Genomic DNA, 144,179 nt, shown 5'->3' on the forward strand with positions numbered 1-144,179 from the left:
CAATGTCAAGGATTCAATCAATCCCGTATACAATTCCATTTGTTTGTCGGTATAAAACTTGCCCAAGATTCGATCGTCGGTATACCTATACCTTGTTCAATCTCGTTACCGGTAAGTCTCTTTACTTGCTCCGTAGCACATCATACTATGACTAACTCCTTAGTCATATTGATCTCATGATGATGTTCTACCGAGTGGGCCTAGAGATACTTCTCCGTCACACGGAGTGACAAATCCCGATCTCGATTCTTACCAACCCAACACACACTTTCGGAGGTACCCGTAGTGCACCTTTATAGTCACCCAGTTACGTTATGACGTTTGATACACCCAAAGCACTCCTACGGTGTCCGGGAGTTGCACAATCTCACGGTCGAAGGAAAAGACACTTGACATTAGAAACTCTATAGCATACGAACAATACGATCTAGTGCTATACTTAGGATTGGGTCTTGTCCATCACATCATTCTCCCAATGATGTGATCCCGTTATCAATGACATCTAATGTCCATGATCAGGAAACCATGATCATCTATTGATTAGCGAGCTAGCCAACTAGAGGCTTGCTAGGGACACATTGAAATCTATTTATTCACACATGTATTATTGTTTCCTGTTAATACAATTATAGCATGAACAATAGACGATTATCATGAACAAGGAAATATGATAATAACCATTTTATTATTGCCTCTATGGCATATTTCCAACACACCGATACATCGATGATGGTGCCGCTACGGTTAGGGATGGGCATATAAACCGAAGACCGAATTACCGAACCGAAATAACCGGCACCGAAACCGAATTCACTGAAACGGAGAAACTCAATCATAATTTCGGTTCTCACTTTTAAAAAATCGATTTTTCGTTGAGAATTTCGGCCCTATGCCATGGCTAACCGAACAAACTGAAAGAGTGAATACGAACAAAAGGCCGAAAATTAATGAGTAGCCCAGATGGCCCAGGTAGCAATACGTTCAGTCACATTACATGCAAGGTGGTGATTGATGATATCAAGGACAAGCTGCCTACAACATACGGTGCTATTTTACATGAAGTCTTAGAAGACAAATCGTCTTTTCAGTCATGCAATGTTGTGCATGAATATAGGAGCTCGAATGTCGAGGCTCACAATCTAGCGAAATATGTTTTGAGGTTAGGGGAAGGCCGACCTGTATGGTGAGGTTGGGCGCTCGCCCTACCTTGATTTCCTGCTAAACGCTATACATATGTATATACGCATAGGCCGGATGGGTCGCTATTTTTTAAGGGAACTAAGTTGCATCGCAAGAAAGGAAAAATGGCGAAGGCCTTTTGATCTATCTGTTGTTGGGCCAGAAAGCTAGCAAGGGCTCACGCACAATCGAGTGGTTGCATTTGTTCGTTGGTCTGCACGCACATTCACACTACACTATGTCATCACTTCCGAACCCTACAACAGCTAGTGGCGTTCAGCGCCCGCGGGTCAATGTGAGAGACACTCGCTCTGTCGCTAGCTGCTAACACGAGCAGTCAGTAGCAGCGGCCACAACCAATCAGACGACGGCGGCCAGCAATGGGCAAGACTTGGCGCATGATGCTACGGCGTTGTCGACTTGCTAGTAAAAATGGATAGACAACTTCCATTGCCAAGTTTTCTATATCACAATAGCTTTATTATGGATATGTTTGAAGGTTGTTTCTATCGAAATATGTTCCAATATTCATTATATTGGGTTATTATTTCTAGGATCAAATGAAAGGATTTGTGCATTGATAGTTGTAAGGGCTATTTTTATCGGGCATGACATTTTGTTATGTGCTTCATAATCCGCCCCACCTTAAAAAAGATTCGTCCTCCGCAACTCCTAGGCACCCCGGGAGATTTATCATTTGTACCTTTGAACATCTATCAATAAAGTTTCGCGAGATTGTCTCGAAAAAATTACATCTCCTCTCGTACCGCTCAAAAAAGGTGCAAGCCCTCTCGTGCCAAATAAACTCCCAACCCAACATGCCCCAACGACCTCACAAAATTCCTCATTGAACTCATCCAGTTCCCAAGCACCAACGCTATCCACCGGTGCACTTGTGCATGTTTTCGACCTCGACAGACAAGTAGCCAAGAAGAACTGTCACTCCGTCCCTGTTTAGTAAACAAATCGGGTCCTGCTCGGTCCTACTGAGGACCGAACCAAAGTTATGGTGCACCGAAGCCTCGGTTAACGTTTTCTCAAAAGACCAATCGGTCATTAATATTAGTAAACCAAATTTCTTACAAAAAACCAAACCGAATTGTTCAGTCTAACCGAATGCCCACGCCTAGCTACGGTCGACCGTTCGGGTATCAAACGGACTCCGATTGCGATGAAATTTGGCAGGCGGCCTACCTACAACATATAAAGACCGCACGCCAAGTTTCAACCCAATTCGAGGATATTTTCCAGCTAACTTTTAAAACAATATTCTATCGATGTCGCGGGCGCGTGCGTGTGTGGTTGGTCTCAAAACGGTCTACGACGAGAATGGAGAGAACCGACAACTAATAACGGATGGACGTTTTTAAAACTGGCGACAACGGAGTGCCGATGCAATGCAGATGATGCGAATGATGCGATGATGGATGCGACAAACAATCTAATCACACGACAACAACGAAATAAAAGGGGAATCTTCTGGAGCGTCGGTCTCGGGCTGTCAGAAATACTCTACCCTCAAAAACTATTGTGATGCCATATACTTGTGGGTTATCAACGATCGAAGGTTTGCTGAACATTTTCATTGTCGAGTCTTTTGAAGCAGTTGAAGAGATTGCGAAAAACATCAACTCGGGAGTCATGTTGAGTTGAAACCCCTTCGTTGACTTTGGACAACATGTCCCACATGAGTTTCGCAGTTTCCAAAGTAGTCACTCTGCCATACTGTCCTTTGCTCAAGAGGCCACAAATGATATTCATCGCTTGGGAGTCGAGTTGTTTGAATCTCTTCACATCAGCAACGTTGATTGTGGCGGTAACTGATGGAATACCAATTTCCATAACATACCAGAGATTGTTGTCAATTGCCTCAAGATGCATACACATCTTGTTCTTGAAGTAGGGGTAGTTCGGCCCGTCAAAGGTAGGACTACCAAAAGAGACCTTGATCATACCCGCAGTCGACATAACTAAAACTCCAGGTGGTTAAACCAAATCCACATAGAACAAGGGAGTACCTTGCTCTCATACCAATTGAAAGTGTGTTATATAGACCAGAGGGGGTGATTGGGTGATTCTTACAAATTTTCCATTGAGGAATTATTAGTTGAGGAATTATCAGAGTGACGAAATACAAGCAACGGATAAAGTACTCATGTGCATGCGTAACATGGCAGTAGAAAAGTTGTCATGATGAAATGAAGCATATGCAAAGCACAAGTAGCAAGTACTCATGATAAGGAGGAGGAAGACAAGGTGACTGAAGAATTTGGATTGAGGAAATTGAGAAATTCTTCAGTCAGAGTCTTCAAACAGTAAGGATCAATTTCATCAACAAGTAAAGGAGGAAATGAAATGGTCGAGGAAATAGAACCTGATGCTCGTTGAAGACAATGATTTGGTCTACGAGTTCTAACAATTGTGATAGTCGTACGTCTCGTTTGGAGGGGCTTGGTATTTGAACCAAAGGACACATGGTCCTTACCGTACTCTCCTTGAGCTAGAGTCACACATATGCCGTCCAATCACTCGTGGTAAGTCTTCAAGGTAGACCTCCAAACCTTTACAAACTCGATCGCCCGACGATCCACAATTTCCTATTGGAAGCTTTAGACCATGATGCCTAACCGTCTCGACGATACACAATCTTCAAAGGTAAAAACGTTGGTTCACACAAGACAATCTCTTTAGTCATGCTCAATCACTTTTGGATTCAGGTGTTTGGGTTTGGTATTTTTTCTCACTTATGATTCTCTCAAAGTCATCCAAGGAAGGGTTGCTCTAAATAACACTTGTCAATCTCTCTCGGAGTAGACAACCAGCTAGTTGTTATGGGGGACGACTATTTTATAGCCAGGGTGCAATCCGACATGATAAGACATAAATGCCCCTAATGATATGACCGTTGTGAGGATAAGATCCTCCGAACAGTTGGAGCTAAGCACAACAACGGTGAGAATTTCGAACTCTCAAAATCCTCAAGGCTATCAATTTCCTCATGGTAGGAAATTCTCATTTGCCAAATCCTAACTCCTTAGTAAGTACAATTTCCTTAGAGACCAGAAGAACTTTGTCTCTGTCACTCAAGATTTTTACTACATTGTAAGAGAATTTTGAAGGATTCACTCGAAGGATTGGGAATGTGTGTTTTGAGATGAGCATCACTTGGAAACTTTTCTGAGTACTACCTCGTCCGCCTTGAAAAGTAAGAATTTTCCTATTACTCAAAAGGAGGAAAAGAAATTACGAAAACAAAGTCTTCAAGCTTCAAAGTCCCCGCTTCATTATCCTCAGAGTCACACCAAAATCCTCATTTCAATTTCCTCAAGAAGAACATCAAAGTCTTCACTTGAAAAAATACATTTTCAGGGGTCGTCTTCCGTCGGTTAAAACAAACTCCTCGGGGATTGTATCACCTGTGTACACTCACAAACACACTAGTTTCTTAACCCATTTGTTTTCAATACTCCAAAACCATCAAGGGGGGACTAGATGCACTTACACATATCAATGGCAGTCAATGCTTTGTTTGCTAACTATACTATGGTGAGTGATGCAAAGGCGACGATCAAACGACATGGCTAGGAAAGACCATTGAGCAACTATGTGAAGCTAAACATGGATGGTGCTTTTGACCCAGACTTACTCAAGGGCTCGTATGGTGCTCCCATGAGAGACTCGATTGGCAGATTTGTCGCGACAAGAAACAAGGAAATTGATTGGTGCGAAGATGCACTTATGGTCGAGAGACCACCCATACGCTTTAGTCTCAACATGCCAGTTACAGTCGGTGTAATCGCAGAGAGGTGAACTCCAACAACGTCGAGGTGATAGAGATAATGAATAATTGAGGACTCTCTTTCGGTCTATCAACATCAATTTTTGACGATATATATCACCTTGCGTGTGATTTTTTGCATATTATTTTTGAGCATTTTCCGAGAGAGACTAGTTGTGCTGCTCGTGATTTAGCTAAATTAGTTAGAAGTAAGGTGCGTGTGAGATTCTTGATATTCTTGATGATCACTAGACAATAAAGAGTACTTTCATGCCAAATAAAAATGTTTTTTTGGTTGTTACTCAGCTATGTGGTGGACTCAACCAGGAATAAGTTTACTATTGAACTTGTGTTTCCTAACAAGGTTGTTTATTGCATTTTCAAATTGTAATAAGTTTACTATTGAACTTGTGTTTCCTAACAAGACCGTTGATTGCGCTTTTAAATTGTCTATTCTCTTGTAGGAGTGAAAATCTTTCACTAAGGACGATGAAAAGGTGGTTGTGAAGTTTTTGATCTTTCGCGTGCGGGCTATGACAAAATCCATCCTGAATAAAGATCAAGCCAGCCAACAATAGTTGGGGCTTATTGTCATCGATCTCTCTCTAGCTATCTTCATTAGTCTAGCGTGCGTGCCTGATTTTTATCCCCGGTTATGGCAGTCTATTTTGTTTTGTGAACTTCTGGACTAGGTTGGTATGTTTGTTGGAATGCGTGTGCGATGCTTGATGGCTTTATTAATTGGACGTGGCTACCGAGCGGAGCAGAGCCCGCTCGCGGTAGCGGGTGCACCTGAGGACAACCAACCATGTGCATTTATTAACGTTTCAAAAAATTGAAAAAATCATATCTTTTGAACCGAGCGTTAGAATAACGATTCGTTTTCACGGTTGTGTTTCTTACCACGACCTCTTCAAAACTAGATCCCATATGGATAGGTTTCGACGAACTTTTTTTTAGCAACTTTGTGTGCTAGATGAGGCAACTTTAGTGTTATAGGCAAGTAAGTCCCCCTTAGTATGACTATCTATCATAGAATAATTCTTCTAAGTTGGTTACCACGACTGACAGTTAACTAGATTCACCTCTAAAAACTTTACATAATTAAACAATGATGATCAGTTGCCTATGATTGATGCTTAGTTGCCTACAAATACTGTGAAATTGCTCAATTTTGATGCTTAGATGCCTACAAAATACTATGAAATTGCTCAATTTTGATGTTCAGTTGCCTATTACTGATGGTCAATTGCCTACGATTGATGTTCAGTTGCGTGCCATTAATGCTCAGTTGCCTGGTATTTGTGAATAGTTGTCATAATTGCACTCGAGTATCACAAAAAAGTTAGAAACTTTTTAGTGTGCTTTTGCTCAACTCCAGTGCATTCAACAAGCAACTCATGTGTATACACATGATGCAATTCATCTAGCATCAAAGTTTCTTCTATTTAGCACTAAAGTTGTGTAACGCCCAAGATGCGACTCTATCCTTATTTTGGCACGAGGGCCTCGACAAGGATAGAGGCGCATCTCATCATTTCGCAAGAATGGATATTGTTACAAGTACATGTACTGAAAAGATGAGATATATGAAATTGGCTTACACTCGCCACAAGCTACATCAGAGTCACGTCAGTACAATACATAAACATCACGAAGAAGAGCAGGGTCCGACTACGGACGAAAACAAACGAGAAAAGAACGACGTCCATCCTTGCTATCCCAGGCTGCCGGCCTGGAACCCATCCTAGATCGACGAAGAGGAAGAAGAAGAAACTCCAAATGAACAATCATCGCGCTCACGTCTTAATATCCTTACCTGTACTTGCAACTGGTGTTGTAGAAATCTGTGAGCCACGGGGGACTCAGCAATCTCATTTCCAAAGGTATCAAGACTAGCAAAGCTTAATAGGTGAGCTATGGTTAAGTGGTGAGGCTGCAGGAGGTGACTAAGCATATATTTAGTGGCTAACTTACGAGTACAAGAATAAAGAGGGGGAAGATCTATGCATAGCAGACGTGAGCTACTGATGATCAAATGAATGATCCTGAACACCTACTTACGTCAGACATAACCCACCGTGTCCTCGATCGGAGAAGGAGGTCACGAAAGAGACAGTCACGGTTACGCACACAGTTGGCAATTTTTAGTTAAGTTAACTTTAAGTTGTCTAGAACCAGTGTTAAACAAAGTTTCCACGTTGCCACATAACCGTGGGCACGGCTTTCCGAAAGATTTAACCCTGCAGGGGTGCTCCAACTAGTCCATCACAAACTACCACACGCTGCGACGGAATGACCTCGATGAGGGAAACCCGTGATCTCCTCGGATCCCTATTGGAAAACCTCAACTTCGAGTTAGCTCAAAGCATCCTCGGAATCCCTCACACAAGACGCTCGATAAAGGTAAAACAAGTCCAGGAAGGCCGCCCGGCGTGTCGACGATCCCGATAGGAGCCGCGTATCTCGTTCTCAGGACACGACGGATAAGTGAAGCGTACGGTGGCCTCATAGACATCACCCGAGTTGCCCCGGGTTGGCCCCGCACGGTGCTCTGTTTTGGACCAGCACCATCAACACTGGCCCTCCCTGTATTATGTTGAATTACTCCTCGGATAGCGCTAACTCCCTATGCTTTCAGTATTAACAGAATTATTATGTTGGGCAAATATAGTACCAATGTTGGGCCTTGCCAGACGAGCTTTATCCCTAAACAAGAATCTAGGGGGTCCCCATAACAACCCCAAGCATGTTAGGAGCGCTCATTTATGGAACATAACATCGGTAGCCGAAACTAAGGGAGCAAAGGTGGAACAAAACACCAGGCTAGAAAGGCCGAGCCTTCCACCTTTTACCAAGTATATAGGTGCATTAAATTAATTAGCAATTAAATAGGGTGATATAACAAGGAACCCATGTTATCACATGGATACAACTGCACCTACAACTAGCAACACTAACACATGGTTAAGCAAGCGGTAACATAGCCAATCAGTGGCTTGCTAGGTTGTGAACAGGTTGAAGGTTTTCATGGCAATGTTGAGAGGCTGATATTGAACATGTGGTAGGCAACGAGACATAGCAATAGAAACGAAACAACTAGCATGGCAATGATGGTAATGGTATCTGGGGAAATGGTCATCTTGCCTGAGATCCCGCTTGGAAGAAGAATGACTCCGTGAAGCAGACGAACCGACGTAGTCGAACGGGTCCTCACTTTCCGACACGCTTGTCGAACTCTATCGAGACGAAGCAAACCGGAAACAAGAATAAACACACGATATTCACCACGCGATGCACAACAAAAATGATGCACGAGCGGTTTCATTTATGCACGACATGACATGGCAATTCACACAATCAAACACTACACATTAAGTGAAGTTCAATATGCAACGAGTTGCATATCGACGAAACTCCACATTTAATTATTTAGTTCACTTCCGATTATTTACACGGCAATATTAAATGTGGTTAAACATGGCAAGAGGTAAAGCGTAATTAAACTACCTATCTAGGCATTTTAAATGAGGTCGGAAACGACATATAACATCTCCGAACTGACCTCATACGTTAATTTATAATTCTGTCCAGATCTGAACTAACACGTTTAAATATTTGCTAAACAGACAAATAAATAGGTTCACATGATTCTACGTGTTGTTCTAGTCCATTTACACATAGAGAACATCTCCAACGGAGCTACGGTTTAAAAGATATGATCACCGCAAGATATGATGCCATGAATGCAATATGTATGAAAATGGCAGCCACAACATCCTAAAACATACAAACAACAAGATAATATGAACCTACACGAGATTCTAAGCAAGTTTCATATAGTAGATGATCAAAACGGAGCAATGGTTCAATAAATACAAGCTACGCAAGAAATAGTCATAATCTGCCGAAAATAGCAACATGGCATTTTCTACACCCCAAAACAACAAGCTACATAAATCTAAAATGCTCAAACGAGACATGAGGCGATAGTGATCAAGATGCACTACAGCATACCACTAATAACATCTAGCATGGCAACATGGATCACTAGGAAAATAACTCACAAAATGGTATCTCACACACAGTTTCAGACTTAGTGAAAATATCAGTTTTGACAGTGCAGTTTTCGATTTGAAGGCATATTCACAGCAGTAAAACTATATGCTACAGGGCTCCAAATGGCATGAAAACTCACAACATGCTAGATAATCTTAAGGACTACAACTAACTCCATTGCACGAACCTCAAAAGAGTTATATATCACTAGCAAAACTCATGGCAAGACATCAACAAAATATAACAGATTTCAGACTTAGAAATATGTGAGCATCTTCAAATCAGCACTATTTTCTAGCATGTTGACAACAAGCAAACAACACCTAGACATGGACTTCTAAGGCAACCAAAAATACCAGGGGCTAGCCTTCACATCCAAGAGCATATCTCTAGTTGACAACTCATTAATACCATGCACGGAATAAATCCCACAAAATAGACAAGAGGGCAACATGGCAAAATATCACGCGCACTAACTTACTCGAAATACAAAACTAAATGCACAGTTATATCCTATGAATTTTTCTACCCCGAAAACATATATAATATATGGGGTTCGAAAAATAAAACTAGGGACACACTTATATGCGTGAATATGTCCTAAACACGACATAGCAAACTAATGACGAAACCTACACAAAAAATACAAGCAACTACTCTAAAATACATGGCAAAGGGTCCCGAACAACATAAACATTTTATCTATGGGATCTGAACAATCCGGACACGCGCAAAAATAAATACGGGATGTCTAACATCTTAGGACATCACACAAATCTAGGCAAATGGCGAGTCAAACTACTCCAAACATGCCTACAAGTTGTAAAATCATAATATACGTAAAATTCTACACGAGTTACATATATAATACGTCGTGATCCGATGCACGGTTAAAAAGTTATGGACGTTAGAAATATACTCTATAATTCCTGAAATACTAAATGGGCCGAAAGTGAGGGCGCAGGATACTATATTGCGCCACGGGCGACGAGTAGAGGGGCAGGGGAGGCTGCTCACCATGGTGGGCTTCGGCCCACGAGGCTTGGAGAGAGGGTGGACCGGCCTGCAGGGGCAAATCTCGGCCGGCGGCGGAGGAGAGGGCGCCGGGCCTGGCGCGGCCCAGGAGCGGGTGAAGGCCACGCTGTGACAGCCCGAGACCGACGTTCCAGAAGCTTCCCCTTTTCTTTCTGTTTTCGTCGTGTGGGTATTTTCAGTTGCCGCATCATCATCGCATCATGCGCATCATCTGCATTGCATCGGCATCTCCGTTGCCGCCAGTTTTCAAAACTTGCATTCGTTAGTAGTCGCCGGTTCTCGTCGTTGTCCGATCCGAGCTCAAACGCACACGCACACGCACGCGCCCGCGGCACCGTCGAAACCCTGTTTTTAAAGCGCGTTTAAAACTCTCTCTGATCGAGGTGAAGCTTGGCACGCGGTCGCGATTAGTTGTAGCGAGGCCGCCCGTCGAATTTCGTCGCGATTGGAGATCGTCTGGTACCCGAAAGGTCGTCCGTAGCGGCACCGTCTTCGGTTACCGTCGGACGTGTGTCAGTGTTTTAAATCGCGTTGCCGCGCCGCCCGTTTTCCCCCTCGTCTCTGGTAAACCCCTCTACACGGCCGCGTACCCTTACCCGCGTTCGGAATCGCCCGAATCCGACCCCGCGGTTGGATCCGGATCGCGATTCCGGTTAACCGAGCCCCCCATTTGTCTATAAATACCCCCCCATGCCATTAATTAGACAACCCCTCTTTCCTGCCTCGTTTTCCGCGCCCCTCCTACCAAACCCTAACCCTAGCCGCAGCAGCCTCTCCCCACCAGCGCCGCCGGCCCGCCCGAGCCCGCGCGCGGCCCGCCGAGGCCCACCCGGCCGCCGCCGAGAGCCCGAGCCCCTGCAACCCCGAGCCTCCCCCATGGCTCCCTGCTCCCGTCGCCGAGCTCTGCCGCCCGCACCTCACCGGCGCCGCCTCTCCCCGCGCCTCGCGCCGCGCCGCCTTCCGCCGCTGCGCCTCGGGAGACGCCGGCCAGCCCCGTCGCCGGACGGCCGCGCCACCCCTGCTGGTCACCGGAGCTCCCCCAGGTCTCGAACGCCATGGAGGCGAGCTCGCAGCATGGGGCTTCGCCCTCGCCGAGGAGGGATGGATCCAGCGCCGCCGAGCCAGATCGGCTCGTTCTCCCTCGGATCACGCCGTCGGGCTCGCTCGCCGGAGCCCCGAGGGACCGCCGCCGCCGGCCTCCACGTCGCAGCACAGCTCGGAGCCAGCGCTCGTGCAAGCACGCTGCTCGCGTCGTGCCAGTGGGCCGCGCCTTGCGCCTGGGCCAGCGCTGCGCCTCGACTGGGCCGGCTTTCCCAGCAGCCCGAGGCGGCCCAGCTCGCCGCTCCAGGCCGGCCTCCTCCCGCCGGCCCAAGCCTCCACCAGGCCGGCCTGATTCGGCCCGAGGTGAGTTTATCCCTCGCCCCGGGCGTGTGTTAGCTATGTTGCGCCTCCATTTCGGCCCGATAGACATTTAGTTATTTTTTTTCTTTTCGGTTTAGTTATTTTCAGGTTTAGCTAATTATTTTAGACGCCCGTATCTTTAGTTCCGTTAGTCGGATCGAAGTGATCTTTATATCGATTTGGTGTAGAATTTCACGTAGAACATGATTTTGAAACTTGCATATTTATTTAACGCCGTTTAGGGTGCCTGATGCTTTGTATTGCGTGCTGTCTCCATAAGTAGGTGCCCGCATTTATTTTCCTCGCGTGTTTGTTTTGCTCGTGCGTCGTAGATAAAATGTCCATGCTCTAGGGAGTTATTTTCCATGTCGTTTAGAGCGGTCAAGGGTATTTTTGCGTGTAGGGATCGCCCGTTAGATTATTTTTCGTGTCTAGGTTTAATTCTCCCGCATTATTGTGTGGCGTTATTTTGTGTTGCAAACCCCACATGTTTTATATGTTTTCGGGGTAGAAAAATCCCGTGGATTTTTCTGTGCAATTAGTTTTAGCTTTCGAGGAAGTTAGTTCGCGAGATATTTTGTCGTGAAGCCCTTTTGTTTAATCCGTAGGTTTTATTCCGAGCCCCGTTCGAATTAGTTGTCAACTAGAGAGTTGATCTCGGATGTTTTGTTTAGTCCCTGGTATTTTTGGTTGCAATAGAAATGCATGTTTAGGTGTTGTTTGACTGCCCTCAAGTTGCTTGAATAGTGCTGTTTCAGAGGAGCTGAAATATTTCTAAGTCTGGAATCTGCTATTATTTTGTTGCTGTCTTGTCGTGCTTGTAGCTTGTGATCTGTAGCTCTTTTGAGGTTGGCCCAATGGGGTTAGTTGTACCCCTTATGTTTCTCTAGCATGCTGTTAAATTTCATGCCATTTGGAGTCCTGTAGCTATACGTTTTGCTGCTGTCAATATGCCTTCAGGCTGAAAACTGCACTTTCATGAGGTGTAATTTTCACAAAGTCTGAAATAGTGCGTAAGATGCCATTTTGTGTCTTCTTTTCCTAGTGCTCCGTGCTGCCATGTTAGTTGTTGTTAGTAGTTTGTAGTAGTGCTTCTTGCCCTCTTTCGTGCCATGCCTTGCTTGAGCTTATCGGAGTTGGGTAGCCGAAGTTGTGAGGCGTTGAATATGCTATGTGGCTGTTTTTGGCAGATTGTAGTGATTTCTTGTTTTGCTCGTAGTTTTCGAACCGTAGCTCCGATTTGATCGTGTCCTACACGAGACTTCCTTAGAATCTCGTGTAGTTTCATTTTCTCGTGCGGTTTGTATGTGATGAAGTGCTCGTAGCCGCCGTTGCACATATTTTGCATTCATGCCATCATATCTTGCGGTGCTTGTATCTTTTGAACCGTAGCTCCGTTGGAGATGTTCTTTACGTGTAGGTTGCTTGCCTTGACGCGTAGAATCACGTGAACCTATTTGTTTTGCTGTTTAACAACCAATTAAAGGTGTTAATTCAGATCTGGACAGAATTGTAAATTAACGTGTGAGGTCGTTTCGGAGGTGCTATATGTCATTTCCGACCTCACTTAAAATGCCTAGATAGGTAGTTTAATTTCCGCTTCACCTCTTGCATGTTTAACCACATTAATATTGCGTGTAGATAACCGGGAGTGAACTAAATAATTAACGTGAAGTTTCGTCAATATGCAACTCGTTGCATATTGAACTTCACTTAATGTGTAGTGTTTGATTGTGTGTTTTGTCTTGCCGCGACCTGCATGTATTCAGTGGCTCATGCATCATATGTGTTGAGCATCGTGTGGTGAATATCGTGGGTTGATGCTTGTTTCCGGTTTCCCCGTCTCGATAGAGTTCCGCACGCGTGCCGGAATGTGAGGACCCGTTCGACTACGTCGGTTCATCTGCTTCACGGAGGCATTCTTCTTCCAAGCGGGATCTCAGGCAAGATGATCATTTCCCCAGATACCATTACTATCATCGGCATGCTAGGTTTATCGCTTCTATCGTTTACGTCTCGTTGCCTACCACCTGTTAAATTTCAGCCTCTCAACAATGCCATGATTACCTTCAACCTGTTCGACCTAGCAAACCACTGATTGGCTATGTTACTGCTTGCTTAACCCTGTTGTTAGCGTTGCTAGTTGCAGGTGCAGATGCTTCCATGTGATAGCATGGGTTCCTTGTTATATCACCATATTAATGCTATTTAATTTAATGGACCTATATACTTGGTAAAAGGTGGAAGGCTCGGCCTTTCTAGCCTGGTGTTTTGTTCCACCTTTGCCCCCTTAGTTTCGGCTACCGGTGTTATGTTCCATATTTGAGCGCTCCTAACACGATCGGGGTTGTTATGGGGACCCCCTTGATAATTCGTTTTAGATTAAGACTGGTCTGGCAAGGCCCAACTTTGGTACTACGTTTGCCTAAACATCTAATAAAATTGCATAGGGACTTTCCGGACCCCGAGGATAATTTAATCAACCCCCGGGCCAGTGCTCCTCATGAATGTTGGTCCAAATTGGCAGACTACGGGGCCACCGCGGGGCAACCCGAGGTTTGGTACTCCTAGTGTGACCCATCCGTCGTGTCCTGAGAACGAGGTACGCGACTCCTATCGGGATCGTCGACACGTCGGGCGGCCTTGCTGGATTAGTTTTACCTTTGACGAGATATCTTGTGCATCGGGATTCCGGTGATGCTTTGGGTAATCTCAGAGTTGAGGTTTTCCACTAGGGAATCCGACGAGATCGCGAGCTTCGTGATTGAGGATTTCTATGCGGCTTGTGGTAATTTGTGATGGACTAGTTGGAGCACCCCTGCAGGGTTAAATCTTTCGGAAAGCCGTGCCCGCGGTTATGTGGCAACGTGGAAGCTTTGTTTAACACTGGTTCTAGATAACTTGAAGTTAACGTAATTAAAATTGGCCAACTGTGTGCGTAACCGCAGCCAACCCAGGCGCGCAGGCACCCTGTCCGGCTCGCCGCCTTGAGACTACCCGGGGGTCATCCCCTCGACAGTAGCCTTGAGCCTTCGGGTGACTCGAGGAATCGGGCGGAGGGTTTTGCCGTTGTCGTATTAAATGGTAGCGCCGAGGGCCTCGGTAGTAGCCGGCCGCAGGCTTGTGGTCGGCACAGCTGCCTTTCCAGTGGGGGCACGCAGCGCACCCACTGGGTGTAGCCTCCGAGCCTACGGGTGATTCGAAGCGAAGAGTCGGGCGGAGGGTCTTCGCTGTTGTCGTTGTAGAAGTCGTAGACGGCGGACGGCCGTTGGACACAGCCAATGCAACTTTCTTTCGGTGGGGGCGCGCCAACGCACCCACTGGGTGTAGCCTCCGAGCCCCCGGGCGACTCAAAGCGAAGAGTCGGGTGGAGGGTCTTCGCTGTTGTCGTTGTAGAGGTTGTGGACGGCGGAGGGCTGCGGGCCGTAGTCAGCGCAGCTTTCTTTCGATGGGGGCGCGCCAGCGCACCCACTAGGTGTAGTCTCCGAGCCTTCGAGCGACTCGAAAGTCGGGCAGAGGGTCTTCGTTGTTGTAGCAGAGGGTGACGTCGAGGATCCCGGTGGCTACCGGCCGCGAGCCTGTAGCCGGCGCGGCGCGCCAGCGCACTCACTCGGTGTAGCCTCCGAGCCTCGGGCGACTCGAAGCGAAGAGTCGGGCGGAGGGTCTTCGCTGTTGTTGTTGTTGTAGAGGGCGGCGTCGAGGATCCCGGTGGCTGTCGACCGCGGGCCTGTAGCCGGCGCGATGCTTTCCCAGCGGGGCGCGCCGACGCACCCATTTGGTGTAGCCTCCGAGCCTCCGTATGATGTGGGGTTCCCCGCGAAAATGATCGTGCAAAAGACAAAGTTAGTCAGCGCAGATTTATCAAATATTTAGCTTTAGCCGCCATTTTTTACGCAGGGGAATGTCGACTCGGTTTCGTCCGAGCCCCTTGGGTCATTTCATGCCCCCTCGGCTCTTTTGCTTTTGTTCTTGCTAGCCGAACAACTGGGAGATGGTCTGTAGCTGGGATGAAGAGTGGGCCGCAGAGGGGAGCATACAATGCTCGGACTCTGAGGAGCGGATTCGATCGGGTAAAAATTTACGAAGGAAACGGCTGGGTCGCCCAAGCCGTTTTCTTCCCGGACGTTTTGCGGGGTGACCTCCAGCTTTTGCTCTTGCTAGCCGGACAACCGGGATGCGGTCTATAGCTGAGACGAAGAGTGGGCCTTCGGTACTTTAGATGCTACCAATCCGTCTGCGGGAAAGAATGTATCGGGCCAACCGGCCAGCCCCGGACCGAGACCAGCTGACCTTGGGCCGAACAGCAAAGCAGTTGAAAAAAGCGGGGTCAACCCTTGAGGATCGCTCGGGGTTATCCGTTTTTGTGCGCGGTACGAGGATGTGTGGACGGGATCGCACATTGCTTTCGCGCAGACGAGGCAGGGGTGCACCTCGGCGGGGGCCTCGAGCCTCCAGGCAGTCGTGGGGCACACCGTCCGGCTGGGCCGAGCCGGCCAAGCAGCGGCGCGGGGGACAGTCAAGCCGACTCTCCAGCCAGCCTGACGTCGGTGTGGGCAGGCAGGCCAGCCGGTCAGAGGGCGTCGTGGGCAGGCGGGCCTTTTTTTTGCAGCCGGCCCGATGTCGGAGCGGGCGGGCAAGCCAACCGGTCAGGCGGTGACACGGGCAGGCGGGCCTTTTTTTTTGCAGTCCGCCATTTTTTTAGCCGGCTCCTCACTTCCTTTCTCTCCCGAAGCCGACCTCTGTTATTTTTATTCTCCAGCTGGCCCAAGAGTGCTCGTGGGCGCAGTCGGCCGAAGCCGCGAAGCGTAGTCGACCGAAGCCACGAGGCGCAGCCGGCCTTGGCGAGCCCGAGCGGGGGAGGCGGCCCGCTGCAGCACCCGGAGCGGGAGCGGGCCGCAGTGCAACGGCGCGGGCGGGCGGCCGTGCCGCGCGACACGGACGTGCCGTCGGGGGGTTGGGGAGGGCGGCGAGGGAGGCCGGGCCGCCGCTGCCGCAGGACTCATTGAGGGAACCAGCGAGGTGGAGCGGCTCCGCAGCTTTGAGTCGAGGAGGGCGCCATGGCGAAAACGCAGCCGCACCACGAGCAGGCGCGACGAGAGCGAGGGGTGGATAAGGGCACCACGATGGAGGCGCAACCGCACCACAAGCAGGCGCGTCGGGTGAGAGGCCACGCGATGCGGTAGGAGCCTTCGGCGGCGATGCAATGGCCGCGGGGCGGAGGGCCGGTGCGCGGCGGTGGGGCCGCGCGCGGGGAGGCTGGGGCAGAGGCATGTAGAGGCGCAGCCACGACGGTGGAGGGCAGCGACGGGGCGACGACCTAGGGCAGGAGGGCGCGTGGGCACCGTGGGTGCCGCCTGTGGGGTGCAACAGCGGCGGCGGCACCATGGACGTGGGGAGCGGAGCTCGAGCACGAGCCCTCCCCTATGAGCTGCATGTGTTGGGAGAGAAGAAAATGGCGATCCAGAGGGAAAACGATAGATCCAGAGCCTCCAGTTGATGCTTGTTTCCGGTTTCCCCGTCTCGATAGAGTTCCGCACGCGTGCCGGAATGTGAGGACCCGTTCGACTACGTCGGTTCATCTGCTTCACGGAGGCATTCTTCTTCCAAGCGGGATCTCAGGCAAGATGATCATTTCCCCAGATACCATTACTATCATCGGCATGCTAGGTTTATCGCTTCTATCGTTTACGTCTCGTTGCCTACCACCTGTTAAATTTCAGCCTCTCAACAATGCCATGATTACCTTCAACCTGTTCGACCTAGCAAACCACTGATTGGCTATGTTACTGCTTGCTTAACCCTGTTGTTAGCGTTGCTAGTTGCAGGTGCAGATGCTTCCATGTGATAGCATGGGTTCCTTGTTATATCACCATATTAATGCTATTTAATTTAATGGACCTATATACTTGGTAAAAGGTGGAAGGCTCGGCCTTTCTAGCCTGGTGTTTTGTTCCACCTTTGCCCCCTTAGTTTCGGCTACCGGTGTTATGTTCCATATTTGAGCGCTCCTAACACGATCGGGGTTGTTATGGGGACCCCCTTGATAATTCGTTTTAGATTAAGACTGGTCTGGCAAGGCCCAACTTTGGTACTACGTTTGCCTAAACATCTAATAAAATTGCATAGGGACTTTCCGGACCCCGAGGATAATTTAATCAACCCCCGGGCCAGTGCTCCTCATGAATGTTGGTCCAAATTGGCAGACTACGGGGCCACCGCGGGGCAACCCGAGGTTTGGTACTCCTAGTGTGACCCATCCGTCGTGTCCTGAGAACGAGGTACGCGACTCCTATCGGGATCGTCGACACGTCGGGCGGCCTTGCTGGATTAGTTTTACCTTTGACGAGATATCTTGTGCATCGGGATTCCGGTGATGCTTTGGGTAATCTCAGAGTTGAGGTTTTCCACTAGGGAATCCGACGAGATCGCGAGCTTCGTGATTGAGGATTTCTATGCGGCTTGTGGTAATTTGTGATGGACTAGTTGGAGCACCCCTGCAGGGTTAAATCTTTCGGAAAGCCGTGCCCGCGGTTATGTGGCAACGTGGAAGCTTTGTTTAACACTGGTTCTAGATAACTTGAAGTTAACGTAATTAAGTTGGCCAACTGTGTGCGTAACCGTGACTGTCTCTTTCGTGAGTTCCTTCTCCGATTGAGGACACGGTGGGGTTATGTCTGACGTAGGTAGGTGTTCAGGATCATTCATTTGATCATCAGTAGTTCACGTCCTCTATGCGTAGATCTTCCCCCTCTTATTTCTGGTACTCGTGAGTTAGCCACCATATATATGCTTAGCCGCTGCTGCAACCTCACCACTTAACCATACCTCACCCATTAAGCTTTGCTAGTCTTGATACCTTTGGAAATGAGATTGCTGAGTCCCCCGTGGCTCACAGATTACTACAACACCAGTTGCAGGTACACGTAAAGGTTACTTGACGCGAGCGCGTTGACTGTTCATTTGGAGTTGCTTCTTCTTCTTCTTCTTCTTCTTCTTCTTCATCGATCTAGGATGGGTTCCAGGCCGGCAGCCTGGGATAGCAAGGATGGACGTCGTTCTTCTTTTGTCGTTTGTTTTCGTCCGTAGTCGGACCCTGCTCTTACTCTTGATGATTATGTAATGTACTGATGTGACTCTGATGTAGCTTGTGGCGAGTGTAAGCCAACTCTTTATATATCTCTTCCTTTCAGTACATGTACTTGTAACGATATCCATTCTTGCGACACGACAAGATGCGCTTCTATCCCTGACGAGGCCCTCGTGCCAAATTGAGGATAGGGTCGCATCTTGGGCGTGACACACGCGCACCCAACGCGGGGTCAACGCGCAGCAGGGGCTCGATCCCCGCGATCTCCCTGGAGCGCACGAAGGAGCCGACGGTGCGCAGATGAACTCCGGCAGGGCAGCGCACCGGACTTTGATGAGGTCGGGATCGGTGCAGGGGCACGACGGCTCTCGCGCCATGGACGCAGAGCGATGTGGGGACGAGGGCGCGACCTGCGCGGGGCAGAAGGCGGCGGCGCGATCTGGTCCGACCGGCGGGGCTGAGGCACCGCAGGTGCACGACTGCGTGACGCGAGGGCACGAGGTCGCTCGGCTGGCGTGGAGGAGCAGGGGCGATACGCAGGCGAGGCAGGGCGCGCAGGCGAGCTAGGGTAGCTCGGCTGCTGCTCCCCTCGGGGCTGGCGGCGGCTTCGGGCCCGGGCGGGCCTCAGATGGGCTCGGCGGGCACGCGGGGCTGGAGGTGGAAGGAGAGAGAGGCAGTGGCGTCTAGGGTTTCGGGGTGGTGCAGAAAACGAGGGGGATTAGGGGATTTACTGTCTATTTATAGACACGGGGCTAGGGTTATCCGAATCCGGCACCGTTTTTGACCACGGGATCGCGATCGGACGGCCACGGACGCGGGAATGGCTAGGTGGGCTGTGTAGAGTGGCTAGAGGGAATGAGAGGGAAATAGTGCGGTGCGGCAACACAATTTAAAATACCGAAAACGTGTACTCCGTTTGCGACGAAAAATGGCAGGCAGCCTACCTATATTAAAATAAGACCGCACACCAAGTTTCAACCCAATGAGAGGAAGTTTTATGCACACTTTTAAAAATAAGGTTTGACGATGTCGCGGGCGCGTGCGTGTGTGGTCGGGCTCAAAACGGGCAACGACGAGAACGGAGAGAACCAGTAACTAATAACGGATGCAAGTTTGAAAACTGGCGACAACGGAGTGCCGATGCAATGCGGATGATGCGCATGATGCGATGATGATGCGACAAATAAAAAAATAAACACACGCCAGCAACGAAAAAGAGGGGAATCTTCTGGAGCGTCGGTCTTGGGCTGTCACAACTTGCCTCATATAGCATCGAAGTTGCTTTTGAAAAAAATTCTACAAAACATATTCATATGGGATCTCGTTTTGAAGAGTTCGTCACGAGAAACCCAATAGTGAAAACATATCATAATTTCGACACATGGTTTGATAGTTATAGCTTTTTGAATTTTTTCATACAGGAATTAATGGACATCCAACGCATGCGGAGCCGAGCATGCACATCCCACACATGATTTAACCATTTCAATTTAGGAATAGGTGACCACATTTGCCATGTGGTTGCTAAAGGGTGAACTGACTTGTTGCCATTGAAGGATGAAGTTTAAAAAACAAAACGAAATAAAATGAAATGACTTACTGTACACTTCCATGTGAGGGTGCGCTCGTTTCAATCAAATAGTACAGTTGCATTTTTTAGTATTTGTATTATTAGTTTATAAAATCACGCGAAATCCTTATTTTTTTGAAAGTTTTTCAGAATATAGAAAAGCGAGACTAGCAAGAGAGATTTTTTTTAAGATATGCCATTTAAATGGGAGGGAGGGAGTATGGGCCAATTGTTTTGCTGGCTTCTAAAATAAGCTGGAATAATCTACCCGTACCTAGCTTATTATGGAAGCCCAATCAAATTTATTTTTTTAAAAATCTATTAATTAAGACTTGACTAGCAGACTTCTAAAAATACCCCTCCATCACGGTTTAGAAGACGTGTTTGAAAAATCTCTAGAACCTAGGTAGTTATCGATTGACTGTGAGATGTGCTGAAAAATAACATTAACTATACTCATGCACCTAATGAGGTGAGAAATTAACACGACACATGCATACAAGAGTAGTACTGATTAATATGAGTAATTGTGTTGACGTCTTAAATCTTATATATTGTGAAAACACATGTAAATTTAACTGTATGCTACGCATCTATCGGTGGATATTTATTAAGCATCCACCGCCTCGACAACCGTTAGATCTCGCGCGTAGCGTCCGATTCGCTTCGTCCGATCCGCTCATGTACTTAATTCCTGAAACAACGCTCGAGTTGCAGAAACTTTCCCTTTGTTGCAAGAAATAAACTTTGGATCCGTTAATTCCTGAAACAACGGTCGAGTTTCAGAAACAATTTGCTTGTTGCAGAATTTTTTTTCTTCGTCTTTCTATAACACGGAAGAATTTTTTGGAACAACGGTCGAGTTTCAGAAAATTTTGCAACGAAAGTCATGTTGCAGAAGCAGGGGCGGCGGGGCGGCGACGGAGGGGCACGCGAGGCCTTGGGCAGGCTGGCGGTGCCGCGCGCAGGCCGACGGCGGAGTGCGGCGGGGCCACATGCAGGCCGGCAGCGCCGCCGATCAGGGGTGGCGGGCCTTGTGGCAGGCCGGCGGGGCCGCGGGCGGGCGACGAGCAGGGGCGGCGACGGAGGGCACGCGAGGCCGCGGGCAGGCTGACGCCGGAGGCCGACGGCGGAGGGCGGCGAGCCGTAGCAGGCCGGCGGCGGCGAGGTTGTCGGGGCGGAGGCGGAGGCGGAGACATGGATTGGGTAGTTTTCCGAAACAACGCTCGAGTTGCGAAAACAACGATCCAGTTTCAGAAACAATTGCGATGGTGGGATCGAACGGACGAGCAGGTGATGGATGGACCGCGTAGATCCGCCGGTTGAAGGATAGGCTTTTCCTTAAAACAACGTGGATAGGAGGCAACTATTGTAGAAGCTCAAAAAAGCCAAATATACCATCGATAAGGTTTTTTCTTTCTTCCCCTTCTTTGCTTCCCCCCACCTGCTCTCGTCGCCATCACCGTCTTTCTGTCTCTCCAAGGAGGCCAATGGCGGACGCCGACGCGAAGGCCCCTGCAAAATCGAACCTCGGTGCAGACCTAATCGCCTCGATCTCCCCCTCCTCCACTTCATCCGGTGCTGGGAATGCCGCGGCGATCGAGAGCCAGTTCACAGACCTTGCAATCTCTGACGAGCTACCCAAGCCGTCGGGATGGGACGATGATGACGTCCTCGGAATCGCCGGAAGCGATGAGACCACCGGAGAGATCACTGGTGGAAAAGTGCAGCCGGTCGAGACAGCGGATTCGAGGCCTCGGTTTCCGCAACGTCACGCGGAGCCGGATTGTACTTACTACTTGAAGTTCGGAACTTGCCGCTTCGGGATGAAGTGCAAGTTCAACCATCCGGCGCGAAAGAAGAAAAATAAGGTGGGTATTTTGGGGCTGAGTTAGTATTAAGCTTCTCGTTATTATTATCTTTTTTTTTTTGGCTTTTTGGGGGATTTTTCGTGTGCTCTCGATCTGGTTTTTGTGATGTTGATGGGGGTTTGGCAGTTCGTGGATGGGTTAAAGGGAGGCAATTTTTCCTTATGTTGTTTTTGTGCGTGCATGCGTGTGTTTGTATGCAGGTGAAAGCGAGTGGGAGTAGCGGCAGCGGGAGCAACGACATCAGTAATAAAGCTTTTCCGCCGGACGACGATCAGGTGATTTGACCTTTTTAAGCTTCTTCTGCATGTGTGTGGTTTTTCATGGACATGCATGTCTGTCTTAATTTGGCACATTGCTAAGCTTGTAGAAGAGATTAGGTTTTGAGACTGTCGAAGTGGTTGGCTGGAGCAAGGGATGCCTTCTATATTTTAGAGCTTATTTTGGTTGACATCAATATTGTGGACGATGTGGGTAAATGCAGATCAGATTGAGAAAGAGTAGGAATTATTTATGTCTTCACACTTGTTTGTGACATATATTGAGCGATTTGGAAGCGCATAAGATTTGTAAGCTGTGAAATTGTAGTTACTAGATGATACCCCATACGATGTTGCCGGAATTGTTTGCTATATATATTCTGAAATAAGTTGGAACATGAATATTTTGATTATTTTATAGATGTATAAGATATTTATGGAATATAAAGAGCGGATTGGATCTTTTCCCATGCATGGTTGCATGTTGAGGTTGCCACTTTCCCGTGCATTGTTGCATGTTGAGGCGACATAGTTGCATGTTGAGATAAACAGAAGTAGTGGGAATCACTCTCTTAGGTATATAGGATATATGATTGGAGATCACATGTTAACTTCCACACGCCGTGTCTGCAATTATATATGCCTCTATCAATATAAACTAAATGCTCTTTAGACGTTCACCTATTAACTCAATGTTCATGTGGTTTAGTCATATGGTTATTCCTTTAATGTTCATGGTGTATCAATTACTTTGTTTTGTTTGCAAGCACCTAAATAGGATATATCTGGTCTTCATACGAAACTGCACCTAGGTTGTTAATTGGAGACATTGTGTTATGGTATCACATTTCAGTGTATTTGCTAGTGTAAATTCGTCACATTCCAATTTGACTGTTTCTATAAGGTTGAAGTGAGTCTCTTCACATTTCAGTGTATTTGCTAGTGTAAATTCGTCACATTCCAATTTGACTGTTTCTATAAGGTTGAAGTGAGTCTCTTCATAATTTGTTGCTTTTTTAGCAAATACACAACCAGACGTATTCAGCTCTTTGATGACCAGTCCTGTGAAAGTTGCAAATATACAAGTAACTGACTTTGTCAATTGCAATTGCCCTATTGTTATATGAGATTTATAATTAAATATGATGTAAGATGATATTTGGATGTAATTTTGACGATACACTTGCAGTACTGTCGTGGTATTTCCGCGGCAGAAGCCAGGGGTTGCTTAGATCGTGGTTTGGGGCTGACGGGCGCCGGCGGCGTCTGGAAACGGGTGAAGGCGCGAGACACATGACGTAGATCTACCTAGTTTCAGGGCCCTCCGATGGAGGTAAAACCCCTAGTCCTGCTGGAGTGACTATGAGTGGTCACAATATAGAGTGTTCCTCGACCTGTTTGTGAGGAGGAAGATGGAGCTCTCACTACCAACCTTGCTGCCTCTATGGTGTGTGGTATATGGTGTGTGTCAAGTGTTCGCTAGCCAGCTAGCCAACCCCTCTCTTTGGGGGCTCCTGGGAGGTCTTATAGCCTGATCTCCCAGGGTACAATGGTAAATCTAAGTGAGGCGGGAACGAGCGTATGCGAACCTGCTGAGGCGTGGAGCCCCCTGGGACACCTTATATAGATCAGCGCCCAGGGGACAAGGGGGAACTGTAGGTGATGATGTGCACTGTAATCACACAGGTATTGTAGATGACGCGACATTGTTGATGACGACGCGACACTGTTGATGATGATGCATGACACACGCGCAGGGCATGGCCGTTGCATCCGCGCGGTCTGATGTGATGCTGCAGTTGACTTCGGGCAGCCAGCTGGTCGGAGTAGCCGACCGCGGGTGTGAGCCGGAGCAGCCATCGGGCAGCCAGCTGGTCGGAGTAGCCGACCGCGGGTGTGAGCCGGAGCAGCCAACCCAGGCGCGCAGGCACCCTGTCCGGCTCGCCGCCTTGAGACTACCCGGGGGTCATCCCCTCGACAGTAGCCTTGAGCCTTCGGGTGACTCGAGGAATCGGGCGGAGGGTTTTGCCGTTGTCGTATTAAATGGTAGCGCCGAGGGCCTCGGTAGTAGCCGGCCGCATGCTTGTGGTCGGCACAGCTGCCTTTCCAGTGGGGGCACGCAGCGCACCCACTGGGTGTAGCCTCCGAGCCTACGGGTGACTCGAAGCGAAGAGTCGGGCGGAGGGTCTTCGCTGTTGTCGTTGTAGAAGTCGTAGACGGCGGACGGCCGTTGGACACAGCCAATGCAACTTTCTTTCGGTGGGGGCGCGCCAACGCACCCACTGGGTGTAGCCTCCGAGCCCCCGGGCGACTCAAAGCGAAGAGTCGGGCGGAGGGTCTTCGCTGTTGTCGTTGTAGAGGTTGTGGACGGCGGAGGGCTGCGGGCCGTAGTCAGCGCAGCTTTCTTTCGATGGGGGCGCGCCAGCGCACCCACTAGGTGTAGTCTCCGAGCCTTCGGGCGACTCGAAAGTCGGGCAGAGGGTCTTCGTTGTTGTAGCAGAGGGTGACGTCGAGGATCCCGGTGGCTACCGGCCGCGGGCCTGTAGCCGGCGCGGCGCGCCAGCGCACTCACTCGGTGTAGCCTCCGAGCCTCGGGCGACTCGAAGCGAAGAGTCGGGCGGAGGGTCTTCGCTGTTGTTGTTGTTGTAGAGGGCGGCGTCGAGGATCCCGGTGGCTGTCGACCGCGGGCCTGTAGCCGGCGCGATGCTTTCCCAGCGGGGCGCGCCGACGCACCCATTTGGTGTAGCCTCCGAGCCTCCGTATGATGTGGGGTTCCCCGCGAAAATGATCGTGCAAAAGACAAAGTTAGTCAGCGCAGATTTATCAAATATTTAGCTTTAGCCGCCATGTTTTACGCAGGGGAATGTTGACTCGGTTTCGTCCGAGCCCCTTGGGTCATTTCATGCCCCCTCGGCTCTTTTGCTTTTGTTCTTGCTAGCTGAACAACTGGGAGATGGTCTGTAGCTGGGATGAAGAGTGGGCCGCAGAGGGGAGCATACAATGCTCGGACTCTGAGGAGCGGATTCGATCGGGTAAAAATTTACGAAGGAAACGGCTGGGTCGCCCAAGCCGTTTTCTTCCCGGACGTTTTGCGGGGTGACCTCCAGCTTTTGCTCTTGCTAGCCGGACAACCGGGATGCGGTCTATAGCTGAGACGAAGAGTGGGCCTTCGGTACTGTAGATGCTACCAATCCGTCTGCGGGAAAGAATGTATCGGGCCAACCGGCCAGCCCCGGACCGAGACCAGCTGACCTTGGGCCGAACAGCAAAGCAGTTGAAAAAAGCGGGGTCAACCCTTGAGGATCGCTCGGGGTTATCCGTTTTTGTGCGCGGTACGAGGATGTGTGGACGGGATCGCACATTGCTTTCGCGCAGACGAGGCAGGGGTGCACCTCGGCGGGGGCCTCGAGCCTCCAGGCAGTCGTGGGGCACACCGTCCGGCTGGGCCGAGCCGGCCAAGCAGCGGCGCGGGGGACAGTCAAGCCGACTCTCCAGCCTGACGTCGGTGCGGGCAGGCAGGCCAGCCGGTCAGAGGGCGTCGTGGGCAGGCGGGCCTTTTTTTTGCAGCCGGCCCGATGTCGGAGCGGGCGGGCAAGCCAACCGGTCAGGCGGTGACACGGGCAGGCGGGCCTTTTTTTTTGCAGTCCGCCATTTTTTTAGCCGGCTCCTCACTTCCTTTCTCTCCCGAAGCCGACCTCTGTTATTTTTCTTCTCCAGCTGGCCCAAGAGTGCTCGTGGGCGCAGTCGGCCGAAGCCGCGAAGCGTAGTCGACCGAAGCCACGAGGCGCAGCCGGCCTTGGCGAGCCCGAGCGGGGGAGGCGGCCCGCTGCAGCACCCGGAGCGGGAGCGGGCCGCAGTGCAACGGCGCGGGCGGGCGGCCGTGCCGCGCGACACGGACGTGCCGTCGGGGGGTTGGGGAGGGCGGCGAGGGAGGCCGGGCCGCCACCGCTGCAGGACTCATTGAGGAACCAGCGAGGTGGAGCGGCTCCGCAGCTTTGAGTCGAGGAGGGCGCCATGGCGAAAACGCAGCCGCACCACGAGCAGGCGCGACGAGAGCGAGGGATGGATAAGGGCACCACGATGGAGGCGCAACCGCACCACAAGCAGGCGCGTCGGGTGAGAGGCCACGCGATGCGGTAGGAGCCTTCGGCGGCGATGCAATGGCCGCGGGGCGGAGGGCCGGTGCGCGGCGGTGGGGCCGCGCGCGGGGAGGCTGGGGCAGAGGCATGTAGAGGCGCAGCCACGACGGTGGAGGGCAGCGACGGGGCGACGACCTAGGGCAGGAGGGCGCGTGGGCGCCGTGGGTGCCGCCTGTGGGGTGCAACAGCGGCGGCGGCACCATGGACGTGGGGCGCGGAGCTCGAGCACGAGCCCTCCCCTATGAGCTGCATGTGTTGGGAGAGAAGAAAATGGCGATCCAGGGGGAAAACGATAGATCCAGAGCCTCCGGGGCGCGGCCATGGAGGTGTACGCGGGCGGCCATGCCATCGGCACACCCACTGGGTGTTTTCTTTGGCTCTGGGAGTTTGGCTGTGAGGGAGAGAGGTGGAGAACGAGCGTATGCGAGCGTGCTGAGATGAGGAGCCCCTGGGACACCTTATAGGTCAGTGCCCAGGGGACAAGGGGGAACTGTAGGTGATGATGTGCACCGTAGATGACGCGGGCACTGTAGGCGATGCGGCATTGTAGATGACGCGGGCACTGTTGATGATGATGCGGCATTGTAGATGATGCGGGCACTGTTGATGACGACGCGACATTGTTGATGATGATGCATGACACGTGCACAGGGCATGGCCGCGTCCGCGCGGTCCGATGTGATGCTGCAGTTGACTTTGGGCAGCCAGTTGGTCGGAGCAGCCATCCGCGCGGTCCGATGTGATGCTGCAGTTGACTTTGGGCAGCCAGTTGGTCGGAGCAGCCGTCCGCGGGTGCGAGCTAGAGCACCCAACCCAGGCGGGCAGGCACCCTGTCCGGCTCGGCGTCTTGGGACTACTCGGGGGTCATCCCCCTGACAAGTACCCCCCCGCGGTAGTATGTCTTAATTGGGATTGTATCCTTCTTGGTTGATACATGTAATAAAAACTTTGGAACAACACCTTCCTAGCGCCTGAATGAATGGTTCTACTAGCTTATTATTCTTCATGAAGGCTTTGGCCTTCATTTCTTGCACATGATGCTTTTTGTTTCTAAAATTAAATAGATATGTGTTCGGAAAGCAACTTATCTCTATTGAAGGCCCAAGGGACATATATATATTTACACATGACTTGAGGTGCAAGGAAAGTAAACATAGACTAATCTTTACCTAATAATAATAAAACAAATAGTGCTTCTGGTCGTCCGTTATAAGATTACCCCGGAAGTTGTGATTATTTACCCACCATGCCACCGGTAAGTCAGAAAACGGTTCGTATTTCGCATAGCCTATTGTGAATGGTTAAGAGGTGGCAGTTCTCCAATTTATTCCAATTGCATTGTTGTCCTACTGGTTGGACCAGTGCTCTCCTATCCAGGCGGCCTGAGTTTGATTCCCACCCCCTTCCCTTTTTCTTTCTCAAGTTTTGATGCCAGTATATGTGTGCTTACCTAATGGGTTGTATTTATTGGCCCAGCTAATCGGTTTTATTTTTTTATTTTCGTTTTTACTTGTAGATTTTAAATAGTTTTGAAATATTCATATCTTTTTAAAGCCCAAAATTCAAATCTAACATATTATATATGAAAGTGCATTTTCTGGTCCAGCTAATCTGTTTTATCTTTTTATTTTCGTTTTTACGTGCAGATTTAAAATAGTTTCGAAATATTCATATATTTTTAAACCCCAAATTCAAATCTAACATATTATATATGAAAGTGCCACAGAGAAAAATATGTAGATTTTAAATATACAATTATCTTGCACATTAATTATTTTTAAAATTACGCTTTGGTTGCGAACTTAATTAATAGTTTAATACCTAAATTATATGGGGTAATTTGAAAATGTCTATTGTATATGCTTCCTACTCATTTAAATGGAGTAAATATGATTATTTGATGCTCTCATAAAAGCTATTATTGGCACTATATGAGATGTTGATTCCTATTAGATACTATATGTTGAAGGTTACAATACGTACATAATCATCATCTCTATTTAGGTTACAATATGTACATAATCATCATCTCTATTTTCGTACAGTGCATACTAATCATCCTATGTATGATGATGTACATGAAACTGCTGATACAACTCGTAGAGTGCATACTAATCATCCTATGTATGATGATGTACATGAAATTGTTGATACAAGCTTTATATAAACCAATGGCTTAACGTTAATTTCTATATTGTTTGAAATTGTACCCATATTTCTTTTAAGAATATCAATGTTGATATGCAACCTTAAACATTTGGTACCCATGTCCTTACAGATTGATTGTTTTCGATGGAGGTGTCTAATATGTTTGCAACCAAATTAAGTCTTGACTTGGATTAAAGTTGTAAACACATATATCAATAAAACAGAAATAATGCTCTTATGCACATGTTATATCATTGAATACTAAAATATACTTATTATTTTCGTTATAATGAAATATTTGTTGGGCATCACTGAGGAAATACGACAACAAAGATCGTAAACATATGCCGGCAAGGCGGCATCTAGGTAGATATTTGTGTTGCCCAATGAATTGGAAACACCTTGAGTATACTTCAAAAAGCACCCTACCTTTATGTTTTTGCACATCATCAGTTATCATTTTGTTTGTGGTATAGTATAATGGAAAATGTCAAGAGATTTGCTAATGTTCGAGGGGTGATTTTTTTCTCCCGTTGCAACGCACGGGTATGTTTCCTAGTAAGGACTCCCGCGGGATTGGGGGACGCGGGAGAAGATCGATCGGTACTTCGGAGATCGATCGGCAACAGCAACCACGCAACCAGCCCGACTGGATCCTGGGCCAGGAGGAGTGACGCTACCAGGCGACTCCGGTCCAGGGCGTCCGGCTCGATCGGGAGTACTGTAGCGACGCGAAGCGGATCGGGACGAGGTGGAGTGGTCGGGATAGTTGGGAAGTAGGCAAGCAGCGGCGACGAGCAGAGGATCAAGCACGGGTTGCGCGTGCTAAAAAACCCTAAGCTCTAATACCATGGTAGGAAAACAACTTCTCTATTGAAGGCCCAAGGGGCATATCTATATTACACATGACTTGAGGTGCACGAAATGTAAACATATACTAATGACTCCTAGACCAATACTAATACTTCCTAACAATAGGCACATCATAATATGACTTTATGATATTCCTATGAAAGATCTTGTTGAAGTTCATTGTATTATCTTGAATCTTGAATCTCTCTTTACCTACTCCTCCCATGTCAAGTTTGGTCTGCCCCAACCTCTTTTGACATTATCAGCACGCTTGGCTTTGTGTTTCTCCAAGGCCCACCACATGATATTCCGTGGTATCTTATCATACACCATATGATATTCCATGGTCGGCTTCCCAGGCATGAAACCAATCTAATTTTTGGTCATGCTTGTCATTCTTCTTAAGTGGTGCTCAAATGACTCTCCCATAGCTTCATTTCATCAGCTTAATTCCACGGTAATTAGTACAACTCCGAACATCCCCTTGTTCTTGAAGATTTGTAATAATATACTCTGTCTCCATTCTTTCGGCATCTTGTTTGCCCGAAAAATGAGGTTGAAAAGCTTGGTTAGCCGTACTATCACTATGTCCCGAGGCCTCTCCACACCTCAATGGGGATACAATCATGGCCCATCACCTTGCCTCCTTTCTGTTAGGAATAAGCAACTTGTATTCCCATGAGGCCATAGGCCGGTATATATACATGTACAGGTGGTGGACTATATGCAGGAAACCCCTTATATATTGGGATAAATACAAAAGGGTACATGACTTATATTATAACTCTAACACCCCCCTCAAACTCATGGTGGATGAACAACACTGAGTTTGCAGAGATAAAAGCCATGTTGTGCTCTAGTCTGGGCCTTCGTTAGGAAATCCGCCAACTGTAACTCGGAAGGCACATACTGAAGAGCAATAACCTGATCCTGCACAGCAGCACGCACATAGAAAGCATCAACACCAATATGCTTGGTGAGCTCATGCTTCACAGGATAGAGCGCAATGCTAATAGCACCTATACTGTCAGATAAGAGCAGAGTCGGTGTAGTGACAGAAACACCAAAATCCTGAAGTAACCACCATAACCAAGTCACCTCTGTCGTCAAAAGAGCCATCGCTCGCAACTCAGCCTCTGCACTCGAACGGGAAACTGCAATCTGTTTCTCCGTCTTCCAGGCAATGAGAGAACCACTAAGAAAAACACAGTAAGCAGAAAGTGAACGGCGATCTGAAGGATCAGTAGCCCACGTAGCATCCGAATAGGTCTGAAGCTGTAAAGAACTGGAGCGAGGAAAGAATAGACGGTGAGAGATCGTGCCCCGAAGATATCGGAGAACACGGAGATGACCATAGTGAACCGATGTGGGAGCAGAAACGAATTGACTCAGAATATGAACAGGATAAGAGATATCCGGACGAGTGACAGCTAGATAAACAAGACTGCCAACAAGATGACGATAACGCGTCGGGTCAGGCAGGGGATCACCATCAGTAGCACAGAGGTGAACATTGAGCTCCATAGGAGTCTCAACAATGCGCTCATCAGTAAGAGCAGCACGAGCAAGAAGATCCTGGATATACTTTTCCTGAGATATGAAAAAGCCATCAGAGGTAGAAGAGACTTCAATCCCAAGAAAGTAGCAAAGAGGTCCAAGATCAGACATAAGGAACTGCTCACTAAGACGGGCCTTGACAAAGGCACTGTACTCGGGGTCATCCCCAGTGATGACCATGTCATCAACATAGAGAAGAAGAGTCCGACCACGAGGAGAAAGGTGAATAAACAATGCTGGATCATGAGCACTGGCTGAAAAACCAGCGACAGTCACCACAGAGGCAAAACGCTCAAACCAGGCGCGGGGGGCTTGCTTAAGGCCATAGAGAGAGTGACGAAGACGACATACCATGCCATAAGGAACAGAATACCCAGGTGGTGGCTGCATGTACACCTCACGCAGCTCACCATTAAGAAAAACATTCTTAACATCAAGTTGAGAGATAGACCAGTGGCGTGTAGAGGCCACGGTAATAAGTGTACGACAGTGGTCATATGAGCCACAGGAGCAAAAGTCTCGTCATAATCACGACCATGCTCCTGCTGAAAACCACGGGCCACAAGACGAGCTTTGTGACGCTCAAGAGAACCATCGGAGCGAGTCTTAACCTTGTAGACCCACTTACAAGTGATGGGACGGACTCCGGGAGGAAGGGAAACAAGATCCCACGTACCAGTGCGTTCAAGAGCAGCAATCTCCTCTGCAATCGCAAACTGCCATTCAGGATGAACAACAACCTGAAGATAAGTAGTCGGCTCAAGAATAGCAGCACCAGCGGTGGAAAATCCAAAGCGATCAACATGCGGACGAGGACGAGAACGCAAGCCATAAGTAGGCTGAGACGAGGATGACGAGACATCCACAGAACGTGAACGACGATTGTAACACTGAGGAAAAGATGGAACAGTGGAAGGAGGAATCACCAAGGTAGAATCGGGGAGTGGCGACGAAGAAGTCACCGGAGATAAAGGTGTAGAATCCGGTGACATGCTAGGTGAGGAGACCGTGGAAAGATGGTGGCGACAAATCGATTGGAGGTGGAGAAGCAGAGGGAGCGGAACGAATAGGCAAAGGCTCGACGGGTGTGTTAGGTGCGTCAGGAAAAGTGAGGAAAGAGATATCCTGCACTGAAAAGGTCGAGGAAGATGGGCGTGGGTAGAAGGGACGAGACTCATCGAAAGTCACATCCCGAGAGATACGCATCCGACGACCGATAGGATCCCAACAACGATAGCCCTTATGCTCATCACTATAGTCTAAAAAGACACACTCAACACACTGAGCAGTCAGTTTGGTGCGTTCGCGGGGGGCAAGAAGAACATAGCAAACACAACCAAACAAGCGAAACATCGAATAATCGGTAGAACGATCAAAAAGACGCTTGAAAGGAACACCACCCTTTAGAGCAGCGGAAGGCTGGAGATTGATGAGATAGGTGGAGGTGGAGACGGCCTCAGCCCAAAAATGAGGCGGGAGAGAGGCAACAATCATCATTCACGAGCCGTCTCAAGAAGATGACGATGCTTGCGCTCAACCACGCCATTCTGAGCGTGAGCACCAGGACAAGAGAATTGAGAGAGAGTCCCTTGCTCAGCAAGAACACCACACAACATCTTAGAGATATACTCGCCAACGGAGTCAGCACGAAACACACAAATGGGAGAAGAGAACCGAGTATGAACCATGGCATCAAAACGCTTATAAATGGACAACACCTCACTATGAGAAGTCATGAAATAAAGCCATGTGTAACGAGAGAAGTCAGCTATGAAAATAATATAGTATTTATGACCCCCTTTCGAAGCGAAGGGAGCCGGACCCCATACATCGGAATGAACTAAATCAAAAGGACGCTTAGACACTGACTCACTATGTGCATATGGTAACTGAATCTGCTTGCCAAGACGACAACCCTGACACTCTAAAGAGGCATCTCCTGAGACAGACCCCAGAAGACCTCGACGAACTAACGTCGACAAACGAGAACCACACAGATGACCAAGTCGATGATGCCACTGATGGAAGGAACCAATAGCCGAGGCGACCAAAGCGGAAGAACTGGCGATAGAGTGGGCAACGGAAGGAACATGAAGCCAGTCCAACTCCCAAAGACCCTCAGAATCACGGCGGCGAGGACCAGCCCCAACGAGTGTGCGTGCGACGGTCCTGGACAGAACAAGAGTCAAGGTCAAGGATGACGCGACAACCAGAATCAGCAAGTTGACCAGCGGAAAACAGATTCATGGTAAGTCGAGGAACATGAGCAACATCAGGAACAAAATAAGGAGTGGTAAGATTGCCTCTACTAACGACAGAAAGGGGAGTACCATCAGCGGTGAGGACATGAACAGGAGAATCAAGCGAGCGAAGAGAGGACAGACTGGAAGAATTAGAAGGCATATGAAAGGAAGCTCCAGGGTCCAGAACCCATGGGGATGTACCTGACTGTGTAGAAGGTGGTTGCTCAGTGCGGGAAGCCTCAGTCACAGAACCAGCAGTACCCGTCGAGGAAGAACCTGAAGCAGCGAGCAGACGCTTAAGTCTCAGAATATCCTGCTCAGTCAAAGTGATGGCTGAAGCTGTCGAGGTAGATGACGAGGTCTCTGTAGATGATGATCGTGCCTTGCGCAAGTGTTTCTTCGTGTAGCAGTGGGACTCAATATGACTATCATTGTTGCAGTAGCCACAATGTGGACGGGGGCGACCTGAGCCTCCAGAAGGAGTGGGCAAGAGCAGCGGAGCACTCGAGCGAGAAGGGGTCGGTGCAGCAGGTGGCGTAGAAGTAGCCCGAGTAGCGAGCACCGAGGGAACCTCCAGCAAACCAGCACCACGTAAGCGAGTCTCCTCAGCACGAATCTCGGAAAGCGCCTCCATGAGAGAAATACGGCCACGAGCAAACAACTGAGCACGCCGGGGCTCAAACTCCTTACGGAGCCGAGATAGGAACTCGTAGACGCGATGAAACTCCAAATCGGCCTGGACAGCCTGGCAACAGGGGCAAGTACGACAACCAGCACTGCGGAGAGAATCAAGCTGGCGCCAGATAGCAGAACTTTGTGCATAGAAGTCATCAACAGTAGAGTCACCCTGCTGAAGAGCATGGTCTTGACGGACCACAGAGAGGTATAAGGCATCACCAGAGGGCTCATAGCGCTGACAAAGGCGAGCCCACATCTCAAAGACAGTAGGAAGGCCCAGAAACTCAGAGGCAAACTGAGGCAGAACACTAGCAGTGAGAACAGCTGCAGCACGAGCATCATCATCAAGCCACTGGGTGTAAACAGATAGAGCACCATGATACACCTGAAGAGCCTCCTCATAAGTCAAAACCTTCTCATCATAAGCACGAATAGCAGCCTCATCAGCAACCTTAGCCGCATCCTTCGCAGCCTGAGGAGCATCCGCGGGAAGAACCGGTGGAGTCGGAGGAGTGGGAGCCACAGGAGGAACCAGACGTGGCGGACAACAGACCTCGCCAGAGAGAACACCTCGGAGACGGATTCCACGCATATGATTGCGCATGAAGCCAATGAACTCGGTGTAGTTAGTACCATCGAAGATCACCGAACATCGAGGGACAACAACATAGCCCGACGCAGTAGACATTTTTTTTATGTCTCACGACAGCTGCACATCACAGAGGGCCGGCAGGATCTGACGATCGGGAGCAGAGCCGCCTCCTGCCTCGAGTGGGACCGGCAGGAGCCGAGCTTGCGTCCTGCAGGGCCAGCGGGAGCAGAGCCGGCGACTTCGAGGGAAGCAGCAGCAACAGGAAAAGTGGCAGACTGGGGCGGGCAAGAGAAAATCAGCAGCGGTTCGATCCTATAAGATCGGCAACAACAGAGAGAGCCGGATTCGATCCCGTCTGGATCGATCCGAGCCGGAGCGGGAACAGAAGCCGGGTTCGATCTCGTCCTGGATCGATCCCGTCCTGGATCGTGGGAGAAACGACGAGGCAGGCGCTGCGCTGGAACGGGATCCGATTGGAGAAACGACGAGGCAGGAGCTGTGCTGGAACGGGATTCGATTGGAGAAACGACGAGGCAGGCGTTGCGCTGGAACGCGATCCGATTGGAGAAGTGATGAGGCAGGCGCCGGAGCGGATCCGTCTTCCGAGCGGGAGCTGGCGACGAGGCAGGCGCTGACACGAGGGTGACGAGGAGGAGTCGCTGCCTGACGGGAACGAGTCAGAGAGGAGAGCAGCGGCGTGGAGCGGATCAACATCACGAGTTGCGGCGTGCAAAAGTGTTTGTATTCCCATGAGGCCATAGGCCCGTAGATATACATGTACAGGTGGTGGACTATATGCATGAAACCCCTTATATACTGGGATAAATACAAAAGGGTACATGACTTATATAACTCTAACACTTTCATCCTCCGCTCAAAACGCTTGCTAGTATCATCAAAGGAGTCGTCTAGTTCAATGGTAGAGCTCTCATTCTCCCCATTGGACAACTTGTCGAAGTACTCCTGCCATCTATGCTTAATCTCCTTGTCCTTCATCAGGAGTTGGTCTGCTCCGTCCTTGATGCATTTGAATTGGTCAACATCCCTCGTCTTCTCTCGGATCTTGGCCATCTTATAGATGTCCCTTTCGCCTTCCTTCATGTCTAACCGCCGGTAGAGATTCTCATAGGCCCGATCTCTTGCTTCACTCATAGCTCGCTTTGCGGCTTTTTTTGCTATCTTGTACTTCTCTATGTTGTCCGCACTCCTATCCAGGTATAGGTGTCTGAAACAATCTTTCTTCTCCTTAACAGCCTTCTGAACATCATTGTTCCACCACTAGGTATCTTTAGCTTCGCTTCTACTTCTCCTGGACACTCCAAACTCCTCGGAGGCCACCTTACGAATGCAAGTCGCCATCTTCATCCACATATTGTTTGCATCACCTCCTTCCTCCCAAGGGCCCTCCTTAATGACCCTCTCCTTGAATGCCTGAGCTACCTCCTCCTTGAACTTCCACCACTTTGTTCTAGCACTTTATCCCGCTTGTCCCGCTGGACACGAATCCGCAAGCGGAAGTCAGCAACCACAAGCTTATGCCGAGGGACAACATTCTCTCCAGGTATCACCTTACAGTCTAGGCACGCACGCCTGTGTTCTCTTCTCGAGAGGATGAAATCAATCTGGCTAGTGTTGACCACTAGTAAAAATCACTAGATGTGATTCTCTCTTCTTAAAGAGGGTGTTAGCTAGACATGTTGTAGGCTAGAGCAAAGCTTGAGACATCTTCTACTTCTTGATTCCTGCTGCCGTACCAAAGCCCCCACGTACCCCTTCAAAACCTATGTTAGATGTGCCCACGTGCCCATTGAGATCTCCTATGAAGAGCCTCTCGCCAATCGGTACACTGCTAACCATGTCCTCGAGGCCTTCCCAGAACTCCCTCTTGGTGTTTTCATTGTGGCCTACTTGCGGGGCATACACGCTGATAATGTTGAGAACCAAGTCCCCAACTACTAGGTTGACCAGGATAATCCGGTCCCCACGTCTCTTGACGTCTACCACTCCATACTTGAGGCTCTTGTTGATTAAGATCTCTACTCCGTTTCTGTTTGCAGCCGTCCCCGTGTACCATGGCTTGAGGCCGGTATCTTCCACCTCCTTCGCCTTCTGACCCCTCCATTTGGTCTTTTGGATGCAAAGGACCTCTCCTCACCGCTGAATCAACTAGCTCCCAAAGCTTACCTGTCAGAGACCCTATGTTCCAGCTACCTAAGCTGATCCTCCTAGGCTCGGCTAGCTTCCTTACCCTTTGCACTCGTTGAGTCAAATGCGAAGACTCATTTTCCACTTCACCCGGGCGTCGATGTAGCGCGCCACTAAGGATGTGATGACCCGATCCTTGCTCACTTCCCACTGTATCCAGATCAAGATATGGCCTGCCACCAGGGAGTGACGGCCCAACCCTTGCCTATTTAACACCACACCCCGGTTCTGGTGTGGTACGTCGCTAAGAGGGTTATGTCCCAACGAAAATCTTTTGGGTTTCATCTCCATAAGAGTGGCCGAGTTTGACGTTGGCTCGCCAAGCCTATCACAACCCTCCTTTACTCGGGTTTGGGACCGGCTATGTTGAGACAACATAGGCGGAGTTGATTATGATTATTGATTAACCAAGAATGTGTTGGATGTCATGTCATCAGCCATATGTTTTATGGATCACAAACATTTCTGTGCTGGATTTTCGAAACTGACAGATATGGGCCAACGCATGACCACCTATTGATGCCTTCAGCCAATAAAAGATAACCAACACAACCAACCAACTCACACAATGTTGTGCTTTGCTAAGCATGTATTAGGGAATTTGCAAAATCTTGACAACGAATCAAAATTAAAAAAAATCCGAATAAACCGAACGGAAGTAACCACATAAACTGAATGCCCATCGTCTGCTTATCCACCTTTTCTGTTTTAATTGCTGATGATGCACGCTAATGATTTAATTCAATTACTCTAGAAAATATGGTAGGTCTTATAAGCTTGGAATGATCACATTGTAGGTTGAGTTTATAAGGTTTAAAGGATTACATATGATCAATTTGTGGATATTTCAAACAATTGATGTTGAAGCATATTAGTGTGTTCAACTGTCAGTTTCCATATGGACGATTTTTCTTCTTCCATGTATGATTCTTTGGGTACTCTTCGATTTGTGTTTCAGTTTTCTGTCGAACTTTGCTGTAGACTCCTAAAGAAGAATATGAAGATCTTGTTCCAGATATTACAGCTGATGTCGATTTGTTGGTGAGTCTTATTTAGTTTTTTTCTTTCTAGAAGTGATTGTGAACTGTTTATTGTTTTGAAGGATTGAAGATTTTTTGAAATAAAAAAATGATTGGTAAACTACAAGTCCACACTATTGTGTCCTATGTGGTTTATTTTTCTGATCAATCCAGTTGTCTTCCAAAAGGAACATAATGAGTTTGACTAGCTGGAAGCTTTTTTTTTTCTTCTTTGAGAAAACGCAAAAAGCCTTTGCGTTTCATTGCATTGAAAGGGGGGGGGGAGGGATACATCCTCCTAAGAGGCTAGTACATCGGTGTTACATATAGATCAATGGACGTCCCAGGAAGGAGGTAGGGTGATCCTAATCCCTTTAGCCCCGGCTTTAGCCCAACTTCGGGATTCGTCCTTGATCTTGTCAGCGAGCTCAACCAGCGATGGGGTTACATGGCCAACGACACACGCATTTCTATGCTTCCAGATCATCCACGGCACCAGGAGTGTTATCGAAGCCAGCGCTTTGCGGAGCGGGTGTGGCGTGGCATCTCTTGCCCGCGGCCACCAGTCCTGGAGCGTGGCATCCTGGTCTGGCATCGGAGCCGGTAGGCGCAACCAGGACATGACCTCATGCCAGGTCTGCCTCGCGAATGGGCATGTGAGCAGCAGGTGCCGGATCGTTTCCGGCTCTTGATCGCAGAAGAGGCACCGAGGGTGGTGTGGGAGGCCATGGCGGGCGAGACGCTCTGCAGTCCAGCAGCGGTCCTGGTTGGCGAGCCAATGAAAGAACTTAACCTTCAGCAGCGCCCATCCCTTCCAAATCAGCCTCCACGAGCGGCAGGTGATGGATCCGTGGAAGGTGGCCCGATAACATGATCGTGCTGTGTAGTTACTGTTGGCCGTCCAATTCCAGATTAGCTTGTCCGGCTCGGTGGACAGGGTGGTGTGGGACACGAGCAGCCATAGTCTGAGGTACTGCCCAATTTCCTGCAGGCCAAGGGTGCCGTGGATATCTCGAGCCCATGCATTGTCGCCGATGCCCTCCGCCACCGTCCGCGATTTCCTGCGATTTTTGGGGATGCACATGTACAACAAGGGCGCGTGCTCGCGGATGGATTGACCGTGGAGCCAGCGGTCCTCCCAAAAAAGTGCTGTCGTTCCGACCCCGAGCAGCATGGTAGTGGAGGCGTGGAAGAGGCCGCGCTCCTCGGGTGTGAACTGCAGGTCCATGCCGTGCCAAGCCCGGTCAGTGTCCGTCCGCGAGAGCCATAGCCATCTGAGCCTGAGGGCGAGCCCTGTGCGCTCAAGGTCGCGGACTCCTAGTCCACCATACTCGATCGGCCGGCAGACCCGGCGCTAGGTCACGTGACAGTGCCCTCCATGGGCAGCCTCGCGGCTGGCCTAGAGGAAGCCACGCTGAATCTTCTAGAGCTGCTTCAGGGTTTTCTTCGGGGGCGCGAGGGCGAGCAATTGGTGGATGGGGATGGCACTGAGCACGGACTTGACGAGCGCCAGCCGCCCGGCCTTGTTCATGAGCCACGCCTTCCACGACGGGAGGCGGCGAGCCATCGTGTCCACTAGTGGCTGCATCTGGGCCAGGATATGGAGTCAAAGGCCCGGGTGAGGTCAAGCTTTAGCATAATTCTCGGTGCACCCAGATGGTGAAGCAGCTTGAGAGATTGCCGGACGAGGATGAAGTTGTCGTGGAGCGTGCGTCCGTCAATGAAGGCATTTTGGTAGCGGCTCACCAGGCCGTCGAGCTTCGGGGCTAAGCGCAAGGACAGAACCTTTGCGAAGAGCTTAGCCACAATATGGATCAGGCAAATCGGCCGGTAGTCACCAACCCTGTGGGCGTCGGCGCGCTTCGGCTGGAGGGTTAGCAGCGCTTGGTTGAGCTTGTAGAAGCCGCGCCCCCCAGCGCGTAGAGCAGCTCGAAGACCTCAAGGATGTCCTGCCTGATAATGTTCCAGCAGGCGCGCAAGAACTCCGCGGTGAAGCCGTCCAGCCCTGGCGCCTTGAGCGCGGGCATACGCCTGATTGCCTCCCATATCTCCTCTAGGCTGCACCTCCAGGCTCGCCAGGTCAGCGGGCGTGATGAGATGCTCGAGGTCCAGCGTATGGGCACGATCGGGGGCTGTGCCCAGCAGCCCGTCAAAGTACGCAAAGGCCGCCTGGGCCATCTCCTCATGCTCGCAGAGCACCTGCACATCGACTAGCAGGCTGTGCACTCTGTTCTTCTGCCGGCGATACGTGCATTGCCTGTGGAAGAAGCTCGTGTTCGCGTCGTCGTCCGAGAGGGAGGATAGGCGAGCTCGCTGCCGGGCAATCGTGCGCTCAAGCGAGGCCAAGCCAAGATAGGCCATCTTGAGCTGTTTGCGCAGCCAGTCTTCCGGGGGAGAGCGCGCGCGAACCTCCATCGCCTGGTCGAAGCGCAGGATCAGCTCACGGGAGATAGTGAGTTTGTCCCTAATGTTGCTCGTGGACTTGGCGCTCCAGCTCGTGAGGGCGCGGCCAGTGGCCTGCAGGCGCCTAGCCAGCCGCCTGAAGGGGTCTGGGTCAGACACCGAGCCCCAAGCCGTGGCAACCGTATCGTGGAAGCCGTCGAGGCGCAGCCAGTACTCCTCGAAGTGGAAGCGCTTATGGGCCGAGGGCATGGGCGAGCAATCCAGGAGCAGTGGGCAGTGGTCGGATACGACGGATGCCAGGCAGCGGAGGTGACACTCGCCATGGCTGTCCTCCCAATCTGCGGTGCAGAGCACCCGGTCGAGGTGCACGAGCGTAGGAGGCGATTGCTCGTTGGACCACGTGAAGCGGCGCCCATTGAGGTAGACCTCCTTCAGAGCTAGGTCGTTGATGGTGCGGCGGAATCTACCCATCATGCGATAGTTCAGGCTGTCAGAGCTTTTGTCCGAGGCTCGGCAGATTAGGTTGAAGTCCCCGCACAGCATCCACGGGCCTGGGCTGGCAGCGCGAATATCGCGCAACTCCTGCAGGAACAACAACTTGTCCTGGTCGCCTTGGGGTCCATAGACCGTGGTTAGACACCAAGGGTTGCCACTTGACGCGCGCACCTTCGCAGTCACCGCGTGCTGCGTGAACAGGAGGTCGGAAGCCGTGACAACCCTGGTTTTCCAGGCGAGGAGGATGCCGCCACGCGTACCATCGGCCGGGAGGTAAATGGAACCATCGAATTCGGACCCCAGTGTTTCCAGCACAACGGACGACGAGATCAAAGCCATCTTAGTTTCTTGGAGACATACAATGGACGCGCGGGTGGTACAGAGAAGCGAGCGAATGGCGCAGCGCCTAGGGCGCGAGTTGAGGCCCCTAACGTTCCATACAACAATTTGTAAACCGTGATCCATGAGCAAGGGGTCGACAGGTGACGATCAGCGGCGCTAACTCGCGCAGGCCGCGGCGTCACTGGTTGCTGGAGCCAGGCATGCGGGGATCTCCCTGTCGACTAGAGCAGCGATGGCTTGCAGGACGACAGCTAGATCGGCATGGCGAACAGGTCGTCGTAAGCCTTCATCTCGGCGGCGGAGATGGACTGGTTGATGCCGACAATGTCGAGAGTGCGAAGGATCTGCACTTGGGTTCTCCTCTCGGCCCTTGGCGGTGGAGCAGCGGCCGTCGGGGCAGCAGCAGAGCGCCCCTGCCGGGGGCTGAAGTTCAGGGGAGGTCGCGGACGCTTCCCAGGGGATGGTAGGGTGGCGTTGAGCTGCTTCGTGGCTGCTGCCAAGAACTCGCCCAGCGTCCAGGGGAGGCCTGTGGCCGGTCGGCTGCGCGGTCGCCGCATGGTGATTGGGGGCGAGGCGAATCTGCTTGGCGTTGGCGTGCGAGAAGCGGCAGCAGGGGCGTCACCAACGGCGCGGCGCGCAGGCCGCTGCAAGATGGGGAGCGGGGATGGGCCGAGGCGGCCAGGCGCAACAGGCGCATGGGAAGCAGGCTCAACAGGGGGCGGCCCAGATGCGGGCGGGGAAGTGGGTGAGGGCCCGTGAACCGCGGCTGGCATGGCGGCAAGGGCATCCCGGTTTCCCGCCCGTTCCACAACGACGCAAGCGCGGGTCCGCGGCGTCTGATACATGACGCAAGACGGGTCCCGTGCAACAGGAGTGAGCGGGGCGCTGCTTTGCCCAGACCGAGCGGCATGCATGACTAGCATGGTGGGGTCCACTGGCTGCGAATCAGGGACTTGGCTGAGGAGGAGGAAATCCCGACAGGGCGAAGGATCAACCGTCGCAGGAGCGGTCCCGAGCGCATCCACCTCGGGCGCGGGAGGGTCGTGCAGGTCTGAAACGGCAGGGGGGATGTGGGCGCCGACAGCCAACCGCGGCCCGCCAGCTGTCACCGAATCGGAAGCCGCCCTGACGACGCCAGAGGATTGCGCAGGCAGGTATGCTGGGGCCCCTGTCGAAGCCCCCTTTGGCAGGTCGATGACGCGCTCCTTGTTTCCTTTGTTGACGCGCTGACGGAAGCCTGCGGGCCCCTGCGGTCTGGGCCAGGCCAACATGCCCAGCCTGGCAGGACGAGCAACTTTCAACGGTGCCGCCGTGCATGGCCAGGAAGCCGCCGTGGCGGTTCCATCAACGCGGCCGGGACGACGCTCCTGCCAGGCCGGTGCATCGATGGCCATGCCATCCGCGCGGCCGGTGCAGCGAGGTCGGCGTGCGAACGCGTGCGGGGATGCAGCCGCTCGATCTAGCAGCTCGCGCCCAGCACGTGCTCGGCCGTGGAAAGGTGCCACGCGTGGGCGGGAATGCCCCGAAGCTCCAACTCCATGCGGTTTCCGAGGTCGTTGGCGTTGGCATGAGCCAGCTTGCACCATGGCTGCAACGAAAGCGCGAAGCGGGGCGAGCAGAGGAAGTGTTCGCCGTTTAGCTGGCGCATGGTAGCCAGGGAGGAGAAGATGATGAGGAAGTCCTCTGGATGATGCGCGTGCACTGTGAGGTCGCCCTCGGCGAGGTCCAGGGAACTGAGGAGCAGCTCGACCACCTCGGCCGAGGAGACCCGCGGCCGGTTGCCCGTGATGGAGGCCACCATCGCGCGGGAGAGGACCAGTTCGGCGTCGTCCATCTCCACCGTCTGCGCCGTGATGACGCGCGCGGGGCCATCGCAGGGTGGCTGGCCGGCCGGAGTCGGAGGAGGTGGGGGCGACGGGGAAACGACGCGGGGTCGCGTGGCGGGAGGAGGGGCCCTGGCGACGATGTTGCGAGGAGGACGGGGCTGCACAGCCGCGTCCGCGCGCTGGGGCTGCGGCGGCGCATCGGCAGTGCGACGGCCACCGCAGGCGCGGGAGGCATGACCGAAGACGAGGCAGCGGCGGCACCGGATGTCGTTGGGGCAATCCCGCACGCGGTGCCGGTGGTCGAGGCAGCGGAAGCAGAGACCGGCGGCCTCCTCCGGGGACGGGCTGCGGCGGCGCGGCGAAGATGCCGGGCTGGGGAGGCCGTCTTGGCATGGGCGACGATGGCGATGCCTGCGACGGGGCTGCTGGAAGCCGTCGGCGTCGAGCACGGGGCCTCCTTGTTCTCTATGGGATTTTCTGCCTATGGCCACTTGGAAATGCAAGTTGCATATGTCCTCACAGGCAGGAATGCCCTGGTCAACGGGTCTTTGCTACTCCAACCACTGGTCGTTCCTTTCCACGTGCGTGCATGTGTGCGTTTGATCAGCCTCCAGATCGAGCAGCCTCCAGCCCTGCCCGCACAAGCAGGTGTTTCTGCCAGATCACAGGCTTGGTCCTGGTCTGCTTTTCGTTGACTGAGTTTCTTTGGTAAAAAAAGAAGAAAAAAAGAAGAAAAAAAGAAAAGACAAAAAAATGTCTACTCCTGACGGCTGTGTTGGTCGCTCTTCTGCTGCTCTTCCTACGAGCTCCACATATGGTGATTGTCGCTCTACACCGACTGCTCTCCCGACTTTCATCGGTGCATGTCGCTCTTCCCCGACACCTCTCGTGACTTTCACCGGTTGTCCTGGTGCCCACGACTCCATGGACCGCGCTTCGTCCACGCGTCTTCCCTTGGCGCTTGGTGCTTGTCTGCACACGGCCTCGTCTTCTCCACCGGCCTTTGCCGACGATACTGGTCATGCTACACCGCGATCTTTAGCGGCTTCCACAGGTGGTGGTGGTCGCTTCTCTCCTCGTGCCACTACTTCAGTTGTGTACTTCACCGAGGACGAGATTGCGCGACTTCGCGCCCTGCTGAGTGCCTCCGACTATTGTGGGGTGCGTCTACATCGACATCTTCAGTTGCGCCCCTGACTGAGCAGGAGATTGGGCGATTTCGATGCCTGATAGCTCCATCTTTTGGTTCTTCATCGTCAGGGTCTGTTGGTTCTGCTACGGACTCTTCTGGCATTGTGAGACCACCTTCTACGCAAGCAGGTATATCCCCATGGGTTCTTGATACTGCAACATCTTTCCATATGACTCATGATTCATCAACCCTGTTATCTACTCGACCTCTCGATTCTCCTGTTCATGTTCTTACTGCTGATGGTACTTCTCTCCCGGTTACTGGCCGAGGCACTCTTAGCATTGCATCTTTTCATGTTCCCGATGTTGCTCATGTTCCTCGGTTTACCATGCAGCTCATTTCTGGTGGTCAGATTGTTGACTCTGGTTGCAGGATCATTCTTGACTTTGACTCATGTTCAGTTCTGGACCGTCACACTGGTGCTCTTCTTGGTGCTGACCCCGGCGCCATGACTCTCAGGGTCTCTGGGAGCTTGACTGGCTTCACCTTCCATCCGCTGCCACCGCAGCCAGTCTCCCCACCTCTGCTGCCTTGTCTACCAGTTCTTTTCAGCAGTTGCATCATCGCCTTGGTCACTTACGTGGCTCTGGTCTCTCATCCTTAGTTCGGCGTGGTCTTCTTGGATCCGACTCTGGCGGTGTGTCTTTAGACTGTCAGGGTTGTCGGCTTGGTAAACAGGTTCAGTTACCTTATCGTCATAGCGAGACTGTGTCTCAGTGTCCTTTTGACCTTGTTCACTCTGATGTTTGGGGTCCAACTCCCTTTGCTTCGAAGGGATGCCATCGCTACTATATTATCTTTATAGATGATTTTTCTCGACATACGTGGTTATATTTCATGTCTTCTCGTAGTGAGGTCTTATCTATCTATAAGCGTTTTGCTGCCATGGTTCACACTCAGTTCTCTTCCGCCTATTCGAGTGTTTCGTGTTGACTCTGCTGGAGAGTATATCTCCAAGATGTTGCGTGGATTTCTTGCTGAGCAGGGTACCCTTGCTCAGTTTTCTTGTCCTGGTGCTCATGCTCAGAATGGCGTGGCTGAGCGCAAGCATTATCACTTTCTTGAGACGGCTCGTGCGATGATGATCGCTGCCTCTCTTCCGCCTCACTTTTGGGCTGTGGCTATCTCCACTTCCACCTATCTCATCAATCTTCAGCCGTCCACTTCTTTGCAAGGTGGCGTTCCTTTCGAGCATCTTTTTGATCGTTCTCCCGATTATTCGACGCTTCGTTTGTTTGGTTGTGTTTGCTATGTTCTTCTTGCCCCTCACGAACGCACCAAACTGACCGCTCAGTCTGTTGAGTGTGTCTTCTTAGGCTATAGTGATGAGCATAAGGGCTATCGTTGTTGGGATGCTATCGGTCGTCGGATGCGTATTTCTCGGGATGTGATTTTTTATGAGTCTCGTCCCTTCTACCCGCGCCCATCTTCCTCGACTTTTTCAGTGGAGGATATCTCTTTCCTCACTTTTTCTGACACACCTATCACCCCCATCCAGGCTTTGTCTATTCGTTCTGCTACCCCTGCCTCTCCATCTCTTGCCGATTTGCCGCCACCATCTCCCACGGTTTCCTCACCTAGCATGTCACCAGATTCTCCACCTTCATCTCCGGTGACTTCTTCGTCTCCACCCTCCGATTCTACCTTGGCGATTCCTCCTTTTATTCGTCCATCTTTTCCTCAGTATTTCACTCGTTGTTCACATAATGTGGATGCTCTGCGGATGTGTCGTCCTCCTCGTCTTAGCCTACCTATGGCTTGCGTCCTTGTCCTCGTCCGCCTGTTGATCGCCTTGGATTTTCCACCGCTGGTGCTACTGTTCTTGAGCCGACTTCTGATCGTGAGGCTGTTGTTCATCCCGAATGGTAGTTTGCGATGGCAGAGGACATTGCTGCTCTTGAACGCACTGGTACATGGGATCTTGTTTCTCTTTCTTCCGGTGTCCGTCCCGTCACTTGTAAGTGGGTCTACAAGGTTAAGACTCGCTTTGATGGTTCTCTTGAGCGTTACAAAGCTCGTCTTGTGGCTCGTGGCTTTCAGCAGGCGCATGGTCGTGATTACGACGAGACTTTTGCTCTTGTGGCCCATATGACCACTATTCGTACACTTCTTGTCGTGGCCTCTGCTCGCCACTGATCTATATGTCAGCTTGATGTTAAGAATGCCTTTCTTAATGGTGAGCTGCATGAGGAGGTGTGCATGCAACCACCACCTGGGTATTCTGTACTTTATAGCAATGGTATATCGTCTTCGTCGCTCTCTCTATGGCCTTAAGCAAGCGCCCCGAGCCTGGTTTGAGCGTTTTCCCTCTGTGGTGACTGCCGCTGGTTTTTCAACAAGTGCTCATGATCCGACATTGTTTGTCCACCTTTCTCCTTGTGGTCGGACTCTTCTTCTTCTCTATGTTGATGACATGATCATCACTGGTGACGACCCCGAATATATTGCCTTTGTAAAGGTCCTACTTAGTGAGCAGTTTCTTATGTCCGATTTTGGACCTCTTCGCTATTTTCTTGGGATTGAAGTCTCTTCTACCTCTGATGGCTTTTTTATATCCCAGGAAAAGTATATCCAGGATCCTCTTGCTCGTGCTGCTCTTACTGACGAGCACATTGTTGAGACTCCCGTGGAGCTCAATGTTCACCTCCGTGATATTGATGGTGAGCCCCTGCCTGATCCGACGCGTTATCGTCATCTTGTTGGCAGTCTTGTCTATCTAGCTGTCACTCGTCGGGATATCTCTTATCCGATTCATATTCTGAGCCAGTTTGTCTCCGCTCCCACCTCGGTTCACTATAGTCACCTCCTTCGTGTTCTCCGATATCTTCGGGGCACGATCTCTCACCGTCTATTCTTTCCTCGCTCCAGTTCTTTACAGCTTCATGCCTATTCGGATGCTACGTGGGCTAGTGATCCTTCAGATCGTCGTTCACTTTCTGCTTACTGTGTTTTTTTGTTGGTTCTCTCATTGCCTGGAAGACGAAGAAACAAACCGCAGTTTCCCGTTCGAGTGCAGAGGCTGAGTTGCGAGCTATGGCTTTTTTGACGGCAGAGGTGACTTGGTTACGGTGGTTACTTCAGGATTTTGGTGTTTCTGTCAATACACCGACTCTGCTCTTATCAGACAGTACAGGTGCTATTAGCATTGCGCTCTATCCTGTGAAGTATGAGCTCACCAAGCATATTGGTGTTGATGCTTTCTATGTGCGCGCTGGTGTGAAGGATCAAGTTATTGATCTTCAGTATGTGCCTTACGAAGGCACAAACTAGAGCACAACATGGATTCTATCTCTCCAAACTCAGTGTTGTTAATCCACCATGAGTTTGAGGGGGGGTGTTGAGTACTATATATGTAGCCATGTAACCTTTCGTATTTACCCTATTGTATAAGGGGTTTTCTGCATATCACACACCTGTACATGTATATATAGTGGCCTATGGCCTCCTGAAAATACAAGTTGCATATTTCCTAATACTGAATACCTGCTGCCCCACCCACCCACTGTTCCACTCCATCTGCTGCTCCACCCATCAGCCGCCGGCTGGCGGTTCTGCCCACAGGCTTGCGCCAACGTCGATCCAATCTCCCTACCCGCACATTGATCCATCCCTGCAAAGTTGCCCGTTGCTTGATCTGATTGCTCGTTCGCGTGTTGACCCGCACACCCGTCCGCGCCTGGCCGTTCGCTCATTGCCTGATTAGGTCGGCTAGTGATAGGTTGCTCGCCTCCTGGCCTTCCTTCGATCTGAATGGAGCAACGAGCAGTTGCCGCTCACACACCCTTCCGCGCTTGGCCGTTCGCTCATTGCCTGATTAGGTCGGCTTGTGATAGGCTGCTCGCCTCCTGGCCTTCCTTCGATCTCAATGGAGCGATGAGCAGCTCCCGCTCCTGTGTTGGTCAGCTGATTTGGCCGATTTGGTAAAAAGAGTCGACGTTGGCATGATTTCTCTCCCTCGTGGCCAACTGATTTTTGATGGGGTCCCTACATTGATCCCATCTCTCGCACCCACGGTGTCTCTCGGTGCTCGGTGCTTGTTAGCATGTGATGTCGTTCCCTTCGAAGTCTTCTGCAGGCTGTATTGATCGCTCTTCAATGACTTGTTTCACGACCTCTGCACATGGGGATTGTCACTCTACATAGATTCCTCTCACGACTTTATCAGCAGTGTTGGTGCATACCACTCCAACGACTACGCTTCGCACCCATGCCATCCCTTGACACTTGTGCCTGTATGGACGGGACCTCGTCTTCTCCACCGGCTTCCGCAAACGATACTAGTCATGTTACACCGCCTCATCTAGTGGCTTCCACACTGTTAGACCTTTCAGCCTGAGCATTGATAGTTGTGGATGACACTAGAGAGTTGGGACAATTTTCTTTGGTTTATTTCTCACACAATGCCATGCCAACCTGAGGGGTCGGGGATACATATTTATAGGCTGCTAGCCAGCCAAGCATATGCTAAGATGCTAGTCTAAGATGCTATCCTAACCGCCAGTCCTTGGTGGTCAAGGATTCTATCCTAACAACCACAAGGACCATGTGCTGCAGCCCCACAAAGACCCTAGTACAAAGACTTATCCATCATTCTCCCCCTAAGTCTTGTACGTCGTCTTGTGGGAGAGTCGAATCATCCCGATCCTGTAGCAGAGTTCGAGGAACTTGATCCTCCCAAGAGGCTTGGTGAGCAGATCTGCGAGCTGGTCCGTGGTGTTGATGTAGCTCGCCTTGATGCTCCCTTCATCCAAACAACTTTGGATGAAGTGGTACCTCAGTGGAATGTGCTTGCTCCTTTCGTGGAAAACAGGGTTCTTTGCCAGGGCCAGTGCGGACTTGCTGTCCACCAGGAGTTGCACCGTTTTGGTGTCTCGGATGAGGAGATCACCAAGCAGTCGAGCGAGCCAGAGCGCCTGAGTGCAGGCGGTGGACGCCGCTATGTACTCGGCCTCGCAGCTGGACAGGGCCACCACCTGCTGCTTGACCGACTGCCAGCTCACGAGGCACTTGCCGAGGAAGAAGAGGATCCCGCTCGTGCTCTTGCTGGTGTCAATGTCGCCGACATGGTCGCCGTCGCTGTACCCGACGAAGTGTGCCGCCCCCGGACACCTAGGGTAGTGGAGGCCGTGGTCGAGGGTCCCTGCCATGTAGCGGACGATCCTCTTCATTGCCTGCTGGTGCTCCGACGTCGGTCGCTCCATTAACCGACTGACATAGCCGACGGAGAATGCCAAGTCCGGCCGTGTGTGGGCGAGGTAGCGAAGGCTCCCCACAAGGAGCTGGTACTGTGTAGCGTCCACTTCCTCCGTCGTGCTGTCGCGGCTCAGCTTCAGCCTCTCCTCCATCGGAGTGAGAGCTGGGTGGCAGTCGGTGAGCCCAGCTAGCTCAACGATGCGCTTGGCGTAGGCGGACTGTCGAAGCGCGATCCCGGAGTGATCCTGGTGCACCTCGATCCCTAGATAAAAGGAGAGGAGCCCCAGATCGGACTGTCGAAGCGCGATCCCGGAGTGATCCTGGTGCACCTCGATCCCTAGATAAAAGGAGAGGAGCCCCAGATCACTCATCTGGAAGGTGGCCTTCATTGCCTGCTTGAAAGCCGCCACCTCTGCATCCTTGATGCCGGTGATCACCAAGTCGTCAACATAGACGACCACCAGCAGGGCATTTCCTCCACTGACCTGTCGGTAGACGGCTGCCTCATGCGGGCTTTGCTCGAAGCCCATCTTCTTTAGCGTGGAGTCCAGCTTGGCGTTCCACGCTCTAGGTGCCTGCCGTAGGCCATAGAGAGCCTTACGCAGGCGAGTACCTTGCCCTCCTGGCGGGGGATCGCAAATCCCGGCGGCTGATGCACATAGACTTCCTCATTCAAGTCGCCGTTGAGGAATGCCGACTTGACGTCCATGTGATGGACACGCCAGCCCTCCTGGGCAGCTAGCGCAAGAAGTCGCACGAACTCCATCCGTGCCACAGGGGTGAAAGCGTCGTCGAAGTCGACTCCTTCCTGCTGCAAGAAGCCTCGGGCCACCAAGCGAGCCTTGTGCTTGATGATGGCGCCGGCTCCATCCCTCTTCAGCTTGAACACCCACTTAAGGGTGATTGCCCGGTGACCACGAGGGAGGTCAGTGAGCTCCCAGGTGCGGTTCTGCTCGACCGCATCCATCTCCAACTGCATCGCGGCGCGCCATGCCGCGTCTCTCTCGGCCTCTGCAAATGACCGAGGTTCGCCGTCCTCACACGCGAGTTGTAGCTGCGCCTCCAGGTCGCGTGGCACCAGTCCCGGCACCTGCTGGTTGCCGAGTAGGTTTTCCATCATATGATACCGCAGCGGTTCACCGTCATGATATGCGTCGATGCGCTCCTTGTCGTGAGGGAGCGGCGAGGCGAACTCCATCGGGCTGTGCTCGACGTGAGCTGGTGCTGATGAAGACAAGCCCGGAGGGGTGACTGTCGGTGCTGGAGTACGCGGCGTCGCCGGCTGTGATGCCCTCGGCGTAGCACGCACCGAGGTCGATGGAGTTTTCGGAACTGAGGTAGACATGCTCGGCGAGGAGGAGCTGCTTGCTCCCCCCGCTTCCTTGAAGTGGACGTACTCGACAATGAAGTCGTCATACGTCGACGTCGAGCCGTCGTCCATCGCCTTGTCCCATGCCCACCCTCGCCCTTCGTCGAACACGACGTCTCGCGCCGTGCGCACACGCTGTGTCTTTGGGTCGAGGATGCGGTAGGCTTTCGAGCCCTCCCCGTAGCCGATGAAAACTCCCGGAGTGCTCCTGTCGTCGAGCTTGCCAATGTGGCCGAGCTCCTTGGCAAACGCAAGGCAGCCAAAGACCCGCAAGTGGGAGACCGCTGACTTCCGCCCATGCCAGGCCTTGTACGGCGTCCTGCCGTCGAGTGCCTTAGTAGGCGAGCGGTTGAGGAGGTAGACGGCTGTCAGCACCGCCTCTCCCCAGAAAACAGCCGGCATCCTTCTCTGCTTGAGGAGAGCCCGAGCCATCCCCACAACCGTCTGGTTGCGTCGCTCGACGACGCCGTTCTGCTGTGGGCTGTATGGCGCGGAGTAGTGGCGTTGGATACCCTCATCAGCGCAGTACGACGCGAATTCAGCCACTGCGAATTCGCAGTCGTTGTCGGTGCGCAACACGCGCAGTTTGCGGCCGCTCCGCCTCCGCGACAACCTGCGCGCGCCTGATGGCGTCCGCCGCCTCTCCCTTGCTCCCGAGGACTATCGCCCACATGTAGCGAGAGAGGTCGTCGACGAGCAACAGGAAGTAGCGTCGACCTCCTGGTGTGGCTAGCGTCACCGGGCCTCATAGGTCCCCGTGCACGAGCTCCAGCTTCTCCTTGGCTGGGAAAACCGTCTGCTGGGGAAAGGGGAGTCGCCTATGCTTCGTCAGCACGCAGATGTCGCAGAACTGCTCCACATGGTCAAGGCACGGCAGGCCTCGCACCATCTCCTTGGCACTCAGATGCTTCAGGGCCTCGAAATGAAGATGCCCAAAGCGCTCATGCCATTGCCACGCCTCGTCGTCCCGACAAGCAGCGAGGCAGACATGTTGTGCCACCTGCACGTCAAGGACGTAGAGTCGATTTTCACCTCTGGGTACCTTGGCGAGAAGGCGACGCTGGCGATCCCAGATGCGTAGGACCCCATGCTCGATCAGCACGCGTGAGCCGTTCTCATCCAGCTGTCCCAAGCTGATGATGGAGTTCCTTAGCGTGGGGATGTAGTAGGCACCGGTGAGCAGCCGGTGCTCTCCCGCCTTGGTGGTGAAGATGACGGAGCCGACGCCCTTAATTTCCACGGCAGAGGCATCCCCAAACTTGACGGAGCCTCGCGCGTCGGAGTCGAGCTCGGCGAAGAATTCTCTTCGACCGGTCATGTGGTGGGTAGCGCCAGTATCGAGGCACCACCCCGAAGTCTTGTCCTTCCCGGAGCCATCACCGAGAAGAGCGTGTGCTGTGGGCTCGTCGAGGTGGAGGAGTGCCTTTGCGACTGGTGTCGCTGAAGGTAGCTCGATGCTTGCATGCGCCATGAACAGAGCCGTCTCCTCCTCCTCAGCCTGTGCGACGTGAGCCTGGCCTTGTCGTGGTTGTCGACACTCATTTGCCCAATGGCCAAGCCGGCCACAGTTGTGGCAACTGTTGTCCTGTGCCGGCTTGAGCTTGCCAGCGGCGCCGTCCTTGGCGCCTCCACGGTCGTCACCTTCGGCACGTCCTTGTGCCTTGCCAGCGGCGCCTCTTCGCGCCTTGCGCCGCTTGCCGCGCTTGCGGCCGCCCGTCGTGGAAGAAGGCTCCCCCTTCTTCCTGTCACCAAGGCTGGCATCCCATTGCTCCCGAGTTAGGAGCAGCTTCCCGCCGGTGGTGATGGGCCCCGAGGGAGGCTGTGGCTTGTCGGTGCCACGACCTTGAGGCGACCTATCGCCTCCTCGATCGTCATCATGGAGAGGTCCAGCAAAGACTCGATCGAGCGAGCCATCTGCTTGTACTTCTCGGGAATGCACTGGAAAAGCTTCTCGACAGCTCTCTCCTCAGTGTAGGTGGCATCGCCGAACTTCACCATCTTCTACAGCAGAGTGTTGGGATGGAGAGCAAAGTAATCAACGTCCTCACCTGGCTTGAAGGCCAGGTTCTCCCACTCCTCACGAAGTGCCTGCAGTGTGGACTTGCGAGCACGGTCGCTGCCGATGCGTGCCGCGGCGATGGCGTCCCAAGCCTCCTTGGCAGTCCGCTTGTTGGAAAGCGAGAACTGCATCTCGGGCGGGACTGCGTGGGACTGCGGCGACGAGGGCGTCCAGCGCCCGTCGATCCTCTTGGTGGTCGACGTTGCTGTCCTGGACTGCCTCCCACAGGCGCCGCACCTGGAGCCTGATCTTCATGATCGCGGCCCACTCGACGTAGTTGGTTTTAGTGAGGGTAGGCCACCCAACACTAGGACCAACATCCCTGACCACAGTACGAACCTCGTAGAGGCCACGGTCCTGGTCGTTGCAGCCGCCATCGCTGTGCGCATCTCCACCTGGAGCGCCGGCGTGCTCGGCTGCCCACTGCGGCGTCCGCTCTTGCGCCACTTTGGCGCGGTCTGCGTCGGCGCCGTCGTCCGCAGGCGCGGAGCCGTTGGAGCTGCTGGAGCTGCCGCGAAGTGCCTTGGCATCCGCCGTAGCCTCACGTGCTGCCTCCGCTGCTGTTGCTGCTTCTACCTCCGCCCCTGGCTGCTGCCAGCTCCGCTGCAGCTAGCCTCGACACCCTTGCTGCCGCAGCAGCCGGCGCCGTATGCTCGAGGTAGCCATGTGCTGAGAGCGACCTGCAGACATGGCTCGCTGCAGGGGGGCTGTTGCGTGAAGAGGAGGCTGTTTCTAACGAGCTGCTGCTCGACAGTCCGGAGGGAGGGAGGTAACCAGGGGCAGTCGGAGCAGCTGCTGCTACTGGCTTAGGCTGCTCAGCTCCCGGTGAGAGAGGTGAGCAGGTAATGCTCAGGGTACAAGATAACGAGGCTCTGATACCACTTGTTAGACCTTTCAGCCGGCCGGTGCCTAACTCCCCGCCGCGCAACCCCCCTCCTCGACTCCCCCGCGACGCCGCGGAGCCTCGTAACGCCGCACCGCCCCAGCCGCCCGCCCCCGCGCCGGCGCGTGTCACCATCGCTCGTTCCATCGAGATGGAGGAAGCGGAGGAGGTGCTCGCGCGTGGCATGGTGGCCACCATCACCGGCACCAGGCCCTCCGTCTCTCCGGCCGACGTGGAGGCTTCCCTGCATGCTATGTTTGATCTGCAGCCCGGCGACTTCACCGTGCAAAAGCACGCCCCGGAGGACTTCCTCATCATCTTCTCCTCGCGGCTGATCATGGACTGGATGGCCGGCGACCACCTCATCAACGCCGCCCGCTTCTCCCTGCTGCTCCGCCCCTGGTGCAAGCTCGCCCACGCCATTGCTGGGAGCTTTGCATACTCTGTGCAGCTCGAGCTCCGCGGCATCCCGGCGCAGGCATGGCACCTGTCCACGGCCGAGCACATCCTCGGGGCTGGCTGTTGGGTTGAGCGGCTGCACCCGGACACGCGTTCCCAGGGCGGTTGACGATGCTACCAATGGCGATGGCAATGGGGATGGCGAGGCTCATGGCAGCACGCATGACCCTGCAGGCCATGGTCGTGGACGCGAGCAGCAACGCCGCCTTGGCCGGAAACGTCGCCGACCAACCTCCGCCCCCGACGGACGCGCCGACCCTTGGCAGGCATGGCAGTAGACTCTGCCGGCTGGACTTGCTCCAGAGGCCGCCTACGGGCCGATGGCGAGGCGGTCGACCCTGGCTGGCCGGCGTCCCGCGTCGCCGCGGCTGTGCATGCGCCTCCGCCCGTACCGTCCCGTGCCAGATGCATGGATGCATGGCCCTAGGCTGGGACCCACCCGCCTCGTCGCAAAGCCAAACGAGGAAAGCGTGGGGGAAAGAAAAAGCGTGCCAGGATTCAGGTGGCGCTGGCCAAAGCTGCAGCTGCAGCGGATCCCAGGCCGACCGGGTCGCCCACCCCACCGTTGGTCCTTGCCACCCCGATAGCTGGCACCTGCCTATTGGCGCCCGCCCGCCCTCCTCCTGCAGTCGGGCCCGCAACGACCTGATCGTGCGCGTCGCCTAGCGCGCAGGGAGACACCCCCCCGGGTGATGGACCCACCACGGCCAATGCTTGCGCGTTTGGGGATCCGGACGGCTCATCCTCTGCCAATGAGGTCCTGGACTCACCACCTGTGGCTCCCGAGGCTGATCCGCTGTCGGGGCAAAGCGATGCTTCGCCCTCGTCAGCTCCTGTCGCTGATGTGCCACCTGCTGCTTTGTATGCTGCCCCCGCCACTACAACGCATGATGCAGTACCCACGTCCACCGCCGTGGCCCTGCCGGATCTGCATGGCACCCTCTCCTCGCCAACGTGGGACGCGAGTGGTGGGACCCCATCCATCGCGTCTTCGCCCCCTCCTGCCGCTGCCATCGGGGACGCTGTCTTGGGCTGCCCCTCCCTCGCGGCCCAGGAGCCCAAGAGCATACTGCGAAGGCCCACGCCTCCTGATGCCCATGCCAACAGGCCCACTTCCCCAATCCCGTCAACGCCGCAATCCACCCCTGCGTCCCATGCGCCTCAGATGAGCAGCGCAGGGCGCTTTGCCACGCCGCCAATCACTCTGCGACGTACCAGACAACCGGCCTCTGTCAGCTCCTGGACCCTTGGAGACTTCCTCGCCGCGGCTACTAAGCAGACTTGCTCTGCCCTCCCCAACCCCGGATGCAAACGTCGCCGACAACCCCTGAACTTCTCGCCGCGCCGCGGACGATCTGCCACCGCTGTGAAGACCAAGCCCGGCGTGCCGCCCACCGCTGAGCGCCGTGCGCAGGTCCAGATACTGCGCACCCTCGACATCATCGGCACCGATCAGGTGATCTCCGCCGAGGCTATGAAGGCTTATGATGGGGTCTTTGCTGCGCCCCTCTCACATGCTGTGTTGACGGCCATTGCCACGCTTGTTGGCCGCGCGCTGCCCGCCGCCCCGTCCACGACGCTTGTCACCACGGTGATATCGGGCAGCCCGATCGAGGCCTAGCCGCGCCGTCGCGTGCCCATTTGTCGACCTCTGCCTAATGGATCACGGCCTCAAAATCATCAACTGGAACGTTCGCGGCCTCAACGCCCGTGCCAGGCGTACGACAGTTCGCTCGCTAGTTGTAACTTCCAGCGCTTCGATCGCTTGCTTCCAAGAGACTAAAATGGAATTCGTCTACTCGTCGACTGTCCTTGAGACGTTGGGCTCTGAGTTTGATGAATATGTTTATCTCCCAGCGAACGGCACCCGTGGCGGGATACTACTGGCGTGGAAGAGTCGGGACGTGATGATCACGGACCCGGTGTTCACCACCAATACCATCTCCGCCCGGGTTAAGACACCTGGTAGCACGAGCTTGCCGTGGTGGCTATCTATCGTCTATGGCCCCCAGGACAACAACGCCAAGATAGCTTTTCTGCAGGAGATTCGCGACGTCCGCGACGCATGCCCCGGGCCATGGCTCATCTGCGGGGACTTCAATATGATCTACCGTGACGAAGACAAGAACAACGGCAATCTCAATCGGAGAATGATGGGGCGGTTCCGTCGCGTTCTCAACGACTTCGCGCTCAAGGAGATTTACCTCAGCGGCCGGCGCTATACATGGTCCAACGAGCAGAACCCGCCCACCCTGGTCCATCTCGATCGTGTGCTGTGCTCCACGGACTGGGATGAGCGGCACGGCGAATGCCACCTGCGTTGCCTGGCCTCGGTCGTCTCGGATCACTCCCCCCTCTTGCTCGACTGTTCGCCACTCCCAACAACGCGTCGACGATTCCACTTCGAGGAGTACTGGACTCGTCTCGCCAGTTTCCCGGAGATCGTGGCGGCCTCGTGGCATTCGGTGGATGATGCCGACCCGTTCCAGCGGTTCATGCGGCGCATGCAGGCCACAACGCGCAAGCTCACCAGCTGGAGCGCGCGTTCCGTTGGCAACGTGTGAGACCAGCTTGCGATCTCTCGTGAGCTGCTGCTCCGCTTCGACGCCGCGCAAGAGCAGCGGGCCCTATCACCGCATGAGGACTGGCTGCGTCGTCAACTCAAGCTCTCTTACCTTGGCCTTGCTTCCCTTGAGCGGACGATCGCCTGGCAGCTCGCATTACCTCCCTCAGAGATGGCGACGCGAACACTACATTCTACCATCGCCAGTGCATACCGCAAGCAGAAGAACCGGATAGATGGCATCTCTGTCGACGGCGCCGTTATCACCGATCCTAACGACATGGCCGCGGCCACTTTCGAGCACTTTGACAGCCGGATTGCGACGGACATGCAGCGTGACTGCACCATTAGCCTGTCGCAATTCATCGAGCCCTCAAACCTGGAAGACCTTGACGCGCCATTCAGCGAGGATGAGATTTGGCAAGCCATCAAAAGCATGCCGTCCCGCAAGGCGCCCGGCCCCGACGGCTTCACCGCGGAGTTCCTCCGATCCTGCCGGCAGATCATCAAGCATGACCTCCGATGCGTCTTCGACCAGATTTACGCGCTGCGTGGACGAGGGTTTAGCTGCCTTAACTAGGCGCTGATAACTCTCCTCCCCAAGCGCGCCGAGGCCACTGGCCTGGGTGATTACAGGCCCATAAGCCTAATTCACATCGTCGCCAAGGTCCTGGCCAAGCTGCTTTCGCTCCGCCTAGCTCCCAGGCTCAACAACCTTGTCAGCAACGTCCAAAACGCGTTCATCCCCGGGCGAAGTCTTCACGACAACTTCATCCTAGTGCGTCAATCCGCACGGCTATTGCATCAGCTGGGTGCCCCTCGCGTGCTACTGAAACTTGACTTGGCACGGGCTTTCGACTCCGTCTCGTGGCCTTTCCTGTTCGAGGTGCTGCGATGCCATGGCTTCGGCAACCGCTTCCTTGGCTGGATCGCCCTTCTCCTGTCGTCGGCCAGCACCAAGGTTCTCCTCAACGGCAACCCTGGACCAGCGATTTGGCACCGCCGTGGACTGCGCCAAGGTGATCCAGTCTCCCCGCAGCTCTTCGTCCTTGCTGTCGATACGTTGGGCAGGCTCTTTCATCGCGCGGTCGAGCTCCGAGTCATGCAATAGCTGCATCTGCGCCGCGCCATCCCCACCATATCCCTCTACGCCGACGACGTAATTCTTCTGTGCCACCCCTCGCCGGACGATATCGCGGCGGTGAGGGAGATTCTGCAGCTCTTCGGACGCGCCTCTAGCCTGCACGTCAACTTCCAGTAGAGCGCTGCGGCCCTCATCCGCTGAGACACCGTGGACGCTGCTCATGTTGTTGCGCACCTGGGCTGCCCCATCGTCGAATGCCCGCTTACTTACTTGGGCATCCCGCTCACGCTGCGTCGCCCCACGGCTGCCCAACTGCAACCCGTTGTCGATAAGGTCGCTGGGAAGCTGCCCTCCTGGAAGGCCTGGCTCATGAACAAAGCCGGCGCCTTGCTTTCGCCAAGGCTGTCTTGAGCGCGATCCCCATTCATCAGCTCCTTGTGCTTGCGCCGCCAAAGAAGACCATCAAACTATTGGAGAAGATTGAGAGAGGATTCCTTTGGGCCGGCCGCGCCGAGGCCCACGGAGGCAATTGCCATGTCAACTGGCGGCGCGTCTGCCGGCCTATCCAGTTTGGGGGCCTCGGCGTTCACGACCTCGAGCGCAGTGGCCTTCGCCCTTCGCATGCGGTGGCAGTGGCTCAGCCGAGTCGATGCTGGCAGGGCCTGGAGCGGCCTTGACCTGCACTTCGCGCCCGAGGAGCGCGCGCTCTTCTTCGCCTCTACCACCATGGCTATCGGCAATGGCCAGCGCGCCCTGTTCTGGGAGGACCGATGGATCAACGGACGTGCGATCCGCGAGATCGCGCCTCTCCTTTTTGATCTCATCCCCAAACGGCGTCGCAAGTCAAGAACTGTTGCGGACGGCCTTCACGCGAACCAATGGGCCGCGGACATCCACGACATGATTGGCATCCCGGAGATTGGAGAATACCTGCGCCTCTGGCACATGCTCGCCGAAACTGTCCTCACTGACGCACCAGACAGCATTCGCTGGAAGTGGACCGCGAGCGGCGAGTACTCCGCCAAATCCGCATACCTCGCCACCTTCCAAGGCTTCGCGAGATGCCAGGCTTGGAAACTTACCTGGAAGTGCTGGGCACCGCCTCGGGTGCGCTTCTTCCACTGGCTTGCCAACCTCGATCGGTGCTGGACGTCCGACCGCCTCGCGAGGCGCAACCTGCCGCACCCACAGCGCTGCCCTCTTTGCGATCAGGCTCCGGAGACGATTCATCATCTTCTCCTGGAATGCCCTTTCAGCCGCGAAGTGTGGCACGAGATCCTCTCATGGCTGCGCCTCTCTTGCCCGCTGCCCAATAACGATGCCGCTCTCCACGACTGGTGGTGCTCTGCACGACACGACACCCCTAAGCCTATGCACAACGGATTGGCTTCCGCTGCCTTGCTCGTCCCTTGGATGATTTGGAAGCATCGCAACGGATGCGTGTTTGAGGGTGCAACACCGTCGGTTACCTCCCTGGCGGCTACGATTAAGGAAGAGGCCGCCCTCTGGGCCAGAGCGGGCGCCTTGGGGCTCCAGGCCATCTTGCCACAAACATGGGATGTCCACTAGTGTGCATGTGTTCACCTTGTAAATATGCGTCCTAGGAGGATTGTACTAAAACCCTTCTTTTCAATACAATGAACCGCAAAAGTCTTTTGCGCTTTCTCGAAAAAAGAGACCTTTCAGCTTGAGCATTGATAGTTGTGGATGACACTAGGAGAGTTGGGACAATTTTCTTTGGTTTATTTCTCACACAATGCCATGCCATCCTGAGGAGTTGGGGATACATATTTATAGGCTGCTAGCCAGCCAAGCATATGCTAAGATGCTAGTCTAAGATGCTGCTAAGATGCTAGTCTAAGATGCTATCCTAACTGCGAGTCCTTGGTGGTCAAGGATTCTATCCTAACGGCCACAAGGACCATGTGCTGCAGCCCCACAAAGGACCATGTGCTGCAGCCCCACAAAGACCCTAGTACAGAGACTTATCCATCACACAGTTGGTGGTGACCGCTCCTCCTTCGGTGCTGCTACGCCAACTTCATATATGTCCTTCACTGAGCAGGAGATTGTGCGACTTTACAATTTGCTGATTACCTATGGCTCTCCATTGCCGAGTGCATCTACGCTGTCCTCTTCAGTTGAGCCCTTGACTGAGCAAGAGATTACACGACTTCGATGCCTACTAGCTGCATCTTCCGGTCTTCATCGTCAGGTTCTGCTGGTTCTGCTACCGACTCTTCTGGCCTTCTACCTAGGCAGGCACATCTCCGTGGATTCTTGATACTAGAGTATCTTTTATGACCCATGATTCATCCACTATGTCCTCTATTGGAACTCTTGATTCTCCTGTTCATGTTCTTGTTCATGTTCTTAGTACGGATGGTACCTCCCTCCCGATTAATGGCTGAGGCATTCTTAGTACTTCGTCTTCCTGATGTTGCTCATGTTCCTCGACTTACCATGAAGCTTCTTTCTGGTGGTCAGAGTCTGTTGATTGGTTGTCGGATCATTCTTGACTTTGACTCATATTCTGTTATGTGCTGTCACACTGGTGCTCTCCGTGGTGCTACATCGTGACTCCCAATGCCTCTGGGAGCTTGACTGGCTTCACCATCCCTCCACTGCCACCGCTGCCAGTCTCTCCTTGGTGACAGTCACTTGTGTGACTGTCATGATACGAGCCCAATCTTCACGGAGGATCTGCTCGATGATGTGAATCAACGCCACCTAAAGGGTACGAATGAAACCCTCGATCCCAGCCAACAACGTTGTCGGGTAATGGATAACTAGTGCAATCTGACAAGACCGAAGCTAGCTACTGCAAATGCAACAATCAGCAACAAGTATTCACCCAATCACACTCTTAAGATTCCAATCCATGCAACCATGCACGAAGTTGGAAACACGAACTGGTCGCCGCCTCAACGGCTGCTGTTGTAAAATCACAGTGAGTTTACCCTCTCACAAGGCAAGATTGCAAGTGCTAAGGAGGAAGTGAACTCTCAATCAAGATTCTGGTTGCACTTAGCTAACCTATTCTGAAATCGAATTGCCAAAGAGTTGTGGCTGAAGTGGGGGAAGGGTTATTTATACTAGGAACAACCCTCCTAGTTTAGGTGTGAAACCAGTCCAAAAGAGGGGCTCATATTCGTGGTAACCAGCTGGGCAAGGGAGCAAACACATGGAGCCACGCGCAGCAATTAATGCTCTGGACAGCTTGCATTGGAACTCACATATCCTTTGACTCAGGATTCCAAATGATGCACCGTTTGATTTTCCTGAAAGTAGACTTCATATGCTGCCCATTTTGTACTCCCACACATGCTAGGCACTCGTATATTCGTGTGGCACGATGCAACAAGTTCTGGGACGAATTCCAAGGGGCGAATTCTGGAATTGTGCATGCAATAGTAGATGGTTGAGATGACTTGCTATTCTTCCTCGAGGTGTAATTAGTTGCCCTTGTCACCAAACTTGGTTTACATCAGAGTTGAAACTTGTTCTCTTCAAACTTGTTGCATGGGCTTCAGAACTTGTTTCTTCATGAGCTGAACTTGTTTCTTCAACATTGTACCTGAGTAAAATCAGAACACAAGATTTAGGCGGCATAAAGTTCTCATGGATAGTTGAATTATGATCAGCTAGGAGCGCATTCACTTGTTCTATTTCTTTGGCATGACTCCTTATCATGGCACCCATATAGGTCTTCTTTGTAGAAGCTTCATTTGATAGCTGAGATTTATCACGAGGAGAAGACGATAAATGAGGTGAACCAGGGATGTCCTCATCATCTCGTCTCTCATCCTTAGTTCCACGTGGTCTTCTTGGATCAGTCTCTAGCTATGTGTCTTTAGACTATCAGGGCTGTCTGCGTGGTAAACAGGTCCACATGTTGTGGATGCGTCTACTGATGCACCATCTAGTTTTGATGTGCCATCTTCCTCCTTTCAGCCTACTTCTGGCATGCTTCCTTGTCTGCTTTCGCCTGTTGATCGCCTTGGTTTTCCAAGCGCTGCTGCTGCTGTTCTTGAGCCTACTTTTTATTGTGATGTTGTTCATCCCGAATGGTAGCTTGCGATGGCAGAGGAGCTCTAAGCGCACCGATATGTGGGATCTTGTTTCTCTTCCGGCCTGTCTTCCTGTGTCCGTCCCATTACTTGTAAGTGGGTCTACAAGGTTAAGATTTGCTCCGATGGTTCGTTTGAGCGTTACAAAGCTCGTCCCGTGGCTCGTGGCTTTCAGCATGAGCATGGTCATGATTACGATGAGGCTTTTGCTCATGTGGCCCATATGACCACTGTTCGTACACTTCTTGTTGTGGCCTCTGTTCACACAAGACACACTTCTTGTGGCCTCTGTTCGCATGGTCCGTGTCTCAGCTTGATGTTAAGAATACCTTATTAATGGTGAGTTGCATGAGGAGGTTTACATGCAGCCACCACCTTGGTATTATGTTCCTGACGGCATGGTTTGGAGTCTTCGTTGCTCTCTCTATGGCCTTGAGCAAGCTCCCCACACATGGTTTGAGTATTCTGCCTCTATAATGCGGTCGCTGGTTTTCAGCGAGTGCTCATGATCCTACGCTGTTTGTCCACCTGTCCGCTCGTGGTGGGACCCTTCTTCGATATGTTGATGACATGATCATCACTGGCGATGACCCTGAGTATATTTCGTAATAGAAGCAACAACGAAGGTGTGCTTCCGCAATATGTTGATGACATGATCATCACTGACGATGATCCTGAGTATATTTCCTAACAGAAGCAACTGCAAAGGTGTGCTTCCGCAATATGTGGGCATTGGAAAGGATGCTACAATACCTAATTGTGCTAATTTGAGAAAGAACTAATAATCCTTAATTTCCCAAGGAACCCTTCATTAGTGGTTGACTTGTTTGAACCTTTTGACCTTGGTTCCGTAAGATCATGAATTGAACAGCTTGAGTTATCAAGTTTGTGGCTATTTACTTCATGAACAGTGCATATGTTTTTTTTTTCTTTTGCTCTATTTCACTGAGTTGTAGAATGCCCATGGTTTTTAAGGCGATGCCTTACCGCTTTAGGGAGGGGGAGCGCTTTGACGCCTAGTCGACGACTAGGCGGACGCTTTAGGCGCCTAGGCGCCCAAAGGGTCGATTTTCTAAAGCGGAGGGGAGCGCTCTGACGCCTAGGCGACGCTTCAGGGACGCCTTAAAAACAAGGAGAATGCCAACATATATAATTTATGGGCTTTGTTGACAAGGAGAATACATCTAACTTAAGAAACCTTAACAGGACATCACATGAGGTCAGCAATCAGCATTGGCTTTCGGCATTCTGTGTAGTGTATAAGATGTCTTTGTTAGGAAGTATTAGTATTAGTCTAAGAGTCCTTATTAGTCTATTAGTATTAGTCTAGGAGTCCTTATTAGTCTATTAGTATTAGTCTAGGAGTCCTTATTAGTCCATGTTTACTTTCCTTGCACCTCAAGTCATGTGTAATATATATATGCCCCTTGGGCCTTCAATATAGATAAGTTGCTTTCCTAACATGGTATTAGAGCCTAGGTTTAGGTCTCCGGACGCTGCAACTCGTCCTTACGATCCAACTTTTTTTTCTTTCTCTCGATCGATCTATTCTGGGTCGATCTCGTCTTCTCCCGTCTCGCGCTGCCTCGTCTCCCGCATCGCCGACTGGACGCGCACCCGCTCCCGACGTGTTGCTGTTGATTCCGCGCTGGTTCCCGTCGGGGCTTCGTGCTACTGCTGGTGCTGCTCCCGTGATCTTCGCTGGCAGTCAGATCCCGTCGTCACGTAGCCGCCGCCGTCCGCACCTGCAGCTGCTTCGGGTTTCTGCCAGATCGACCTGCAGCTGCTTCGGGTTTCTGCCAGATCAGGCCTCCTGGTCAAAGCTCGATCCCGCAGCCGCCGCTGTCCACACCGGCTGCTGCTTCAGATTTTCTGCTAGATCGTGGTCTCCTGGTCAACGCTAGATCCCGTGTTGTTTCTGCCAGATCAATATAGACACGGGCAAAGCAGTGCTGCCTTCCTCCAACAACCATGCATGCTGCTGGCTCCCGATGCCTCCTGTAGCGTCGCCCCTGGATCGGGTGCCTGCACTCGCCGCTACTCCCTCCAGGATGTACGCCGCCGTCGACTTCCAGGTCGCGGGCCCCGCTGCTTCCCTCCGACCGTAGCTCCGGCGACCTCCAACGTTGGCCAGTCGTCCCTGGCCACCGGCTTCCTGTGTCCCGCGTTTCCTCACTGCTGCCCCGCCCGCGTGTGCTCCTCCTGGCTGGTTGCTGCTCTGTTCCTGCACATCCATCTGCATGCGTGTTGCTCTCCTCCTGCTATCATGTGCTGCTCGCTTGGTTTGACGCCATCTGGTCAAACCTGTGTTGAGGCCGAGTCAGCTGCTGCGTTCTGCTGCTACTGGCCGATGATCCGTTCCATCTGCATGCTCTGTTCCCGCTGCACCCCATGTTGCCTGCTGGTGCTAGCTGCTAGTCGCTACCACCTGGTGTTGCCTGCTGCTACGTGGTGCTACCTGTTGCTAGCTGCTTACGTGCTGCTACTGCTAGCTACTTTCTGCTGCTACTTCGCAGCTTAGCTTAAAAAAAAGTAATATGCCTTCTGCATACACGATGGATTTTGCATCTTTGTGTCGTGTATGCTTCCTAGCTTTTAGCTATCTTGTTTTCCGCCGCGTCCACCAAATCCGTCGATATTATGTGTTTCTCATGCCATGCGAGTCCACCATACCTTAGTCCGTCAGCCTTTCTCCGGTCCTGATCCTTTCTATGCAACTTTTGTGGCCTATTTGCCCGTGTTGTTTTCTATAGAATTTCCTGGACTTCTTTTGCATTGTCGATCTACGTCCATCGTGCCTTATCCGCCGAGTTTTTTTCGCCGACGGTTGTCGTGGACTATGATTTTCTGCACAATGCTTTATTCTTTGATGTGCCATCTTCTTTTGACGACCCATCTTCTCTTGATACTTATGTTGTATCTTCAAGTGATGCGGTGTCTTCCTCTCATGTGCCATCTCTTCGGTGTCTTCCTCTTGATGTGCAATCTTCTTTTGACAACCCATCTTCTCTTGATACTTATCTTGTATCTTCAAGTGATGCGGTGTCTACCTCTGATGTGCCATCTCTTCGTTCTCTCCTTCGGCGACTCAACAAGTTTTGAAGACTCTTCATGCTACGACGACACTCTCAAGACGCGGATTTGGATTATCATTTTTTTTAGTATTACACTTCTTCAAATGCAATGCTATTGCATACGCTTTGCATTTGAGAGGGGGGGGGGGGGGGGGGGTTAGGAAGTATTAGTATTAGTCTAGGAGTCCTTATTAGTCTATTAGTATTAGTCTAGGAGTCCTTATTAGTCTATGTTTACTTTCCTTGCACCTCAAGTCATGTGTAATATATATATGCCCCTTGGGCCTTCAATATAGATAAGTTGCTTTCCTAACAGTCTTATCTCTCTATTGGGTAGATTTAGTAGGAACATCATTAACATTGTACATGTAGTTGACTAGTGAATCAGTAAGCATAGTTATCTGAAGTATTTGGGATTTGGAAGTATGCCTGCCTTTACTATTTCTTACCCCTGTTTTTCTTGTTACATGTAATTGATGTGAAGAAGGGAAGAATGGAGGCAACACAACTTAAGGTTGATACGGGCATCTAACTTGGATATTATCATGGGCACCAATGCTTGACTTTGCTTAATAAATGTAACGGAAGGAATTGAAAACCCTCGTCCATTTTCTTGGCAGATTGCTGATGTGACTGAAAAAGGAATCTATTTGAAGAAGTTTAACGAGACAGAACAAAAGGTTTACAAATTTTTGCATTATAAGTTGAAGCCTGCAGTACTGGCTTGATAGTCCTACTTCAGAGGCCATAATCCTTTTTTAACATGCATCTTTAGTGTTGTATATTGCTGTCATTTATCTTAGACATTTCTCCATCTTATACATTTATCTGAGGTCTCGGTTTACCCATGTATGTTCATGACTTCGTGCTATCTCTGCTGGCTAGAGGACAGGTGGCCTTTGCTTGAAACTTCCTGCTACTAAACCAATGTAGTTATCAAGAGTTTACGACACTAATAACCTGATAAAATAAATTCATGCTCGCACAAATTTTTCTCTCCGTTCATGATATAAAACTATATACTGATAACCTTTGATGATCTATCTAGTTTTGAAGCCTTCGGTTTATATTTTGATGATTTTGTCTTCTGTTTCTAACCCGTTGAGATTCTGAAGGTTGCTAAAGAGAATAGAAAGGAAACTGTTTCAGAAGGTACTGCTCAGGAGGAATGTAAGGTTTGTTTCTGATCCTTCAGCCAGTTTGTTAATCATGAATATTTTCTCCGATGGTTAGGTTTAATTGAATTCAAATGATATCCACATTGAGCAGAGAAGTCCAGTCCGTTGGAATTGGATCACCCAACTCCTCCACTTCCTGATTATGGTTCACAGAACCACTACTAGCAGTTAGGCTTATAGCTGAATCACCCAGCTCCTCTGTTGTTTCTCACAACATGCACAAGTACACGGGCGGTTTTGGTGACTTGCTGCCTCACACAGCCAAAGCCATTTCTCTTATTGATGCATTAGCTTTCCTTGACTACCCATAGGCTACATGAACCGACCATGACCAATACAGCTCAGAAGTAACTAGCTTCCTTGACTACCCATAGTGGGAGTAACATAGATGACACCTAAGCAAAAAAGTTGACGTGGCAGCTAATTAATGAGGAGAGGGACAAATTGAGTAACATAGCTAGTTACTCATACTATGGGTAACATTACACATACCAATATAAGATAAGTCTATAACCTAATAAATGATGTATTGCATGATACCACATATATGTTACTTCCCACTATAGAGGTAGTAACATAGACTAGTAACATGTGCATGTTACTAGTCCAAGTTACTCCCCACTATGATTAGTCTGAATACTAAGCACATGACAGGATTTGTACAACCAATGCAAACTCCAACTTTGCTTCTACTACTACTTGCTGCAACACTTCCTTGCTGACTGAGATAGCTAGCAGCCAAAGTTCCTTTACCTTTGGACTGCTCTTACTGCCATGCAGCTATGATATAGCTGGACTAGAAGCTTCAGGCAAGCTAGCATAGCTACTCCTTTCTGACATGCATGCATATGTTTAAGATAATGACAAGATTAATCCTAACACAGTTCAAGTCAAAGGTCCAGTGTGTCAACAGCAGGAAAATAGCATATATCTGTAATCCAAAATTCCCATATGCCAACAAATGCACATTAGAGGTAAAATGCTTGATTATCTAACTAATAAATTAAAACTGGGTGGAGTTAATTGAACTGCCATGTCTCTGCTTGCATGGCTTGACTGATCAGATGGTATCCTAGTTTGTTTTGACATTGTAAATATAGGTAGCAAGTGTTAGGAAATATGCAACTTGTATTTCCAGGAGGCCATAGGCCAGTATATATACATGTACATGTGTAGAATATGCAGGACCCCCCCTCCCCCTCAAACTCATGGTGAATGAACAACACCAAGTCTGGAGAGAAGTCATGCCGCGCTCTAGTCTGGGCCTTTGTCAGAAAATCCACCAACTCTAACTCTGAAGGCACATACTGAAGAGCAATAACCTAATCCTGCACACCAACACGCACATAGAAAGCATCAACACCAATATGCTTGGTGAGCTCATGTTCACAGGATCGCGCGCAATGCTAATATCACTTGTACTGTCAAATAATAGCAGAGTAGGTGCAGTGACAAAAACACCAAAATCCTAAAGTAACTACTGTAACCAAGTCGCCTCTGTTGTCAAAGAGCCATAGCTCGCAATTCAGTCTCTGCATTCGAACGGGAAACTGAAGTCTGTTTCTTTGTCTTCCAGGCAATGAGAGAACCACCAAGAAAAACACAGTAAGCAGAACGTGAATGGCGATCTGAGGGATCACTAGCCCACGTAGCATCCGAATAGGCCTGAAGCTGTAAAAAACTGGAGGAAAGAACAAACGGTGAGAGATCGTACCCCAAAGATATCGGAGAACACGAAGAAGGTGACTATAGTGAACCGAAGTAGGAGCAGAGACAAACTAACTCAGAATATGAACCACATAAAGAGATATCCGGGCGAGTGACAGCGAGATAGACAAGACTCCCAACAAGATGACGATAACGCGTCGCATTAGACAAGGGGTCATCATCAGTATCACGGAGGTGAACATTGAGCTCCATGAAAGTGTCAACAGTGCGCTCATCAGTAAGAGCAGCACGAGCAAGAAGATCCCGCATATACTTTTCATGGGATATAAAAAAGCCATCAGAGGTAGAAGAGACTTCAATCCTAAGAAAGTACCGAAGAGGTCCAAGATCAGACATAGGAAACTGCTCACTAAGACGGGCCTTTACAAAGATAATATACTCGGGGTCGTCGCCAGTGATGATCATGTCATCGACATAGAGAAGAAGAGTCCGTTCACAAGGTGAAAGGTGGACAAACAACGTTGGATCATGAGCACTCGCTGAAAAACTAGCGGCAGTCACCACAGAGGCAAAACGCTCAAACCAGGCGCGAGGGGCTTGCTTAAGGCCATAGAGAGAGCGACGAAGACGACATACCATGCCATCGGGAACAGAATATCCAGGTGGTGGCTGCATGTATACCCTCCTCACGCAGGTCACCATTACGAAAGGCATTCTTATCATCAAGCTGAGATACAGACCAGTGACGTGCAGAGGCCACACAAGAAGTGTATGAATAGTGATGATGCTTGCGCTTAGCCACGCCATTCTGAGCATGAGCACCAGGACAAGAGAACTGAGCAAGAGTACCCTGCTCTACGAGAAATCCATGCAACATCTTGGAGACATACTCTCCAGCAGAGTCAGCACGGAACACGAGTCAGCATGGAACATACGAATAGGCGTAGAGAACTGAGTGTGAACCATTTCAACAAAATGCTTATGGATAGATAAGACCTCACTACGAGAAGACATGAAATATATCCATGTGTGTCGAGAGAAATCATCTATAAAGATAATATAGTAGCGATGGCTTCCCTTCGAGGCAAAAGGAGCTGGGCTCTAGACATCAGAGTGAAGAAGGTCAAAAGGACGTTGAGACACATTCTCGCTGTGAGGATTAGGTAACTGAACCTGTTTACCAAGCTGGCAACCCTGATTGTCTAAAGACACACTGCTGGAGATGGATCCAAGAAGACCACGCCGAACTAAGGATGCGAGACGAGAGCCACACAAGTGACCAAGGCGATGATGCCACTGCTGAAAAGAGCTGGTAGACAAGGCAACAGAGGTGGAGAGACTGGCGGCGGTGGCAGCGGATGGAAGGTGAAGCCAGTCAAGCTCCCAGAGACCTTGAGAGTCACGACGTCGGGGGCCAGCAGCAAGAAGAGCACCAGTGTGACGGTCTAGAATGGAAGATGAGTCAAAGTCGAGAATGACCTTGCAACTAGAGTTAACAATCTGACCACCAGAAATGAACTGCATGGTAAGCCGAGGAACATGAAAAGATGAAGTGCTAAGAGTGCCATTACCAGTAACCGGGAGAGAGGTACCTGTTAAAGTATATGTTGATTACACTAGCCCTTTCCATCAGTTTGGACTTTTGGTTGCGTTGGATAGTGCATGAAGCTTAACATGGTATTAGAGCTAAGGTCTTGAGTTCAAGTCCTGGTTTTCGCAATTTATTAAAAAATGCTGGTAGCCTCCCTTTGTGTCCACGTAGAGGCCTCTTGACTCATACGCGAGTTTCACGCGCCGTCGCTCTCTTTCGGTTGCACGTGTTGACTTGTCTTCCCCGTCACACGTGAGAGGGGGTGTTATAGTATATGTGGATTGCACTAGCCCTTCCCATCAGTTCGGACTTTTGGTTGCGTTGGCTAGTGCATGAAGCTTAACAGTACCATCAGCAGTAAGAACATGAACAAGAGACTCAAGAGGTAGTGTAGATGACAGAGTGGATGAAGCATGAGTTATATGAAAAGATGCTCCATTGTCAAGACTCCATGGAGATATACCTGCTCGTGTAGAAGGTGGTCTCACAATGCCAGAAGAGTCCGTAGCAGAACCAACAGAACCTGCCGATGAAGAACTAGAAGATGGAGCTACCAGGCATCAAATCACACAATCTCCTGCTGTTATGACCGGTACTACGTGTTAGGAATAAGCAATTTGTATTCCCATGAGGCCATAGGCCGATATATATCCGTGTACAGGTGATGGACTATATGCAGGAAACCCCTTATATATCGGGATAAAGACAAAAGGGTACATGGCTATATTATATATACTCTAACACCCCCCCTCAAACTCATGGTGGATGAACAACACCGAGTTTGGAGAGATAGAAGCCATGCTGCGCTCTAGTCTGGGCCTTCGTGAGAAAATTCGCCAACTGTAACTCGGAAGGCACATACTAAAGAGCAATAACCTGATCCTGCACACCAGCACGCACATAGAAAGCATCAACACCAATACGCTTGGTGAGCTCATGCTTCACAGGATCACACGAAATGCTAATAGCACTTGTACTGTCGGATAAGAGCAGAGTCGGTGTAGTGACAGAAACACCAAAATCATGAAGTAACCATCGTAACCAAGTCACTCTGCTGTCAAAAGAGCCATCGCTCGCAATTCAGCCTCTGCACTCGAACGGGAAACTGCAATTTGTTTCTTCGTCTTCCAAGCAATGAGAGAACCACCAAGGAAAACACAGTAAGCAGAAAGTGAACGGCGATCTGAAGGATCACTAGCCCACGTAGCATCCGAATAGGCCTGAAGCTGTAAAGAACTGTAGCGAGGAAAGAATAGACGGTGAGAGATCGTGCCCCGAAGATATCGGAGAACACGAAGAAGATGACTATAGTGAACCGAGGTGGGAGCGGAGACGAACTGACTCAAAATATGAACCGGATAAGAGATATCCGGATGAGTGACAGCCATATAGACAAGACTGGCAACAAGATGACGATAACGCGTCGGGTTAGGCAGAGGATCACCATCAGTATCATGGAGATGAACATTGAGCTCCATGGGAGTCTGAACAATGCGCTCGTCAGTAAGAGCAGCACGAGCAAGAAGATTCTGGATATACTTTTCCTGGGATATAAAAAAGCCATCAGAGGTAGAAGAGACTTCAATCCCAAGAAAGTAGCGAAGAGGTCCAAGATCAGACATAAGAAACTGCTTACTAAGACGAGCCTTTACAAAGGCAATATACTCGAGGTCATCCCCAGTGATGATCATGTCATCAACATAGAGAAGAAGAAGAGTCCGACCACGAGGAGAAAGATGAACAAACAACGCGGGATCATGAGCACTCGCTGAAAAACCAGCGGCAGTCACCACAGAGGCAAAACGCTCAAACCAGGCACGGGGGGCTTGCTTAAGGCCATAGAGAGAGCGACGAAGACGACATACCATGCCATCAAGAATAGAATTCCCAGGTGGTGGCTGCATGTACACCTCCTCACGCAGCTCACCATTAAGAAAGGCATTCTTAACATCAAGCTGAGATATAGACCAGTGGCGTGCAGAGGCCACAACAAGAAGTGTACGAACAGCGGTCATATGGGCCACATGAGCAAAAGTCTCGTCGTAATCACGACCATGCTCCTGCGGAAAACCACGAGCCACAAGACGAGCTTTGTAACGCTCAAGAGAACCATCGGAGCGAGTCTTAACTTTGTAGACCCACTTACAAGTGATGGGACGGATACCGGGAGGAAGGGAAACAAGATCCCATGTACCAGTGCGTTCAAGAGCAGCAATCACCTCTGCCATCGCAAACTGCCATTCAGGATGAACAATAGCCTGACGATAAGAAGGGGCAAGAAGAACATAGCAAACACAACCAAACAGGCAAAGCATCGAATAATCGGGAGAACGATCAAAAAGACGCTCGAAAGGAAGACCACCCTGTAGAGCAGCGGATGACTGTAGATTGATGAGATAGGTGGAGGTGGAGACAGACTCAACCCAAAAATGAGGCGGGAGAGAGGCAACAATCATCAGTGACGAGCCGTCTCAAGAAGATGACGATGCTTTGCTCAGCGACGCCATTCTGAGCGTGAGCACTAGGACAAGAGAATTGAGAGAGAGTCCCGTGCTCAGCAAGAACACCACGCAACATCTTAGAAATATACTCGCCAGCGGAGTCAGCACGAAACACACGAATGGGCGAAGAGAACTGAGTGTGAACCATGGCAGCAAAATGCTTATAAATAGGCAACACCTCACTACGAGAAGTCATGAAATAAAGCCATGTGTAACGAGAGAAATCATCGATGAAAATAATATAGTATTTATGACCCCTTTACGAAGCGAAGGAAGCCGGACCCCATACATCAGAATGGACTAAATCAAAAGGACGCTTAGACACTGACTCACTATGTGAATGTGGTAACTGAATCTGCTTGCTAAAACGACAACCCTGACATTCTAAAGAGACATCTCCTGAGATAGACGCCAGAAGACCTCGACGAACTAAAGACGACAAACGAGAACCACAAAGATGACCAAGTCGATGATGCCACTGCTGGAAGGAACCAGTAGCGGAGGCGACCAAAGTGGAGGAACTGGCGATAGTGGTGGCAACAGAAGGAACATGAAGCCAGTCTAACTCCCAAAGACCCTGAGAATCATGGCGGCGAGGGCCAACCCCAACCAGAGTGTGCGTGCGACGGTCCTAGACAGAGCAAGAGTCAATGTCAAGGATGACGTGACAACCAGAATCAGTAAGTTGACCAGCAGAAAACAGATTCATGGTAAGTTGAGGAACATGAGCAACATCAGGGACAGAAAAGGAGTGGTAAGATTGCCTCTACTAATGACAGAAAGAGGAGTACCATCAGCAGTAAGGACATGAACAGGAGAATCAAGTGAGCGAAGAGAGGACAGAGTGGAAGAATGAGAAGACATATGAAAAGAAGCTCCAAAGTCCAGAACCCATGGGGATGTACCTGACTGTGTAGAGGGTGGTTGCTCAGTAAGGGAAGCATCAGTCACAGAACCAGTAGTACCCGTCGAGGAAGAACCTGAAGCAGCGAGCAGACACTTAAGTCTCAGAATATCCTGCTCAGTCAAAGCGATGGCTGAAGCTGTCGAGGTAGATGACGAAGTTCCCAAAGATGATGATCGCGCCTTGCGCAGGTGTTTCCTCTTTGTGTAGCACTGGGTCTCAATATGACCATCATTGTTGCAGTAGCCGCAATGTGGACGGGGGCGACCTGAACCTCCAGAAGGAGTGGGCAAGAGTGGCAGAGCACTCGAGCGAGAAGGGGTCGGTGCAGCAGGTGGCATAGGAGCCCGAGCAGCGAGCACAGAGGGAACCTCTAGTAAACCAGCACCACGTAAGCGAGTCTCCTTAGCACGAATCTCAGAAAGCGCCTCCATGAGAGAAATACGGCCACAAGCAAACAACTGAACACGCCGGGGCTCAAACTCCTTACGGAGCTGAGACAGGAACTCGTAGACGCAATGAAACTCCAAATTGGTCTGGACAGCCTGGCAATAGGGGCAAGTACGACAACCAGCACTGCGGAGAGAATCAAGCTGACGCCAGATAGCAGAACTCTGTGCATAGAAGTCATCAACAGTAGAGTCACCCTGCTGAAGAGCATGCTCTTGACGGACCACAGAGAGGTATAAGGCATCACCAGAGGGCTCATAGCGCTGACGAAGACGGGTCCACACCTCAAATACAGTAGGAAGGCCCAGAAACTCAGAAGCAAACTGAGGCAGAACACTAGCAGTGAGAATAGCTGCATCACGAGCATCATCATCAAGCCATTGGGTGTAAACCGACAGAGCACCATGATACGTCTGAAGAGCCTCCTCATTAGCACGATCAACAGCCTCATCAGCAAGCTTAGCCGCATCCTTTGCGGCCTGATTAGCATCCGCAAGAAGAACCGGTGGAGTCGGCGGAGTAGGGGCCACTAGAGGAACCGGACGTGGCGGACAACAGACCTCGCCAGAAAGAACACCCCATAGGCGGATGCCACCCATATGAATGCGCATGAAGCCAACGAACTCGATGTAGTTAGAGCCATAAAAAATCACCGGACAACGAGGAACAGCAACATAGCCCGATGTAGTAGACTTTTTTTTTAAGATCACGAGAACCGAGAACCAGCAGAATCGAGTGAGGCGGCGGCTGGCGACAGTTGGAGGCCAGTATGATGGCGGATCTGGAGTGGGGCCTGCAGCTGGCGTCGAATCTGGGGACCTGGCAGAGTCTTCGAGCATGACTGGCTGCGGGCGTCGATCCGGTAGATTGAGCGGGACCTGCAGCCGCGAGAGGAGCAGGGCCTGGCGAGATTGGGGATCGGCAACTGCGGATCGGATCAGATCGGTGCGGAGCTGACGGCGCGGGAATCTGCGGTGGGCGACCAAATCGGGAGATCGACAAGATCGGGAGCAGCGCTTCCAGCGGGACGAGCGGGACCAGGCGGGACTGGTGGGATCTGGAGAAGCAGCGACTTCCGATCGGGACGACAGCTGCGGCGATCGACACGATCGGGGAGGAGAGAAGGGTGGGTAGACCGGCTGCTAGGATGGGTAGAAGAAAAAGCAGCGACGACGCTGGATCAATCACACGAGTTGCGGCGTGCCAAAGATTGACCTAGCTCTAATACCATGTTAGGAATAAGCAACTTGTATTCTCATGAGGCCATAGGCCGATATATATACATGTACAGGTGATGGACTATATGAAGGAAACCCCTTATATATTGGGATAAAGACAAAATGGTACATGGCTATATTATATATACTCTAACACCGCGTACCACGGAAGAGGCCCAATGGGCAGGATTAGTTACGGGCTTAGCCCAAGTTATCTTAGTGTCCAAGTTATCTTAGAGTCCAAGTTATCTTATTTATCTTAGGGTCCAAGTTATCGAGATTATATAAACCGATGTAAACAACTCTATTGCCCGGCTCCCAGAGAAGCCAGAACCCTAGCTGCGCCGCCGCCTTCCACCACCGCCGCCTCCCTCTCGTGCGCAACGGCGCCCCGTCGCCGGCCTCCGTGCGACAGCCCTCGCCAACTCCGCTTCATCCCCTACAACCTCCGCCCTAGACCCGGTAGAACCCTAGCGGTTCCTACCAATTTGGTATCTAGAGACTCCAGGCCGATCATGTCATCCTCGCCGGCCGCCACCACCCTCCAGCCCGCCACCACCACCCCGCTGCAGGCCATCTCCACCGCGCCGCCGTGTACGGCGGCCGACACCGCCGCGCCGGCTACCACTGTCGCCCCGACACCTGTTATCTACACCCCGGAGGAGGTCATGGGGGCCTGCGCGACCTCACCACCGCGGTCCAGGGGATCCGCCTTTATCTGGCCGGCCCCTACGTCCGCAATCGGCGGCGCTGACGGCCCCCGCCGCCGGGGTGCAACTGCTTCCCTGTCAGCAGCCACCACCGCCGAGCCCTGCGATTGCCGGGTCCCTCCAGCTGCCGCCCCTACCAGCCAGCACTCCACCTTGGTCGCCTTGGCCGACTCAGGCGCTTGAGGCGTTGGCCGCGCCGGCCGCCCCCTTGCCGCCGTAGCTGCCGGGGCCGCCGCAGTTCAGCTCCAGGCCGCCGGCCACAACACCAGTAGGTGTCTTGATCCAGCAGGTCCGGTTCCCGCCCTCACCGTCCCCACTTCTGGCCTGGTTGGCCGGGTCTGTTCCGCCGCCGGTCTACACGATGGCGTCGAAGCAGCCGGCGACTGTTGTGCAGTACGGGGGGCCCTCCAGCTCCGCGGACCCCTACGCCAGCCGTGACGGGCCGTCTTTCCATGGGGGACCCCCGGTGGCCACCGACCCGGCATCGTCACCCTTGCTCCGCACCGCCGAGCCGTACGGACACGGTGGTCTTACTCAGACACCGCCGCGCTTCGCCAAGTCTGACTTCGCCGCCTACGACGATACAGAAGACCCCTTCAACGCACACTCGCGTCGGACAGCACTTGGCTCGCCTCATATCACCTCCGAGGCGCCGGACAAACGTGGTATTACGCCCTCGAGCAGGACGAGGGTGGCATGCCCTCGTGGGAACGCTTCCGCGAGTCTGCCTCCTTCGCTTGGGACCTCCGATACAAGGGAGCCGGCTGGCGGAGCTCGGCCGATTGCCCTTCACCTCCACGGTACAGAACTTCGCCGACCGGTTCCAGGCCCTGGCGTGCCACGCGCCAGGCGTGTCGGCTCAGCAGCGGGCCGAGCTCTTCGTCGTTGGTCTGTCGGATCACATCCGCGTGGACGTTGAGCTTCGGGGGCCCCAGGACCTCTAGACGGCCATGTACTACGCCCGCGCCTTTGAGCGTCGCGCGCAGGCCTTGCAGCAGGTGGCGCCGACGCGAAGTGGCCGACAGCCGGCCCGGTTTCCCCAGCCGACGGCTGTGCCGGGCCGTCCGCCCCCGGTCCCTTCTGCGACTACCACTTCGGCCTCGATGCGGCCCTTCCGCCGGCTCACCCCGGCCGAGCAGCTCGAGCGCCGTCGCCAGGGGTTGTGCTTTAACTGCGACGAGCCCTACGTGCCAGGTCACGTCTGCCCGCGCCTCTTCTACTTGGAGGCGGCCGACTACGTCGAGGAGGACACGCCCGTCGACGAGCTCGGTGACTTGGCCGCACCAGCTACTGCGGAGGTCGCACCGGCATCGGCGACAGCTCTCGTGGTCTCCCTCCATGCGTGCTCGGTGACTTGGCCGCACCAGCTACTGCGGAGGTCGCACCGGCGACAGCTCTTGTGGTCTCCCTCCATGGCCTTGCGGGTATACGAGCGGAGAAGACTATGCTCCTGCCGGTGATGATCCACGGCGAGCGCCTCCTGGCCCTTCTGGATACGGGCTCCACTCATAACTTCCTGCCCGAGTCGACCATGCGCCGCTTGGGACTTCAGCCGACGGGCGGGGAGCAGCTGCGGGTCACCGTGGCTAACGGCGCCGTCTCTGATGTCATGGGCTCGCACGGGACGTTCCATCACCATCGGCGACGAACACTTCACCATCACATGCGCTGGCATCGACTTGGGCTACTTCGACTTCATCCTCGGCGTCCACTTCTTGCGGACCTTGGGTCCCATTCTCTGGGACTTCGACGCCATGACGATGACCTTCTGGCGCCTGGGTCGCCGCGTCCAGTGGGAGGGCGCGGGTGGCGCCCCACCAGCGACGTCACAACCGCAGCTGGCCGCGACTGCTGTCGAGTCCGCGCACCCTCTGTTGGACCATCTCCTGCAGCAGCACAGCGATCTCTTCGACGAGCCTCAGGGTCTATCGTTGGCCCGAGTGTATGACCACCGCATCCATCTCCTGCCAGGCACGGCGCTGGTGGCGGTGAGTCCCTATCGCTACCCCCAGCTGCAGAAGGACGAGCTGGAGCGGTAGTGCGCGCTCATGCTAGCCCTGGGCATCATCCGGATCTCCACTTCACCGTTTTCGGCACCGGTCCTCCTCGTCCGCAAGTCGGACGGCTCGTGGCGCTTCTGCATCGACTACCGCGCTCTTAATGCCCAGACGCTCAAAGATAAATTTCCCATTCCGGTCGTCGACAAGCTCCTGGACGAACTACATGGGGCGTGCTTCTTCACCAAGCTTGACCTCCGTTTGGGCTACCACCAGGTGCGGATGCACCCGAGCGATGTCGCGAAGACGACGTATCGGACTCATCACGGCCACTTCGAGTTCTTGGTGATGCCTTTTGGCCTCTCCAACGCTCCGGCGACTTTTCAAGCCTTGATGAACGACGTCCTTCGGCCCTACTTGCGTCGGTTTGTGCTCGTTTTCTTTTAATGACATTCTTATCTACAACACGACATGGGCGGAACATCTTCAGCACATCGCCATCGTCTTCAACGAGCTTCGAGCGCACCATCTCCATCTTAAGCGCTCGAAGTGCTCATTCGGGACGCCTTCCGTCACCTACCTCGGCCACGTCATCTCAGCCGAGGGTGTTGCTATGGACGCCGACAAGGTGGCGGCCATTGCGGCCTGGCCGACGCCGCACTCCCCGCGGGCTCTCCGTGGCTTCTTGGGCCTCACAGGCTACTACCGGAAATTTATCCAGGAATTCGGCCTCATCGCGTCCCCGCTCACGCGCATGCTCCGACGTGGCGCCTTCGCCTGGGATGCGGAGGCCACGGAGGCGTTCGAGGCCCTCAAATGGGCCCTTACGACGGGTCCCGTCCTTCAGATGCCCGACTTCGACCGACCGTTCATGGTCGACTGCGACGCCTCCGGCGTGGGGTTCGGCGTCGTCCTTCATCAGGGTAACGGGCCCCTTGCGTTCTTCAACAGGCCTTTCGCCGCGCGCCATCACAAGCTCGCAGCCTATGAGAGGGAGCTCATTGGTTTGGTGCAGGCCGTACGTCACTGGCGGCCATATCTTTGGGGACGGTCGTTCCAGATTCGCACAGATCACTATAGCCTCAAGTTCCTATTGGACCAGAGGCTGTCTACCGTGCCGCAACACCAGTGGATCAGCAAGCTCTTTGGCTTCGATTTCACCGTCGAGTATCATCCGGGCCGCCTTAACACAGTGGCCGACGCCCTGTCCCGCCGCGACGACCACGACGTTGACGCGGGCGACTCTGACGGGGCGGCCCTCATCATCCGCTCAGGGCCCTCGTTCGCCCTCTTCGACGAGATCCGTCGGGCCACCACAGACGCACCCGACGCGCAGTCCCTTCGGCAGCGCCTTGATGCCGGTGACCTGGAGGAGCCGTTGCGTTTGGCGGAGGGCCTGCTCTTGCATGGGCGACGCCTCTTCTTGCCGGATCACGGCGACCTCCATCATCAGGTGTTGCTGCTGGCCCACTCGGCGGGCCACGAGGGTGTGCAGAAGACCCTCCACCGTCTCCGCGCCGACTTCTACATCCCCGACGATCGGGCCCTTGTTCGAGACTGGGTGCGGTCTTGTGCGACGTGCCAGCGTAACAAGACGGAGACACGGCGACCGGCAGGGCTGCTACAACCCTTGGAGGTTCCTTCTGAGGTCTGGGCCGATATCTCCATGGACTTCATTGAGGGCCTCCCCAAGGTGGGCGGCAAGTCCGTCATCCTCACAGTGGTCGATCACTTCTCCAAGTACGCCCACTTCGTCGCGCTTGGCCATCCTTACACCGCCACCTCTGTGGCCCGGGCCTTCTTCGACGGCATCGTTCGCCTACACGGGTTTCCTTCTTCGATCGTCAGTGACCGGGACCCGGTGTTCACGGGGCATGTCTGGCGCGATCTCTTCAGGATGGCGGGCGTGAAGCACGGCGTTCCATCCTCAGACGGACGGTCAATCCGAGGTGGTCAACAAGGTGATTGCCATGTATTTGCGTTGTGTTACAGGTGATCGTCCTCGTGCTTGGGTGGACTGGCTTGCATGGGCGGAGTACTGCTACAACACCTCTTATCACTCCCCCTGCGCGCCACGCCGTTCGAGGTGGTCTATGGCCAACCGCCCCCGCCCATCCTACCGGTTGACTCAGAGACGGCTAGGACGGAAGCGGCGGGTGATCTTCGCAGCCGCGACGAGATGCTTGCCGAGGTGCGCCAACGCCTCGTTCAGGCCCACCAGTTGGCCAAACACTACTATGACGGCCACCACCGCGAGGCGGAGTACGCGGTGGGCGACTGGGTGTGGCTGCGTCTCCTTCACCGTTCTACGCAATCCCTTGACCCGCGTGCGCAGCGCAAGCTGGGCCCGCGCTACGCCGGGCCATTTTCCGTGCTGGAGCGCATTGGAAAGGTGACCTACCAGCTTCAGCTTCCGGCCGGTGCTCGCATCCACGACGTCTTCCATGTGGGGCTTCTGAAGCCTTTACGTGGGGAGCCACCGGCAGCCACGCCGGCACTACCCCTGACCTCCGACGGGCGCCTCCTAACCGGGCCAGCAAAGGTGTTGCGGGCCCAACTACGTCTCGGGGTGTGGTACCTCTTGATCCAGTGGGAAGGCCTTCCGAAGGAGGATGTGACTTGGGAGCAGCGTGACGAATTCAGTCAACACTATCCAGACTTCCAACTCGAGGACGAGCTGTTTGCGCAGGCGGGGAGAGATGTTATGACCGGTACTACGTACCAACGGAGGAGGCCCAATGGGCAGGATTAGTTACGGGCTTAGCCCAAGTTATCTTAGTTATCTTAGTGTCCAAGTTATCTTAGAGTCCAAGTTATCTTAGTCATCTTAGAGTCCAAGTTATCCAGATTATATAAACTGATGTAAACAACTCTTTTGGAATTAAGCAATATAGTCATAACTCTATTGCTCGGCTCCTAGAGCCCTAGAGGAGCCGAAACCTAGCTGCGCCGTCGCCTTCCACCGCCACCGCCTCCCTCTCGCGCGCAACGGCGCCCAGCCGCCGGCCTTCGCGCGATAGCCCTCGCCAACTCCGCTTCATCCCCTACAACCTCCGCCCTAGACCCGGTAGAACCCTAGCGGTTCCTACCACCTGCTCAGTCAGCGGCGCAACTGAAGATGTCGATGTAGATGCACCCGACAATAAAGAGTCGGAGGCAATCAGCAGGGCGCGAAGTCGCACAATTTCCTCCTCGGTGATGTACACAACTGAAGGAGGCGACATAGTGGCACCGAGAGAGAAGGAACCACCACCACGAGTGGAAGCCGCTAAATGTGGCGGTGTAGCATGACCAGTATTGTCTGCAAAGGCCGGTGGTGAAAATGAGGCCGTGTGTAGACAAGCACCAAGCGCCAAGGGAAGACGTGTGGGCAAAGTGCAGTCTATGGAGTCATATGCACCTGTACAACCGGTGAAAGTCGCAAGAGGTGTCGGGGAAGAGGGACATTCACCGGTGAACGTCGCGAGAGGAGTCGGTGTAGAGCGACAATCATCATATGTGGAGCTCGTAGGAGGAGCAGCAGTAGAGCTACCAGCACAGCCTGTGGAAGACGTCGAAGGGGACGACACTACAAATGAACGAGCATCAAGCGCTGAGGAACGACCCATGAACGAGCATCAAGCGCTGAAGAAAACACCGTCAGGAGTCCCCGGGCAGCAAGGGACATGCAAACCCGACGAAAACATTTCTTTTACGGTCAACACAGGTAGGCAGCAATGCTCACGCCTGATGACGCAGCTCTCCCGACGACAACAAATGCTAAGAGGGGCGACGAGAACCAGCAGCAGGGGCGGGATCAGGCGAGGGCGACGGAGACCGGCAACCAGCAGCAAGGTCCGGTGAGGGACGTGAGGTCCAGCGAGGGGCGGAGGTCTGACGAGATCCGGCATCGGGCAGCGAGGCAGAGGAGGCCGGCGATCCAGGCCACCGTCTGGCAAGGAGTGGCGGGATCGACGGGATCCAACAGCGTCGGAACGAGGAGACCCGGCGGCCGGTGGCGTCAATCCAAAGGGGACCCGGTGGCTGGATGCTTCGATCGAGACGATGGGGGCGCCGGCTTCGATCCAGACGATGGGGGCAGTTTGATCCAGACGATAGGGGCGTCTCGATCTAGACGGCGGGGCAGGAGAGGAGCAGCCGTGGGTGGACCGGCTGCAGGAGCGGACATGGGGAACTGGCAGTTACAATGGGGGAGAAAAACAGCGGCTGCGCCACGGAGGATCAACAACATGAGTTGTGGCGTGAAAAAAGATTGACCTAGCTCTAATACCATGTTAGGAAATATGTAACTTGTATTTCCAAGAGACCATAGGCCAGTATATATACATGTACATGTGTAGAATATGTAGGAAACCCCTTATACAATGGGGTAAATATGAAAGGTTACATGGCTATATATATAGTACTCTAACAGCAAGATGAGGAAGGCAAACTAGAGGGATCAAGTGACTAATCAAGTGACTAAAGGAAAACTAGAGGGATCAAGTGTAGCATTAAGTGTTAAAAATAGCTTGTGCCTGCAGCGGGTGAGCCGTCTTGGTAAGTCTACTATCCTGTGGTATTGTTGTACATGTAGTATATTTTCCTCGTAGTATGAGGGGTTTCCTCCATATTTTACACGTGTATATACTGGCTCTTGGCCCCTAGAAAATACAACTCGCGTCTTTCGATGGTATTAGAGCCTAAATTTTTTTTTTGCACGCGCAACTCATGCTTCGGTCCCACCTTGCCCTGTCTCCATCCTCCTCTTGGCTAGCCGACGTTGCTTCCTCTCCCTCCTCTGTCCACACACCAGGACGCCACCTACAGGCCGTTGCTGCTGCCTTGTCCACCGGCCACCACCGGCCGCTGCTGGCTGTCCTCCTCCAGATCCGCTTTGCCTCGCCCGCTGCCTCCTAGTTGGTCAACGCCCATCGCTGCTGATTCCTCCATGAGCCACTGGACCCTCCTGCATGATTTCTCCACTAGCCGCGGTACATGACGTAGGAATCGACGAGACTGGTCTGCTCTTCTCCAGCTGCTTCTATCAGCCCGCCCTGATCGCCTCTGCCCTTTCTCGGCGACCTCTACGCTGGCCGCCGCTGTTCCCCAGTCGACCGTTGCCACTTCCCCATGCAAGCGTGCTCTCATCCTTAGTTCAAGTGTTCAACGTGGTCTTCTTGTATCCGTCTCCGGTGGTGTCTGTCAGGGTTGTCGGCTTGGTAAACAGGTCTTGTTGCGTTATCCTCATAGCGAGACTGTGTCTCAGCGTCCTTTCGATCTTGTTCAGTATGATGTTTGGGTTCCAGCTCTCTTTGCCTTGAAAGGAGGCCATCACTACTATATTATCTTGGTAAAATCTACAGTACGCACGCTGCACAGCTGCTTTACCGTGTGGCACACACCTGCATGCTCTATCTGGTGGCAAGTAGTGAAACAAGTTTTTTCATTCGGGCCCGCAGGCGCTAGTAAAACTAAACTGCACTGTGCAACAATTATTCGGTGGAATCTATTCTCTGCAAGGCTGTACGTGATGTGCTATGACGCGGCACACAGTAATTTTTAAGGCTACAGTAGTGCACTACAGTGTGTTATAGTGGTGTACTAGTGTGCTCTTTTTAAATTGGCTCATCCTCTATTAACCAGGGTACTTGGCACTGATAAACGAAGCATTTTTTCCATTTTCGCAACTAAGCTTTTTTAAGCCGGTAACTGACTGTAATCTGGCAACAGAGCATGTTAAACTTTTTTGACAAGTATTTTCTATTTCTGGCGTCTATGTAGGTGTAAATCCGATAACTAAATACTTATAATCTGTCAACTGCACATGTTCAAAACCTGACAATTAAGTGCAACTGAGTAGGTTTGAAAACCTGATAATTAAGTTTTATATAATCCAACAAGTAAGCACTAATCATGTAGAAACTAAATGCTTTTAATTTCGCAAGTAAGCATTTTTTTCTTCAGTTTTCATCTTTGTCAAACAAATACTTGATTGATGCGTGCATGCTGAGTTCTCATGCATGCAAGCATCATGGTGTAGATCAAGTAAAAAGAAAGAAGAGAGCATAATGGTGAAAGCGATAGGGAAAGAGAGGTTTCAGATCGGCAGTGTTCTTTTTTACGCGATGTGCCAGCCTCATGCACAGCATGGCCCTACATGCCCCAGCAGAAGCGCACACTTGGGCCTAGGAGCACTGACCTTTTTTGCGGGTGCACGCGGGCTAAGAAAAAAACAAGGTCGGTGGACGCCGCACAAGCTAAATCGTGATTATCGGGGTGGTTAACAGGCCGCCGCACGACAACACATATGTGCGGCACTGCTACGTAGTTAGGATATATCATTTCTCTCGACACACTTCAATATATTTTGTCTTCTCGTAGTGAGATCTTCTCTATCTATGAGAAGTTTGCAGCCATGCTTCATACCCAGTTTTCCACACCTATTTGTGTCTTTTCGTGCAGACCTGCGCTTTGCAGGTGAGTATATCTCTCGTTTGCTGCATGGATTCCTTGCTGAGCAGTGCAACCTTGCTCAGTTCTCTTGTCCTAGTACTCAAGCTCGGAACGGTGTGGCTGAGCGCAAGCATCGTCACCTTTTTGAGACTGCTCGTGCGTTGATGATCGCTGCCTCTCTCCCGCCTCACTTTTGCGCTGAGGCTGTTTCCACTTTCACCTATCTCATCAATATTCAGCCATTCGCTGCTCCACAGGGCGGCATTCCTTTCAAGCATCTTTTTTATCTTTCTCATGGGCACTTCGCTTGTCTGGTTGTGTTTGCCATGTTCTCCTTGCTCCCCCCCCCCCCTAAGGGTGTGTTTGGTAGCTGTTCCCATTCTATAAGACATGCTAAGTCAGGACATGTTGGATGCATGCATGTGTGGTGTTTGGTTGTGATGTATGTGTTGAGACATGTTGTGCTCGGACTGTGTTTGGTAGCGTGTATTTGAGGTAGGATGCATCAATCATTATTTCAGCTAGACCAAGCTCCTCTCACAATGAATTTTCTTCATTTTCTTGCCAATTCATCCATTAAAAAACAAAAAAAATAAAAGTTATCACATACAATTTTTTCCAACTGTGACAGGCAAACAACAACATTAAATCTGAGCACAATAATTACAACATATGAAAGGGAAACATCTATTGTGCTCGTTCTTACCACCTAATCAAAAGAGAATGGAGGAATACTCCAGAGATCTAGGCAGGAAGCATGGAGGGAGGGAGTTAGGCGAAGGAAGGAAGGGGGAAGGGAGAAGGGGTGAAGGAAGGGATGAGGGGGAAGGGAGAAGGGGGTGAAGGAAGACCAGCGGCGGCGGGGTAGATCCGTCGCGGTTGAAGAGGGTCGGAGCAGGGGCACGAACGGGGCAGAGACCGGTGCAGGGGTAGATCAACGTCGGTGACGGTGGGGTAGATCGGCGGCGGCGGCGGAGTAGACCCGGGGCGGGGGTAGGGTAGATCGGCGGCGGCGGCGGGGTAGGCCCATGGCAGGGGCGGGGGCAGGGTAGATTAGCGGCAGCGGCGGCGACATCGGGTGGTGTGAGAAAGAGGCTTGCGGCTGCGAGAGAAAAAAAAATGGGCCGCGAGGGAGAGGTGGGTTCGAGAGGGGTGGTAGTTCGAGGGCAGAGGTGGGTCGAAGCCAGCCTAGCTGACCCCAGCTAGGCCCGATGGGGGTGTTGGGTTGAGCATAGCCGAGGTTTTTTTTTGCATCGGTTGAGCATAGTCCAACAGAGCCCATGCACTCTACCAAACAGCGAAAAGTGGGTTGGATAGGGAACATTTGGGCTCATGCACCCTCCATGCAGGCTACCAAACACACCCTAAAGCATCAAACTAACCGCTTAGTCTGTCCAGTGTGTCTTAGGATACAATGAGGAGAATAAGGGCTATCATTGGTGGGATCGTGTCGGTTGTCAAATGCGTATTTCTCGGGATGTGACTTCTGATGAGTCTTGTTCGGTTGTTCCTTCTATCCGCGTCCATCTTCCTCGGCCTTCTCAATGGAGGATATCTCTTTCCTCATTTTCTCGACACATCTATCCGCGTCCATCCCACTGCTCATGCTTCTCTTAACTGTTGTAGATCTACCACCGTCATCTCCTATAGTTTCCTCACTTAGCTTATCATGGGATTCTGCACCCTCATCGTAGGTGGCTTCCTCGTCTTCGTCACCCGAGTCTATCCTGCTGATTCCTCATGTTCGTTCCTCTTTTCCTCACTATTATACTTGTCGTCTGTGTGTTGTGGATGAGTCTACTGATGAGCCCTCTACCTCTGATGTGCCCTGCTCCTCGTCTTAGCCTACTTATTACTTATATCATCACCTGCTTCCGCCTATTGATCACTATGGTTTTTCTAACTCAATTGTTCTTGAGCTGACTTTTTATGGTAATGTTATTCATCGTGAATGCTAGCTTGTGATGACAGAGGTGATTTCTGCTATTGAGCACACCAACATGTGGGATATTGTTCCTCTTCCTCTTTCTCCCATGTTCCCATCACTTGTATGTGGGCCTGCAAGGTTAAGACTCGCTCCAATGATTCTCTTGAGCGCTACAAAGCTCTTTGGCTCGTGACTTCCAGCAGGAGCATGGTCGTGATTACTACGAAGCTTTTGCTCTAGTGGCCCATATGACCACTTATTCCACATTTCTTGCTATGGTTTGTGTCTCAGCTTGATGTTAAGAATGCGTTTCTTAATGGTGGGTTGGGTGAGGCAGTTTACATGAAGCTATGTTTCTGATAGCATGGTTTGTCGTCTTTGTCTTTCTTTCTATGGCCTTAAGCAAACCCCTCGTGCCTGGTTTTAGCGTTTCACGTCTGTGGTGACTATCGTTGATTTTTTGGCGAGTGCTTATGATCCTGCGCTTCTTGTCCACCTTTTTGCTCATGGTTTGTTTCCCAAGAAAAGTATATACATGATCCTCTTGCTGATGCTTCTCTTATTGGTGAGCGCACTGTTGAGACTCACATGGAGCTCAATTTCAGGTCTGTGCTTCTGATGGTGACCCCTTGTATGATCCGATGTGTTGCTGTCATCTTGTTGGGGTCTTGTCTATCTAGCTGTGACTCGTTCGGATATCTCCTATTATGTCTATATTTTGAGACAGTTTGTTTTTACTCCTACTTCACTTAACTATACTCACCTTAGTGTTCTTCGAAATCTTCGTGGCACGATCTCTCACCGTCTTTTTCCTCCGCTCCAGTTCGTTTTCAAGCCTATTCTATTTAGATGTTACGTGGGTTAGTGTTCCCTCTGATCGATGTTCATTTTATGCTTACTATGTTTTTCTTGGTGATTCTCTCATTGTGTGGAAGACGAAGAAATAGACTACAGTTTTCCATTCGACTGCAAAGGCCGAGTTTCGAGCTATGGCTCTTTGGACGGTAGTGGTGACTTTGTGACTTGGTTACGGTGGTTATTTTAGGAGTTTGGTGTGTCTGATACTACACCTACTATACTCTTGTCCGATGGTATAGTTGCTATTAGTATTGCTTGTGACCCTTTGAAGCATGAGCTCACCAAGCATATTGGTATTGATATTTATTTTGTACGTGCTGGGGTGCGGGATTAGGTTATCGCTCTTCAGTATGTGCTTTTTGAGTTAAGTTCACAGATTTCTTTACAAAGGCCAGACTAGAGTGCATCATGGACTTTTCTGTCCAAACTTGGTGCTCTGGATCCACCCTGAGTTTTGGGGGGTGTTATGGGGCAAAGCCCTATTTGATGCCCAATCTTCACAATTTGGTGATGAACAAGGGGAAGCACACAAATAACTCGAGAAACACAAGAGGGAAATCACTACATGAACAAGATCCACATCACACATGCGCTCTCCAAGCTTTTAAGCAAAGAGACAACTAGATCCACAATCAACGAAAGGAATAAGTAACCCCCGAAGAAAACTCTGAAGCAGCTCGAGAAGATTCAGCGCGGTTTCCTTTGGGCTGGCCGCGAGGTTGCGCTTGGAGGGCATTGCCACGTGAACTGACGCACGGTCTGCCGGCCGATCGCGTATGGCGGGCTGGGCGTCCGAGACCTCGAGCGCACGGGGCTTGCTCTCAGACTCCGATGGCTCTGGCTCTCGAGGACGGACGCTAACCGTGCATGGCAAGGCCTCGACCTGCAGTTCTCCCCTGAGGAGCGTGGCCTCTTCTACGCCTCCACCTCCATGGTGGTTGGAGATGGTCTGACAACCCTATTCTGGGAAGATCGTTGGCTGCACGGTCAGTCCATATGCGAGCTCGCGCCCCTGCTCTACCTATGCATCCCCAAGAACAGAAGAAGAGCGCGGACGGTGGCGGAGGGCATTGCTGGCAACGCCTGGGCCCGGGACATTCGCGGAGTTTTGGGCCTGCAAGAGATTGGCCAATACCTGAGGACATGGCAGCTCGTGACGCACACTATACTGTCCACCGAACCGGACAAGCTCGTTTGGAAATGGACGGCCAATGGTGTCTACTCGGCGAGGTCCTGCTACCGGGCCACCTTCCATGGATCGTCGACATGCCGTTCCTGGCAGCTCATTTGGAAGGGATGGGCTCCGCCGAAGGTAAAGTTCTTCCACTGGCTTGCCAACATGGACCGTTGCTGGACCGCGGAACGGCTCGCTCGCCGAGGCCTTCCCCATCACACCCGCTGCTTACTATGCGACCAAGAGCCGGAGACCATCAGGCATTTGCTGCTCACTTGCCCTTCCGCGAGGCAGGCTTGGCACGAGACCCTATCTTGGCTGCGCCTAACGGCCCCGTCGCCGGAGCACGATGCCTCACTCCAGGACTGGTGGATGAGGGCGAGGGACGCCACACCACCATCGCTTCGCAAGGCCCTGAGGTCAGCCTCGCTTCTGGTGCCCTGGATGATATGGAAACATAGGAATGCGTGTGTCTTTGACCACATCACCCCATCGCTCGATGAGCTCATGGACAGGATCAAAGATGAGACCAGGTGTTGGGCAAGAGCCGGGGCCAAAGGGCTTAGGGTAGTCTTGCCCACATAGAGGTTGCTGGTTAATCTAGTCTAGGTGCGAAATAGAGTAGGTGGGATAGAGGGATATATGGCTCTCAAACTGCATGCAGGTAGGCCGGAGGTTCGAGATGGTGGCCGGAATGTTTCGGGCCATGGCTGGATGAAGGCCGGACATTAAGTAAGATAGCTTCGACGTCCAGGTTGGTGGCCGGTCGTCCGGGCTCAGGCCGGACAGCCTGAGTTGCTGGCTGGACGTCCAGCTGCTATAGCTTTTGCAGCCCTTTTCCCTTGTCGTCTCTCTTCTTCTCTGCCATGACTTGGCCTTCTTCCCTCGCTTCTTCATGGTCGATTCTTTGGTATTTGAGTATGCGTAGGGTCTCCGTTTGAGGTAGTAGCAATGTCGCGGAGAAATCCATCGGAGCAGGCGGGAGCGAGAAAGGTGGATCGAAGATGGACTAGATATCTGATACCATGTAGAGTGAACAGACGAAGAATGGAGCAATCACACTGTATTCATTCACAGAGAGTTACATTTATAGGTACAAGTCATATCGTGCACACACCCACTAACTAACTAACCATGTCCCTATAAGCAAGCTGCATGCGGTCAGATAGTAGGGAGGAACTTATGCAGGTAGTTACAGAGAGAGAGAGGGATGTGGTCACGTCTGTGTTGGTTCAGCTGCATGTGCGGGAGCATTGCTCCAACAGGCTGCTCCGCACCGCAGGGCGGGTGTGTGGGGTGGGGGTGTTAGGGATATATTATGTTCCATGTATGGCCTTCATATTTTCCCTGTAATATGAGGGGTTTCCTGCATATTTACCACCTGTACATGTATTACATATACTGGCCTTTGGCCCCCAGGAATACAAAGTTACGTATTTCCCAACTATACAGACTGTCTTGGCAGTATGATAACCCAGCAAACGGCACACCTCTTGGAGTCATAAGGTGGTGCTTTGAGGGCTGGAGCCTGGAGGTATGTACTAGCATTGGTACAATCTGGATAACAGTTGGACCTTTGCGCTTGTTAAAGAATAGCTGGGTTGATCTATCTGGAATTTGTAGGTAGGAGTGTGAGCCCAGTGATTCCACTAACCCACATCTTGTTTGGGAGTTAGGCTACCCAAAGACGAATATATTGTGCATATTTGTGGTGTGGATGAACCCCTCAGATCATTTTTTTAACTTAAATTAACGCAGTATTATTCAACGCCCGGAGGATGCAAATTTGGGGAATCTTGCAGATACCTACATTGCGAAGGGAAAGAAAGGAAAACAGAAGTTGCAAAGGTTGAGCTGAATTTTCTAGGTCTTCCACTTCGTCCAGTAAGTTCCATTCATTTCTTCAACTTGTATCCCTGGTTCCGTTAGACTCAGATTATGTTGTTTTGGTTAGTTTTTTTTGAAGTTTTCATGCTCTAGAGATACTTTTGATCTTAGGGGATGTGCATATCAATGACTTAAAGCATTAGTATACATCCATATAAAAACTGATGTTCAAGTTCAACCAATGTTGGAAGCTACGGATATGGCAGAAGTTTCCCTTTAGTAAATGGTGTACTAAGTGGACAAGGGACAAAAGCATCCACATAGAACTTCTCTTTTTTGTTTCACCTGTATCAATTTGCTTTTTGGGTTGAAATTTTAAAGGACACTGCAGGCAGAAGTTTCCCTTTGATAAATGGTGTACTAAATGGAAAAGGGACGAAAGCTAATCCACATAGAACTTCACTTTTTTGTTTCACCTGTATCACTTTGCTTTTGGGTTTGAAACTTTAAAGAATACTACAGGCAGAAGTTCCTTTGATAATTGGTGTACTCACTGGACAAGAGACAAAAGTATCACATAGAACTTCTCTTTTTTTGTTTCACCTGTATCACTTTGCTTTTGGGATTAAAACTATAAAGGATACTACAACACAAATTTTCTCCCAGAATTGCATGTTTACAAAAATAAATAACTTTCATTAATTAGAGAGAATTCCTTATTTGGCCTTTTCTTAAAGTTTGCTTCCCTGTTTGGCCCAAAAAAGTTTTTCTTCCTTATTTGACTGTCAATGTAAAATCTGTTCCGTATATGACATTTTTGTCTAGTTTGACCACAAACGATGTTAAGTGTAACGCGAAAAGACCATTATACCCCTGTTGCTATACAATGCTGAAAAAAAGATCTTTCTTTTGTTCCACTGAATTATTAATTCAAATAATTGTGATTAACTCCAACAAGCCGCCGCTGGTGCATATGTACTTGCATTCGTGTACGTCAACGAGATAGCTAGCTAGCTAGGAGCAGCACCACCTCGTGCACTCACAAGAGGTTGACAGCACGTAAATACGTACGTATTACATATGCAGCAGGAACAGTACACTGGTGGTGTTAAAGTCCCCTATGCATGCATGCATACCATGTTTATATTTGAAGTACTGGTACAGTAGTATTTGTCATCTGCATGCCAGGCGGTTGCGAGCGTGTGAGGTCACACGTTTTGGTAGGGTTGTCTGTCATGCTGAAGAAACCAACGATTTTTTTTACCCATGTATAACACCAGGGATAGAATGGTCTTTTCACGCAACACTTGACATCCTTAATGGTCAAAATAGACGGAAGTGTCATATATGGGACAAATTTTACATTGGATGACAAATAAGGATTTTTTTTGGGGTCAAATAGGCAACCAAATTTTAAGAGAGGGTCAAATAAGGAATTATCTCCATTAATTAAGCAGCAAAAGATTGGTTACAGTCACGCAGGGCTATCTCGGATATGCAGGTCGGATTGCAGCCCGGCAAAAACCATGTACTCAACACTAAGCCCAAACTGAGCAAGCTCATGGGTACAAACCTTGTCCATCTTGGATCGTTTGTAGTCTGGTAGGTTGGGGACGATAAGTTTGATATCTTCGATCACCCCACCCGCCATCGATCTGTTTCTTTCCTTAACACATCAACTACCATCAAAGCATCACTCTCAAGGTGGAAGGGTTTATCAAGGTATGCCATCGCAATCCTCAAACTTTCCAGGCACACAATTGACTCAGACAGCGCTGTGCTGTCACACATGACCAGGCTGAATAGATATTGGCTGCCTCGTCTCGGGCTACTGCCCCCTAGGTATCAGTCCTCGCATCAGCAAGGTAAGTAGTGTGGACATTAAGCTTAATCCATCCATGCTCTTGTTACAGTATATGTAGATTGCACTAGCCCTTTCCATCAGTTTGGACTTTTGGTTGCGTTGGCTAGTTCATGAAGCTTAACATGATATCGGAGCTAAGGTCTTGAGTTCAAGTCCTGGCTTTCGCAATTTATTTAAAAAAATTGCTGGTAGCCCCCTTTGTGTCCACGTAGACACCTCTTGAGTCATACTGAGTTTCGCGCGTCGTTGCTCTCTTCCGGTTGCACGTGTTGACTTGTCTTCCCTGTCACACGTGAGAGAGGGTGTTACAGTATATGTGGATTGCACACTAGCCCTTTCCATCAGTTCGGACTTTTGGTTGCGTTGGCTAGTTCATGAAGCTTAACAGCTCTGATCTTCCCCACATGGTCACTGCAGTAGAAGCTTTGGGTTGCCCATGTCGACTGAGGTTGAGCTGTGTCAACCTGTTCCCTTTACATCTGCCCTGATCCGGTTCAGCATTCAGGTTTTGGAGGGACTAGAGGTAATTTTGCAACAAGAGAACAGAACTTCTCACAGTAGTGTGATGGCTCCCCGCTCCCCGCTCCCCGCTCGCTCCCTAGCCTAGCCTAGCCCACCAGCCTCGCCGCCGTCGAATCCCCGCCGGTAGCCCTCCTCCTCCCCCCCCCCTCCGGCCATGGCCTCCGCCGACACCCGCTCCGGCGACTCCAGCCCCGACGGTTGCATCCGCTGGAGCGGCCCTGCGGGCGAATCCTCTGACTCGCGCTCCTACCGCGAGGTCCTCAGCACCCCGCCGGCCCGGCACGGTCCCCCGTCGCAGGCCGCGCCACGCCCGGCCCCTTCCTCGGCCCTGGTGCCGCTCCACTCGACCGCGCCGGCTGCCCGCGTTCCTGCCGCCGCCCGCCTGGGACCGCGCTCGGAAGTCCACCGTGCGTCTGGAGGCCCTGTACTCGACGCCGATGGATTCCAGCAGCCGCGGCGGAGGAACCGTCACGCGCGCGTGCGTCGCGCGGGCACCCCTCCTTCCCAGCGCCGCCGCCGCAGCCCGTCGCCCGAGGAAGTCGCGGGCCTGTGCTTCAGGTGCCTGGAAGGCGGACACCGGGTGCGTGCCTGCACCAACCCCGTGCGCTGCCGCCGCTGTCTCATCTCCGGCCACGAGTCCAACTGCTGCGAGACACGGCTGCCCGGCGACCACCGTGCGCAGCCTCAGGCGGTTCACCGGCAGGTGCCCAACTCCCCGCCGCGCAACCCACCTCCTCGACTCCCCCGCGACGCCGCGCAGCCTCGTAACGCCGCACCGCCCCAGCCGTCCGCCCCCGCGCCCGCGCATGTCACCATCGCTCGTTCCATCGAGATGGAGGAAGCGGAGGAGGTGCTCGCGCGTGGCATGGTGGCCACCATCACCGGCACCAGGCCCTTCGTCTCTCCGGCCGACGTGGAGGCTTCCCTGCATGCTATGTTTGATCTGCAGCCCGGCGACTTCACCGTGCACAAGCACGCCCCGGAGGACTTCCTCATCATCTTCTCCTCGCAGCTGATCATGGACCGGATGGCCGGCGACCGCCTCATCAACGCCGCCCGCTTCTCCCTGCTGCTCCGCCCCTGGTGCAAGCTCGCCCACGCTACTGCTGGGAGCTTTGCATACTCTGTGCAGCTCGAGCTCCGCGGCATCCCGGTGCAGGCGTGGCACCTGTCCACGGCGAGCACATCCTCGGGACTGGCTGTTGTGTTGAGCGGCTGCACCCGGACACGCGCTCCCGCGTGGACCTTGCCGTATTCCGGCTCACCGGGCGCGTGCGAGACCTGGCCTCCATTCGCCGAGATGCCATCCTGGAGATTGTCGAGCACGTCCCCGCCGTCCGGCCTGACCTGCCTCCGGCCGTCCGCACCCTGGAGTATCCTATCTCCATCCGGCTAGTGAGATCCGCCGCCCTTCCCAGGGTGGTTGACGATGCTACCAATGGTGATGGCAATGGAGATGGAGAGGCACATGGCAGCACGCATGACCCTGCAGGCCATGGTCGTGGACGCGGGCAGCAACACCGCCGTGTTCGGAAACGTCGCCGATCAACCTCCGCCCCTGATGGACGCGCCGACGGCATGGCAGTTGACGCTGCCGGCTGGACTTGCTCCAGGGGCCGCCTACGGGCCGATGGCGAGGCGGTCGACACTGGCCGGCCGACGCCCCGCGCCGCTGCGGCTGTGCATGCGCCTCCGCCCGTACCATCCCGTGCCAGATGCATGGATGCATGGCCCCAGGCTGGGACCCACCTACCTCGTCGCAAAGCCAAAAGAGGAAAGCGTGGGGGAAAGAAAAAGCGCGCCAGGATTCAGGCGGCGCTGGCCAAAGCTGCAGCTGCAGCGGATCCCAGGCCGACCGGGTCGCCCACCCCACCGTTGGTCGTTGCCACCCCGACAGCTGGCACCTGCCCATTGGCGCCCACCCGCCCTCCTCCTGCAGCCGGGCCCGCAACGCCCCGGTCGTGCGCGTCGCCTAGCGCGCAGGGAGACACCCCCTCGGGTGATGGACCCACCACAGCCAATGTCTGCGCGTCTGGGGAGCCGGACGGCTCATCCTCACCACCTGTGGCTCCCGAGGCTGATCCGCTGTCGGGGCAAAGCGATGCTTCGCCCTCGTCAGCTCCTGTGGCTGATTTGTCACCTACTGCTTTGCATGCCGGCCCCGCCACTACTACACAGGATGCAGTGCCCACGTCCACCCCTGCGGCCCTGCCGGATCTGCATGGCCCCCTCTCCTCGCCGTCGTGGGACGCGAGTGGTGGGACACCATGCATCGCGCCTTCCATCGCGCCTTCCCCTCCTGCCGCTGCCATCGGAGACGCTGACTTGGGCTGCCCCTCCCCCGCGGCCCAGGAGCCCAGGAGCATTCTGCGAAGGCCCACGCCCGCTTCACCAAGCCCGTCAACGCCGCAATCCACCCCTGCGTCCCATGCGCCTCAGGTGCGCAGCGCAGGGCGTTTTGCCACGCCGCCAATCACCCTGCGATGTACCAGGCAGTCGGCCTCTGTCAGCTCCTGGACCCTTGGAGATTTCCTCGCCGCGGCAACTAAGCAGACTTGCTCTGCCCATCCCAACCCTGGATGCAAACGTCGCCGACAGCCCCTGAACTTCTCGTTGCGCCGAGGACGATCTGCCACCGCTGTGAAGACCAAACCCGGCGTGCCGCCCACCACTGAGCGTCGTGCGCAGGTTCAGATACTACGCACCCTCGGCATCATCGGCACCGATCAGGTCATCTCCGCCGAGGCCATGAAGGCTTATGATGGGGTCTTTGCTGCGCCCCTCTCGCATGCTGTGTTGACGGCCATTGCCGCGCTCGTTGGCCGCGCGCTGCGTCGTCAACTCAAGCTCTCTTACCTTGGCCTTGCTTCCCTCGAGCGGACGATCGCCCGGCAGCGCGCTCGCATTGCCTCCCTCAGAGCTGGCGACGCAAACACGACATTCTACCACCGCCAGTGCGCATACCGCAAGCAGAAGAACCGGATACATGGCATCTCTGTCGACGGCGCCGCTATCACCAATCCTACCGGCATGGCCGCGGCCACTTTCGAGCACTTTGACAGCCGGGTTGGGACGGACATGCAGCGTGACTGCACCATTAACCTGCCGCAATTCATCGAGCCCTCAAACCTGGAAGATCTTGACGCGCCATTCATCGAGGATGAGATTTGGCAAGCCATCAAAAGCATGCCGTCCCGCAAGGCGCCTGGCCCCGACGGCTTCATTGCGGAGTTCCTCCGATCCTGCTGGCAGATCATCAAGCATGACCTCCGATGCGTCTTCGACCAGATATACGCGTTGCGTGGACGAGGGTTTAGCTGCCTTAACCAGGCGCTGATCACGCTCCTCCCCAAGCGCGCCGGGTGATTATAGGCCCATAAGCCTAATTCACATCGTCGCCAAGGTCCTGGCCAAGCTGCTTTCGATCCGCCTAGCCCCCAGACTCAACAACCTCGTCAGCAACGTCCAAAACGCGTTCATCCCCGGGCGAAGTCTTCACGACAACTTCATCCTAGTGCGTCAATCCGCACGGCTATTGCATCAGCTGGGTGCCCCTCGCGTGCTGCTGAAACTTGACTTGGCACGGGCTTTCGACTCCGTCTCGTGGCCTTTCCTATTCGAGGTGCTGCGATGCCATGGCTTCGGCAATCGCTTCCTTGGTTGGATCGCCCTTCTCCTGTCGTCGGCCAGCACCAAGGTTCTCCTCAACGGCAACCCTGGACCAGCAATTTGGCATCGTCGTGGACTGCGCCAAGGTGATCCAGTCTCCCCGCATTCGTCCTTGCTGTGGATACGTTGGGCAGGCTCTTTGATCGCGCGGTCGAGCTCCGAGTCATGCAGCAGCTGCATCCGCGCCGCGCCATCCCCACCATATCCCTCTACGCCGACGACGTAATTCTTCTGTGCCACCCGTCGCCGGACGATATCGCGGCGGTGAAGGAGATTCTGCAGCTCTTTGGGCGCGCCTCGGGCCTGTACGTGAACTTCCAGAAGAGCGTTGCGGCCCTCGTCCGCTGCGACACCGAGGACGCTGCTCATGTTGTCGCGCACCTGGGCTGCCCCATCGTCGACTTCCCGCTTACTTACTTGGGCATCCCGCTCACGCTGCGTCGCCCCACGGCTGCCCAACTGCAACCCGTTGTCGATAAGGTCGCTGGGAAGCTGCCCTCCTGGAAGGCCTGGCTAATGAACAAAGCCGGCCGCCTTGCCTTCGCCAAGGCTGTCTTGAGCGCGATTCCCATTCATCAGCTCCTTGTGCTTGCGCCGCCAAAGAAGACCATCAAACTCTTGGAGAAGATTGAGAGAGGATTTCTCTGGGCTGGCCGCGCCGAGGCCCACGGAGGCAATTGTCATGTCAACTGGAGGCGTGTCTGCCGGCCTATCCAGTTTGGGGGCCTCGGCGTCCACGACCTCGAGCGCACTGGCCTCGCCCTTCGCATGCGGTGGCAGTGGCTCAGCCGGGTCAATGTTGGCAGGGCCTGGAGCGGCCTTGACCTGCACTTCGCGCCCGAGGAGCGCGCGCTCTTCTTCGCCTCTACCACCATGGCTATCGGCAATGGCCAGCGCGCCCTGTTCTGGGAGGACCGATGGATCAACGGACGTGCAATCCGAGAGATCGCGCCTCTCCTTTTTGATCTCATCCCCAAACGGCGTCGCAAGTCAAGAACTGTTGCGGACGGCCTTCACGCGAACCAATGGGCCGCGGACATCCACGGCATGATTGGCATCCCGGAGATTGGAGAATACCTGCGCCTCTGGCACATGCTCGCCGAAACTGTCCTCACTGACGCACCAGACAGCATTCGCTGGAAGTGGACCGCGAGCGGCGAGTACTCCGCCAAATCCGCATACCTCGCCACCTTCCAAGGCTTCGCGAGATGCCAGGCTTGGAAACTTACCTGGAAGTGTTGGGCACCGCCTCGGGTGCGCTTCTTCCACTGGCTTGCCAACCTCAATCGGTGCTGGACGGCCGACCGCCTCGCGAGGCGCAACCTACCGCACCCACAGGGCTGCCCTCTTTGCGATCAGGCTCCGGAGACGATTCATCATCTTCTCCTGGAATGCCCTTTCAGCAGCGAAGTGTGGCACGAGATCCTCTCATGGCTGCGCCTCTTGCCTGCTGCCCAACAACGATGCCACTCTACATGACTGGTGGTGCTCTGCACGACACGACACCCCTAGGCCTATGCACAAGGGATTGGCTTCCGTTGCTTTGCTCGTCCCTTGGATGATTTGGAAGCATCGCAACGGATGCGTGTTTGAGGGTGCAACACCGTCGGTTACCTCCCTGGCGGCTACGATTAAGGAAGAGGCCGGCCTCTGGGCCAGAGCGGGCGCCTTGGGGCTCCGGGCCATCTTGCCACAAACATGGGATGTCCACTAGTGTGCATGTGTTCACCTTGTAAATATGCCTCCTAGGAGGATTGTACTAAACCCCTTCTTTTCAATACAATGAACCGCAAAAGTCTTTTGCGTTTTCTCAAAAAGAGAACAGAACTTCCAATACCGCCCTTCCCTGTGTCAAAACCAATATCATTCCTAAGTTGTCATGATTGCCACCCAGAGAAATGTAAGCTTCATCTCATCTCCTTAGGTTTTCATCCCATTGTTTCATTGCGGGGTCTATCATATTTTTAATCCATCACATCCTTGAGCGAGAAGATCTACCATAGATTTTGAGGTTCCCCCTTGAAATCCTATTATTGCGGCAAATTCTAATGTTATCTCCCTTGGGGGGGAGGTGGGGGTGGGGGTGGGTGAATGATCGATCTAATTAGGTTTTCATCCCATTGTTTCATTGCGGGGTCTATCATATTTTTAATCCATCACATCCTTGAGCGAGAAGATCTATCATAGATTTTGAGGTTCCCCCTTGAAATCCAATTATTGCGGCAAATTCTAATGTTATCTCCCTTGTTGATACTCCAAATAACTCATGCTTAAGGAGCTGCAGACCACGAGTAATCCCTTGCCAGCAAGTTGAGTAATTTTGTTAAGCACCACATCAAGCAGGCTGGCAGGGTAGTAGCTATAACTCGCCTTGCAAATTGCAAGCAGTGCTTGGTTGAACAAATGCAGATCTCTATAGCCTATTCCACCATGCAACATCGATCTAGCAATTCTGTCCCAGGCCATCCAGTGGGTTCTCCTCCCATTGACCTCATCACCTCACCGAAAATTCTGGATAATCTGCGTGAGCTCACATATCTCAGAATTTCATGTTGATCTGGTTCCAAAACCAAAATGCTTGCATGGGTGAACCTACCATAGATAAGTTCAGATTATACCAACACTGCTGTTTCTTATATTGGATATTTAATGCGAATGTGGTGTTTCTGATCTTGCAGGGAGGAAAAGAGTGTCCGTACTATATGCGCACTGGGAGCTGCAAATTTGCCACCAACTGCAGATTTCACCATCCGGATCCTACTAATGTGGTTTCACGAGATCCATTGTTGGAGCATGAGAATGGTGATATTCCACAACAAAATGTTCAAGCATCCTCTCAGCTGAATGTTCCATTATGGTCTGCTGACCAAAGGGCATTGAATGAGCACCGTGTTCCTTCTTTAGCTCCAGCACCCTCATACAGTGCGGGAATGATCCCACCTCGGGGAATGTATCCATCTTCAGAATGGAGTGGGTACCATCAGGTAAATATGTTTATATTCATTTGGAAATGTTCCTTCCACTCAAGTGGTTTCTATGCAGTCTCTTTTTGAAAGGATAGCGGTAGGGGTGGCCCCTACATGTTGCCATGTAAATCTCAACAGGTTATATTGGCGACTGTTGCAGGTTGCTTTTCGCTTGAGTTTAGAAAACGTAACATTTAGCAAACTTACAGATCTATGTATTGGACTGTCAGTACTGTTTGTGACATTGAAAATCTTCTTTCATCCTGGCATCATCGTACATCATCTTACTGTATTGTGAGAACTGATGAATTTCTTAAAAAATATCATATCCAATTTGGCAATCTATATGTTTAATGTTGAGACCTTATCTTAATGTATCTAGTTAATGTCCAATTGTTTTTTTCAGGTTCCATTAGGTCCATATTACACTCCCGGAATCTCTTTTCATCATTTTCCAGCTCCTCCTGTGAATCATCCTATGTACAGGGGAGCAGATGTACAGGGACATCAAGAACTGCCCTCCGATGAATACCCAGAGAGACCTGGCGAGCCTGAATGTCAACATTTTGTTAAAAGTGGGTTTTGTAAATTCAAGGTCAAGTGCAAGTACCACCATCCAAGGTCACTTGTGCCTCCACCAACAGCCAGAGCTCTTAGTCCTCTCGGCTTGCCACTCAGACCTGTAAGTTGTCTGGTCCGTTCCTTTTGTTTTATTAAGTCGTGTTAGACAATACAATGCAAGGTGCTTTTATAAATAAACCAGTTTTTGCTTAAAGCACTAGCAAAAAATGCACCAGTTATTGCTTGTTCCTATAGAGGTTAACTAAGCATTTGTGCTATACAAACAAGCACCGGTGCCTAAGAAAAACCCGTTTTGTTTTCACAAGCACTGTTCTAAACACCTTGCATCGTACATGGCCGTGTGATATATTTTGATAAAGATGAGAAATCTGTGATAGTTCAATGTAGTTGCGGAAGGGCAGAAAAGATGATTTTGACATTTAGCGGAGCATGTTAATTCTGAATTTCATAGTTATAACTTGTTTCTGGGCAACATTGTTATAATAATTTAATACGTTAGTGTGTGTTGCCTCTTTGATGGATTTGGGCAGCTAAGTTTTTGTCCTCAAATTGTTTATTGCAGGATCAGCCCATGTGCACATACTATGAACGCTATGGAGTCTGCAAGTTTGGGCCAGCTTGCATGTACAATCACCCTTTTAATTTTGGCCATCCAGTATCCGCAGCAGGGCCACCTCTCTCTGCTCAATACCTCACTTCAGGAAACTACCCGGTCTAGCAAGCAGGGCAGAGTTTTTTTCTATGGTCGCCATGATGCTTGGAATAACTTCTACTTGTAAAATAGCGCAATTGAAAGTTGCAGGGTTTTCATGTTGACGGTAGGGGTTTGGTTTGCAAGTCAGCAACGAAGTTGCATGAAGTTGGGTGAATAGCCGCTGGGATTCGTATAGAAACTAAACAGGCTTGGATACATCATTGCTGCCCTTTATATTGTACAACACTTGACGGTTCGGACACAATTGTTGCGTCACCCAAGCCCACTTTTTCATCTATCATGCATGTATTCCTAATCTAGTTAAAAAGCAAATGTTTAAACAGCCTAAATAATAAGTGCCGGACGAGTGACATGAAGCAGCATGGTTCAAACGACCTTATTATCATTCATCTTGTCACATCAAATAAATGGCGTCAGCAGTTTTTTTTTTATATTTGGGTTTAAAAATATGTTATTTTTAATAAAAAATCTGAATCAAAATCTGTTTGCATCATTAAATTCGTCTCGACAAGTTCTTTAAAACTAGATTTTATATTAATATGTTTTGACAAAAAGAATTTGGGATAAAAAGTTGTCATGATGTTTATACTGAAGTTGCTATAGAGTTTATACTAAAATTGTCATGATGTGTTTCATGTATTCTTTCCTTCGGGGTTTAAAGTTATCATTGTATTTTTAACTACTTTTTACGTGACAATTTTTAGTAATTAATCATGGCAAATTTAATTCATGGATCATGGTAATTTTTAGTAATTCATTATGACAAATTTAGTTTATAGATCATGGCAGTTTTAGTATTTTGATCATGACAATTCTAGTATTTGGATAACATGTTTTTTTTTAACCATGGAAAATTTAAGTGTCTATATCATGGCAAATTTAAATAATTCACCATTCCAGTTTTTGTTTATGGTTTGTGGCAAATTTGAATCATTGACCACACATTTACGCTTATTGTGACAGTATGTTTTCGACTTATTCTATTGACGTACTTAACCAATCAAATTAGAAGTACAATTGCAATTGTGCTCACTTTATCCTTAGCCGAAACAATCGGGAATATAAGGAGTAAGCACAGGAACCGGCAACCCAACTATTAACCAAAGACACAATTCGAAATTGTTGCATATAAAGCAATATCCGAGATAGGAGGCTGAGGACTTCCATAAGAGTACCGTGGAGGCAAGTGGGCATGGTTTGATTCCTAGCCCCATGTCTAAAGCTGAGTTCTTCTAAAATAACAAAATAAGGGTATCACAAAAAGTTTGTCTTCGGTTCTTAATTTAAGAGAGAATAAAATAGATGTCACACACGGAACGTAAAATTTCCTGTCCCCAGCTTTATATCCGATCTGATCATATACGGAGGTATAACTGTCTGAGATCCAAGGCTCTGGATTCGGTCCAGCATCTCGTTTAAGAGCGAGAGAGATCCATCGGGTCCATTCTTTGGTAGTTGGACGAACTAACTTGCAATATGCTTGACGAAGCACGTGACGCGGCCTAAGAGCATGGATCAACCAAGGCGAGGGCTTGGTCTGATTTTGGGGACATCAGATCTGAACTCAAGGTTAGTTACGAGATGGCCCGTGATCTGATGTTTGGATGTGAGGCCGGGTTTGAGGTTGAGTCCCCGGTGTCCATGGGGTTCTCTGGCCGATCTGACATCCAACCAGAGAGAGTGAGATTACCACGAGCATCACCAGTATAATACTGGCTCCCGAATTCGATGACTTGATCTGGGGCGAAGCTTTCGACACGATCGAGGTGGTTGACCAAATCAAAGTAAAGGACGACACTGCCGAACGCAAAAATCTAGCCGGGAACGAATATGTCACCACAACCGATGTCGCTGTTGATTTGAAGACGAACCGATGGTCGTTGTAGATCTACGAGCTAAAGAGCTATCCTTGAAGTACACGCCAACTCTTCGGAAGTTTCCATCTCGATCATGCCGAGGTTCGTAGCTTCGGTATCCCTTCCTTCTAGTGGTCGGACGGGCCATAAGCCCGACCCATGGACTGCATGTTGTACACATTAGGACCCCTTAGTCCAGGACACAGTGACCTCCCTAATCCAGGACAATGTGAGTACCCCCCGAACGCCTAGGACGGCTCCTTCCTGGGGGCATTTTTTCTATCTGCTCTTCGGCTTTGTAGACGAGTTCCATCCCCTTCATCGGCTTCTAATCCGAGCATATGAATGGATCCGAGTTCTCTTTATGTCCCACCATTGGTTTCTTCCTTGGTTATCACTGGTCGTAAATTGGCGGCATTTCAGGATATAAGGGGCATACTTTTCACAAGGCCCTTCTCTACACCTTATTTTTATCGCGTCCAAAGACTCCCTTAGCTTAGCGATGAATGCTTGCCACGTATAGTGGGTTGAGACCTGACAACTGAAAACTGAACCGCCATCAATTACCACGGACATAATCATCCCATCAATAGTTATTACTACGGCCCTGTTTGGATACTCTAGCTTAGCTAGTGGTTAGAGTTAGTTTCTAGCTCATGACTAACCCTAAACTAACTCTAGCCAAGTAGGTGTTTGGATGGAAGGGTTAGATTGACAATAGATGCACTTTATGGAAAAAGAAAAGTGATTTTTTAATGGGCCCCATGAGAACTAGCTCCAATTAGAATCTCTTGGCTGGTGGGAGAGAGAGAGAAATATTTTTTAATGAACTCCATCAGAACTAGCTCCAATTAACACCTCTTGGGTGGGATAGTTTTTTTTGAATGGGTTAGATGCAACTAGCTCTAATCTAACCTTTATGTTTGGATACTTTAGGGCTAGTTGAACCCAAACTAGCTCAAACTAACTCTAACCCATGGATCCAAACAGGGCCTACGTATATCGTTGCCCAAGGCAGATTCTGTTGGACATCCCATCCATAAAGAGATCGCACTCCGGATTTTCAGGGATATTAACAAAAATCCCTCAATTCTTGCGCGCATATATTGCACATGTATTGGGAAGTGATTATTTTTACTACGTGGTGTGGTGACCCTTGGTCTTTTATTGATTTATAAAAGGGAAATGACGAATCTAATTCATCCCCGTGCTCTCATTCCCTACTCTATCGCCTAGAACTCTTGCAAGCTCAAGCGCTCTGAGATATGCTTTACTACCCATTTTCTTACCACTCCCTTCCTCCACCGCAAAAGACGACCAACAAGGGGAAAGATGTGGCTGCTCCGTCACCCGAGGCTGCCAGCAAGAGAGGGCAGTGGATGCCCTCCAACATCACTAGTGGTACCATCACCGTGCTCCAGATCGACGTGCATCTCCGTGTCACGACCAAATGTCGATTTCTTGTGGGCGCGTGCAAGGTCTGGTCAGCCATGACCATCCCCAGACCGTGAAAGGGGAAGCGGGTTTTCTTCATCTCCCACCTCATCTGAGGTCTGGGTTTGTGAGGACCGGTTGCTGAATAAAATATTTGGGAAATAGCCTTATGTCATACCAACACAAGATCAATTTGAAACAGGTATACATTCCTTGATACAGATAACTGGTAGTACGAGGTGCTCAACAAATATTACAGACTCTCCAAATGCTATTGTGGCAGATATGAGACAGTGGTGTGGTGGTAATACAACTCTGATATAATAAGGTAAGTCAAGCATCAGTGTAAGTCTTGGCTATTTTATTTGTGTAGCAGAAACATCGGTGAATGATACATGTGAAAGACTCCGTGATCACAGGAAGACTGACCAGGACTCCTCTATACGTCGACCTCGCTAGCGTACTCTTCATCCATAAGACCGCCTTCGTCCAAATCTGGCTAAATCAACAAGCCACGTGAGTAATGTACTAGCAAGACAACTTGGACAAAAGATATATCGAATGCGAACAAGATGCATATGATCATGTTAGATTAAATTTAATGAATGCTTTGATGGATATTAATATATGATATGAACAGTTAAGTAAACATAAATATTGATTCTTATGAGGTAGAACGATCCCACAAGAATCTTAGTAAATGAGTGATGACCCACAAGTATAGGTGATCAATCGTAGTCCTTTCGATAAGGAAGAGTGTCGAACCCAACGAGGAGCAGAAGGCTCTGATAAACGGTTTTCAGCAAGGTAATAACTGCAAGCACTGAAAGTAGCGGTAACAAGTGATGGTGTAGTGAGGTGAAACATAGCAAGCGAAAAGTAACAAGTAACAAGTAGTAGAAATGGTGCAGCAAGTGGCCCAATCCCTTTTGTAGCAAGGGACAAGCCTGAACAAAGTCTTATAGGAGGAAAAACGCTCCCGAGGACACACGGGAATTTCTGTCATGATAGTTTCATCATGTTCATATGATTCGCGTTAGTTACTTTGATAGTTTGATATGTGGGTGGACCGGCGCTTCGGTACTGCCCTTACTTGGAAAAGCATCCCACTTATGATTAACCCCTCTCGCAAGCATCCGCAACTACAAAAGAAGAATTAAGACAACGTCTAACCATAGCATTAAACTAGTGGATCCAAATCAGCCCCTTACGAAGCAACACATAGACTGGGGTTTAAGCTTTTGTCACTCCAGCAACCCATCATCTACTTACTACTCCCCAATGCCTTCCTCTAGGCCCAAATATGGTGAAGTGTTATGTAGTCGACGTTCACATAACAACACTAGAGGAAAAAACATACATCATATCAAAATACCGAACGAATACCAAACTCACATGACTATTATTAGCATGACTTATCCAATGTCCTCGGGAACAAAAGTAACTACTCACAAAGCATAATCATAATCATGATCAGAGGTGTAATGAATAGCATCAAGGATCTGAACATAAACTCTTCCACCAAGTAATCCAACTAGCATCAACTACAAAGAGTAATCAACACTACTAGTAACCTTACAAGTACCAATCGGAGTCGCGAGACGGAGATTGGTTACAAGAGATGAACTAGGGATTGGAGAGGAGATGGTGCTGATGAAGATGCCTCCCCTCCAATGAGAGGAGTGTTGGTGATGACGATGGCGACGATTTCCCCCTCTAGGAGGGAAGTTTCCCCGGCAGGATCGTCCTGCCGATGCTCTAGATTGGATCTGCTCAAGTTCCGCCTCGTGGCGGCGGCGAAACCACGAAAAAGCTCCCGATTGATTTTTTCTGGAATGAAACCCTTCATATAGCAAAAGAGGGGGGCTAGTGGGCCGTCAGGGAGCCCACAAGCTTGCCATCCGCCACCAGGGGGGTAGCGGTGGCAGGGCTTGTGGCGCCCTGGTAGCTCCCCTCTGGTACTTCTTTCGCCCAGTATTATTTATATAATCCCAAAAAATTCCACAGAAATTTTCAGGGCATTTGGAGATGTGCAGAATAGTGGACTAAGATTTGCTCCTTTTCCAGTCGAGAATTCCAGCTGCCTGAACTCTCCATCTTCAAATAAACCTTGCAAAATAAGAGAGAAAAGGCATAAATATGGTACCACAGAGTAATATAACAGCCCATAAAGCAATAAATATCAACATGAAAGCATGATGCAAAATGGACGTATCAACTCCCCCAAGTTTAGACCTCGCTTGTCCTCAAGCGAAAACCAAGTTCCATAAACATGTCCATATGTTTAGGGACGAAGGTGTCGATAAAACATAATACGAACATGAGGGCATCATGATCACACATAGAACAACAATACATCATAAAGATTCTTATGGGAAAGTAACAATTCCTTCACAAAGTAAAGCATGAAGCAAAAACCTTACCGAGAAGTAACCAACAACAGTCCAAAGTCATTGAAGCAATTGCAATTTATCACAATATCAGAAAGAGTCAAATAAGAGCTTGTAAGGCAAACCCACATACTCAATCATCTCTTTTGTTTTCCACAATTGTTACAACTCACGTGGTATTCATGGTGTCAAAGTTTCAGCTGGACACAAAGGAAGATAGGGGCTTATAGTTTTTGCCTCCTAACTATTTACCTCAAGGGTAAAGTCAACAACAATAAAGCATAAGTACTCAAATCCAAGTTGATATATGAATATAGATCTTTCCCAAGCATGTGACGGTAGCCAGGACAAAGGCAAAAATAGGGAATTGGTGAAGGTCACATGACTCTTACAAGGGCAAAAAGTAAAGGTACAAGATAGGCCCTTCGTAGAGGGAAGGAGAGGTTGTCATGCGCTTTTGAGGTTTGAATGCGTGTCCTCTTAGTGCGGAGGAACGTCACTTTATATTGCCTCCCGTGATAAATACTTGTCATATGTGAAGCTATCACTTTCCATAAGATCATCTCATGATCTTTCATGCTATCGTTCTTTTCATACTTTTGATCATGGCACAAAGCAAAGCCCTTGACTAAGATACTCTTTATTATATAGCTCGTAATCTCGAATACATCGGGGGAGAGACAAAAGCAAAAGACTCAAACTAAACACTAAAGACTTATTCCTCTAAAAGAATAAATAAAAACTGAAAAGGAAAGAACTAAAACAAAGGTAAAATCAAAAGATATAAAGGTGATACGATACCAGGGCAACTCCCCCAAGCTTGGCAGAAGCCAAGGGGATTGCCCATACCAATGCTTAGTTGTCTTCCTTTGGTGGTGATGGTGGTGGAGTTGTTGGAGTAGTCTAATCCTCCGTCTTCCAAGGCATAGGTGCTCCATCATGGCAGGATGAACGAGTCGCCGGAATCCTCAAATCTGCAGCCAACCTTATTGATTTAAATTTGTACTCATACTCACCGTTTTGGTTCTGCAGGTCATAGATCTGGCCCTAAAGTTGATCAACCCTGTCATAGAGCCTGGAGAGGTGTTTCCCAATGTCAATGGCATCCATATTGTGGTTGCTAGTGAACTCCGTGATCATCATGTGGTTGGCATTGAGTCCACGCTCCACCATCCCTTGACACTTGAAGACTTGTTGCTCCATTGCTTCGAGCCTCGTCTCCACGCTTCCGATCTTCTTAGGCCCCTCAACATCACGGATGTGCAACATCCCCTCGCTCATCTTGATAGATTGAGGGTGTTTCAGCACTTCCGTGAGGTAGGGATTGATGACCTTCTCGAAGATCTTGTCCTTATGAGCGTTTTGGGGAAGTCATGATGATCTAGATCTGCCATAGAAACAGGCTCAAAACGAAACTAGAGGAAGACTGCGCGATACGGAGATCAAAACCTTCGGGCGAATATATATTAATTTTTTCTGGACCAGAAGGGGTGCTCCACAAGAAAATGGAGTCCGGGAGGCACACGAGGTGCCCACAAGCCCTCCCTCCGCCACTAGGGGGGTTGGTGGCGGCTTCCAAGCTTGTGGCCGCCTCGTGCGCTCTCCGGACTGCTTTTTATTTTTCTAATTTTCCAAAAATTCCAAAACGGAGGAAATTTCCTATTGGAAAAGCATCGGAGTCCAATTTCTTACCTAAACAGATACCTCTTCGTTTTCAGGGTCTGAAACAGGCTGATAAACATCCCTTATGTACTCCTCTGGAGTTATGACATTGATGATATTGGTCTCAACATTTATGGGAGTACCAGAGATGTAATGCTTGATTCTTTTCCCATTTACCACTCTAGGAAAATTTCCTTCCGTGTTATTGATTTTGATGGCACCGGAACGATATACTTCCTCGATAACATAAGGACCTTCCCATTTAGAGAGAAGCTTGCCCGCGAAGAATCTTAAATGAGAATCGTATAGCAGGACATAATCACCTACATTGAATTCTCGTTTCTGTATTCATTTATCGTGCCATCTCTTAACCTTTTCCTTGAACAACTTGGCATTGTCATATACTTGGGCCCTCCATTCATCTAATGAGCTGATATCAAACAACCGCTTCTCACCGGCAAGTTTGAAATCAAAGTTGAGCTCTTTCATTGCCCAATAAGCTTTGTGTTCCAACTCAAGAGGTAAATGACAGGCCTTACCGTAAACCATTTTATATGGCGACATGCCCATGGGATTCTTATAAGCAGTCCTATAAGCCCATAGTGCATCGTCAAGTTTGCTAGACCAATTCTTTCGAGATCTATTTCCGGTCTTTTGTAGGATCAATTTGATCTCCCTATTACTCAACTCCACTTGACCACTAGATTGAGGATGATAAGGAGATGCAACTCTATGGTTGACATCATACTTAGCGATCATCTTGCGGAAAACACCATGAATGAAGTGTGAACCGCCATCAGTCATCAAATATCTAGGGACTCCAAATCTTGGGAAAATGACTTCTTTAAGCATCTTAATAGAGGTGTGGTGATCAGCATTTTTAGTGGGGATAGCTTCTACCCACTTAGTGACGTAATCCACAGCAACTAAGATGTGAGTGTACCCATTGGAACTCGGGAAGGGTCCCATATAATGAAAGCCCCAGACATCAAATGGTTCAATGACAAGTGAATAGTTCTTAGGCATTTCCTGACGCTCACTGATGTTCCCTATTCTTTGGCATTCATCACAAGACAAGACAAACTTACACGCGTCCTTGAAGAGAGTGGGCCAATAGAAACTTGATTGCAATACCTTATGAGCAGTTCTATCTCCAGTGTGGTGTCCTCCGTAGGCTTCGGAATGACACTTCTGCAAGATCTGTCCCTGTTCATGTTGAGGCACACAACGTCTAATAACACCATCTACTCCTTCCTTATAAAGGTGAGGATCATCCCAAAAGTAGTGTCTCAAATCAAAGAAGAATTTCTTCTTTTGCTGATAGGTGAAGCCGGGTGGTATGTATTTTGCTACGATATAGTTTGCGTAATCAGCATACCACGGTGCACTATGTGAAGTGCGGATGACATTAATTGCTCATCAGGAAAGCTGTCATCAATAGGTCGTGGGTCATCAAGGACATTCTCTAGCCTAGACAAGTTATCTGCTACAGGGTTATCAGCACCCCTTCGGTCAACGACGTGCAAATCAAATTCCTGTAGCAGGAGAACCCATCTGATCAGCCTAGGCTTAGCGTCCTTCTTCTCCATAAGGTACTTAATAGCAGCATGATCAGAGTGAATAGTAACTTTGAAATCAACTATATAAGATCTGAACTTTTCACATGCAAACACGACTGCTAAAAATTCCTTCTCCGTAGTGGCATAGTTTCTTTGGGCACTGTCTAGAGTTTTACTAGCGTAGTGAATGACATTCAACTTCTTGTCAACTCTTTGTCCTAGAACAACACCAACAGCATAATCACTAGCATCACACATGATTTCAAAGGGCAAGTTCCAGTCAGGTGGTTGAACAATAGGTGCGGTTATCAAAGCCTTCTTAAGTATTTCGAAAGCTTCCTCACAATCCTCATAAAAAACAAAAGGAACATCCTTCTGCAAGAGGTTGGTAAGAGGCCTAGAAATCTTAGAGAAGTCTTTAATGAACCTTCTATAGAAACCAGCATGACCTAGGAAACTTCGTATACCTATGATATCTGTGGGGCAGGGAATTTTCTCAATTGCATCAACCTTAGCCTTATCAACTTCAATGCCTCTTTCAGAAATTTTGTGTCCTAAGACGATACCTTCATTTACCATAAAGTGGCACTTCTCCCAATTCAAGACGAGGTTGGTATCTTCGCATCTCTGTAAGACTCGATCAAGGTTGCTGAGGCAATCATCAAAGGAAGACCCGTAAACGGAGAAGTCATCCATGAAAACCTCGACAATCTTTTCACAAAAGTCAGAGAATATAGCCATCATACATCTTTGAAAGGTGGAAGGTGCATTGCATAAGCCAATAGGCATATGTCTATAAGCAAAGGTACCGAAGGGGCAGGTGAAAGTGGTTTTCTCCTGATCAGATTGTGCAACATGTATTTGTGAGAAACCTGAATAACCGTCTAGAACGCAGAAGTGTGTGTGTTTAGCATTTGGTCGATAAACGGCAAAGGATAATGATCTTTCCTGGTTGCCTTGTTCAGTTTCCGAAAGTCTATCACCATCCTATAGCCAGTAATAATCCTTTGTGGGATTAGTTCATCCTTATCATTAGGAACGACGGTGATACCTCCCTTCTTAGGTACGCAATGTACTGGACTTACCCAATCACTATGAGCAACAGGATAAATGATTCCTGCTTCGAGAAGCTTTAATATTTCTTTTCTAACGACCTCTTTCATCTTAGGATTTAATCTCCTTTGATGACCAGCAACTGGTTTAGAATCAGGATCGGTTTTAATCTTATGCTGACATAGAGTGGGACTAATACCCTTAAGATCATCAAGAGTATATCCAATAGCAGCACGGTACTTCCTCAGAGTTTTTAGTAACTTCTTCTCTTCGTGCTCTGAGAGGAGATCACTAATAATAACAGGATATATCTCCTTCTCATCAAGATAGGCATACTTAAGAGTATCAGGCAACTGTTTAAGCTCGAACACATGATCACCCTTTGGTGGGGGAGGATCCCCAAGCAGTTCAACAGGCAGATTATTCTTGAGAATAGGATATTGTTCCAAGAAAATCTTATCTATCTCATCTCTTTCCTCCATATGCATATCGTTTTCATGCTCAAGCAGATATTGCTCTAAAGGATCTGTAGGAGGTACGACAATAGAAGCAAGAGCAACGATTTCATCCCTACCAGACGACTCTTTTTCATGGGGTTGTCTTCCAAACTTGGAGAAGTTAAATTCATGAGACACACCCTCGAAGCTAATTGTGACAGTCTGCTTAATGCAATCAATGTGAGCATTGACAGTATTGAGAAAGGGTCTACCGAATATGATGGGACAAAAGCTATCTTGTGCAGTACCAAGGACGAGGAAATCAGTAGGATACTTCGTCTTACCACACAAGACTTCTACGTCTCTCACAATTCCCAGAGGGTAGATAGTGTCTCTATTAGCTAGCGTAATAGTGACATCAATGGGTTCTAGCTCAGCAGGTGCAATCTCATCTTTGATTTCATCATATAGAGAACGGGGTATTGCACTAACACTAGCTCCCATATCACATAAACCATGGTAACAGTGATCTCCTATCTTAACAGAAACAACGAGCAGGCCAACTACAGGTCTGTATTTGTCTTTCGCGTGAGGTTTAGCAATTCTAGCAGAGTCCTCACATAATTTGATAACATGCCCGTCTACGTATTCGGTTAAGAGATCTTTAGTAATAGCAACACTAGGTTCAACTCTAATCTCCTCAGGGGGTGCAAGTGGTCTAATGTAACCCCTACGTATCACAGTTGGAGCTTTAGAATAATCCTTTATCCTAGCAGGGTATGGTGGTTTCTCAGCGTAGGCACAAGGAACCAACAGGATCACTAAAAGCAATGATTTTCCCCTCAACTAGATTGGTTTTGACTATGTTGCTTTCTACAGGAGGATGATACTTAAACCACTTCTCTTTGGGAAGATCAACATGAGCAACAAAAGATTCACATAGAGAAGCTACTATCTCAGAGTCAAGTCCATACTTAGCGCTAAAATCTCTAGAAGTGTTTGTCTCAACAAAAGATTTAACGCAATCAAACTGGAAATTCATACCTGACTCCTTACCTTCCTCCAGCTCCCAATCTTCAGAGTTATGTTTGATTCTTTCCAATAAATTCCACTTGTGATCAATATCCTTCTTCATAAAAGAACCAGTACAAGAAGTGTCAAGCATGGTACGATCTTCATGAGAAAGCCGAGCATAAAAGTTTTGAGTGATAATTTCTCTCGAGAGCTCATGATTGGGGCATGAATATAGCATTGATTTAAGCCTCCCCCAAGCTTGAGCTATGCTTTCCCTGTCACGAGGCCAAAAGTTATAAATAAAGTTCCGATCACGATGTACTAAATGCATAGGATAAAACTTTTGATGAAATTCCAATTTCAACCGATTGTAGTCCCATGATCCAGTATCATCACATAGCCTATACCATGTCAACGCCTTATCCTTCAAAGGTAAAGGAAAGACTTTCTTCTTTACCTCATCCTCGGGGAAACCTGCAAGCTTAAATAAACCACAAACTTCATCTACATAGATCAGATGTAAGTCTGGATGTGAAGATCCATCTCCTATAAAAGGATTAGCCAGCAGTTTCTCAAGCATACCCGAAGGAATTTCATAAAAGATATTTTCAGTAGGTACCTCAGGTTGAGGAACAACTCCTCATGCTTCCGTTCGTGGTGAAGATACCCCGAACAAACTCCTCAAAGGAACAGTTTCCATAGTGACAAGTGACAATAAATTTCAGCACAGTATAAAAATGCTTCCTTACCATTTTCCACTTACCAAAGGCACTTCACTCCCCGGCAACGGCGCCAGAAAAGAGTCTTGATGACCCACAAGTATAGGGGATCAATCGTAGTCCTTTCTATAAGTAAGAGTGTCAAACCCAACGAGGAGCAGAAGGCTCTCATAAATGGTTTTCAGCAAGGTAATAACTGCAAGCACTGAAAGTAGCGGTAACAAGTGATGGTGTAGTGAGGTGAAACGTAGCAAGCGAAAAGTAACAAATAACAAGTAGTAGCAATGGTGCAGCAAGTGGCCCAATCCCTTTTGTAGCAAGGGACAAGCCTGAACGAAGACTTATAGGAGGAAAAACGCTCCCGAGGACACACGGGAATTTCTGTCATGCTAGTTTCATCATGTTCATATGATTCACGTTCGTTACTTTGATAGTTTGATATGTGGGTGGACCGGCGCCTGGGTACTTCCCTTACTTGGACAAGCATCCCACTTATGATTAACCCCTCTCGCAAGCATCCGCAACTACAAAATAAGAATTAAGACAACGTCTAACCATAGCATTAAACTAGTGGATCCAAATCAGCCCCTTACGAAGCATGCATAGACTGGGGTTTAAGCTTCTGTCACTCCAGCAACCCATCATCTACTTACTACTCCCAATGCCTTCCTCTAGGCCCAAATATGGTGAAGTGTTATGTAGTCGACGTTCACATAACACCACTAGAGGAAAAACAACATACAACATATCAAAATACCGAACGAATACCAAACTCACATGACTATTATTAGCATGACTTATCCCATGTCCTCAGGAACAAAAGTAACTACTCACAAAGCATAATCATAATCATGATCAGAGGTGTAATGAATAGCATCAAGGATCTGAACATAAACTCTTCCACCAAGTAATCCAACTAGCATCAACTACAAAGAGTAATCAACACTACTAGTAACCTTACAAGTACCAATCGGAGTCGCGAGACGGAGATTGGTTACAAGAGATGAACTAGGGATTGGAGAGGAGATGGTGCTGATGAAGATGCCTCCCCTCCAATGAGAGGAGTGTTGGTGATGACGATGGCGACGATTTCCCCCTCTAGGAGGGAAGTTTCCCCGGCAGGATCGTCCTGCCGATGCTCTAGATTGGATCTGCTCAAGTTCCGCCTCGTGGCGGCGGCGAAACCACGAAAAAGCTCCCGATTGATTTTTTCTGGAATGAAACCCTTCATATAGCAAAAGAGGGGGGCTAGTGGGCCGTCAGGGAGCCCACAAGCTTGCCATCCGCCACCAGGGGGGTAGCGGTGGCAGGGCTTGTGGCGCCCTGGTAGCTCCCCTCTGGTACTTCTTTCGCCCAGTATTATTTATATAATCCCAAAAAATTCCACAGAAATTTTCAGGGCATTTGGAGATGTGCAGAATAGTGGACTAAGATTTGCTCCTTTTCCAGTCGAGAATTCCAGCTGCCTGAACTCTCCATCTTCAAATAAACCTTGCAAAATAAGAGAGAAAAGGCATAAATATGGTACCACAGAGTAATATAACAGCCCATAAAGCAATAAATATCAACATGAAAGCATGATGCAAAAGGAACGTATCAATGAGTAAAGGGAAACATTGGTGATAGACCTCCCGAGGATCCAAAGAAAAAAGAATGCCAATCGGGTGTGTGAAGGGACACCTCGGAAGGTCTTGCAATGTATGTCACAGGTGGGCGTGCGAAGCGATGCCTCATAAAGGGCTTATATTGAGAGTACAACCCGAGAATCCAGTAGGTATAACCTTCCTAGGAGATACTCAACAATTCATATAAGAGAAATGTTAGTCCATAATATCATTAGTACTATTTATGGTGATCACACTGATAGTTCTTTAATTAGCATTAACCTCCAAGGACCGACACTGAGACCAACACTTGACCCTTTCAAGACAACGTCCTTGACCATGTAAAAGGACGTGGATGTCGCCTAGAGGGGGGGGTGAATAGGCACCTTAAAATAATTACGGTTTAGGCTTTGAAAAAATGCAGAATAAAACTAATGTTGAATTTTTCAAGCACAAAACCTAAAACAACTAGGCTCACCTATGTGCACCAACAACTTATGCTAGCAAGACAAACAACTAAGTGATAGAAAGATATAGAACAAGAAACAATATGGCTATCACAAAGTAAAGTGCATAAGTAAAAGGCTCGGGTAAGAGATAACCAAGGTACGCGGAGACGACGATCTATCCCGAAGTTCACACCCTTGCGGATGCTAATCTCCATTTGGAGCGGTGTGGAGGCACAATGCTCCCCAAGATGCCACTAAGGACACCGTAATCTCCTCGCACCCTTGCACAATGCAAGATGCTGTGATTCCACTAAGGGACCCTTGAGGGTGGTCACCGAACCCGTACAAACAAGGTTAGGGCAATCTCCACAACTTAATTGGAGGCTCCCAACAACACCACGTAGCTTCACCACAATGGACTGTAGCTCCGAGATAACCTCAAATGCTCAGGGCAATCTCCACAACCTAATTGGAGACCCCGACGCTTGCCCGGAGCTTTACACCACAAAGATTGAGCTCCAAGGCACCACCAAGCTTTAGGGTACGAAGCACCCAAGAGTAATAAGCTTCTCAACTTCTCACTTCCACGTATCACCGTGGAGAACTCAAACCGATGCAACTAATGCAATGGCAAGAAAACACGAAGTGGTCAAGTCCCTCACACTCAAATCCCTCCACAACAACAAAAGCTATGGAGGAATATGAGAAGAAGAACAAGGAGCTCACAAAGAACTCCAAGATCAAGACCCAAGGGGTTCCCCTCACATAGAGGAGAAAGTGATTGGTGGAAATGTGGATCTAGATCTCCTCTCTCTTTTTCCTCAAGAACTAGAACTAATCATTGGAGGGATTGCGAGTTAGCAAGCTCTAAGAAGGTCAACAGTGGGGGAAGAACATGAGCTCAATGGATAGAAAACCATTGGGGAAGAAGACCCCCTTTTAGGTCTCCACAAATCCAACTGTTATGTGGAAAGGTCGTGCACAAGCGGTACTACCGTTCGGCTGAGCGGTACTACCGCTCCAACCCAAGCGGTACTTCAACTTAAAAAGGGCAACGGCTCATCAGAAGCGAGAGAGAAAAACAAGCGGAAGTAGGGACGGAAGGGGAGGGCGGCACTACCGCTGGAGCGTACTACCACTCCCCCAAGCGGCACTTTCGCTCAAAGTGAAAAAACGAAAGGATGGAACCAGAGAGAAATTATAAGCGGGAGATAGGCCGGCAGGGGAGGGCGGGAGTACCGCTAGAGCGGTACTACCTCTCAGCCCGAGCTGTACTTTCGCTTGAAAGAGAAGACCTACCCAGAACTGTCATAACTTTCGCATACGAGCTCTGAATTGAGCAAACTCAGGCTTGTTGGATAGCACACGACAAGTACTATCCAAACAACTATGTTGTTTATGCTGAAGTTATCTTAAGAACACACAATTATGAAAATTCCAATGATATAGAGATGTGAAACCTCTATGAATGAAGAACCGACAAAAACTCCAACATCGAAAACATCATAGAAGATGCACATGAATTCCATTTTCGATGAACTCGAGCTTGTCATAAAGATGACCATAAGCTCTAAAACTCACAAAGAGAACCATCAAATAAGAACGAAGAAAGATGATGCAAGGATGCAAATGGTTTGAGCTCTCAACGAATGATATGATCAAGGTACTCACTTGAGAGCCCCCCTTGACAGTACGACAATCTATCCTAAAATAGACAACCTATAAAGGACAAATCTATACCTTGCACATAGTACACTTGGGCTAGATAATGACGATCTTGACTTCCTCAATATGGACCACCTTTCTTGGTTGCGCTGGCTCGATGATGACTTATAAATTGCTCCCCATACTCCACTATGGGTGAGCCACTCTTCAGCACATCTTCACCAGTCCATTGCCACCACAATGGACGACAATCATTAAGCTAGATATCTTCGTGATGCCCCACTTGAACTTGCAGACCCCAATCTTGATGACAATCACCACTTGACGCCATCCTTCTGTTGGAAATATGCCCTAGAGGCAATAATAAATTGGTTATTATTATATTTCCTTGTTCATGATAATCGTTTATTATCCATGCTAGAATTGTATTGATTGGAAACTCAAATACATGTGTGGATACATAGAGAACACACTGTCCCTAGTGAGTCTCTAGTTGACTAGCTCGTTGATCAAAGATAGTCAAGGTTTTCTGGCCATAGACAAGTGTTGTCACTTGATAACGGGATCACATCATTAGGAGAGTGATGTGATGGACAAGACCCAAACTATGAACGTAGCATATGATGGTGTCAATTTTGTTCCTACTGTTTTCTGCATGTCAATGTATCTGTTCCTATGACCATGAGATCATGCAACTCTCGCACACTGGAGGAATACCTTGTGTGTATCAAACGTCGCAACGTAACTAGGTGATTATAGGATTGAGAGTGTCTCAGGTCCTGTATTGGTTCAACCGATAGAGATCTTTCATAGAATATGTAGGATCCAATATGGGCATCCAGGTCCCGCTATTGGTTATTGACTGGAGAGTGTCTCAGGTCATGTTTGCATAGTTCTCGAACCCGCAGGGTCTGCACACTTAAGGTTCGGTGACGTTTCGGTATTATTGAGTTATATGTGTGTTTGGTGACAGAAAGTTGTTCGGAGTCTCGAATGAGATCCCAAACGTCACGAGGAACTCCGAAATGGTCCAGAGGTAAAGATTGATATATAGGAAAGTTGCATTTGGCTTCCGGAAAGTTTTCGGGCATTACCGGTAAAGTACCGGGAGTGAAGAATGGGTTCCAGGGTTTTATCGGGAGGGGCCACCCATCCGGGAGAGAACCTAATAGGCCTAAAGGTGGTGCACCAGCCCTTAGTGGGCTGTTGCGGCCAGCCCAATAAGGCTATTTCGGCCAAGGAGCAAAAGAAGGGGAAAAACCCAAAGGAGAGGAGGTTTACAAGTAGAAGGAGTCCTACTTGGAGTAGGATTGGAGGTCGTCTCTTCCACCGCCACCTATTCGGCCGAGCCAAGGAGGAGCCTTTGGGCTGCCTCCTCCCCTCCCTCCCTCCTACATATACTATAGGGTAGAGAGGCCTTTTGTAACTCAAGCAAAGGCGCATCTCTCTCTCCCTCTAGAACGTTTACTCCTCTAGATTAGTTCCGCAGAATCTTGGCTAAGGCCTACTGGATTAATTCACCACCACCACCATGCCGCCATGCTAGAGAACTCGTCTACCTCTCCGCCCCTCTTTCTGGATCAAGAAGGCGGTGATCGTCGTCGAGCTGTACTTGTGCTGAACGCGGAGGTGCCGTCCGTTCGGCACTAGACCGGGATGGATCATGATGGGATCGCGGGACGGATCGCGATGAGATCGCGGGACGGGCTGCGATTTGGATCGCAAAGATGTACCACTACATCAACCGCATTATATACGCTTCCGCTTAGCGATCTACAAGGGTATGTAGATACACTCTCCCCTCTCGTAGATGATCATCACCACGGATTGGTATTGCGTGTGCGTAGGAAATATTTTGTTTCCCATGCAACGTTCTCCAACAGTGGCATCATGAGCTAGGTTCATGCATAGATGATATCTCGAGTAGAACACAAAAGAGTTTGTGCGCATTGATGTTCAATTTGCTGCCCTCCTTAGTCTTTTCTTGATTCGGCAGTATTATTGGATTGAAGTGGCCTGGACCAACATTACTCATACGCTTACAGAGACCAATTTCATCGACTAACATGCAACTTGTTGCATAAAGATGATTGACGGGTGTCTGTTTCTTCAACTTTAGTTGAATCGGATTTGACCGAGGCGGTCCTTGGAGAAGGTTAAATAGCAACTTGCATATCACCATTGTGGTTTTGCGGAAGTAAGATGCGATCATACTAGATACCCATAGCAACCACATAAAACATACAACAACAAATTAGAGGACGTCTAACTTGTTTTTGTAGGGTATGCATGTGATGTGATATGGCCAAAGACATGATATGATATATTGGATGTATGAGATGATCATGTTGTAATAGTCAAATATCGACTTGCAGGTCGATGCTATGGCAACCGGCAGGAGCCATAGGGTTGTCTTTAATTATTTTGCGCTTGGAGATCCTTTGCTTTATCGCTAGTAGTAGCTTTAGTAGTAACAACATAGTTAGCGCGACAACCTCGATGGCAGCACAATGATGGAGATCATGGCGTGGCGCCGGTGACGACGGAGATCATGTCGGTGCTTTGGTGATGGAGATCAAGAAGCACAAGTTCATGGCCATATCATGTCACTTATGATTTGCATGTGATGTTAATACTTTTATGCACCTTGTTTTTCTTAGGACGATAGTAGCATTATAAGGTGGTCCCTCACTAAAATTTCAAGATAATATTGTGTTCTGCCCGACTGCGCACCGTTGCGACAGTTCGTCATTTCGAGACCCCACGTGATGATCGGGTGTGATAGACTCTACGTTCACATACAATGGGTGCAAAACAGTTGCACACACGGAACACTCGGGTTAAACTTGACAAGCTTAGCATGTACAAACATGGCCTCGGAATACAAGAGACCGAAAGGTCGAGCATGAGTCATATAGTGGATATGATCAACATGGAGACGTTCGCCATTGAAGCTAAACTCAACTAACTTGATGATCGTACTTGAGTTAGTGAATTTGGATCATGCGACACTCGAATGACTAGAGGGATGTCAATTTGAGTGGGAGTTCTTAAGTAATATGATTAACTGAAGTCATTATCATGAACATAGTCAAAAGGTCTTTTCAAATTATGTTGTAGCTTGCGTTGTAGCTCTACTATTTTTGATATGTTCCTAGAGAAAATTTAGTTGAAAGATGATAGTAGCAATTATGCAGGCTAGGTCCGTAAACTGAGGATTGTCCTCATTGCTGCACAGAAGGCTTATGTCCTTAATGCACTGCTCGGTGTGCTAAACCCCGAGCATCGTGTGTAGATGTTGCGAACATCTGACATACACTTTTTTGATGACTACATGATAGTTCAGTGCATAATTCTTAAACGGCTTAGAATTGAGGCGCTGACGACATTTCGAACACCATGGGACATACGAGATGTTCCAAGAGATGAAATTGGGATTTCAGGCTCGTGCCCGTGTTGAGAGGTATGAGACCTCCGACAAGATTCTTTGTCTACAAATTAAGGGAGAAAAGCTCAATTGTTGAGCATGTGCTAAGATTGTGTGAGTGCTAAAATCGCTTGAATCGAGTGGGAGTTGATCTTCTAGATAATATAGTGATTGACATAGTTCTCCAAAGTCACTGCCACCAAGCTACAGAGCTTTGTGATGACCTACAACATATCAGGGATAGAGATGACGATCCTTGAGCTATTCGCGATGTTTGACACCGCGAAGGTAGAAATCAAGTAGGAGCATCAAGTGTTGATGGTTAGTAAAACCACTAGTTTCGAGAAGGGCAAGGGTAAGAAGGGATACTTCATGAAAGGCAAACCAGTTGCTGTTCTAGTGAAGAAACCCAAGGTTAAACCCAAAACCAAGACTAAGTGCTTCTGTTATGAGGGGAACGGTCACTAGAGCCGAACTACCCTAGTTACTTGGTAGATGAGAAGGCTGGCAAAGTCGACAAAAGTATATTGGATATACATGGTATTGATGTGTACTTTACTAGTACTCCTAGTAGCACGAGTGTATTAGATACCGGTTCGGTTGCTAAGTGTTAGTAACTCAAAATAAAAGGTATGGAATAAACAGATACTAGCAAGGGTGAGGTGATGATGTGTGTTGGAAGAAATTTCAAGGTTGATGTGATCAAACATCATATGCTCCCTCTACCATCGGGATTAGTGTTGAACCTAAATAAATGTCATTTTGTGTTTGCGTTGAGCATGAACATGATTAGATGGTGGTTATTGCAATAAGATTATTAATTTAAAGAGAATAATGATTATATTTGCTTGAATAAATAGCTTCAATGGTTTATTGAATCTCTATCGTAGTGATACACATGTTCATTTGATGCCAAAAGTTACAAAGTAGTAATGATAATACTACTTACTTGTGGCACTGCCACTTGAGTCATATTGTTATAAAAACACATGAAGAATCTCCATAGTGATGGATCTTTGGACTCACTCGTTTTTTCGTTTGAGACATACGAACCATGCCTATTGGTGTGAACACATGAAGAAACTCCATGCAGATGGATCGTTTGGACTCACTTGATTTTGAATCACTTGAGACATGCAAATCATTCCACATGGGAAAGATGACTGAAGGCCTCGTTTTTCAGTGAGATGGAACAAGAAAGTAACTTATTGGAAGTAATACATTTTGATCTATGCAGTCCAATGAGTGCTGAGGCACGCAGTGGATATCATTATGTTCTTACTTCACAAATGCTTTGAGTAGATACTAGTATATTTACTTGATGAAACACAAGTCTGAATTATTGAAAGGTTCAAGTAATTTCAGAGTGAAGTTGAAGATCGTCGTGACAAGAGAATAAAATGTCTACGATATGATCATAGAGATGAATATCTCAGTTGCGAGTTTGGTACACATTTAAGACAATGTGGAAATTGTTTCACAATGAATGCCACCTGGAACACCATGGTGTGATGGTGTGTCCGTATGTCATAGCCGCGCCCTATTGGATATGGTGCATACTAGGATGTCTCTTATCGAATTACCACTATAGTTTTTGGGTTAGGCATTAGAGACAACCACATTCACTTTAAATAGGGCACCACATAATTCCCTTGAGATGACACCGTATGAACTATGGTTTGGAGAAACCTAAGCTATCGTTTCTTAAAAGTTTGGGGCTGTGACGCTTATGTGAGAAAGTTTCAGGCTGATAAGCTCGAACCCAAAGCAAATAAATGCATCTTCATAGATACCCAAAACAGTCGGGTTTATCTCCTATCTCAAATCCATAAGTAAAGTGTTTGTTTCTAGAAACGGGTCCTTTCTTGAGGAAAAGTTTCTCCCGAAAGAATTGAGTGTTAGGATGGTGGAACTTGATGAGGTTGTTGAACCGTCACTTCAACCGGTGTGTAGCAGGGCGCAGTAAGTTGTTCCTGTGGCGCCTACACCAATTGAAGTGGAAGCTAATGATAGTGATCATGAAGCTTCGGATCAAGTTACTACAAACCTTGTAGGTCGACAAGGTCGCGTACCGCTCCAGAGTGGTACGGTAAGCCTGTCTTGGAGGTCATGTTGTTGGACAACAATGAACCTACGAGCTATGGAGAAGCGATGGTGGCCCCGGATTCCGACAAATGGCTGGAGGCCATAAAATCCAAGAGAGGATCCATGTATGAAAACAAAGTGTGGACTTTGGAAGAACTCCCTGATGATTGTAAGACTGTTGGGTACAGATGGATCTTTAAAAGGAAGACAAACGATGATGGTGAAAAGTCACCATTAAGAAAGCTCGACTTGTCGCAAAGATGTTTCCGACAAATTCAAAGAGTTGACTATGATGAAACTTTCTCACTCGTAGCGATGCTAAAAGTCTATTGAAATTATGTTAGCAGTTGCTGCATTATTTATGAAATCTTGCAGATAGGATGTCAAAACATTGTTTCCTCGACGGTTTCGTTGAGGAAAGGTTGTATGTGATACAACCAGAAGGTTTTGCCGATCCTAAGGATGCTAACAAGTATGGAAGCTCCAGTGATTCTTCTGTGGACTGGAGCAAGCATCTCGGAGATGGAATATACGCTTTGATGAGATGATCAAAGCTTTTGGGTTTATACAAGGTTTATGAGAAACTTGTATTTCCAAAGAAGTGAGTGGGAGCACTATAGAATTTCTGATTAGTATATGTGGTTGACATATTGTTGATCGGAAATAATGTAGAATTTCTGGAAAGCATAAAGGGTTGTTTTGAAAGGAGTTTTTCAAAGAAAAACCTGGATTGAGCTACTTGAACATTGAGCGTCAAGATCTATAGAGATAGATCAAAATGCTTAATAGAACTTTCAAATGAATACATACCAGGACAAGATTTTGAAGGAGTTCAAAATAGATCAGTCAAAGAAAGTGTTCTTGGATGTGTTATAAGGTGTTAGTATTTGGTAAGGCTCAAAACCTGACCACGACAAAACAAAGACAAAGGACAAAGGTCGTCCCCTATGCATTAGCTGTAGGCTCTATAGTATGCTATGTTGTGTACCGCACCTGATATGTGCCTTGCCATGAATCTGTCAAGGGTTACTAGAGTGATCCAGGAATGGATCACTGGACAGCGGTCAAAGTTATCCTTAGTAACTAGTGGACTAAGGATTTTTCTTGATTATGGAGGGGATAAAAGAGTTTGTCGTAAAGGGTTACGTTGATGCAAGCTTTGACACTAATCCGGATAAATCTAAGTAGTAAACCGGATTCGTATAGTGGAGCAGTCATTTGGAATAGTTCCAAATGGTGCGTGGTAGCAACATCTACTGGATGGCATAGAGATTTGTAAAGCACACAAAGATCTGAAAGGTTCAATCCCGTTGACTAAAAACCTCTCTCACAAGCAAGATATGATAAAACCCCATGGATGTTAGATTCATTACAATCACATAGTGATGTGAACTAGATTATTGACTCTAGTGCATGTGGGAGACTGTTGGAAATATGCCCTAGAGGCAATAAACATTGTTTATTATTATATTTCCTTGTTCATGATAATCATTTATTATCCATGCCAGAATTGTATTGATTGGAAACTCAAATACATGTGTGGATACATAGACAACACACTGTCCCTAGTGAGCCTCTAGTTGACTAGCTCGTTGATCAAAGATAGTCAAGGTTTCCTGGCCATAGACAAGTGTTGTCACTTGATAATGGATCACATCATTAGGAGAATGATGTGATGGACAAGACCCAAACTATGAACATACCATATGATCGTGTCAGTTTATTGCTACTGTTTTAAAAAACGACAAACTTTCAAAAACGACATATTAGGTTTCTTTCCAAACCATAATTCATACGGTGTTGTCTCAACGGATTTAGACGGTGCCCTATTTAAAGTGAATGCGGAAGTTTCTAATGCATATCCCCAAAATGATAGCGGTAAATCAGTAAGAGACATCATAGATCGCACCATATCCAATAAGGTGCGTTTCCGACGTTCAGACACATCGTTACGCTATGGTGTGCCAGGCAGCATGAGTTGTGAAACAATTTCACATTTTCTTAAGTGCGTGCCAAACTCATGACTCAAATATTCTCCTCCACGATCAGATCGTAGGAACTTTATTTTCTTGTCACGTTTATTCTCTACCTCACTCTGAAATTCCTTGAAACTTTCAAAGGTTTCAGATTTGTGCTTCATTAAGTAGACATACCCATATCTACTTAAATCATGAGTGAGGGTGAGAACATAACAATAGCCACCGCGAGCCTCAACACTCATTGGACCGCATACATCGGTGTGTATTATTTGCAACAAGTTGGTTGCGCGCTCCATTATTCCATAGAACGGAGTCTTGGTCATCTTTCCCATGAGGCACGGTTCGCATGTGTCAAATGATTCAAAATCAAGTGACTCCAAAAGTCCATCTGTATGGAGTTTCTTCATGCGCTTGACATTGATATGACCAAGGTGGCAGCGCCACAAGTATGTGGGACTATCATTATCAACCTTACATCTTTTGGTACTCACACTATGAATATGTGTAACATCACGTTCGAGATTCATCAAGAATAAACCATTGACCAGTGGGGCATGACCATAAAACATATCACTCATATAAATAGAACAACCATTATTCTCAGATTTAAATGAGTAGCCATCTCGCATCAAGCAATTTCCCGATACAATGTTCATGACTAAAGCTGGTACTAGATAACAATTATTAAGGTTTAAAACTAATCCTGAAGGTAGATGTAGAGGTAGCGTGCCGGCGACGATCACATCGACCTTGGAACCATTCTCGATGCGCATCGTCACCTCGTCCTTTGCCAGCCTTCGCTTATTCCTTAGTTCTTGTTTTGAGTTGCAAATGTGAGCAACAACACCGGTATCAAATACCTAGGAGCTAATACGAGCGCTGGTAAGGTACACATCAAATAAATTTATATAATATATACCTTTGACGTTGCCGACCTTCTTATCCGCTAAGTACTTGGGGTAGTTCCGCTTCCAGTGACCAGTTCCCTTGCAATAATAGCACTCAGTTTTAGGCTTGGGTCCTTTCTTTGGTTTCTTCCAGGCAACTAGTTTACCGGGCGCGGCAACTACTTTGCCGTCCTTCTTGAAGTTCTTTTTACCCGTGCCTTTGTTGAAACTAGTGGTCTTATGCACCATCAACACTTGATGTTCTTTCTTGATTTCCACCTCCGCTGATTTCAACATTGAATACAACTCGGGAATGGTCTTCTCCATCCCTTGCATGTTGTAGTTCATCACAAAGCCCTTATAGCTAGGTGGAAGCAACTGGAGGATTCTGTCAATCACCGTGTCATCCGGAAGTTCAACTCCCAACTAAGACAAGCGGTTGTGCAACCCAGACATTCTGAGTATGTGCTCACTGTCAGACCCATTCTCCTCCATCTTACAACTGAAGAACTTGTCAAAGACTTCATATCTCTCGACCTAGGAATGAGCTTGAAAAACTAGTTTGAGGTCCTGGAACATCTCATATGCTCCATGTTTCTCAAAACGCCTTTGGAGCCCCAGTTCTAAATTGTAAAGCATGCCACACTGAACCAGGGAGTAGTCATCACTCCACGACTGCCAGGCGTTCTGAACATCCTGGGCTGCTGAGGGAATGGGAGGATCACCTAGCGGTGCATCAAGGACATATCATTTCTTGTAAGTAATGAGGATGAACTTTAAATTCTGAGCCCAGTCCGCATAGTTGCTTCCATCATCTTTCAGCTTGGTTTTCCCTAGGAACGCGTTGAAGTTCAGTGCGACATTTGCATGGGCAATTGGATCTACAATATTTGTGAAGACAATTATAGACTAAGTTCATGATAATTAAGTTCATCTAATCAAATTATTTAATGAACTCCCACTCAGATAGATATCCCTCTAGTCAGCCAAGTGTTACATGATCCACGTCGACTAGCCCGTGTCCGATCATCACGTGAGACGGACTAGTCATCAATGGTGAGCATCTCCATGTTGATCGTATCATCCATGCGACTCATGTTCGACCTTTCGGTCTCTCGTATTCACAGGCCATGTCTGTACATGCTAGGCTCGTCGAGTCAACCTAAGTGTTTTGTGTGTGTAAATCTGGCTTACACCCGTTGTATTCGAACGTTAGAATCTATCACACCCTATCATCACGTGGTGCCTCAAGACAATGATCCTTCACAACGGTGCACACTTACTTATCTCAAAATTTAATGAGGGATCATCTTATCTTTGCACGCCGTCGTTCTAAGCAATAAGATGAAAAACATGATAATCATCACATGCAATCATATAGTGACATGATATGGCCATTATCATCTTGCTCCTTTGATTTCCATCTTCGGGGCACGACATGATCATCATTGTCATCAGCATGACACCATGATCTCCATCATTGTGTCTCCGTGAAGTCGTCTCGCCAACTATTACTTCTACTACTATGGCTAATGGTTATCAATAAAGTAAAGTAATTACATGGCGTTGCATCTCATACAATAAATTAAGACAACTCCTATGGCTCCTTCCCGTTGTCATACTCATCGACATGCAAGTCGTGAATCCTATTACAAGAACATGATCAATCTCATACATCACATCCTTTTGGCCATATCACGTCACATAGCATACCCTGCAAAAACAAGATAGACGTCCTCTAATTGTTGTTGCAAGTTTTACGTGGCTGATTTGGGTTTCTAGCAAGAACGCTTCTTACCTACGTGACAACCACAACGTTGATATGCCAATGCTATTTACCCTTCATAAGGACCCTTTTCATCGAATCCAATTCGACTAAAGTGGGAGAGACAGACACCCGCTAGCCACCTTATGCAACAAGTGCATGTCAGGCGGTGGAACCAGTCTCACGTAAGCGTACATGTAAAGTCCGTCCGGGCTGCTTCATACCACAATACCGCCGAAAAAAGATAGGACTAGTAACGACAAGCAATTGACAAAATCATCGCCCACAACTTTTGTGTTCTACTCGTGCATAGAATCTACGCATAGAACCTGGCTCTGATATCACTGTTGGGGAACGTAGTAGTAATTGAAAAAAATTCTTGCGCTTCACCAAGATCCATCTAGGAGAAACCAGCAACGAGCAAGGGGTAAAACATCTTCATACCTTTGAAGATCGCTCAGCGGAAGCGTTACTGCGAACGCGATTGATGGAGTCGTACTCGCCGATCTAAGCACCGAACTACCGCGCCTCTGCGTTCAACACACGTGTAGCCCAGTGATGTCTCCTTCACCTTGATCCAGCAAGGAGAGAGGAGAAGTTGAGGGAGAGCTCCGGCAGCACGACGACGTGGTGATGGTGGAGCTGCGTGGTACTCCGGCAGGGCTTCGCCAAGCGCTACGGAGGAGGAGGAGGAGGAGAGGTAGGGCTGCGTCGAGGGAGAGATCAACTTGTGTGTGCAGCCCTCCCAAATCCTTGGGTATATATAGGAGGAGGGGAGGGCTGGCCGGCCACCCTAGGGTTTCCCCTAGGTGGTGCGGTGCACCCTAGATGGAGGGGCGGCGACCCAAGAGGAGGAGGGGTGGCTTGCCACCCAAGGCAGTCACCGCGCCCTAGGGTTTGCTGCCCTATGTGCATTGGGCCAAGGTGGCTAGCGCACCAGCCCATCTAGGGGCTGGTTCCCATCCACTTTTGGCCCACGTGGCCCTCCGAGGCTGGTGGCCCCTCCTGGTGGACCCCCAGAACCCTTCCGGTGGTCCCGATACAATACCGACGATTCCCGAAACATTTCCGGCGATCAAATCTCCACTTCCTATATATGAATCTTTACGTTCGGACCATTCTGGAACTGCTAGTGGCATCCGGGATCTCATCCGGGACTCCAAACAACCTTCGGTAACCACATACTATTCCCAATACAACTCTAGCGTCATCGAACCTTAAGTGTGCAGACCCTACGGGTTCGGGAACCATGCATACATGACCGAGACACCTCTCCGGTCAATAACCAACAACGGGATGTGGATATCCATGTTGACTCCCACATGGTCCACAATGATCTCATCGGATGAACCACAATGTCGCGGATTCAATTAATCCTGCATGCAATTCACTTTGTCTACCGATATGACACTTACCCGAGATTCGATCGTCGGTATCCCTATACCTTGTTAAATCTCATTACCGGCAAGTCTCTTTACTCGTTCCGTAATACATCATCCCGTGGCTAACTCCTTAGTCACATTGAGCTCATTATGATGATGCATTACCGAGTGGACCCAGAGATATCTCTCCGTCACAGGGAGTGACAAATCCCAGTCTCGATTCATACCAACCCAACACACACTTTCAGAGATACCTGTAGTGCACCTTTGTCGGGGAAATCGACACCTATGGGAAGCTCGAATGGTCCCTTGATCGTTCGGCGGAGGGAGACAGGTGGTGCTGAGAGCGGAGCTAGCGATCAACACCGGCAAGGTTGTTTACCCACGTTCAGGCCGCTTGGCGTGTAAAACCCTACTCCTGCTTAGTTTATATTGGGGGCTTACTGTAGGATTATTTGCTACAATAATTTAGCTGGTGATTAGGGAGTATCAAATCCCAAAAGGTCCAACCTCTAGAAAATGAGCCTTGGGCCTCCTTTTATAGGCGAAGGGGTCACCAACAGTGTGCTCACGGGTTGCATAGTGAATAGGTTTCACCGATTATCTTCTACGATGGTGTCAGGGGCAGTAAATGCCTTGTGTGGCCCCTGACCTGCATCAAGGTGGCTTCGACACGTACCCAGGTGGATTGACACCTGGGTCTTGCGCTGGCGCATGAGGGATGCGCTGGAGCGGTGGGACTGTGGTAAAAACAGGGGAGGACATCTGGCAAGCGAAAGGAGCTTGCTGGCCTGGTGTCCCTGTCGAAGGACTTGATTATCTTCTCGGCAAGGAGGGCTTGCCGGGGGCTTGAATGTGTTCCCGACAAGGAGGGCTTGCCGAGGCCTTGCGAGTCTTTGTGAGTCTTCCCGGCAAGGAGGGCTTGTCGGGGCCTTGTATCTGTAGCTTTTGTACTCTGTGCCCTCGGAGAGGGGGCGTGGCCTCGGTGGGTTTTGGTTTGTCTTCATGCCAGTCTTCCTCGTGCGCTGCTGCCAGGGGCATTTCCGGTGCCCGTGCACAAATCTGGGGTACGGGACACCCTAGTCTCTAGTGCACCGACAGGAGCCCCGGGGCCTAGGCCACACACGCGCGCGGGGCATTGCTGGTCCAGCCCAAAGTGGTGCACGGGCTTCCATGACAGGGTACTCTGTAGCTTTGGAGTCGTTGCAAACGGTGTTTCCCACCGTCGCGCATTGAACGCGCGATGTGGGGAGGCGTGCGCATAGTGTCCAAGGTGGCCACACGCGCGCTGAGCCGTTGGTTGGGTACGCAAGGGTCGGCCTGTACGTCCACCCCCTCCACATAAGAGGGGAAAACACAAGCGCACAAGCCCCTCGTCTCCTCCTAGTTCTTTTCAATCCTGAAACCGCCGTCGTCTCCCTCTTCCATCTGAAGCTTTCTCCCCCACCCCACCTTTGCTTCCGAAGTCGCGCTCCGACGGCCGCAGCTTCCGCCGTCGTTATGGCGCCTAAGGGAGCCAAAGACAAGAAGGGGAAACCTGCTGTTGTGGAGAAAGAGTTGGCGAAGATGCGGAAGAAGTTCGCCTATTTTCCCCCGGGGCTCGACGCGTTCTTCCCTAAGCAGCGCTATCAGTACATGTGGCCGGCCAAGACGAAGGCGCATCCGGCCACCTGCATGACCCCGGGAGAGGCTGGCGGTGCTCCAGACAAGTATCCCTTCTTCACTGGTTAATTTTATTGCGGGCTCTCCCCTTGTTTTTTGAGTTCTTCATCGGCATCATGTATACCTACGGCTTCCATCTTCTGGATTTCACGTCGAATGTGGTGACATGCATGTCTATATTCGTGCATCTCTGCGAGAATTTTGCCGGGATCACCCCCAACACCGCCCTCTTCCGCCACTACTTCACCCCTCGCATCCAGGGAGGGGATGCTCTTTCGGGCTCCATCACTTGGATTCCGAGGCCTGGATGCAAGGAGATGTACCCGGATGGGGCCCTTCGGGAAAAGTGGTAAGAATGGCACGGGACGTGGTGTTGGATCCGCGAGGAGAAGTATCTGCCCTTCTGCGAGCCCACGACCGCCAAGATTGATTCTCGCGACAAGCATTGGAGCGACCTCGATCCGGATGATAAGAAGCTGACTGTCGCCATCAACACGATCATGCGTCTCAGGACCGTAGGGTTGAAGATGGATATGGTGGGTGCCAACTTCATCCGCAGGCGCATCGCCCCCCTCCAGAACAAGGGACGAAGGCTAGCCTCGGCCTTCGTGAATGCTACGGACATCATGCGGCTGAGGACCGGCCAATAATCTGACGATGATGGGGCATGCCTTCATTTGTCAAAAGCTTTTCAAGTCAGATACGAGGCCTCGGCTACCGCACGGTGTCGTACCCTTGTGCAATAATTCGACCTTAAGCGCACTCACGTCAATGATGCCGGAGTGTAACGCTCATGGCGTGGTTGCAACTTGGATCGAGCCCAAGGAGTTGGATGTCTTGTCCTTCTTTGACTACTTGTCGGAGAAACCCATGAGGGAAGAGACCGTCCTCGTCCGTGAGACCACTGACGAGGAGGGTGCGTACATCGCTACCCGGGACGAGGAACGGGCCCTTGCTGAAGCGACAGGGAGCGTCGACTTCTATGACGAGGGAGCATCCGACAAAGAGGCGCTGCAGGAGGAGGAGCTCGCCGGACAGCCGAGCAGCTCAGTGGCCGGGGGCCCTTCGGAGGAACGGGCGCCTGATGCAGAGGAGAAGGAGGAGGAGCCTCTAGCCCACCGGAGGTCCAAGCGAGTGCTTCGACACGCCGGCTCCCATCTCCCCGTCCGGCAAGCTCCGCCCGTCGTGCCCGTCAAGCGTCCCAGAGTCGCGTCTCCCCCGGCGGATGTCGAGGGGGGCGTGAATTTTGATTTCTCGGCCTTCAGCTCGGGGGAGGAGGGAGAGTACGTGCCTGAATATTTACCCTATTCGAACCCCTTGCCTTGTGTTCTTACTCATTGGGTACTAGTTCTTCTTCTCAGGAACACAGAGACGTTGGCCCAGAGGATGGCGAAGAGGGCCAAGGTGACGACAGGCGGCGGTTCTTCGACGAGTGCTTCAGAGGTGCCGCCGGCAACTTCCACTGCCCTAGTGCCTAGCCCCCGGCAGAGACCCCAGCGAGAGTCGCCGAGGCCTGCGACGGCTGAGGATGAGCCCCCGACAACCGATGTTGCCGGAGAGGGGACAACTACCCCTCACCAGCTTCACGAGGGTGAGCGTCCCAGCAAAGGACGCCTGAGAGTTTTTCCTTCTGTTTTCTTGGATGCCCATCTCGTTCTGATCGTCTTCTTCTTTGTCCTGTACCTCAGGCCTCTCCCCTACGGAGGAGATGGATGTCGACTCCGTCATCGACGAGACTGCGCAGGACACGGCTGCTGAGGCCGATAAGGTTGCCGCGAGCGAGTCTGCTGCGGTGGCGCGGGAACGGGCCACCCAGGAACCGACGGAGGAGTCCGCCGAGGGACCCAGAGTACACGCCGGTGATTCTCTTACTGTCGAGGCTAAGGGGGCAGTACTGGACGAGGGCCCCCCTCTTGCCGGCGAGGATGCTGGTGGCGACCAGCCTCCCATGTCTGGGCCTCCGCCAGCCAGTGAGGATGTTGCTGGCGACCAACCTCGTATGTCTGGGCCCCTGCCAGCCAGAGAGTACGTTCACGCTGGGGGCGGGCCGCACAGGATAGCCATGGAGGGGGAGAGCTTTGACGCCGAAATCTCCACCAGTGTCAGGCTCGAGATCATGGGGGGGATCGGAGCCCCGCGGCGGGAAGCTCGGTGAATAGCAGCTCTTCCAGTCCATGAGGGACAACGTCAGCCAGCTCAAGGCCCTTTATCAGGCCCGGAAGGAGAAAGTGGACTCTCGGGCGGCGTTTGTTCAGGTGGCAGAGGAGGCCTTTGAGAAGCGCTTCAAGGAGACGCGGACCCACTTTGCCGAGGCTCACCAGGAGTTGAAGGTTGATCGCGAAAAGCTGAGGGCCGAGCGGGACGAGCTCCTTCTGAAGTCGTCCGACATCCGGAAGGAGGAGGAAGAGGCCCGACGCCGTGTTTCTGACGAAGACGCCCGCCTCAATGTTCTTCGGATCAGTCTCGAATCCCATGAGGAGGAACTTGCCGATCGCGAGAAGGCGCTTAATGATAGGTTCCACGCCAAGGACGAAGAAGTTGAGAAGCTTGTGGCGCAGCGTACCCAAGAGCTCATGGATCAGCATAAGGATGCCCTTGCATCCCAGGCTTTGGTGCATGCCGGCAAGTTGCAGGAGGCCGGCGATAAGGCTGCCAGCGCCGAGGCTGCCACGGAGGAGCTTGCCGGCAAGTTGAAGAAGTTGGAAGAGTATCTTGAAGTCCTCGGCAAGGAGATCTCCACCCTCACAGTTGAGAGAGAGCATGCTCTCTCCAACTTGACGGAGACCCAAGCTGCCATTTTTGACAAGAGTGCTCAACTCCGCTCGGCCAATGCCTCCCTCGCCACCTTGCAGGACAAACTGACTCCTCTAGTGCGGGCTCTTGAAGAAAGCAAGGCCCGCGAGGAGGTCTTGGCTCAAAAACTCCTTGGCATGACGAAGCAGCTCGAGGCCGCCTCCGCCGACCGCGAGGGCTATACACGTGGCATGGAGTTGTGGACTGGACGTCTTGTCAACACCGCGGAAGGGATCTCCGTGCAAGTGTATTCTACGGATCTCCAAGGCTTCGGTTATTCTCCAGACCCGGAGGTGTCTCCAAGCATCAAGCTGACCCTGTTCTTCGAAAGCGTGATCGACCCTTTGAAGCAGATTCGAGCCAGCAAGGCGGTGCGCCTCATGAACGAGTCTCGAAGATTGTGACTGGGCGCCCTTCTCAAGGTCCTCACCAAGTTGGCGTACAAGAATCCCAGCATTGACCTCACCCTGGGGCATCTGCCAGAAGAGGAGAACCTCAAGGAACTCGAGAACCTGGTCATGCCCATTGTCGACAAGGTGTACCAGATCAAGAGGGTGCAAGGTCCGCACCGGGATTAATTTTTTTTGTTCTCCTGCTGCTGCGATTCTCAATCGAGAGCTGATGTATCTTATTCATGACTGTTAGTATTGTAATATACTAGATGTTCTTCATAAGTATTACCTTCCTCCCTTGCTCTTTTTGCATGGTTTCTCCTTGTGTTTCGTTGAGGGTTTGCCGGCTCAATTGGCTTTGCCGCAAGCGCTTCCGAGGGGTGGCTCTTGCCGGAGTCGTCACTGCCGGCAAGGTGCCTTGCCTCCCTCTGGGTTTTCCCATAGGTTGTCGAGCACGCTCTTTAAGCAAAAGGGGCACGCAAGGTTGGCCCCTTAAGTTATCGAGCGCGCTCCGAGACAACGTTTAGGATGCTTGTGATGGAGTTCCCTCGCGCACATGTTTCCATACAAATGTGTCAGTGACATGTAAATGGGAGGGTTGTATCCGCCCGAAGACTTACTTGAAGTTTTTGCAACTTATCTTTAGGTTGCGGTTCTTCTTTCTGTTTTGGGTAGATCGTCCTTGTCCTTTCCGCTGCCGTGGGCTTCCCCCGGCAAACTTGTGTGCGGGGTTGCATTTGTATTTTAAGAAAAAGAAAGAAGAGAAAATACGTGTTGGGACCTCTGCAGTCTATTAGCTCAGGCCTTTCACAAAATCTTAGATTATGCATGCGTATGATCTAACATGGAAATCTAAATGATGCTGTGGAACGTTATCCTTTATTCAACTGCACACAGGGTCTTCGCCTGGCTTTGTACAAAGGATTACATGCAACTTCGACAAGACTTGTACAAAAGGTGGCCGCTGGGAGGCCCGGCAACCTCTCCCTACAGGTTGAACTTTCGAAGATGTTCAATGTTCCAGGAATTGCTCACAAATGTGCCATCTTCGGTCTCCAGGCGGACAGCGCCGGGCCTGGTGGCTCGTACTACCCGATATGGGCCTTCCTACTTCTACGTCAACTTGTTTGAATTCTTGGCCGACTGAACATGCCGAAGAACAAGGTCGCCTTCCTCAAGACTTCTGGCTCGGACCTTGCGGCTATGGTAGCGAAGCAAGGCTTGCTGATAGCGAGTGGCTCGCACAGCCGCCTAAATCCGGGTCTCCTCGAGGAGCACTGCATCGTCCCGACGCAATTGCTCTTGCTCAAGCTCTTCATAAGCGAGCACTCGGGGTGACCCATAAATGAGTTCTGTGGGAAGAACTGCCTCCGCCCCGTAGATCAGGGAGAAGGGTGTTTGGCCGGTGGCTCGATTTGGCGTCGTTCTGATCGACCAAACAACCGCCGGTAGTTCATCAATCCAGTGCTTTCCATGCCTTCACAACTTGTTAAAAGTTCTTGTCTTGAGCCCCCGGAGTACTTCGGCGTTTGCTCTTTCAGCTTGACCATTGCTCCTTGGGTGGGCAACATAAGCGAAGCATATTTTGATGCCGAGGTCTTGGGCGTACTACATGAAGGCGCGACTCGTGAACTGGGTGCCATTCTCTGTGATGACCTTGTTCGGGACACCGAAACAACAGACAATTCCTTTGAAGAACTTGACGGCTGATTGGGCGGTCACCTGCCTCACTGGTTCTACCTCTGGGCACTTTTTGAACTTGTCAATTGCGACGTACAAGTACTCAAAGCCCTCGGCAGCGCGGGGGAAAGGGCCGAGAATATCGAGCCCCCAGACCGAGAATGGCCAGGAGAGAGGGATCGTTTGGAGAGCTTGGGCTGGCTGATGAAGCTTCCTTGAATGGAACTGGCACGCTTCACACTTGGTTACTAGTGCACGCGCATACTGGAGGAATGCCTTGCCGACAAGGGCTCTTGAACCTATGTGGGAGCCACATATCCCCCCATGTATCTAGGCCAACAACTCCAGTCCATCCTCTTGGGGGATGCACTTCAGCTTCACGTCGTTCAGCGGCCTTTTGTATAGGGCATCATCCACGAATTGGTACATGCTGGATTGACGGGCTACTCTTTTCACTTCTTCCTGCTCTTCGGGCAGGTCCCCAGTTTGGAGGTACCGGACTATGTGTTGCGCCCATGCCGGAGCCTGAGGTTCGACGACAAGGACTAAAGGCATATCCTCCGCCGGGGTGGTGTCTTTCCTGGCAGGCTTTGTATCTCCCTGGGCGGCTTCCTTTCTGGCAAGATCCTTGCTGGGTCTCCTTGGCAAGTCCACCGGAAAGCACTCGTCGAAGCTTAGCTTCCTCCTCTTTTCCGGCTTGGTGGATGGTGTCACGGAAGGTTGAGTCAGTCGTAGCACAAAAGTTCCCGGTTCCACGGGTAACTTAAGGGCTGCGTGCTTCGACAGCTCGTCCACGACGGTGTTTTTGGCATGGGGGACGTGCTCCGTTCGTAAACCATCGAAGCGTTCTTCAAACTTTCTCACTTCCTCCACGTAAGCTTCCATCAATGGGCTCTGGTAGTCCTTGTTCACCTGCCGGACTACTAGCTGTGTGTCTCCTCTGACGATGAGCTTCCTCATCCCTAGATCTATCGCGATCGTGAGGCCGGCAAGCAGCCCTTCATACTCGGCGGTGTTGTTGGTGGACTTCTCCCAGGAAAGTACATATGTATTACGTACTTGAGGTGTTCTCTAGTAGGTACAACTAGTAGCACGCCGACTCCAACGCCTTGCAGTGAGAACGCTCCATCAAAGTACATGACCCACTCTTGGCTGGACTCCTTGCCCAGGAGGGTTGATTCTGGTATTTCCTCGTCTGGCGTCGGGGTCCGTTCGGCAATAAACTTTGACAAATCCATGCTTTGGATGGTTGATGTGCTTTTGAACTTGAGACCGAAGCTGGACAACTCCAACGCCCACTCCACGATCCTGCCAGTTGCATCGGGGTTCTGCAAAACCCTTTGTAGCAGAAAGCGGGTGACGATGGTGATCTCGTGTGCTTGGAAGTAGTGGCGCAACTTCCTCGAGGCCATGAGAAGGCCGAAAATCAGTTTTTGCACCCCGGAGTATCTCGATCTGCCCCCTGCAAGAGGGAACTGACAAAATAAACCGGGCGCTGCACCATCTTTTTCTTCTGCACTAACCCGCCTGTTGGCGGGGGTTCCTCTTGATCGCCCCCAGACTCTGTCGGGGGTCCCTCGTTGCCGGTGTGCGCTTCCTCATCTGATGGCGTTGCCTTTCTTGGTGTATCTTCATCGTCTTCCCTCTGCACCACCAGGGTGGCGCTAACCACTTGGTTGGTTGCCGCTAGGTACAGGAGCAACAGTTCTTCTAGTTTAGGCTCTACCAGGATTGGCGTAGAGAAAAGGTATCGCTTCAAGTCTTGTAGCGCCATTTCTGCCTTGGCGGTCCAGTCCATCGGTCCCGCCTTCTTCAAGATTTTGAAGAATGGCAGGGTGCATTCGGCAGACTTGGAGATGAACCTGCTCAGGGCGTCTACACAGCCGACAAGGCATCGCACATCCTTGACGCGCTTTGGTGCCTCGATTTGTTCGATGGACTTGATCTTGTCGGGTTTAGCTTCGATCCCGCGTTGGGACACGAAGAACCCGAGAAGCTTGCCGGATGGAACACCGAAGACGCACTTTTCAGGGTTGACCTTGAGGTTGATCTTGTGGAGGTTAGCAAATGTCTCTTCCAGATCTTGCACGAGCGTTGACTTGTCCTTGGTTTTGACCACTATATCATCCATGTAGGCTTCGTGGTACGTGTGGAGTTGGGGCTCAAAACCAATCTGGATAACTCTTGCAAAGGCGGAGCCGACATTCTTCAACCCGAAGGGCATTCGTACAAAGCAGTATGTGCCACAGGGGGTGATGAAGGCGGTTTTCTCTTCATCTTCCTCGGCCATGTAAATCTGGTGATATCCTGAGTAGGCATCAAGGAGGGACATCATGTCATAGCGAGGGGTAGAGTCGACAATCTAGTCGATGCGCGGCAAGGGAAAAGGGTCTTTCGGGCAAGCTTTATTGACGTCGGTAAAGTCGATACAGAGCCGCCACTTCCCATTCGCCTTGCGCACTACAACCGGATTGGCCAACCATGTGGGATGGATGACTCCTGTGACCAGTCCTGCTGCTTCTAACTTCTTGATTTCCTCAGCAATGAACTCCTACTTCTCCAGGGCTTGCTTCCTCACCTTCTTCTTGACCGGCCGTGCGTGGGGGCAGGCAGTGAGGTGGTGCTCAATCACCTTCCTGGGAACACCGGGGATATCTGATGGTTGCCATTTAAAAAACATCGAGATTCAACCGTAGGAAGGCGATGAGCGCGCTTTCCTATTTGCTGTCAAGGGCCGAACTTATGGTGAAAGTTCCACCCGTGCCGTCCTCTCGGGCGGGTACCTTCTTGGTCTCCGGCAGGGTAGCCTTGGATTTCTTGTTTTGGGCAGTGGAGCTCTTCGGTGCGTCCTCGGTGGCAGCAAAGTACTGTGGAGAAGTGCGCTTGTCGGGATCAACATGGGAAGCCCTCTTGCCGGGATTCTTCTCTCCGTGGGTGATGCCTTGGCGGCAGGCGCCACCACTGACTCCCGGTACAGACGGTTGGTGCACATGAGTGTGTCCTTCTTGTCGGCGTTGAAGACGATGACGCCGACCGGCCCGGGCATCTTCAGGGTGTTGTAGACGTAGTGGGAAGCCACCATGAACTTGGCCAGTGGAGGGCGCCCGAGGATCCCGTTGTACGCGAACGGATTGTCAGCAATGTCGAAGACAACCTTCTCCGTCCGGTAGTTCTGGTCGCTGCCGAAGGTCACCGGCAATGTGATATTCCCCTTTGGTTGAAACTTCCCTGGGTTGATCCCTTGGAACGCTCCTGTTTCCTCAAGATCTTCGTCGGGAATCTGCAACCTCCGGATCACGTCGAGGGAGATCAGGTTTAGACTTGACCCGCCATCTACCAACATCTTCGGCACCTTGAGGTTGCGGATCGTTGGGGAGACCAACAACGGTAAACATCCGACAACCGTAATACGGTTTGGATGATCCTCAGAATCGAAGTTGATCGGTGTGTGTGACCACTTCAAAGGCCTATGAGTGCCGATGGAGGGCTCCGCCGCGCTCACCTCAAGCGCCCACTTCTTTAGTTGGCGGTGGGAAGAGTGAAGCGATGCTCCTCTATCGAGGCACATCATATCTGTTGCCCTCTGAAACTTGTGGTCGCTGGAGTCGTCATCTGGTAAGTCTTCATCCTCATCATCCTCCTTTCTTTCCCGTGTCGGCAAGGGCTTCACCCTCTTGTTCTTGAACTTGCCGGGGGGACCCCCTTGTCCGCCCTTATTCCTGCCTGATCCTTCGCCACCATCTCGGGCCTTTTCCTTGTCGCGTCTTTGGTACTTCACCCTCTGCTTCTCGGCAAGTTGTTCAACTTGTCGGTAGTGTTGGAGGTCGTGACCCTTGGTGCGGTGGATCATGCAGTACTGGGCGTCGGAGCCCTCCGGCTTGTCGACGGCCGCCAAGGTGTAGCAAGAGCCGCACCCGGCAGCGTCTTTGCTGGAAGCCTCGGCCTTCGCCTTCTTGGGGGTGTCGCCGTTGCCGGATGTCTCGACGGCAAACACGGCTTTGCCCTTCCGCTTCTTGTTCCGCCGCTTCCCCTTTTTCGTGGGGACATCGACGTCTTCGTCTTCGGAGTTGGCCTCTGCACCGGCGTCTTCATCGGGAAGCCTCCTCCCTTCTTTCGCTCGTGTACACTTGTCCGCCAAGGCGTAAAGCTCGGCGACATCGCAGACCTTGTTCATCGCAAGCTCCTCGCGCATCTTCCGATTTCGCATGTTCTGATGGAATGCGCTGATGACTGCGGTTGGGTGAAGATCCGAGATGTTGTGTTGTATGCGGCTGAATCTCTGGATGTACTTGCACAAAGTCTCACCCTCCTTGTGGGGATGATGTGCAAGTCGCTCTCCTGGCCTGGGGCCCGGTGGCTGCCTGTGAAGGCGCCAATGAAGTCCTGGAACAACTCCTTCCAGGAGGAAATGGAGTTCTTGGGTAGGTGCATCAACCACGACGTGACGTTGGGCTTGAGCACCAACGGGAAATAGTTGGCTAGTATCTTGTCGTCTCGGCCCCCAGCAGCATGCACCGCGTTGGTGTAGATGCTTAGGAACTCCGACGGGAGGGCCTTGACGTCGTACTTCTCCAGGATTTCCTGCTTGAAGGTACGGGAGCTGGGCCATTGGACCTGCCGCAACTCGCGGGTAAATGTTGGACATCCCACCTCGTAAGGTAGGTCGCTAGGATACCCCAACACAGGAGTGTCTGCAGCGGCTCCAGCGCGTCTGTCTGATTGACGGTGCATCTCTCATCGCTGTTCGATGAGAGTACGCGCGTCCTCCTTGCATCGCTCGTGAAGAACATCACGTTGATCGCGATTGGTCCGTGGGTCGGAAGACCCGGTCGACTCGTCATAGACGAGAACCCTTTGCCCCCGTCGTGGGGGAGAGTGCACCGTGGTGGTGGCAACTCCAGTGTTCTCGGTACGGTCGTGGGCGCTTTTGCTGAAAGGTCGTATCGACGTCCCCGCCTGCTGGGGCACGTCCCCATTGGCGAGGGCGACGAGACTCTGGATTGTAGCCCTCCACTCCTCGAGCATGTCCGCTGTTGGAGACAAGTCCAAGAGTAGTTGAGCTCGCTTCAGGGCTTCTGCTGGCGTGGGCGGCTTCGATATGTGCGAAGATCTCGAGGGGCTCTTACTTATAACTACGTTAAAAGGAGCGCCCCCTTGGTCCTGCGGTGGTGTGCCGCCCTGGCCGGTCGCAGAGCGTGTGCATCGGCCCTACGAGTCCTGGGAACAAGGCCCCGGAGTCCTTCGTGGGGGCGGCAAATCGCCCCCGCTCTGGCGTGGTCTGCCGCGCACGCCCTGGGAAGGCCGGGGTGAGCCCGTCCGTGTCGTCGTCTTGGAGGATGTCCTCACATACTTCAAAGTAGCGCGCCACCCGTGGGCTGCACAGCTGCATCCTTCGACGCCCCGACATGCGGATGGTCGTCGCGGTTGCGGACGATACCACTCGCCCGGGTCTTCTCTCCATAGTGTTGCAGAAGTTTGGGACCTCCACCTCCTTGTCCTGCGCCCGCACCCTCGCCCGCCCACGTTGGGGCAGGAGCATTGGGCGCGGGTGTGTCGATCGCCGCTGCACCCCTCCTCTTGGGGGCCATGGCGATGAAGAAGAACTAGTGCACTAATGGCTAGGTCGGATCAACGCGACCTCCACCCCTACCTAGCGCGCCAAAGATGTCGGGGAAATCGACACCTATGGGAAGCTCGAAGGGTCCCTTGATCGTTCGGCGGGGGGAGAGAGGTGGCGCCGAGAGTGGAGCTAGCGATCAACACCGGCAAGGTCGTTTACCCTGGTTCCGGCCGCTTGGCACGTAAAACCCTACTCCTGCTTAGTTTGTATTGGGGGTTTACTGTAGGATTATTTGCTACAGTAATTTAGCTGGTGATTAGGGAGTATCAAATCCCAAAAGGTCCAACCTCTAGAAAATGAGCCTTGGGACTCCTTTTATAGGCAAAGGGGTCACCAACAGCGTCCTCACGGGTTGCATAGTGAACATGGTTCATTACTTATCTTCTACGGTGGTGTTAGTGGCAGTAAATGCCTTGTCTAGCCCCTTACCTACATCAAGGTGGCTTCGACACGTACCCAGGTGGATTGACACCTGGGTCTTGCGCTGGCGCATGAGGGATGCGTTGGAGCGGTGGGACTATGGTAAAAACAGGGGAGGACACCTGGCGAGTGAAAAGAGCTTACTAGCCTAGTGCCCCTGTCGGAGGACTTGATTATCTTCCCGGCAAGGAGGGCTTGTCGGGGGCTTGAATGTCTTCCCAGCAATGAGGGCTTGCCAGGGTCTTGCGAGTCTTTGTGAGTCTTTCCAGCAAGGAGGGCTTGCCGGGGCCTTCGAATCTTCGCAACAAGGAGGGCTTGCCGGGGCCTTGCGGATCTTCCCGGCAAGGAGGGCTTGTCGGGGCCTTGTATCTGGAGCTTTTGTACTCTGCGCCCTCGGAGAGGGGGCCTGGCCTCGGTGGGTTTTGGTTTGTCTTCCTGCCAGTCTTCCTCGTGCGCTGCCGCCAGGGGCGTTGCCGGTGCCCGTGCACAAGTCAGGGGTACGGGAGACCCCAATCTCTAGTGCACCGACAACCTTCATAATCACTTAGTTAAGTTGTGACGGTTGATGCACCCAAAGTACTCCTACGGTATCCGGGAGTTGCACAATCTCATGGTCTAAGGAAATGATACTTGACATTAGAAAAGCTTTAGGAGATGAACAATACGATCTAGTGCTATGCTTAGGACTGGGTCTTGTCCATCACATCATTCTCCTAATGATGTGATCCCGTTATCAATGACATCCAATGTCCATGATCAGGAAACCATGACCATCTATTGATCAACGAGCTAGCCTACTAGAGGCTCAACAGGGACACATTGTGGTCTATGTATTCACACATGTATTACGGTTTCCGCTTAATACAATTCTAGCATGAATAATAGACAATTATCATGAACTAGGAAATATAATAATAACCACTTTATTATTGCCTCTAGGGCATATTTCCAACACGCACCACCAAGCTTCTAGGATGCCAAAGCATCCACAAAGAACAATCTCTAGGTTACCAAGCACCCAAGCGTAATAAGCTTCTCAAACTTTCCACTTCCACGTATCACCATGGAGAACTCAAACCGATGCAACTAATGCAATGGAAAGAACAGACGAAGTGGTCAAGTCCGTCACACTCAAATACCTCCACAACAACAAAAGATACGGAGGAATGTGAGAGGAAGAAAAAGGAGGTCACAAAGAACTCCAAGATCAAGATCTCCAAGATGAAGATCCAAGGGGTTACCCTCACATAAAGGAGAAAGCTATTTGTGCAGAGGTGGATCTAGATGTCCTCTCTCTTTTCCCTCAATAACTAACAAGAATCATTGGAGGGATTGAGAGTTAGCAAGCTCTAAGAAGGCCAACAATGGGGAGAAAACAAGCTCAAGAGATGGGGAACCATTGGGGAAGCAGACCCCCTTAAATAGGTCCCCACAAATCTGCCCGTTATGTGCAGAATAACACATGGGCGGTACAACCGGTGATGTGGGCGGTACAACTGGTCAATGTAATATAGCAGTACAACCGGCCCGCAACCACCCAAGAACGACACCAAAACAGAACCTATTCTGGTGGTAGAACTGTACATGGCCGATACAACCTCCGGACCAATTCTGGAGCGGTACAACCGCTCCAAACACCGGTCGAGCGACACAACCTCTCTTAGGGGCGCTACAACGTGAGAGTGAAAAACACATAAGACAAAAACAACCATAACTTTTGCATACGAGCTCCGAATTGAGCAAACTCAAGCTTGTTGGATAGCAGATGACAAGTACTACCCAAACAACGAACGGTTATAGCAAGAAGAGGTAGTATAAAAATGCCAATGATATAGAGATGTGAAACCTCTATGAATGAAGAACCGACAAAACCTGGAACATCGAAAACATCATAGAAAATGCACATGAACTCTGTTATTGATGAACTCAAGCTTGTCATAAAGATGACCATAAGCTCTACAACCCACAAACAGAACCACCAAACAAGAACCAAGGAAGTTTATGCAAGGATGCAAATGGTTTGAGCTCTCAACAAACGATACGATCAAGCTACTCACTTGAGAGCCTCCCTTGACAATACGGCAATCTATCCTAAAATAGAAAAACCTATCAAGGGCAAACCTATACCTTGCACATAGTCCACTTGAGATAGATTATGAAGATCTTGACATCCTCAAGATGGACCACCTTTCTTGATTGTGCTGGCTCGATGAAGACTTGTAAATTTCTCCCCATACGCCACTATGGGTGAGCCACTCTTCATCACATCTTTACAAGTCCATTGCCACCACAATGGACGGCAAGCTCCAAGCATGATATCTTCGTGATGCTCCACCTGAACTTGCACACCGCAATCTTGATGAAAATCACCACTTGACGTGATCCTCCATGGGTTGTATGAGATCTTCCTCTTGACGCAAGCCCATGGAAACACACCTAACCCTACATAGAACTCTCACGAAGACCATGGGTTCATACACAAAAGTGTAATGGACAATGCTTACCATACCATGGGATCACTTGATCCCACTCGGTACATCTTGTACGCTTTGTGTGTTGATCTACGTGATTTACTCTTTGACTTAGTCTTGATCAACCTTGTGTCTTTACGACCAATCTTCGGATAAAGCCTTGAATACCACCTTGGTCATCAAATAAACTCCTTGAAACCAACACATGGACTTCAAGAAGTGCCCATGGACAAATCCTACAAATATAACTTACGGCAACCATTAGTCCATAGAGATTGTCATGAATTACCAAAACCACATATGGAGAAAGATGATCTAACAACTTGTCTTGTATATTTTGATGAAGGGATTCCTAAATGCCTGAGGTCTTCATGAGCAAGCAAGTTGGATGCACACCAACTTAGTTTTATTTGAGCTTTCATACACTTTTAGCTCTTAGTGCATCGGGTGCATGGCAATCCCTACTCCTCGCATTGATATCGATTGATGTGCAATTTGCAAAGTTGATGTGAGACTTTCTTCCACTTTTGCCTCCTTTGATCTTTACCACCATACTTTCTTCCACCCCTAGTGCTATGTCCATGGCTCACACTCATGTATTGCGTGGGAGTTGAAAATGCTAAAGCGCATTAGAAATATTAGGCCAACTCCAGCGAGCGACCCTATCATGTCCGTCCGCGTCCGTTTGGGGCAAAATGGACACACCAGGCGGCCCAGCGCGCAGACGCAAGCAGACGTTTGTCTGTTTTCTGTCCTCTTTCGACCCATTCCTGGCCCAAACTTGGTCTGGTTTTGAGGTAAAACGGACAGCGCGCGGGCGCCGCGAGGACGGGCGGACGCACGCGCTTGTCCTCCCCTGGCCCGCCCGTCGGTGGCACAAAGCAGCACGACCTTCCCGCCCCCGAGCCCCATTCAATTTCTTTTCCCCCAAAACCCTCCCACACCCGCCATCCCCTCTGCCCGCCACCCTCCCGCCATGGACGATCCCCCGCCGATTTCTGGCGACCCAGCCATCATCCCGGCCACCAAGGCGAAGAAGAAAAAGGCGCCCCCAGGGTATGAAGAAGCCATGGACGTTCTTTTGTTGGGGATGGCATGGTGAGCCCGCTGCTGGCTGTGTTGCCGACCGCTCGCTGTGTTGCTGGCAAAAACCTATTAGTTTTTAGAGGCCGACTGTGTTGCCGGACGTCCGGATGGGGTCGCACGCTGGAGTTGGCCTTAGTCAATTGCTTGGTTTGACACCGGGGTGCTCATGATTTATACTTTATGCTAGCAATACTAAGCATGACAGGCTATATGATATTGTAGTAATAGCATTCTTTAGCATTGTTATTTTGAAAGGACATGGTTATTTGTTAGTAAACCTGAGTATGGATGTCTCTTTGTCAAATGATAGACTATTTCCTTGAATCACTCGTATCTTAATATTCATGCCATGATTGGACATTTGTTTGAGATTATGCTAGGTAGCATCCCACATCAAAAATTATCTTTTTACCATTTACCTAGTCGAGGACGAGCAATAATTAGGCTTGGGCATGCTGATACGTCTCCATCGTACTTTCATATACTTTTGACAACATTTTATACTATTTTGGGGAATGACATATTGATGCATTGCCTAGTGCCGCTTCCTGTTTTTTTGCATATTTTTGATTTGCAAAAATTCCATATCAAAGGAAGTCCAAATGAGAATTATTTTAGAATATATGTGATATTTGTGAAGAAGAATCAACGCAAGACGGTGCTCGAGGTGGTCACAAGGCAACCCAGTACGCCCAGGGGATATGGGTGCGACGTAGTGCTGTCACACCTCTGTTTTGACTCACATGACTAAGTTATTAAAGCTCAAAGATTAGGGCCAACAAAAACTCTGTGTGTATATATGATGCTTGGTTTGATTTTTATTGTTTGCTTGCTTGAGTGTGCTCTTAATTCACAAAATCCTCCTACTCTAAAAACTCATGTCCTTGATCCAAATCTTTGCCCAATGATCATGCCATGTGTATAGGGAAGAAAACTATTTTTATAAAGTATTATTTTGGCCCAAAAGAATTTATTTAACTTAAGTTTTCAAGAACTCGTGAACCGAGTTGTACTATAAGTTCTCAAATTAGGGTGAATGTTTTGCCCCAAAGATTTAATTTGGAACTTATTATCTATAAGACCTGCCAAAACAACAAAAATATTATTTTAAAGTTATTTGTGTATTTTATTTATATGCCTTTTTCTAAGGCCATAAAGGTCTTTTAGAGGGAAAAATTATTTTAATGCTTCTAAAAATATTTGATAAACTTTAGGCAAACTCAGTGGACATATATTTTCCATATATATGAG

The 144,179-nt window shown here is 50.6% G+C and overlaps 1 protein-coding gene across 5 annotated transcripts; it reads left to right on the forward strand.

Moving 5' to 3' along the window:
* The first annotated feature begins 21,486 nt into the window (after window positions 1-21,486).
* On the forward strand, window positions 21,487-99,681 carry LOC123395533 (zinc finger CCCH domain-containing protein 65-like). 5 transcript variants are annotated; one of them, XM_045090541.1, is made up of 10 exons: window positions 21,487-21,980; window positions 22,181-22,255; window positions 37,633-37,692; window positions 65,167-65,196; window positions 65,303-65,362; window positions 65,798-65,857; window positions 89,051-89,176; window positions 97,853-98,158; window positions 98,547-98,822; window positions 99,285-99,681. In XM_045090541.1, the coding sequence occupies exons 1-10, from the start codon at window positions 21,600-21,602 to the stop codon at window positions 99,438-99,440; spliced, it is 1,530 nt and encodes a 509-aa protein (XP_044946476.1). In that variant the 5' UTR covers window positions 21,487-21,599; the 3' UTR covers window positions 99,441-99,681. The 5 variants fall into 5 exon arrangements, with proteins under 5 accessions (XP_044946476.1, XP_044946477.1, XP_044946480.1 ...); XM_045090542.1 differs by having other exon boundaries at window positions 65,170-65,196; XM_045090545.1 differs by lacking the exon at window positions 89,051-89,176.
* The last annotated feature ends 44,498 nt before the right edge of the window (window positions 99,682-144,179 follow it).

The sequence above is a fragment of the Hordeum vulgare genome, chromosome 5H (assembly GCF_904849725.1).
Source record: "Hordeum vulgare subsp. vulgare chromosome 5H, MorexV3_pseudomolecules_assembly, whole genome shotgun sequence".
In the NCBI taxonomy this organism is placed as follows: Eukaryota; Viridiplantae; Streptophyta; class Magnoliopsida; order Poales; family Poaceae; genus Hordeum; species Hordeum vulgare.

What these genes read in the sequence shown, in the direction of transcription:
- LOC123395533 (XM_045090541.1), top strand. Translation starts at nt 21,600, where the DNA reads ATGGCGGACGCCGACGCGAAGGCCCCTGCAAAATCGAACCTCGGTGCA. An exon ending in AATGGAGTGGGTACCATCAG is followed by an intron (nt 98,159 to 98,546) that starts GTAAATATGTTT and finishes TGTTTTTTTCAG; the next exon opens with GTTCCATTAGGTCCATATTA. An exon ending in TCGGCTTGCCACTCAGACCT is followed by an intron (nt 98,823 to 99,284) that starts GTAAGTTGTCTG and finishes TGTTTATTGCAG; the next exon opens with GATCAGCCCATGTGCACATA.